The sequence below is a fragment of the Triturus cristatus genome, chromosome 5_1 (assembly GCF_964204655.1).
Source record: "Triturus cristatus chromosome 5_1, aTriCri1.1, whole genome shotgun sequence".
Classification (NCBI taxonomy): domain Eukaryota; kingdom Metazoa; phylum Chordata; class Amphibia; order Caudata; family Salamandridae; genus Triturus; species Triturus cristatus.
In genome coordinates this window covers 950,986,570-951,130,748 of record NC_140587.1, presented here as the reverse complement: position 1 = coordinate 951,130,748, position 144,179 = coordinate 950,986,570, and the positions used below count along the sequence as shown (strand labels likewise).

Sequence of the window (144,179 nt, the reverse complement as noted above, 5' to 3'; positions counted from 1 at the left end):
CTATGCTACGTTAAGGATACCATGGCTATGGTTAACCTTGTAGAAGAACTCCCCTTTGACCCTCGTGTCAGCCTACTATGTACTCTTGATGTGGAGTCACTATACACTAATATCCCTCAAGATGAAGGTATTGATGTAATTGGCATGGCCCTTAACTCCAGACCCCAACCCACGCTGTTCCCACGTCCTTTATCCTCCACCTTCTCAAAATTTGCCTGACAAAGAATTTTTTCCTTTTTGATGGTAGCTTCTATCAACAAGTCAAGGGCACCAGTATGGGTGCAGTTTTTGCTCCAAATTTTGCCATACTCTATATGGATTGGCTTGAGACACACCGAATACTATCCCCCGCGAACCCCTTCAGAAGTCACATTCTGGTATGAAAACGGTACATAGATGATATTTTCCTCATCTGGAATAGTAGTGAGGAGAGCCTTGCAGAATTCAAAGATTGGCTGAACACACACAGTAATGGCCTTAAATTCACCGCTAACGGCAGCAAAGAAGAAATTGCTTTCCTTGATTTATCCATCATAGCTCACAATGGCAGTCTCTACACCACACTCTACCGTAAACCCACAGAAATGAATACCCTACTATCATACAATAGTCATCACCCCAGAGCCCTTCGTGACTCCCTTCCGTACTCACAATTCCTCCGGATACGCCGCAACTATCATCTTAAGAAGGATTACTTTGCGGAAGCTGCCACTTGAGGATAGCCCTTAAAAGAGCCTGGTATTGCCCTAGGGAGACTCTACTTAGCCCCAAAGAGAGGAAAAGTGACGACAAAATAGTAAGTGTCACTACATTCTCACCAATCTCGAACATAGTGAGGAAATGCATCCTGAAACATTGGCCAATACTTAGTGCTGGCAGCCTGAATTTTGAACGCCCTCTTTTTGCTTTCAAAAAGAGCAAAAGCATAAAAGACCATCTCGTAAGGGCAGCCCTCCCTAATACCACTAAGGATCAATCCTTTAGAGGCGCCTGGGGCTTACCACCATTAATAGGCCACTTCAAGGGCGGGAGCTGCAGTGTGTGTAACTTGACAACAGACACGAAAAAGTTTGTGCATGCTAACACAGATATTACTCTCACCCACTTTTCCAATTGCAACACCATCAATGTTATATATGCAATTACTTGCCCCTGTAACTTGATTTATGTTGGACAAACGACCCAAAAGATCAGGATCCGAATCTGCCAACACAGAAGCCGTGTACGCTGTCGAACACCGAATGCGCCACTTGTGGAACATTTCACCAGTTTGAACCATACTGAGGACGATATCAGATGGCAAGTCATCAACGTGATCCAACAACCCCAAAGAAACACAAACATTGCCGCCATTCTTAACAAAGAAGAACTGAAATGGATAATCCGTACTGACAGCCTACATACCGGGTTGAACCGCCTGGAGGATTGGTCCAACCTGCTTTAAGCTATTGCTGCCTAACTTTTTTTGCTCCCTGATCCCCTACCTTTGAAGAATGATCACCGTTGCTTATTTTTAGCTCTCTCAGCCTCATTGTTTACAACTATATACTCTCCATGCCTCCTCTTCTCCCTTTCCCCTCTCCTCCACTCCTTCTACTCCCTTCTGGCTAATTGCCACTCGCGCTGTTTTATTCATTTTTATTCCTCTCACTCTTGATACCTCCCTTCTGTCTCCCCTTTCATTCTTCCCTCCTCCCCCCACTCTCCATCGTGTTCCGTTGCTCTTCATCCTCTCCCCCCCCAGTATTTTTACTACACTATTGCCCCCACTCTATCTTGCATGTTGTTCCTAATTACCTTCACTCCATCCCCACCCCTCTTCCTGCACTCCATTCTCCCTTTACGTCTCCGTGGGTTATCCTTGCCCCCTTTTGTTGAACTCCTCTTAATTTTCCAGTCTCCTAACTTACTCGCAATTTCAGGTAACCTCCGTTCCAGTTCTCCCTTCCAACATGGCCGCGACTATTCACACCTTGCCTCTCACCCTTCTTCTCTTTCCACTCATTCCCTCCGGTGGGTTGCACATATAGTGCCCGCCCCTTCCGGCGTCTCCACTCGAATCCGATCAAGGTTAGAACGAGCACCGCCGTTTCTCCTTAGACCCTGTCGGATCCTCTCTCCCCCCTGGATACCACTTCTCAGGTATGGTTCAACTCTCCTCCATTCCCTCGGCACTTCTGATCCTCCGCGTTATGCACCTTCCCGCCCCTTAGAAGCAGATTCTGCTGTGCTGAGGACGCATCTCTCCACCTCCAATTCAGCTGGGAGATTGTATTTGCACTAAATTACGCGCCACCGACGCCCTACCGAACCCACCAGCGTCCAACCTTCCATTAATTTCCGACAGACCAAGCATCATTATTTGGTTTTTCCCTTAAACGGGTTGAGGAGCGCTCTGTCGCCCCCCTTTTTTCACCTCGCTGTCCATGAACAGTAAGTCCCCATGGTTGCTCCTTGTTCGCATACCGTCCTTGAGCACTTTTATCTCCGTCTCCTTGAGTGCACTCTCCCGCCTCAACGGTTATTACTATTCTCACCTTACACTTGACACTCCTGGCTCGTCCCCTCTGTCTCACCCTGTCTAACTCTACCTTCATACCTACCTTGACCATCACAGCTATGTATCTCTGATTTCTCTTTTCACCGCTCATACCTACCTTGACTATCACAGCTACGTATCTCCGTTCTCTCTTTTCACCGCTCACTCCTCTTCAACCCCACCCCCTTAGTTCTTAATCTACACCTTATAATTGTACTGCACACGTTTTATACTTACCATCACGCCTTACCCCCTTGCCACTTATGGTCTCCCCACTCCTAGCAATTAAACCTTCCTCCTCTCTTCAGCGCTACCCTAACCCATATCTTGCACCTGCAAACTGCATCCTGTCATGCATTTATTTTCCATTCTTTTTACTAATGTCTCCCCTTTCTTCCCCATCCCTCTCTCCCCCCTCTGTACCCATCCTTCCCTTCCCACCTCTCCCTTTCTCCTACACCTACCCAGGCAAACTTTCCCAGGCATCTTAACCATCGGTTAGTCCTGAAGAGATCCCACCACTTCTATGGGGATCGAAACGTCGTCGACTCACGTCTCTAAACTCTTAACTATACGTTGTATTTTATATTCGAGTATGAGATGTTAACTAATTGTGACTTTCTATATTTTCTACTCTGCAAACACTAAAAGTCACATTTTAAAGTCACTAGCCTGCGGTAAGGAAATCGGCTGATTTCCTTTTAACCTACTCACGGGTTGCTCACTTATTCCACCACATACTATTTGTTTTTTAGTCGTATTGTTATTAAATCACATTTATTTCTCGATTTAAGAACGTGTATATTCCAATTTTTGACTGGAAAATTGTGATACTATACCCATCCGTATTGAATGGGACCTTGTTTCTTTTGCAAAACTTATCTACCCTTGGTCCCATCTGACCCATAGGGTTTCCTTGGTTCTACTCATACATATTCTGGAACTATGGCATTTATTCACACCGATATCACAGCATGTATTCACACCAAAATCATATCCTCCGAGTCATTTTAGACACAAGGACTACCAGATGATGTTATCTACTCTGTCTCATATTTTCTGCCTAGGTGTTAGATCCATTGGCCAGTTTAAATGATTGATATTTAATCCACCAACTTTAATTGTCATGGAGAGATGCATGTTTTAACTCATCACACCAACAACATACATTATGTTACACATGACTGAGCTAACCATGGTCTTCACCCAAAACCTCAAATTAACTGAGGATTTTAGCACTTGGTGGTTGGTCTTGGTTTAAATTGGTAGGAATCATTTATTTACCCTCTCTCCTGATGTGACTCGAACATCATGAGCCATTAATATGAAATCCTAGTACATGCTCTGACCCCATAGGCATAATGATCAGTAAACGTTTAAGAGGAGTGTACACAGAAAATGTAGAAAAGGCACTAAGGAAGATGACTAAAAATAGTAAGCATTTCATCAGATTGTGAATCATCAGAGGGTGGGTGGCACTAACTAAAAGGATAAAGTTACTCCTATTGTTCTATAGTAGGCAATTAATGTCAGGGGAAACCCCTAGAACTATATTAAGGATCTGGTAATACTGATCCTCACTTTATACTCGAATGGGGCAGCCGCTAAATAGCTTTTTGAAGATTACAACTTCTCTCTGAAGAAGGTGGGTCTGTGCAGTGAATTGAATCTTACTAATAAGCTATCATACTGCAACATGCAGTGGACTGGTTTGAGACTAACTCAAGGCACCACATTTAGGGGATGTTAACTCAGTCCTTTGTGGTTTTGAGCTCTTAAAATGATCACCTCATGGGTTCAAGAGATGGCAAGGACTGTTATGACCCTTTTTTTTTTTTTATTATTATCCAGGTACAGACATCAATATACAAACTCTGCATTGCAATATCATTCAAATATACAAAAACAGTGGTACAAAATATACATAGGGATAGAGCTTCATCGTAAACAAAATAATATTACCTTGCTCCGAGTTAATGATACACTTACATCATTTTATCAAAACAGAGTATTTATAAACACAAATCCCTCCATCTCTTTATAGGGGCCCACATTTTCTGCCCTAATTCCCTTCTTTTCCTGCCCCAATAAACAAAAAGGGAAGATTCAATATTATGTATCCCCAAAAGTCTAGCCAGCCACATATGAAAAGCCGGTGCCACTGTGTCTTTCCAGCCCGCTGAAATAAGAATCCGAAAAACCGCAACCGAAATAAAAACAAAAGCTTCTTCCTCCTTATTCAACCCCAGATTACTATCAGTTCCGATTATCATAAGGGTAGGGGATAGATTGATCTTAACACCTAACAGCGTCTCCAAAAACTTCTCAATTTCCCCTCGGATTGTATTTAATTTCACACATTGCTGAAAGATATGTAATACATTTGCGGGCCCTTCCAGACACCTGGGGCATCTATCATCCTCCCTTTTACCCCAGTCATACAATTTGGCTGGCGTAAAATAAAGATTAAAAAGGGTTTTATACTGTTGGGCTCTCAGGTTCGTTGAGCGAAACAATGTCATGGCTAACTGAAGTGCTCTGTCTATGTCAACATCCGGATCTCCCAGTTTCAATACCCAAGCGGCTTCGACCTTGTCCAAATCATCTGGGATCCCTAGCAATAAGAACCTATATACCAATTTAATCTCAGTACCGCCTTTTAATAGATATTCCATCAATTTAATTCTGCTCCCTGGGGATATCCGTGGTCTTATGGCCATTATAGTTCTATAAATCTGCACAAATTTAAACCCTTGATTCACTGAAATGCCATATTTTTGCTGAATGTTCTCAAATCTCATCAAGGCCTCCCCTTCATAGATGTCACTTAATCTTTTAATTCCGTGATGTTCCCACAGTTTCCCCATACTATCGCCACTAAATTGTGGAAAAACCTTGGAGTTCCAAAGTGGTGAGTACCCGTTAATTTTCGGTATTGCCAATAGTCTTCGTACTAGCTTCCAGACCTCCCAAACACCATCAAGAACCTTATACCTCATTTTTTTTAAATATCGTCGCTCGGTTTTCCGCAACAAAAATCCCAGTGCTTCTCTGCCCAACAAAAGTTCAAAAATGGAGGGGGGGTTTTGAATACCAAATGGAGTCTCCGAGAGATTGGTGGCAGGATCGAATAAAATTGCCATCTGAGTCAACAGACAAGCCCAATGATAAAGTCTGATATTCGGCATTGCTAGCCCCCCTTTCTCCTGTGGAAGAGACAGGTACTTCATTGATCGCCTTATTTTGCCATATTGCCAAATAAAGTTCACAAAAACTGCCTCTATTGTCTTTATTGGGCTCTCCTCTATAAAAAATGGGATAGAACGGAAAAGATATAAAATCTTGGGGAACATAGTCATTTTCACTACATTAACTCTCCCTATTATAGAGAGATGAAGGGTATCCATTCTTTTTTAAGATCTGCCGTCATTGATTTCAAAAGCGGAGTAAAATGATCTTTTATGAGCTAACCCTAACTCCTAAATAGACTGCTGAGTCAATATATCTTATATCCTCCTTTTTAGGTCTCGCCTGATTCAGCGCTTGCGCTGATCTGGCCGAGACATTTTGTAAACGGGCATTTTAAAAGTGCTGCCGTGGCCTAAAGCTACAGTGCACGTGAACGTGCACGCGCGCCCTCCGTTGCACGCGATCGTAATCGCGATTGCGATCACTTTCACTTTCGCGGCCGCAATGCCAAAGCTTGTTGACAAATAGTATGTAGCCTGGCCCCATAATCAAGAAACATGTTCAGGTATTATGTTTCTTACACGCCCTTTGTTAATTTGTGCTTTACAATGCAATGAAAATCGACCAATTCCCTGTTTCGGTGACACCTTTCTGCCCTAAAGGCATAATATGATCAAGTTACTTTGCGCCTAAGTAGACGCCGGGCAGCACGATACACTATCACGTTTTCATAGCTGGACACCACTGACTCGTGTGGAATGTTCCATTATTTTGCTGTGGGGGTGTTTGTATTGTTTCATGATGTTGTTATGCAGATGGCATTGATCTGCTGCCCTGCGGTATGAGGAGGTGAAGAGGCATCAGGACTGCTGTGCTCAGCTCCTTGTCTATGTCCAGTACGGCACTGGGGTTAGGGGGGCACTGCTGCCCTTTGATGTCCAAGCCCACAGTCCCCCATCAACAATGGAGCCCTCTCGGGGCTGCTGGGAATCCCGCCATTCTTCTGGCAGTCTTTTGATATCTAGAGGCCTCCGTCCTCTGACCTCTGCACTCCAGCACAATGATCCTTTCCAAGCATGGCTGCTCACGTCAGAGTTCCTCAGCCCGGACAGAGGAGCAGGCGGTGCTTTCTCTGCTGTCAGACAGCGGCGCATCTTCTTTCCCTCGTCCCAATACTGGAATAATATTTTTTCGTTTTAGCATCTATATACTATAAGTCTAAGGATATGCTGGAACCGTTATGAACTTTTACTTATCTACAGTCTTTTCTATTTATTTATCGTTTACGATGCCACATGTTAAAATATGTGAATGGGACAGAGGAGCAGGCGGTGCTTTCTCTGCTGTCAGACAGCTGCGCATCTTCTTTCCCTCGTCCCAATACTGGAATAATATTTTTTCGTTTTAGCATCTATATACTGTAAGTCTAAGGATATGCTGGAACCGTTATGAACTTTTACTTATCTACAGTCTTTTCTATTTATTTATCTTTTACGATGCCACATGTTAAAATATGTGAATGGGTGCCAACTATTAAATCGCTTTGTTTTAGCTCCCTCTCATAAACTGTCCTCCACTTGAACGCAATGCGAAGGGAACATTGAAGTACTCCCTCATCGCCCTTTGTTTTCACATTTCGGCTTGTATCTTTAGTAGCCAAAACAGTAAAAAAAAAAAATTCTCAGGATGAGGGAACAGCATGTCTTTTAGAGACAGGTGAACATAAATGTCTCATTTAATTTAACACTCATGCTCAACATATCTCTAGCAAGACTGATTAAATACTCTATGCAAAAGCTGTTGTGAGTCATTCCTACCATCTCTTTTGTTTTGAGCTCCAGAGAAGGGTTGCTGTTGAACAATAAGACTCGACTCACACCGAGGCGTTTTAAATCATGGGCAAAGTTGGCTTGGGCCCCCCAGCCTTTGAGGCCCCCTGATAAAGCTAGCTGTGTTCTGCAGAGAGCCTTGCCCTTATGATCTTGAATAATTCTTAAACAAATTGTTTTAAATACAACTTTCATTTAATTCTATTTTAATGTGGGTGATGTGTTCGATTCTATCACATACATTTTGCAGAGAAATGTTGTGTTTATGTCTCATTCAACATCCATAAAATAGTTTTGATTAGATTAAAACAGGACCTCCTATATGAGAAATGGGAGGGTGTCACAGAGATTATTTGCAGTAATATTAGTGAGCTGCTGCTGTGTTAAAATATTAAAAATATGTCACTATCCCTGAATATTCTATGTAAACGCATTTAGAATTTGGACACGTGTGCCTGTGCACTGTCAGTGACCTGGCCAAAGAGGGCATGAAAAAGCTTGAATTGGATCATAAATTCAAAGCAGGGGTCCCCAAAATACGTTTGGCCCAGGGCCCCCAACATCCTTAAGCTGTCCCTGCACTGAGGGCTATACGTACAAAGTAAAATTATGTTAGGATGCATGTTCATGGTGCTAGCCAGCGAGATAATTTCTTTCCTTTCAGAACAGCAGAAATGCTTTGTTCGCCTCGATAAACCTGTGCCCGACAGACACCTGCTTGTTTCCTCATTAACAGAGGTTAGTTGTTATTGGAAATCCTGAACTCCTCTTTAGCTTCTGAATTGGCCTATATTACATTTAAAAATGCAGAGTCCACCCCGCTGCTGAAAATCCCATGCTGTCCTGTCCTAACAAACTGCACATCCTTTTCCAGTCTTGTGGCTGGCACTCTTGATGACAGCCAGTAAACAATCAACAACAGTCATTTATTTAGATCCTTCCACTTCTACCGTTAGAAGCTAGAAAGGTGGCGGTACAAGGCCTCATTCAGTCTCGTCTGGACTCGAATAATGCCCTGTATGTTGGGGCTCCTGAAATGACCCTCCGGAAATTACAGATCGTGCAAAACTGTGCAGCTCGCACCCTGCTACAGATTCCACGATCCCAGTCAGCCAGACCTGCTCTGAAGAGTCTCCACTGGCTGCCAGTGAGGCAGAGAGTAGCATTCAAGGCGTTATGCATGGCACATCACGCCTTTTGGAAAACAGGCCCACCCATTAACAACGACCTTGTAACCCCCTATCACCCAAACAGGAACCTTAGGTCGATGGAAGCCTTTCTTGCTGTTGTTCCCAGAGTGAAGAGGGTCAGGTCGGGTGGCAGGCTGTTCTCTCTAAACACTGCCAAACTCTGGAACGCCCTTCCCCTCTCACTCCGATCGAATCCAAATCTGCTTTCATTCCGGAAAAACTTGAAGACACTACTGTTCGCTAAATCCTTCGTGTCTTAATTCCTCCGTTCCTGGTCTCTCCGCCTCAGCACAACTTAGCGCTTGGACGCCCCCGGGCAGCAATCGCGCTCAATAAATCTATTTTCATTTTTCATTTTTCATTTAAGGAACCCATATCTTTAATCTACAGACTGAGGCCTGCATTAGACCAGCACATGGGGCATAGTTGATGGTGAAGGCAATACTTGTTGATCTTAGAATAGCGGTAGATGGTGCTGGTGTTGGAGGCCTCAGTTTACTGTGTCTTTGCAACATTCAGCATTGTTGCCCAAACTGCTTTCCTTAAAAGGGTCATTATTTATTTTATTTATTTGTTTTATAAAGTGCAAAAATATTTCCTTTTGGTCTCTTTAGAGCACTATAAGAGAATGTCACATAGAACATCTGTTTGTGCTTAGATGGGAATGTCAGAGCCCAGACAGTTGAAAAAAACATCTTCCCAGCATCGTTGCCCATAGTAATTAATGCTGCAGAGTCTAGGGTAGGCAGATAGAGCTCAAATCTGATGTGCAGCATCAGAAAATTCTAGACAGTGCAAAACTTTGGCTCCTGAAAAATGTCTTGGCCATCATACTCTCCACACATCCTTCCTTGTTGAAAGATGATCCAAGTGAGAGCATCCAGAATTGAAAATAGCTGGATGCTGAATGGAGCTGAGGCTGAAGAGTTTGTTCCATAATCTCAGGACTTGACCCCCCAGGGATCTTACTCCATGCTCTAGGAGAGTTGCTGGATTACATTTGAGGTGACCAATTATAAGTCCCAGGCTGGGAACCACTAAGGTGCCTGATTTTGGGTTATAAGCATTTTACTCAGCTAGACCTTATATACCATGGTTTCAAATATCATTTACTCCACACCTATGAAGCACATCTGTGGACCCATTTGGTTCTGTGTGCATAGAAAGTTGGTGAAATTAATACAGGAAGTTTTGAGCAATATAGATGTTTGTGTTTTCTATGGAAGAGCCTATGTTAAACAAGCATTGTCATAGCAAATAGTTCTCGCCTATGAGAGCTATTGGCTTTGGCAAAGTTTTTGTAGCCACGCTGTACAGCAGTGCAGATGATTTGCAGTGTGGCTAAACTAACTTAATAAAGTGCTAAAATGCAGCTAGGGTTAATGCACTTTTTTTTAAAGTGTGTTAGCGCTGGATACATCATAGTGCTTTAGCGCTGCTCTCACAAGAGCTTTTGTAAAAGGGGGATTTGGAAGTGCAAACCAGTGCTTTCAGGCCGCCAACTACAGTGCATGTGCGTCGGGCGCGCGCACCATTTGGCAGCCTGCTGATCACTTTCGCGGCCGCTTTGATGTTCTCAGTGAGCCGCGCGGCCACTGAGAACATCAAAGCGGCCGCGAAAGTGCACACCATTTGCCACCCCCTCCCTTATCCCACTTCCTGCTTGTTTTATGTTTGGTTCGTGTGATATAATTCCATAACGTTTTTTTCCCGACATGCCCTCGGGAGGCTGCTCGCGTTGTCAATGAATTTCATAATAATAGCTTTGAGATACAATTTGCTCCTCGCCATCAAGTTAGTTGATGTTACACAGCCACATCTAAGGTGGACCGTGTTACTACACTGACCAGCGGACCATTAATCACTCTTGACCCGACTGCTTTCAGCACATCTCACAGCGTGACACCCCTCCGGGGATTGCAGATCCGATCCTGTAAATAGTTCAGACTGCCGTGTGCGCCATTCGCAGCCCCTCTTTGAAAACACTGAAACGCGCGCGCCGGACTCTCTGTTCCGCAGTCACAACACACCAATTAAACGGTGACCGGTTTAACTTGACTGTGCTTTCTATGTGCAACATACCTGGAAATCAATTTTATCAAGGCTTCCCATGCACCAATTGTGCGCAATTAAGGCAGAAATGTTGCCACTGCTTCCTGACTAGATTCAATATGAACGCCCTCGCTGCACCCCGCGCGCCACTTTCTGCCCGTTATTCTGTTTTATTGTCACAAATCGAATTGAGGTCCAACGCATAGGTGAAATATTCGGTGAACAAAACAAGCATTTGCAATGCAATAGGTCTCGCAGTAACACGAGTTAAAGCTATTGGCATTGTAAATGACAATGCCAATAGGCATTGTTATTTGCAATGTCAATAGCTCAAACTCGCGTAAATGCGAGACCTAATGCTTTGCAAATGCTTGTTAATATTGGTAGTACAAATTATCTGAGTCTTACCCTCATTCAAACGATACCCAGAAGAGCGACCCAATTCCCCTGCTATCCCTATAAGAGCTGTCACAGCCCTAGCTGGCTCAGGAGTGATTATAGCCAAATCATCTGCATAAGCCAGCAGTTTGGTCTCCAGCCTGTTACAAACTACTGGCTTAATATCATCACAACCCATAATCCTGCGTACCAGCGGGTCTATATACAGGGCAAAGAGAATAGGTGAGCAGGGACACCCCTGGCGCGTCCCCCTAGAAATATGGATTTGTTCTGAGCTTTCACCCATTAACTCGATTTTAGCCTTAGGATCACGATACATGGCCTTAATTGCTTTTGTTATTTTAGGGCCAAAACCCCTTCGGTCCAATATCCCGCATAGATACTTCCATGCAACGCGATCAAAAGCCTTTTCTGCGTCGAGAAGGATCATGGCCATCCTTCCCCCCCGAGGCAGCCTGCACATCAGAAAGAGTGATGGCCCGCCTAATGTGGTCAGTTGTTCCTCTGCCCGGGATAAACCCATGCTGCCACGGGGAAACCAGACCGCCAATAATCCTTCCCAATCTTTTAGCTAAAATCTTAGCATATATCTTAGTGTCCGCGTTGATGAGGGATATTGGCTGATATGATCCAGGGTTCTCTTTAGGCTTTCCTTTTTTATGGAAGACAACAATATTTGTTTCTTTTCCAAGAATCCGGGATTACGTCGGTACACATTATCCCATTGAATAAATCCAACAATATTAGAGCAATTTCATTCTGAATGCTTTTATAGACTTCTAGTGGGATACTGTCCAGCCGTGCCGCCTTTCCCGCTGCTAGCTCCTGTAATGCTTCCACAACTTCGCCCATTTCCAAATCCTTATCTAACACTTCTTTATCGACAATACTCAACTGAGGGCCACTATCCACAAACTCAGATCTACCAACATCTGAGTCAATCTCTTCTTTATACAAAATCTGAAAAAAAATTCTAAATACTTTCAGTATATCATTTGGTTCCGAATAGTTCTAGTTGCCTTCACATAAACTTGAAATTATATTTTTGGTTCTCCCCTGCCTAATCCGAAGTGCCAATAATCTGCCTGCCTGTTCTCCGGTCTCATAAAGTTTACCCCTATGGGTCTGATATTCGCCGGCAGCTTTCTGAGCTATCCGCTTATGAAGCTCTGCTTGAATAATAGAAATGCTCTGCCGACTCCCCACCCCCTCCTTTCCCTGACCAACTTCCCTCATATACTGCTCTTCTGCAACTGTTAGCTGATTAATAAGTCTCATGTTTTCTAACCGATCTTCATTCGTGAGCCTAGCAGAGAAACTAATTGTTTCACTTCTCAAAGCTGCCTTAAATGAATCCCAAACACTATTTCTGGAGGCGCTAAAGCGATTTGCATCAAAATAATCTTGGGCCCATTTCCTTAAATGCTCGACAAATCTAGTATTTGCTAATAACTTCCTCTCGAAGGTCCATCTTGAAGGTTTTTTTTTTTAAAGTTTCTAGATCATATTGCAAAATCAAAGGGCTGTGGTCAGACATAATTTTCGGTAGCTTATTGATACTAACCTTCTTCAATTCTGTTGCAGATAACAAAAAGTAATCCTATTTAGTATATTTCTGAAAAGGACATGAGAAATATGTTTACCCCTATGGGTCTGATATTCGCCGGCAGCTTTCTGAGCTATCCGCTTATGAAGCTCTGCTTGAATAATAGAAATGCTCTGCCGACTCCCCACCCCCTCCTTTCCCTGACCAACTTCCCTCATATACTGCTCTTCTGCTACTGTTAGCTGATTAATAAGTCTCATGTTTTCTAACCGATCTTCATTCGTGAGCCTAGCAGAGAAACTAATTGTTTCACTTCTCAAAGCTGCCTTAAATGAATCCCAAACACTATTTCTGGAGGCGCTAAAGCGATTTGCATCAAAATAATCTTGGGCCCATTTCCTTAAATGCTCGACAAATCTAGTATTTGCTAATAACTTCCTCTCGAAGGTCCATCTTGAAGGTTTTTTTTTTTTAAGTTTCTAGATCATATTGCAAAATCAAAGGGCTGTGGTCAGACATAATTTTCGGTAGCTTATTGATACTAACCTTCTTCAATTCTGTTGCAGATAACAAAAAGTAATCCTATTTAGTATATTTCTGAAAAGGACATGAGAAATATGTAAACCCCAGGTTATTGGGCTCTTTGTTTCCACATACATCTTCTAGCCCGTGTGATTTAATTAACGAGCTGACAGCTCGAAATACCCTAGGCTTTTGCCCTACGTAGGGGCCCTTATTTGTAAAATCTGCGTGAATATTTAAATCTCCACATACTATAACTGGTCTAGGCCAGTTTGCCAATTCAATTTCCAAAAAATCAAATACTTCAGGATCATCCTGATTAGATCCGTAAATCACACAGCTTGTACACCCAACGTCTAATTCGACCAGTGTCCATCTCCCCGAAGTATCAGCACTTTGACGCTTTGCGCCTCCCAGCGAAGATTTAGCTAAGATTGCCACCCCTCTTATTATAGACGTTTGTGAGGAACAGGCCAACAAGTCGAAACCTCTTATGTTTAACAGATACTTTTTTTCCCACGGTAGATGTGTTTCCTGTAGACATAACACATCTATAAAATTTGAACTAACAAAGTGCCCTAGTCTCTGCCATTTCCTCCAATCGTTTAGACCACCTATATTGACTGAACAAATCTTAAGTTTCCCCATTAATACCTTTTATATTGTCTTTTCCTTTAGCATCAACCAAGACCAAAACCACTGTATAAATACAAAAAGCATTACAACAAAAAATAGCACCTGGTATTATTTTTTTTTCTCTAGATTTTACCTCCCCTTCTCCCACCCAACCCTCCCTCCCACCCCCTGACCCCCCCGTCCTTCCCCCCTCTCGCCACTGCACCCACCCTCCCGTGAAGCGCTCAGACCTAGGTCTGTGCATGTGATGTACACAGCAATAGCGAGCTGAGTCAAACCTAAAACCAATCAGCCAATATACCAATACCCCACCATCCTAATAACTCAAATAGACCTCAACCATAACCTTAAGTCAAATATCATACTGATCCAGCTGAAAAAAGATTATTCCTTCTGATTGCCCACAGTATCCAAAAACTCTTTCGCTTTTATCTCAGACGTAAAATATCGGGTCTGTCCTTCATGAATCACCTTGAGTTGTGCTGGATTAATTAGATAGCTCTGCATATTTTTCTCCCGAAATGGTTTGATTAGTTGCCTCAATCTCCAGCGTCTCTCTACCGTTGTGTGGCAAAAATCGGGGAGGACAAAAAACGAAACCTCCCCACTTGATCTCCTTGATTCAGGTCTAGCTTTGTCAAAAATAGTCTGTTGCAGGAGAAAATTACCCAGGAATACCAAGATCGCCCATGGCTTTCCTTCCCCTCCTGTAGTTTCTCGGGTCTTAAACGGGGTACGGTGTGCCCATTGAATTTCAGCTGTCCATTTCCACTCTAACAGCTCCGGGAAGGCGGATTTAAATAGATCAATTATGTAAGCTCTGGTATCTCCCCCTTTCACCCCCTCGGGGACCCCCAACACCCTAAGATTATTCCTCCTCTGTCTATTTTCAAATTCTTCCAGTTTCCACTGGATATCTTTGATTTGCGCATTTTGAGCCTCTGCTTGAGTGGAGGTGAAAGCTGTTTCTGCTTCAGTAGCTACTATTCTTTCCTCAAGGTTCGTCACCCTGTCCCCTATATTTGTACAGGCTTTGGAGAGCTTCCTTACAACCCCTTGCATCTTTCTCATGGCAGCTTGAGCTTTGCGACTGTCCTGGCGAGTTTCTTCCCTATTTGAGAGGATAGCTTGATGTATTATCTCCAGCATGGAGGTGTTTGCTACTGGTTCCGAGAGTGGAGTACCAGCGAGTGGAGTAGTAGATGAGTAGTCCCATTTCAGATTTTTACTCCCCCGGTCTTGCATGTCTGCTTAAGATTTAGATTTTTAAGTTGTTTTGGGGGGGGGGTCTAAATCGCTTTCCTCAAGATCGGATTCGGGATTACTATCCCCTAATGATGAGCTTTGATCATCTTGGGACCATTCTGCCCCTTCAGAGACAGAGAAAAAGCAGTCACTAGGCTCCTTTTCTTTATCCAGTGTATCCTTATCACCAAAGGAAGGATCCAAAGCCACCATCAAATCACCGATTTCCAACACAGAAACCAGCTGAGAAGGCCCCGCTTCAATTACTCCTTCCCCAGCAATAGACATTTAGTCAAGTATATCATTGTTTTCCAACAAACTAGGGGAGGTCATTGACCCAGTCAATGTATCAGGCAAAACAGTCACCCCCATGTTACTTATTCCATTTTTATGCACAGCAGCAGACAGAGGGGGGGCTATTACGATATCTAATATACCTGAGTATTTGCCTTGAGCGGTGGCCTGGCGCACCTCATCACTTTGATTCCAGCTTTGATCCTTCGCTACAGCGGATGCCTCAGAAGTTACCTCGGCCGCCGCCGCCTCTGTCCGCGGCTCCTTTCCCTGTGTTAGCATTTCCGCTATTGAGGAGCAGGCTGGACGGTTCTTTCCCGTAGCTCCGCCTTTCCCCCGTCTCGGCGGGTCCGATGTGGGCGTCTGCCGCAGGCCACCCGTTTGCTCCGGTGCACTTAGCTCTGATGCAACTAAGCCTGCGACAGCCCCACCTCGCAGCTTTCGCGCTGCCACGGTCATCCTGGAGCCAGCCGCATTAACTACCAGCTTCGGGGACATTCCTCCTCCGATCCGCGCCATCACCAGGTGAGGGAGATAACTCCAGATGGGGCGTTCAGCTATCCGCAGCGCGATCACTGAGAGAGCTGCCCAGAACCTAAACCGCATCCTCTGCGATACCAGCAAAAAGTAAAAAAACGTATATTGCCGATTCACTGTTTTTCGGTAGGTCTGTAGTGGTTCCTCTGTTCACGGTCTGATCTGACCCAGCTCGCCGATGCTGCAGTCGACCTCTAAGCGGTCGCCATCTTCGCTTCTCTAAGCGGTCCAGGACTGTTATGACCCTATTATCAGGTTATAGGATGTAAAGGTGCTTTCAGTTCAGGACAAAAAAGTACTGTACATGTTGGCTTTCTCAAAGTAAATTATGTGTTCCACAACATGAATAGAATGTGAGAGGGGCAATAAAAAAAACCTTAAAACCAATATGGTTGGGCAAAGAACATTTAACGTATCGTGAGAATGTGGGTACTTTGATTCATCTAGAAAAAAATATTGGCGATTTGCGAATATTGCCAAAGAAGTTCAAATTAAATGGGGAGGCTTTCCTAAGATCACAGAACTGCATAAAGTAAATCTAACAATAAAACCATTATAACTAGGATACAGAAGCTACATTTTCTTCAGATTAAAACCAAATGGAAAGACAAACCGAAGGCAGATAAGGAACTCAACTGACCGAAAAGGAGTAGAGGAAACTATGGAACATAACAAATGTAAGTCATAGAACAACCTTATAAATGAACAAACAACAAATGTCTTATTAAGGCTTAGGTTAAGACTGTGGTGATGCACTGCATCTCCCCTACAAGTCCTTCTGAACTCCTCAAATGGACAGACATCAGCTAGCATATTTGGTGGATGTTCAGAGAGGTGTAGGAGATCTGTCTAACTTCTGGGGATCGTTATCGAAAGGATCCATGATGTTATTTATGGTGATTGGTGATGCTGACTCCAAAAACAAATCTTGTCATCAGTCCTTAGCTAGATTCTAGACAAACATAGGATTGTCCTAACTTCGAAGGGCTCATCTAGTCGGTTTTTAGGTCAGCTTTTAGCTGTCTATTGCCAAAAACCTATTATGCGCACTGGTAACACTTACAGTTAGCTTTATGCCTCCCCACTCTCTACGATTTGCTGGTTTTCTCATTAGCCTGCTTTTTATTCAGAGGCTTTCCCAGCCCTTCCTTGTTTGTCCCTGTCCAGCAGCATAGCTTCTTTACCATCCTTTTGATTTGATGATTTGTATCCATCCACTGCTTACATTCAGGGAACTACATTTTTTCTTATTCTATCAGCACTGGAATGAGTGTGTTTTCTTGCTCCCTCCCTCATGCACAGCTCTGCCCTACCAATCTCTGCTACCCGCGCATTCCGTGTTGTTCCATAAACACCCACTCCATAGGTGCTCTCCCACTCCTTCCGTTTGCACTTTTTTTACGTATTCTTTTTGGGAGGGCCCGGCAACAGTAATTTGCTACCATTCAGATCCCTTCACTTTGATGCCCTTTCTCCAATATTTATTTAAATGTACTGTTCAAAGATTGGCGTCTGCTAAGAAAATGTCAATAACAACGAAACAAATGCTGGACACAAGTCCAGAATCAAACACCAATAGTAGAATCCCCATCCATCTGAGCACAAGAAACTGAGTTGTCAGGAATACACACACCATCAATGTAATATACAAAGCAGCTAGATCATTACCTATGCATCTGTGTCCACCAAAGTAATTAACTCATTCACTTACTGGATGTCCTGCAAAAAAGTTCTTATGTCTAGTCTACCTCCAAGGGGTGGGACACTGATGAAGGTTCTGAAGAAAGATACTGAGGTCAAAAGCAAACACCTACACACATTCAGTCTGAGTGGCACAAAGTATTACAACCTCAATCTGTAGAATAGCAAGGACACTTGTGGCACTGTATTATGGACAGAAAGAACAAAAATCCACAGCTGGGGGTAAATGCAAGCCTGTTGTCTCACTGTCAACATACGTGGATAAAGAAGAACACCCAGAGTACAATAAAAGTAAGATGGAGGACCTCTTCAGGCTACATCATTTCTGGTAAACTCTCTAGCCTAATCGTACAAGAAGTGTGAGAGTCAATCTACAATTGTTTGGTAACTTGGTTTATTTTACTGGATTCTCCAAGATTCTCCAGTTCAAATGTGACCTGCCTTTATAGTCCCCCTGATTTTCTTGAGTCCTCGTCCTTTAGTCTTTTGTCTAGGATTCCTTCTTATTTTCTTTAACATGAGACGCACAACCACATACTTGATATGTTTATGTTTCTGAAACAGCCCTTGTCCATGCATCGAGTGCACTGGCGTTTGAGGGGGAGGGGGTGGGGTGGCGGTGATGATTACTGGTCACAACTATTCTCTTGTTTGCCCTTGTTCGCTATATGTAATAATTAGAGCCTAAAATTAGACGGATGTCTTTTCTACATATTAGGGACACAAATACCCTGTCTCTCCTGTACACGATGGGGCATTGACAAACACATTCTGGTGGTAAATGGGTCTGTGGATAGTAGTCTAGGCAGAAAGGCACCAGCTAAAATGGGACTAGACTCTGCAACCTTCACGATCCCATTGGTGATTTTCTGTGTGATTTATATTTTTTATATTTGAAATCAATCAAATACTGTGTATGTGGAATACAAGGCTGACTCTCATCCTCATCTTTTTAGCTGCGGACAAAAGACCCTGTTTTTGCTTTCAACCACCAGCATGAAATCATTCCAAAGACAGAGTGAAATCTTCACCCTCGAATTATCGATGCAGATGCCCCTCATCACCCAGCCCATTCATGGAAATGAATCATTCGGAGCTACAAACCCAAATACGAATCAAATGTTTTACCAGCCAATCCCAAGTAAAAATGTATTAAGCCCCCTCCCAACTCACCCCTAAAACCACTGAAAGCTGCCTTATGAAATCAACACTATAAAATACAATGACAGCGTTTGACCCTATAAATGACCCCGGGGGAATGGATGTTTCCTTATTTTCAGGCAAATAATTTGTTTAGATATGAATGGTATATTCAATCGTCATGTTTCCCATACTGGCTAGCCCTGAACAACCAGGTGAACTGTGTTGCACTCATCTGTAATAAAACAAATTAGTAAGTTTTGTAATAATAAATATATGGGAACATTTATTAACAAATAGATGTGCAAACACACAAATACACAAAGCATATAGAAAGTATTGAGCTTATATACATATTTTATTAAACTAATTTTAAAGATTTTCACCCAATAGAGGGTGAATCCCAAACAGGTTTTCCATAGTGACTGAAAATACCTTATCGTAAAGCAATCGGGTATTGTTTGTGGAATACGAAAATGTAGTTAGTTGGAACATGAAAACAAAGAAAGGGCATACATATTTTCTACTTTGATGTGAATGTAGATCTGTTTTTCCTCAATGTTGGTATATTTCTATCGTGCCCCCAAAAACGGAAGCACAAGTAGGTTGTACACATGCGCGCGCACACACACCTGTACACTAGACTGTATACCGAAAATAGTGAAGCAACCAGAAAGCAAAATTTAAACTGGTGTCCACCTTACTGTGAAAAACTTAAAAACTGCTGTGTTTCTGGGATACACGGTTGACAAATCGTGCAAGTGCTTAGTTCTGATATGGCCAAGTAGTGTGGCTATAGAATGTATAGCCTTATACGTCTCAAGTCACGAAATGAGGGTTTGCAAGATCAGTCACATAAATGCAGACAGTAAACCAATATTAGTTTACGAAAAGAGCTTTAGGGATTAAAAAAGGAAATAAATCAAAAACAGTTTCGTTGTTGAAAATTCAAAACTGCCAATTTTAAAAAGGAAGTAGGTTTCTCGTTGCTTTTCTGTGGCTACGGAACTAGTACATTGAATTATCCAAAGTTAGTTATCTTACCAAAAACGATCTACTCTGAGATAAACTACAGTCTGTGTACATTGATGATTTGCTTTCTTTAAAAAATAGTTACAAAACTAGTGTTCTATGATTAAGAGCACTCACTGCCTACATTTTGACCCTTGATTTTTGCTTTCATGTAAAACAAATTCACTGAATACCTGACGTTTATTTAATTGCAATGAAAGAATAAGACAGTATTATCTTGATGCTCAAGAAAAGTAAATAAGAAACACTCGACTCCTTTTAAGAAAACTTTTTCTTATAAAAATGGAACACGTCAGCAGCAAAGTTCTAAAGTATTTATCAAAAAGTCATCAGTCCAGTAAAAAAGAAAAAAATGCTCAATACCCATCAACTTACTGGCATATTTTTCACTTTTTGAAATGGAATTTAGCTTTGTAAGCTGCAAGGCAATGTTTGAAAGACAAGCTGACATATTAACTGCAAGCTATACTTTCGAGTTGCTGCTCGGCTTCCGCAGCCATTGCTGCGGCTTGCAGCTGCTCTGTTTCAGTCGGAATGACTCCGGACACTTGCTTTCTCTCACTATGCATGTTGTTCTCGTGTCGCTTTAGGTCTGAGGCTTTGGCAAACGCTTTAGTACAGGATGCACAGATGAAAGGCTTCTCTCCTCTATGCCTCCTTTCGTGGTCCTTCAGGTGAGACTTGTGCTTAAAGGCCTTGTCACACATGTGGCATGCAAAGGGTCTTTCATTGCTGTGCACCCTTTCGTGCTTCTTCAAGTCTGGTGCCCGGATAAAAGACTTTCCGCACACCTCACAACTATAAGGTTTGTAACCTGTGTGGATTTTCAAATGCTCTTTCAGATGAGCCTGTGTTGTGAAGGCTTTGGTGCACATTTGACACACAAATGGCCTGTCTGCAGTGTGGAGCTTTTCGTGCTTTCTCAGCCGTGCTTCGTCGGTGAATGTCTTCCCACATGCTTGACAGGCAAATTGTTCCCTATGACCGTAAAGCAAATACTCAAATTTCATGTCAGTGGCAGCTGTTGTCCATCCTGGTGTTTGCTCATCTTTGACTTCGCTCATGCTGTCGTTAAAGGGAACTACATTTTTTCTTATTCTATCAGCACTGGAATGAGTGTGTTTTCTTGCTCCCTCCCTCATGCACAGCTCTGCCCTACCAATCTCTGCTACCCGCGCATTCCGTGTTGTTCCATAAACACCCACTCCATAGGTGCTCTCCCACTCCTTCCGTTTGCACTTTTTTTACGTATTCTTTTTGGGAGGGCCCGGCAACAGTAATTTGCTACCATTCAGATCCCTTCACTTTGATGCCCTTTCTCCAATATTTATTTAAATGTACTGTTCAAAGATTGGCGTCTGCTAAGAAAATGTCAATAACAACGAAACAAATGCTGGACACAAGTCCAGAATCAAACACCAATAGTAGAATCCCCATCCATCTGAGCACAAGAAACTGAGTTGTCAGGAATACACACACCATCAATGTAATATACAAAGCAGCTAGATCATTACCTATGCATCTGTGTCCACCAAAGTAATTAACTCATTCATTTACTGGATGTCCTGCAAAAAAGTTCTTATGTCTAGTCTACCTCCAAGGGGTGGGACACTGATGAAGGTTCTGAAGAAAGATACTGAGGTCAAAAGCAAACACCTACACACATTCAGTCTGAGTGGCACAAAGTATTCCAACCTCAATCTGTAGAATAGCAAGGACACTTGTGGCACTGTATGATGGACAGAAAGAACAAAAATCCACAGCTGGGGGTAAATGCAAGCCTGTTGTCTCACTGTCAACATACGTGGATAAAGAAGAACACCCAGAGTACAATAAAAGTAAGATGGAGGACCTCTTCAGGCTACATCATTTCTGGTAAACTCTCTAGCCTAATCGTACAAGAAGTGTGAGAGTCAATCTACAATTGTTTGGTAACTTGGTTTATTTTACTGGATTCTCCAAGATTCTCCAGTTCAAATGTGACCTGCCTTTATAGTCCCCCTGATTTTCTTGAGTCCTCGTCCTTTAGTCTTTTGTCTAGGATTCCTTCTTATTTTCTTTAACATGAGACGCACAACCACATACTTGATATGTTTATGTTTCTGAAACAGCCCTTGTCCATGCATCGAGTGCACTGGCGTTTGAGGGGGAGGGGGTGGGGTGGCGGTGATGATTACTGGTCACAACTATTCTCTTGTTTGCCCTTGTTCGCTATATGTAATAATTAGAGCCTAAAATTAGATGGATGTCTTTTCTACATATTAGGGACACAAATACCCTGTCTCTCCTGTACACGATGGGGCATTGACAAACACATTCTGGTGGTAAATGGGTCTGTGGATAGTAGTCTAGGCAGAAAGGCACCAGCTAAAATGGGACTAGACTCTGCAACCTTCACGATCCCATTGGTGATTTTCTGTGTGATTTATATTTTTTATATTTGAAATCAATCAAATACTGTGTATGTGGAATACAAGGCTGACTCTCATCCTCATCTTTTTAGCTGCGGACAAAAGACCCTGTTTTTGCTTTCAACCACCAGCATGAAATCATTCCAAAGACAGAGTGAAATCTTCACCCTCGAATTATCGATGCAGATGCCCCTCATCACCCAGCCCATTCATGGAAATGAATCATTCGGAGCTCCAAACCCAAATACGAATCAAATGTTTTACCAGCCAATCCCAAGTAAAAATGTATTAAGCCCCCTCCCAACTCACCCCTAAAACCACTGAAAGCTGCCTTATGAAATCAACACTATAAAATACAATGACCGCGTTTGACCCTATAAATGACCCCGGGGGAATGGATGTTTCCTTATTTTCAGGCAAATAATTTGTTTAGATATGAATGGTATATTCAATCGTCATGTTTCCCATACTGGCTAGCCCTGAACAACCAGGTGAACTGTGTTGCACTCATCTGTAATAAAACAAATTAGTAAGTTTTGTAATAATAAATATATGGGAACATTTATTAACAAATAGATGTGCAAACACACAAATACACAAAGCATATAGAAAGTATTGAGCTTATATACATATTTTATTAAACTAATTTTAAAGATTTTCACCCAATAGAGGGTGAATCCCAAACAGGTTTTCCATAGTGACTGAAAAGACCTTATCGTAAAGCAATCGGGTATTGTTTGTGGAATACGAAAATGTAGTTAGTTGGAACATGAAAACAAAGAAAGGGCATACATATTTTCTACTTTGATGTGAATGTAGATCTGTTTTTCCTCAATGTTGGTATATTTCTATCGTGCCCCCAAAAACGGAAGCACAAGTAGGTTGTACACATGCGCGCGCACACACACCTGTACACTAGACTGTATACCGAAAATAGTGAAGCAACCAGAAAGCAAAATTTAAACTGGTGTCCACCTTACTGTGAAAAACTTAAAAACTGCTGTGTTTCTGGGATACACGGTTGACAAATCGTGCAAGTGCTTAGTTCTGATATGGCCAAGTAGTGTGGCTATAGAATGTATAGCCTTATACGTCTCAAGTCACGAAATGAGGGTTTGCAAGATCAGTCACATAAATGCAGACAGTAAACCAATATTAGTTTACGAAAAGAGCTTTAGGGATTAAAAAAGGAAATAAATCAAAAACAGTTTCGTTGTTGAAAATTCAAAACTGCCAATTTTAAAAAGGAAGTAGGTTTCTCGTTGCTTTTCTGTGGCTACGGAACTAGTACATTGAATTATCCAAAGTTAGTTATCTTACCAAAAACGATCTACTCTGAGATAAACTACAGTCTGTGTACATTGATGATTTGCTTTCTTTAAAAAATAGTTACAAAACTAGTGTTCTATGATTAAGAGCACTCACTGCCTACATTTTGACCCTTGATTTTTGCTTTCATGTAAAACAAATTCACTGAATACCTGACGTTTATTTAATTGCAATGAAAGAATAAGACAGTATTATCTTGATGCTCAAGAAAAGTAAATAAGAAACACTCGACTCCTTTTAAGAAAACTTTTTCTTATAAAAATGGAACACGTCAGCAGCAAAGTTCTAAAGTATTTATCAAAAAGTCATCAGTCCAGTAAAAAAGAAAAAAATGCTCAATACCCATCAACTTACTGGCATATTTTTCACTTTTTGAAATGGAATTTAGCTTTGTAAGCTGCAAGGCAATGTTTGAAAGACAAGCTGACATATTAACTGCAAGCTATACTTTCGAGTTGCTGCTCGGCTTCCGCAGCCATTGCTGCGGCTTGCAGCTGCTCTGTTTCAGTCGGAATGACTCCGGACACTTGCTTTCTCTCACTATGCATGTTGTTCTCGTGTCGCTTTAGGTCTGAGGCTTTGGCAAACGCTTTAGTACAGGATGCACAGATGAAAGGCTTCTCTCCTCTATGCCTCCTTTCGTGGTCCTTCAGGTGAGACTTGTGCTTAAAGGCCTTGTCACACATGTGGCATGCAAAGGGTCTTTCATTGCTGTGCACCCTTTCGTGCTTCTTCAAGTCTGGTGCCCGGATAAAAGACTTTCCGCACACCTCACAACTATAAGGTTTGTAACCTGTGTGGATTTTCAAATGCTCTTTCAGATGAGCCTGTGTTGTGAAGGCTTTGGTGCACATTTGACACACAAATGGCCTGTCTGCAGTGTGGAGCTTTTCGTGCTTTCTCAGCCGTGCTTCGTCGGTGAATGTCTTCCCACATGCTTGACAGGCAAATTGTTCCCTATGACCGTAAAGCAAATACTCAAATTTCATGTCAGTGGCAGCTGTTGTCCATCCTGGTGTTTGCTCATCTTTGACTTCGCTCATGCTGTCGTTAAATGTCAGCGTCTGAGGGGTTGGGGATCCCAAGTCCTTCGGCTCGGTGGTGTCCATTGCTTCCACATCCTGACCATAGCAGTTTACTTTCCGAACCTCTTCACTTCCCAGTTCTTTCAGAATGGCCTCTTGTACTCTCAGTGTGGAAGTTGGTGATTTTTCCTCTTCATGACTAGGGGTGGTTCCGTCAACTGTGTCATCAGATGGACTGTCATCCGGATCTCTAATTTCCTCTACATCATCGTCTTGGGTGTCATTTGGCACTACAACAGAACTATTAATTTTTAAGCTTGTGTCATATGAATACTTATTCTTTGGATCTGTCGTGGTATCTTCAGAACTTGAAAGGTCACGTTTCTGAGAGCAGAGCTTATCCAAAAATCGTATTCCAAGAATCTGGCCAGAAGACATCATCAGATTTACATCTTCTTTTTTGACAGCAATCTTTGAAGTGTACATATAATTAAGAACCTCTTCAAAAATGTCAGAACGGAGGAAATCTATCTCTATCACTGAAGAACTGTCCACCTCCAGTTTCTTGAAAAGCTTCTTGAAGTATGTACTGCAGGCAGCAAGTACACACCGATGTGCTCTAAATTTGACATCTTCCACCACAATAGCAATGTCACAAAACTCGCCTTCAAGGCGTTGCTCATTTAATGTTTTCAAGAAGATAGTTTTGTGGTCATCGTCATTGTATTTCAAAGTTTCAGTCATACTGATGAAGAAATCCTGCAGAAAAAAAAGCAAGAATTACTTCTGTAACACAAGCTATACATAACATCCAATATAAAATATGAATTCCAACACATAAAATCGCTTTGAAAGGGAGAAATGTATAATAAAAGAGAAACAGATTGATTAAAAGATTAAATGAGAGAAATAAGAGAGAATAGGCCAAGAATGAAAATGGAAGGGAGATGATGAAAAGTTATTTCTTAGTAAGACTGTATCCCAGTCATTCCCTTGCCACTCAGTGATAGAAATTACCAAATGGTGTGCAACAGACGGGCACATGCCTGACTGGTTACATTCCCACTAGCAGCTCTGCAGTAAATGCTGTAATGAGAAAAACGAATCTGTACATCAGTCAACCTTGAAAGATAGATTAGTTGAAATAAGGAACCATACTTATGGTCACCGTCACATATGCTAGTCCCAACCTTTGACATGTGTAGAGTCATAGTTTTGTGTAGCATAACATGATGTAAAAGCGTAAAGAGGAACAAAAGCAGTATCCGCATTCTGGTATCCGATTTGCATATCCTTAACACTTTGCTGTATATCCTAACTACCAAATAAGCAGTAGGTTTAATCCATCTGGTTCTGGACTGCTTACATTCTGGCCAAAAGAATAGCAGAGGCTCTTCAGTTTCATCAGGAATATTACAGATAAGGCACAATTCAGATCCAGAGTCAGATGTTAGCAACAGCGAGCAAAAAATGCCAGTTGAAGTGTGCCGTCTGAACTTCACATACAGCTTTCTTCAAAGTTATAATAAGTTTTCATATTTAAAATAGTACTAGTTAATCTCCCCAATGAGGCCGAGTTTGTTTGTATGTCCCGGACACAATGCCGAGTCTCCTCTTGACAATCAGAGGCGCCTGGTGGAATTGACACTGCGTTTGACCAACAACACCCTATCCCCAGGTAGGCCAGTGAAGATTTAACATACCTCAGCCAAGGGATTATGGGCACTTGTGGTCTGCCGATGACATGTTGTGACCCCATTCTAAAATGCTCTAGTTCTTTTGTGGGCCAGATTCTTGTCCAGTACAACATTGGCATTAGCCTCGCATACTCAGCTATTGGTTTAAATCTAGATCTACTCGCAGTGGCAGCCTCAAAAAAGATCTTATGAAGTTGTTCTCAGCTCTCCCGAGGTTTTCTACTCCACAGTGACCCCATAGTTCTACACCACACAGGACAGCACTGAGAGCCTGAGCCCTGTAGATCTCTAGAGCCGGGGACACAGGATAAGTTGAGGCTCGTCTAACAAACTTGGCTATGGCAGCTGCCCTGTGATTTAACAAAAGCTTGCTCTTTGCAATTTGTTCATGCCACAAGTAGGTGCCAAATAATCGGACACCCTGGTAGTCAAATTCCTTTTCTCTTTCAAGAGTGTTACCATGCAGGGTTATCCTGCATCGTGACTTCCTGTGGGGGTAGAATGCCATATCTTTGTTTTTGGGTCATTTATCTCCAGCCTATGATTGTTACAAAACAGATCAAAGTTCTTGATTACTATCTGGAGCTCTCTCTGCGTTTGGGGATTAATAAAGTGCTTTCTGCAAAGAAAAGTACTGGTACCTTCAGCCCTGCTAATACGGGTGAATCATTTTTGTAATTTGTCAGCAAGTCTGCACAGCCGTTAATTAAAAAAAGAAAAAGAATTGGAGATAAAACGCATCCCTCTCGTTTCTTCCTGAAAGTTCCCTATTTAGAACACAACAGACCTGTGCAAAATTATCAGTGTGCAAGGGCCTAATTATAGTTAAAAGATCAGAGGGAATGATCATCTCAGAAGACTCTTGCCACAGCTTATCTCTTGGGACTGTGTTGCATGCTGCCTTGAGGTCAGCAAAAGCTACATATAAGCTACTGACTTATGTTTACAACCTTGTACCTGATCAAAAGAAATAAACAAGCTTTGGCATAGCCAATAGGTCTCGCTTTTGGGACCTTCTAAGTATTTAGTTATGCAGCACAATATCCGTGGTGCAACCACATCAAGTGTTGCGTGGCTAAACACTTATAAGGTCCCAAAGGCGAGACCTATTGGCTATGCCAATGCTTGGTGTGGTTGTGTGTGTGGTTGTGTGTGTGTGTGGTTGTGTGTGTGTATGGTTGTGTGTGTGGTTGTGTGTGTGTGTGTGTGTGTGTGTGGTTGTGTGTGTGTGTGTGGTTGTGTGTGTGGTTGTGTGTGTGTGGTTGTGTGTGTGTGGTTGTGTGTGTGGTTGTGTGTGGGTGTGGTTGTGGGTGTGTGTGGATGTGTGGTTGTGTGTGGTTGTGTGTGTGGTTGTGTGTGGTTGTGGGTGCGGTTGTGGGTATGTGTGGATGTGTGGTTGGGTGTGGGTGTGTGTGTAGTTGTGTGTATGGTTGTGGTTGTGTGTGGGGTTGTGGTTGTGTGTGTGGTTGTGGATGTGGTTGTGGGTGTGTGTCTGTAGATGTGTGGTTGTGTGTGGTTGTGTGTATGTGTGGTTGTGTGTGTGGTTGTGGGTGTGTGTGTGGATGTGTGGTTGTGTGTGGTTGTGTGTGTGGTTGTGTGTGGTTGTGTGTGTTTGTGTGGTTGTGTGTGTGGTTTTGTGTGTATGGTTGTGTGTGTGGTTGTGTGTGTGTGTGGTTGTGTGTGTGTGAGGTTGTGTGTGTGGTTGTGTGTGTGTGGTTGTGTGTGTGTGTGTGTGTGGGGTTGTGTGTGTGGTTGTGGTTGTGTGTGGTTATGTGTGTGGTTGTGTGTGTGGTTGTGTGGTTGTGTGTGGTTTTGTGTGTGTGGTTGTGTGTGGGTGCAGGTGTGGATGTGTGGTTGTGTGTGGTTGTGGTTGTGTGTGGGGTTGCATGTGTGGGTGTGTGGGTGTGGTTGTGCGTTTATGGTTGTGTGTGTGGTTGTGTGTGTGTGGTTGTATGTGTGGTTGTGGGTGTGATTGTGGGTGTGATTGTGGGTGTGGTTGTTTGTGTGGTTGTGTGTGTGGTTGTGTGTGGGGTTGTGTGTGGGGTTGTGGTTGTGTGGGTGTGGTTGTGTTTGTGGTTGTGTGTGTTGTGTGTATGGTTGTGTGTGTGGTTGTGTGTGTGCAGTTGTGTGTGGTTGTGTGTGTGTGTGTGTGTGTGGTTGTGTGTATAGTTGTGTGTGGTTGTGTGTGGTTGTGGGTGTGGTTATGTGGTTGTGTGTGGTTGTGTGTGTGTGGTTGTGGTTGTGTGGGTGTGGGTGGGTGTGTGGTTGGGTGTGTGGTTGTGTGTGTGTGTGGTTGTGTGTGTGTGTGGTTGTGTGTGTGGTTGTGTGTGGTTGGTTGTGTGTGGTTGTATGTGTGGTTGTGTGTGTGTGGTTGTGTGTGTGTGGTTGTGTGTGTGTGGTTGTGTGTGTGGGCGTGGGTGTGTGGGCGTGGGTGTGGTTGTGTGTGTGTGTGGGGGTGTGGTATGTGTGTGTGGTTGTGGGTGTGGTTGGGTGTGGTTGTGTGTGTGTGGTTGTGGGTATGGTTGTTTGTGTGGTTGTGTGTGTGGTTGGGTGTGGTTGGGTGTGGTTGTGTGTGGTTGGGTGTGGTTGTGTGTGGGTGTGTGTGCCGTGTGTGTATGGTTGTGTGTGTGGTTGTGGTTGTGCGTGTGGTTGTATGTGTGGTTGTGTGTGTGTGTGGTTGTGTGTGTGGTTGTGTGTGTGTGGTTGTGGGCGTGGTTGTGTGTGTGTGGTTGTGTGCGTATGTGTGTGGTTGTGTGTGTGTGTGTGGTTGTATGTGTGGTTGTGTGTGGTTGTGGTCGTGTGTGTGACAGTAATACTAAAAGCATCTCAAAATAAAGCAACACAAACATCGAGTTTGTGGAAAGAGAAAGCATTTTGTAAGTCAAACGGGTGCAGCAAAGCATTAACACAACAACAAAACAAACAAAATCACTTAGCGAAGAGTGAGTGCTGATAATGGACACACACAGCCCATCATCTTAAGAGTTCGATTGCAGCCAATGTGCACTCAAACCTGCCCCCTCCTTGTGAGTTGCACCCCATATTTCATGAGTTGTAACTGCTGCACCCACCATAGCGCTTTGATATCTAAAGCGCTACATAGGTCTAATCGATTAACCAGTCGCCAACATGCTGTGCTTTTAAAGAGAATGTGCCAAAAGTTTCCAGCTTCCTCATCATGTCCTCATGAAAGCTTCAACAAAAGGACTCCCTGAATGGTGCAACAGACATGAAGCAGCCGCTGCGATCAGAAATAAACACTGTGAACGTTGTCCAGTTTCACAGTGTGAGACCGGCCTCGTGGCGTGGACCCTCCCGACCAGCAAGTCACACTACAACCACGCTGAACCTCGTGGGCACGGCCTTCCGGCTTCCGTGGACCAACATCCCGAGGGCCGACCAGATCCCCAACACGCATGCCCGGCCGAGGGAGAACGAAACCCCCCCCCAAACCAGACCGAGAGGCGCCGACCCTGTCACACCTCTGGTCTCTTCCCCGAGGGAGGTTCCGATCGACCACCAGGCCCCCGGTGAGCGGGCGCCTCTCCTGCTGGGCGTCTGGAGTCCCTCCCGGACACACCTGAACAGATCAAGGGGCTAAGCGACAGGAAACCCCGACACACCGCCCCCCAGGCACCAGACCCCTCTCCGCGAGGACTCCGGACTTCAAAGAGGAGGGGGAGTATAACAAGGGGTGCTGAAGAGACGAGAGGCAGAGAAGACCTGGACTGACAAGAGCCTGCGGACTTGGTTGCGGCTCGATCGCTCCCCGAACAGAAGAACGCTACCCGAACTCCGAACCAACTGAGCCCTGCGGACGCTGTCGCGGCTCCCCGAACTCTGAACCATCTGAGCCCTGCTGACGCTGATGCGGCTCCCCGAACTCCGAACCATCTGAGCCCTGCTGACGCTGTTGCGGCTCCCCGAACTCTGAACCATCTGAGCCCTGCTGACGCTGTCGCAGCTCCCCGAATTCTGAACCATCTGAGCCCTGCTGACGCCGTCGCGGCTCCCTGAACTAAGATCCTCCGGTGCCTGCTGAGTGACTCGCGGCCCGTTCCTCCAAGAGAGTCGGCAGAGATTGCCGAGAGAAGCAACATCCCCTCAGCTCGAGGATTGAGAGCTGGGCGCCGGATACCTCGCAGAGACACTGATTGAAAGACTGTCCCGCTACCCCTTTTCCCTCCATCACAAGATCGCTGCCGCTTGTGGCATTAATTCTGCACCTACCTGCCGGATCATAAAGATCCCTGATAACCACCGATAAAAGCTTATTATCTTACAACGATTTACTGTGTGGTGTCCCTCTATCCGAAGAAGAGAGTAAGCGTAGCGTGTGCGATCCTAGGTGCGAGACCCTTCCAGGAAGGGCCTCCCTGCTCTTGCTCGGCCTAACTCTGGGAAAGGTGGGCCTCAGGGTGGTCAGGAACACATTCCGCAGCCTCCCCGGGGAACGCCTTCCAACATTTGGTGGCAGGCGACGGGATCCGAGCCAACACCTAGAGATCGTGCAGTAGATGGCGTACGCGCTACCAAGAAGAATGGAAGGAGAAACTTCGCCAGGTGCCGCAGGCACCAACCCGAGCACGGCATTCCAAAAAGACCAGTTAGAATCTTATACACACCGAGAACTGAAACAATTTTGCAAAGACTTTGGAATCGCTACCACCGGACTAAGCACAAAAGAGGACTTCCAGGGGGCATTAAAAACCTGGGTCGAGGCAGAAACTCCCCGGACACAAACAGAAGGAGAACCTCCCAACGAACCACGAAGCAACCCGGGGAGGAACGGCGCCCCCGAGAGGGGCCTATCCCCAGAGGAACTAGCGGACCGAGAAAGAGATCGCAACCACGAACTAGAACTAGCAAAATTTAAAATCGAAGGAGAGCTAAAGCTGGCTGAGAAAAAACTGGTGGTGGAACAGTTACGCCTACAAGGAGAACTAGAGGAAAAGAAACGACAGAGAGAACACGACGAGAAAAAACTCCAACTAGAGCACGAACGTAGCCTAAAAGAAATCGAGCTCAAGGCTAAGAAGGCGGAGGCCCGACCCTCGGAAACCCAACCCATCTCCTCCACCGTGGAACCAAAGGTCCACATCCCCAAAGATGTGGTGAAAGAATACTATAAGAACGACGATATTCAGCAATGGTTCAAGGCCTACGAAGTCGCCATGACCTCCCACCGAGTCCCGCAGAAGGACTGGGGGGCTGGGCTGTGGGGCCGGTTCCTGAGCGAGGGGAGAGATACCCTGCTGGACCTGCCCTCCACCGTGATGAACTCCTACAGTCACATGAAAGAGGCTCTAGTAGCCAGATATGGGCTCACCCCTGAAATGTACCGGCAACGGTTTAGAGACTGCAAAAAGATACCCGGTACCACCTGGGTGGAGTACGTGAACTTCTACAGCCGGGCCTTGGACGGATGGATCAAGGGCAGCAAGGTCTCCACCTTCGAGGAGCTGTTCGACCTAATCGCATGGGAACACTTGTCCGTGAATTGCTTCGTAGAGCTGCGCCAGCACCTCCTGGACAGCAAACTCACAGACCCTCGAAAACTGGCCGTCGAGGCTGACCGATGGGTGAACACCCGGGCCTCCCGGGGCCCCGTGGGGGACTACGGTCGCCACAGTCAGGGACCCCCCCGCCAGAGGGGCGGAGGGAATCAAGGCCCGGCAAAGGGAGCTTCCGGGGGGATCCCCGCTCAGCCCTCCCAGAGGACAATCTCCGCCCTTTCCAGCTCCACCTCCGGCCAGCACCGGGCCACCAGGGAGGCCGGGGCCCCGAGTGAGGATCACCTGCTTCCGCTGCCAACAGACCGGACACTATGCCAGCGACCCCCAGTGTCCCCTGTACCAGCGGTCCACCACAACAACCCCGCCGACTTGACAGATGGCCTCTGTAGCCCTGGGGGAAGAGATAGAAGACTCCGAAGAATGGGAACCAGCCGCCATAGCCTTGGTCTCCCTAGGGGATCGAGAGATGGTCCCCGGAACGTCCCTGCCCGCCAACACGAAGAAGTACCGACAGCAGGTGACGGTCAACGGTCACCGCATCGAGGGCCTCCGGGACACGGGGGCGAGTGTCACGGCGGTTCATTGTCACCTGATCTCCGAGGATCAGATCCTGCCTGGCGCCTTTTGCCCCGTCATCTCCTCAGACAATTCCGAGAGCCTCTGTCGGATGGCCCTAGTCCCCTTCGAATGGGGGGGGAGTCACCGGCAAGTTAAAGGTGACGGTCCGAACCTCCCAGCCCGTGGACTGCCTCCTGGGCAACGACCTTGAGAACTCCCCGTGGGGACAAGTGGAACGAAGAGCCCACCTCGAGATGATGGGCCTCCCCGAGTGGGTATGCGCCACCACGCGCTCAATGACTCTCCGGGCGCCTCCCTCCGAGGGGGAAGAGCCCATGCCGCTAGACACCGCCACCACCCCCGAGATCCAGAATACACCACCAGAGGCCAACGACCCCCTTCTGGACGAGCCGACCGCTCCCGACGAAGGGTCAGTGCCTTCCGACCCCGAAACCCTGACCCACCTCGAGGACCTGCCAGAACTGGCCCAGTGGCCTTGCGAAGGGGGCCCCTCCCGTGAAGAATTCTGCCAAGAACAATCCACCTGCCCGTCCCTCATCGGACCCCGACAACAGGCCGAGGCCCAAGTAGCAGGCGACCAGACTGGCACCCACTGGGTATACTGGGAGGACGGCCTCCTGTACAGCGAACAGAAGTCGGCCGAGTTGGGATCGGCCCGGGTACTAGTGGTACCCCTACGCTTCCGAAGTCTCCTCCTGGGCCTGGCCCATGATGTACCCCTGGCCGGACACTTAGGCCAAGATAAGACCTACCAACGGCTCGTCACCCACTTCTATTGGCCCAAGATGCGAGCAAATGTGGAGGCCCACTGCAAGTCCTGCTCCACGTGCCAGGCCAGCGGAAAGGAAAGAGTGGGGGCAAGCGCAAGGCTCCGCTACAGCCCTTCCCCGTCGTCAGTACCCCTTTTGAGCGGGTAGGAATCGACATTGTGGGACCGCTGGACCCCAAGACCGCCCAGGGCCACCGGTTCATCCTCGTTCTAGTGGATCATGCCACCCGTTACCCCGAGGCCATCCCTCTCCGCACCGTGACGGCCCCCGTGGTGGGCCGGGCCTTGATGGGGATCTTCTCCCGCATGGGGTTCCCCCACAAAGTCGTGAGTGACCGGGGTACGAACTTTATCTCCCGTTATATGAAGTCCCTCTGGCAGCAGTGCGGAGTATCGTACAAATTCACCACCCCGTACCACCCCCAAGGAAACGGACTAGTCGAGCGCTTTAACAAAACGCTGAAAGGAATGATCCTGGGCCTCGAGGAACCCCTACGCCGGAGGTGGGACGTCCTCCTCCCATGTCTCCTGTTCGCCTACCGGGAGGTTCCCCAAAAATCCCTGGGATTCAGCCCATTCGAACTATTATATGGACACCCCGTCCGAGGACCCCTGAGCCTGGTCAAGGAGGGGTGGGAAACAACCCCCCGGGGGACCCCTCCGGACGTGTTCCGATACATCTTGGCGCTCCGCAACCAGACCCGAAAATTCAGGGAACTCGCAGAAGCAAACCTCGAGGCCAGTCAAGAAGAAATGAAGCGCTGGTATGACCAGAATGCGACGCTGGTCGAGTTTCAGCCGGGCCAACAAGTCTGGGTCATGGCCCCGGTGAGACCCTGCGCTCTCCAAGATAAATGGACTGGGCCCTTCAAGGTGATCGAGCGGAAGAGCCAAGTCACATATCTCATCGATGTGCAGTCCCCGCGGAACCCCCTCCGGGTTCTCCACGTGAACCGCCTCAAGCCCCACTTTGTACGGACCGAATTAAGTCTACTCCTGGCCACCGACGATGGGGCCGAAGAAGACACCGATCCCCTTCCAGACCCCCTGGGGGCGAAGGAAACCGATGGATCCGTGGAAGGAGTGAGACTGTCGACCGCCGTCACAGCCCAACAGACCGACGACTGCCGCCAGCTACTAGGGCAGTTCGCGGATCTCTTCTCCCTGACCCCCGGGGTCACCAGCTGGTGTGTCCACGACGTGGACACCGGAGACAGCCCGCCAGTGAGACATCGTGCCTACCGAGTCCCTGATCGGGTCCGGACCTGCATCCAGACCGAGGTGGCAAAGATGTTAGACCTCGGGGTGATTGAACCCTCCGACAGCCCCTGGGCCAGCCCGGTAGTCCTGGTTCCGAAAGCGACTACCCCGGGTGTTGCCCCCGAGCTGAGATTTTGCGTGGACTACCGAGGCCTCAATGCGGTCACCCGAGCAGACGCTCACCCTATCCCCCGTGCCGACGAACTCATTGACCGCCTTGGGGCCGCCTGCTACCTCAGCACCTTCGACCTGACCCGTGGGTACTGGCAGATTGCCCTCACCGAGGGAGCCAAGGAGCGCTCCGCCTTCTCCACCCCGGATGGGCACTACCGCTTTAGGGTGATGCCGTTCGGAATGAAAAATGCCCAGGCCACCTTCCAGCGGCTGGTGAACAGGGTCCTGTCCGGACTAGAGGGGTTCAGCGCAGCATACCTCGGCGACATAGCGGTCTTCAGCTCCCAATGGACCGAGCACCTCCAGCACCTCCGTCAAGTCCTGCTGGCTCTGCGCCGAGCCGGACTCACCGTCAAAGCTAGCAAATGTCAAATTGGGCACGGCTCCGTAACCTATCTGGGGCACCAGGTGGGGAGTGGGGAGTGGGCAGGTCGCCCCCCTCCAGCCGAAGATCGACGCCATCTTGTCCTGGGAACCCCCTGCAACCCAAACGGAAGTCCGAGCCTTCCTGGGCCTCACCGGCTACTACCGAAGGTTTATTTAAAACTATGGCAGCATCGCAGGCCCTCTCACAGAACTAACCTCCAAAAAACACCCCAAGAAAATACACTGGACTCCCTCCTGCCAGGAGGCGTTCGACACCCTAAAGGCCGCAATGTGCGCGGCTCCAGTGCTCAAAGCACCCGACTACGCCCAGGAGTTTGTGGTCCAGACGGACGCCTCGGAACACGGCATCGGGGCAGTCCTCTCACAGTACGACGACAAAGGCATAGATCAGCCCATAGCCTTCATCAGCCGAAGGTTACTGCCCCGGGAACAGCGGTGGAGCACAATTGAACGAGAGACGTTCGCAGTAGTCTGGGCCCTCAAAAAGCTACGGCCCTACCTGTTCGGAACACACTTCCGAGTGCAAACAGATCATCGACCCCTGCGGTGGTTGATGCAGATGCGAGGGGAAAACCCCAAGCTGCTACGCTGGTCCATCTCTCTCCAGGGGATGGATTTCACTGTGGAACATCGCCCCGGGACTGACCACGCCAACGCGGACGGCCTGTCCCGATTCTTCCGCTTCAGCGAGGAGAACTCCCAAGTGGATGGGTAGTTCTCCCCGCCTTTCAGCTGGGGGGGGCACGTGTAAGACCGGCCTCGTGGCGTGGGCCCTCCCGACCAGCAAGTCACACTACAACCACGCCGAACCTCGTGGGCACGGCCTTCTGGCTTCCGTGGACCAACATCCCGAGGGCCAACCAGATCCCCAACACGCATGCCCGGCCGAGGGAGAACGAAACCCCCCCCCAAACCAGACCGAGAGGCGCCGACCCTGTCACACCTCTAGTCTCTTCCCCGAGGGAGGTTCCGATTGACCACCAGGCCCCCGGTGAGCGGGCGCCTCTCCTGCTGGGCGTCTGGAGTCCCTCCCGGACACACCTGAACAGATCAAGGGGCTGAGCGACAGGAAACCCCGACACACCGCCCCCCAGGCACCAGACCCCTCTCCGCGAGGACTCCGGACTTCAAAGAGGAGGGGGAGTATAACAAGGGGTGCTGAAGGGACGAGAGGCAGAGAAGACCTGGACTGGACTTGGTCGCGGCTCGATCGCTCCCCGAACAGAAGAATGCTACCCGAACTCCGAACCAACTGAGCCCTGCGGACGCTGTCGCGGCTCCCCGAACTCTGAACCATCTGAGCCCTGCTGACGCTGTCGCGGCTCCCCGAACTCCGAACCATCTGAGCCCTGCTGACGCTGTCGCGGCTCCCCGAACTCTGAACCATCTGAGCCCTGCTGACGCTGTCGCAGCTCCCCGAATTCTGAACCATCTGAGCCCTGCTGACGCCGTCGCGGCTCCCTGAACTAAGATCCTCCGGTGCCTGCTGAGTGACTTGCAGCCCGTTCCTCCAAGAGAGTCGGCAGAGATTGCCGAGAGAAGCAACATCCCCTCAGCTCGAGGATTGAGAGCTGGGCGCCGCATACCTCGCAGAGACACTGATTGAAAGACTGTCCCGCTACCCCTTTTCCCTCCATCACAAGATCGCTGCCGCTTGTGGCATTAATTCTGCACCTACCTGCCGGATCATAAAGATCCCTGATAACCACCGATAAGAGCTTATTATCTTACAACGATTTACTGTGTGGTGTCCCTCTATCCGAAGAAGAGAGTAAGCGTAGCGTGTGCGATCCTAGGTGCGAGACCCTTCCAGGAAGGGCCTCCCTGCTCTTGCTCGGCCTAACTCTGAGAAAGGTGGGCCTCAGGGTGGTCAGGAACACATTCCGCAGCCTCCCCGGGGAACGCCTTCCAACACACAGCAACATTTCCTTAATGTTCTTTAAGTCACAAAACAGTAATACTAAAAGCATCTCAAAATAAAGGAACAAAACATCGAGTTTGTGGAAAGAGAAAGCACATTGTAAGTCAAATGTGCGCAGCAAAGCATTAGCACAACAACATGTTCTTTGATGTTTGATTTTCTTTGAACAAGAACATCAAAGGGGCGCCACGAAAGTGATCGTGGGCGAAAGTGAAAGTGATCGCGGGTGCTTAATGAGCATGACGAGGTTTGCCAGCCTCTGCTCCTAAGCGCGCGCCCGCGCACATGCATTGTAGCTCTAGGCTGGCCATGGTAGCATTTTTTTACCTCACAAAAAGTCTCGCCAGACCAGCGCATGCGCTGGGTCAGGCGAGACCTAAAAAGGCTGGTCGATTGTGCTTTGGTCTTAATCCTGCCTTCTTTAGGAGGCCCTCATCGCCTTTATTATATATCTGTCACCGAACTTACTAGCATTTATTCGGTTGGGCTTTCCAGGCCGGCAATTAGAGTTGGACCACTCTGAGGTCTAGCCCCCACTGTATTCTACACAAAAATTCCCCTAAGGTCAAAGCACAGCATGTGATGGATTTCTAGCAGTCTGGTTGGACAATTCGTATTACCTTTAAAGAGGTCTATTTCTCTTTTTTATTTTTATTTATTAACAGGCTGGCAAGTAAAACATACATTAATACATGTACTAGCAGACATATATATAAAATAAACAAAACAGAGATGAAAGGGAAAGACAAAAGAAAGTAAAAAAATATATAGATTCTCTAATAAATTATAACATTCTTTCAACACAAGGCCAAAATAAATAGCTCCGGAGACAAGTTATAAAGAAGAAAGAAAAAGAAGCTCGTTATTAGACGCATTAAAGCTCAGTATTTGGCTATGCTTAACAGGAGGAGAGAGCACCATCATTCCACAAAGGTTCCCCAATTTATTTCATATTTACTCAATGAGCGTGTTCCCCTAAGATTCGCTAATGCTAGCTCCATCGAGTGAATCTCGGTTACAAGTGCCCACCAATCCCAGACCGTAGGTGGTTCGGAGCAGGTCCAAGCTCTGGCCATAGTTAATTTGGCACATGACATAAGTATAGTAACCAAGGCAGCCTGTGGGAAAGAGATAGGATAAATATCTAACAAAACCGAAGAAGCAGTAAATATGGGCAGCTGAATCAGCTTAATTTTCACAACCTTCTGAATGTCCCCCCAAAAGGCCTTAAGATTGGGACAAGAGAACAGCATATGTGCTAGGTCGGCTGCCTCGGCGGAACATTTGGGGCATTTCGTACGATCGCTGTAGGAGTTGTTAGAGGACCATTTGGAGATTCTTTCGGGCGTGTAATATAACATGCAGGTCGTTCTAAATTGTTGGAGCCTTAAACTAGATGATCGTACTCGCTTATTAATATTTGACAGGGAACACTCTATCTCTTTTGATGTTATATTTAGACCTAGTAGTCTGCCTGTTGGACCCGGCCTCGTAACATGGCTCTACTGGTCCCCACACCACGTAACCTGGTACCGGCAGCCCCAATCCCCCGGCCTAACCGATCCTTTCCACCAGAACACACGCACCCGACCCGGACATCCTCGTCCATGGCCTCTCTCCCTTCGGCCACCCCGGGCCCGCGTGCCCACTTCATGCACCAAGATGGCCGCCCGGCCCCAGCGCGACCCGGGCCTAGAGGCGCCACTCCGGCTGGAGGACATCACGCTTCCAGGGGATGAGAAAGGGAGGAGCAGTTTCTATCGCACCTCTGAACTCCCCTGGGGCGATGGGTTTCGATCGGCCCTCCGGCCTCCCTGAGGGCTGGCTCCACGCCTGCTGGGTGTCTGGGACTCCTCCCGACCCGGCCCTGAAAAGATCACAAGACAATGGCAGGAAACCCCGACAAGCGACCCCCAGGTGACAAGACCCCTGCCTGCACAGACTCCGGACATCAAAGAGGGGTCGACCTATAACAAGGGGTGCTCTGGGACTGTCCGGCAGATTCGACGCTGGAACAACGAGAGCCTGCTGACGCGGTCGCGGCTCCCTGAAGATCGTAAGACCTCCGAACTGTACCTGAGCCCTGCTGAGTGACTCGCGGCTCCCTGAAGATCGTAAGACCTCCGAACTTGTACCTGAGCCCTGCTGAGTGACTCGCGGCTCCCTGAAGATCGTAAGACCTCCGAACTGTACCTGAGCCCTGCTGAGTGACTCGCGGCTCCCTGAAGATCGTAAGACCTCCGAACTTGTACCTGAGCCCTGCTGAGTGACTCGCGGCTCCCCGAAGATCGTAAGACCTCCGAACTTGTACCTGAGCCCGCTGAGTGACTCGCGGCTTCCACAGACTCCACCGGTCCCGCCGGACCCCACGACAACCAGCCTACCCCCCAGCTCGAGGATTGTGAGCTGTGCGCCGGGTACGCCCTTGCCTTGAACCTTTTACCAGAGACTGTCCCGCTACCCCCTATCCCTCTCGAGACTCATTGAGCCCGTGCTCTCCTTGTACATATTTGCAGTGCTAACCTGTTTGATAAAGATTGGTTCCTAAGAACGCACGGTGTGGTGTTTCTGTGTCGTGTGGTGCCAGAAGTACGATCCTCGATACGAGATTTCTCCTCCTGAGGAGTCTCCCGCCAGTGCCCGGCTACGATACTTTGAGGGTGGGTCTCAGGGTAGTCAGGACCCCCTTTCCGGGCTCCTCTGAGGTCGCCGTCTAACATTGGTGGCAAGCGATGGGATTCGGGCCTATCACCGAGAGATCGTACCGTGAACAACGGACGCACTACCGACAAAGATGGCAGAAGGAAACGCCATGATCCCCGCAGAAATCAACGCCAACAGGGTGTTCCAGGTGGAACAACTAGAAGAATACACACACAAAGAACTAAAGCAATTCTGCAAAGAACTTAGAATCGCTACCACCGGTCTGAACACCAAGGAAGATTTGCAGAAAGCACTGAAAGCCTGGGTGGATGCCGGGGCCTCCCGCCCGGAAGACACGGGAGAGCGCCCCGACGAGGCCGCACCCCCCCAAGGCGAAAGCAGCAGCAATCAGGTGCGAGGCATCGTTCCAGACGGGGGTCTATCCCCGGAAGAACTCGCGGACAGAGAGAGAAGCCGCAATCACGAACTCGAGTTAGCTAAACTCAAAATCGAAGGCGAATTAAAGTTAGCGGAGAAAAAGCTAGCAGTAGAGCAAATGCGCGTGCAAGGCGAGCTAGAAGAGAAGAAGCTCCAACGGGAACACGAAGGAAGAAAGCTCCAACTAGAGCACGAACGCAGCTTGAAAGAAATCGAGCTCAAGGCCAGAAGTGAGGAAGGGAGGCCCCCGGGAAACCGAGAGGCGACCTCCCCAGCGGAGCAGAAGGTCCACATCCCCAAGGACGTGGTCAAGGAATATTATAAAAACGATGACATTCAACAATGGTTCAGGGCCTACGAGGTCGCCATGACCTCCCATCGGGTCCCGCAGAAGGACTGGGGGGCAGGGTTGTGGGGACGGTTTCTGAGCGAAGGAAGAGACACCCTGCTCGACCTACCCCTCTCTCTGCAGACCTCCTACAGCCACATGAAAGAGGCTCTACTCACAAGGTACGGTCTCACCCCCGAGATGTACCGTCAGCGATTCCGGGACTGCAGGAAAATCCCGGGCACCACCTGGGTGGAATATGTAAACTTTTTTAGTCGGGCCTTCGATGGGTGGGTCAAGGGCAGCAAAGTCACCACCCTTGAGGAACTCACCGACCTCCTGTTGTGGGAACACCTGGCTGCGAACTGCTTTGTGGAACTACGCCAGCATCTGCTTGACAGGAAACTCACCGATCCCAGGAAGCTGGCGGTGGAAGCAGACCGCTGGACCAACACCCGGGTCACCCGGGGCATGGTAGGAGAATACCCCCGAGCCAGTCAGGGACCACCCCGCCAGAGAGGAGGGGGGAACCAGGGAGGCCAGAGAGAGTCCCAGCCGAGTCCCCCAAAAACCCAACCTCCACCTTTCCCAGCGCCCCCCCCACCAGTAACCGGACCCCCCGGGAGACTGGGACACAGGGTAACCGTCACTTGTTTCCGTTGCCAGAAGCCCGGGCACTACGCCAATGACCCAGAATGCCCCATGGCCACCCAAAACACCCCTGCAAGACAGATAGCCAACATAGCTCTGGGGGAGGAGGTTGAGGAAACCGGGGAGTGGGAACCCGCAGCCATGGCCCTAGTATCCCTGGGAGATAGGGAGATGGTCCCTGGTAGCCTCCTGCCCTCCAACACGAAAAAATACGGGCAGCTCGTCAAGATCAATGGCCACCAAATAGAGGCCCTGCGGGACACCGGGGCCAGCATCACCGGTGTCCTCAGGCACTTAGTCCCCGAGGAGCAGATCCTCCCCAACGTCTTTTGCCCAGTAATTTCCGCCGATAATAGAGAGAGTATGTGTCAGGTAGCTCTGGTGCCGTTTGAGTGGGGTGGGGTGATAGGTAAGCTGAGGGTTGCCGTAAGAACCTCCCAGCCGGTCGACTGCCTCTTAGGAAACGACCTGAAGAGTTCTCCCTGGAAGCACGTCGAGCGCAAGGCCCACCTAGAGATGATGGGGCTCCCCGAGTGGGTGTGCGCCACCACCCGATCCATGTCAGCTCGACTTCCCCCCCTGGGAGAAGTCGAAGACGCCCCGACCGAAGAAGTCAGAGCAGTAACCCCCGAGGGTCCTCCCGTCCCCCCACCGGAAGGGCCCGTCGCCAGCGACGAGCCCTCACTGTCCGACACCGCCCCGGTCCCCGAGTTAGGCGATCTACCCGAGTTGGCCCAATGGCGTCACGAGGGCGGGCCCACCCGGGAGGAGTTTTGCCGGGAGCAAGCCACTTGTCCTTCCCTGGTCGGACTACGGTGCCAGGCCGAGGGCCAAGCCGCAGGCGACCAAACTGGAACGCACCGAATTTATTGGGAGAATAGCATTTTGTACAGTGAGCAGAAGTCGGTGGAGCTGGGATCCGGACGGGTGCTGGTGGTACCCCTCCGCTTCCGAGACTTCCTCCTGGGCTTAGCCCACGACGTCCCCCTCGCCGGCCACCTGGGTCAAGACAAGACCTACAGCCGTCTCGTGACCCATTTTTACTGGCCTAGAATGAGAGCAGCTGTAGAAGCCCACTGCAAGTCCTGTCCCACGTGCCAAGCTAGTAGGAAGAGTGGGGGGAAGCGCAAGGCTCCCCTCCAACCCTTCCCGGTCGTCAGTACCCCCTTTGAACGAGTCGGGATCGACATCGTGGGGCCCCTGGACCCCCCCACCTCCCAAGGTCACCGTTTCATCCTGGTCCTGGTGGATCACGCCACCCGATACCCTGAGGCGATCCCCCTACGCACCGTCACGGCCCCCGTAGTGGGCCGGGCCCTGATGGGGATCTTTTCCCGGGTAGGTTTCCCCCGCGAGGTCGTGAGCGATCGCGGCACTAATTGTATCTCGAAGTACATGACGTCCCTGTGGCAACAATGTGGAGTGTCCTACAAATTCACCACCCCGTACCATCCCCAAGGGAACGGCCTAGTAGAGAGGTTTAACAGGACTCTGAAAGGGATGATCACCGGCCTAGAAGAGCCCCTCCGGCGTAAGTGGGACGTCCTGCTCCCCTGCCTCTTATTCGCTTACCGAGAGGTCCTCCAGAAGTCCCTAGGGTTCAGCCCGTTTGAGTTGCTCTATGGGCACCCCGTCCGAGGTCCCCTCAGCTTGGTTAAGGAAGGGTGGGAGGCGGCACCCCAGACCACCCCACAAGATGTGTTCCACTATGTTCTGACCCTCCGGAACCAGACCAGGAAGTTCCGAACACTGGCCGAGGCCAACCTAGAGACAAGCCAAGAAGAGATGAAGCGCTGGTACGACCAGAAAGCCACTCTGGTCGAGTTCCAGCCGGGCCAACAAGTATGGGTCATGGCCCCCGTGAAGCCAGGCGCCCTCCAGGACAGGTGGACCGGGCCCTACAAAGTGAATGAGCGGAAGAGTCAAGTCACATACTTGGTGGACGTCCAGTCGCCTCGGGATCCCCTCCGGGTCCTTCACGTGAACCGCCTCAAGCCTCACTTCGTGCGGACAGAACTGAGCCTCCTGCTGGCCACCGATGACGGGGCCGAAGATGAGTCCGATCCCCTCCCGGACCTCCTGTGTGTCAAGGAGCAGGATGGCTCCGTGGAGGGAGTAAACCTCTCCCCAGCTCTCACTGCCCAGCAACAAGAGGACTGCCGCCAGCTACTAGGACAATTTGCCGACCTCTTCTCCCTGATCCCCCGAGTCACCGACTGGTGTGTCCATGACGTGGACACCGGGGACAGCCCGCCGGTGAGACACTGAGCATACCGGGTCCCAGACCGGGTCCGGTCCTGCATTCAAGCTGAAGTCTCAAAGATGTTGACCATGGGGGTGATCGAGCCATCTGACAGCCCCTGGGCCAGCCCAGTGGTCCTGGTCCCGAAGGCAGCGGCCCCCGGTGTCGCCCCCGAGCTCCGGTTCTGTGTGGACTACCGGGGGCTCAATGACGTCACCCGAGCCGATGCCCACCCCATTCCACGAGCCGACGAACTCATTGACCGACTCGGGGCAGCCCGGTTCCTCAGCACCTTCGACCTCACCTGCGGATACTGGCAGATTGCGCTCACCGAGGGGGCCAAGGAGCGGTCCGCCTTCTCCATCCCAGATGGGCATTACCGCTTCCGCGTAATGCCCTTCGGAATGAAAAATGCCCCGGCCACCTTCCAGCGACTGGTGAATAGAGTCCTGGCCGGGCTGGAACAGTTCAGCGCGGCCTATCTAGACGACATCGCCGTTTTCAGTTCCGAATGGAGTGAGCACCTCCAGCACCTCCGGAGGGTGCTAACCGCCCTGCGCCAGGCAGGCCTCACAGTAAAAGCCAGCAAGTGCCAAATTGGGCAAGGATCAGTAGTCTACCTGAGGCACCAGGTCGGGAGTGGCCAGGTCGCCCCTCTACAGCCAAAGATCGACGCCATCGTGGCCTGGGAACCCCCCACCACCCAAACGGAGGTCCGAGCCTTTCTGGGCCTCACTGGCTACTACCGAAGATTCATCAAGGGGTATGGCAGCCTTGTCGGCCCCCTCACAGAACTCACATCCAAAAAACAGCCAAAGAAGGTGCACTGGACGACTGCCTGCCAGGAGGCGTTCGATGCCCTAAAGAAGGCCATGTGTACTGCCCCCGTCCTCCAGGCTCCCGACTACTCCAAGGAGTTTGTAGTCCAAACCGATGCCTCCGAGCATGGCATTGGGGCCGTCTTGTCCCAGGTGAATGACCAAGGCCTAGACCAGCCCATCGCCTTTCTCAGCCGGCGGCTGTTGCCCAGAGAACAGAGATGGAGCACCATTGAGCGCGAAGCCTTTGCCGTGGTCTGGGCGCTCAAGAAACTACGCCCTTACCTGTTCGGCACCCATTTCAAAGTCCAAACCGACCATCGGCCCTTGCGATGGCTCATGCAGATGCGAGGAGAAAACCCCAAGCTACTGCGGTGGTCAATCTCCCTCCAGGGGATGGATTTCACCGTAGAACATCGCCCTGGTACGGACCACGCCAACGCTGACGGCATCTCCCGGTTCTTCCGCCTCAGCGAAGAGAACCCCCCAAGATGATGGGCAGTTCTCTCCGGCTTTCAGCTGGGGGGGACGCGTGTTGGACCCGGCCTCGTAACATGGCTCTACTGGTCCCCACACCACGTAACCTGGTACCGGCAGCCCCAATCCCCCGGCCTAACCGATCCTTTCCACCAGAACACACGCACCCGACCTGGACATCCTCGTCCATGGCCTCTCTCCCTTCGGCCACCCCGGGCCCACGTGCCCACTTCATGCACCAAGATGGCCGCCCGGCCCCAGCGCGACCCGGGCCTAGAGGCGCCACTCTGGCTGGAGGACATCACGCTTCCAGGGGATGAGAGAGGGAGGAGCAGTTTCTATCGCACCTCTGAACTCCCCTGGGGCGATGGGTTTCGATCGGCCCTCCGGCCTCCCTGAGGGCTGGCTCCATGCCTGCTGGGTGTCTGGGACTCCTCCCGACCCGGCCCTGAAAAGATCACAAGACAATGGCAGGAAACCCCGACAAGCAACCCCCAGGTGACAAGACCCCTGCCTGCACAGACTTCGGACATCAAAGAGGGGTCGACCTATAACAAGGGGTGCTCTGGGACTGTCCGGCAGATTCGACGCTGGAACAACGAGAGCCTGCTGACGCGGTCGCGGCTCCCTGAAGATCGTAAGACCTCCGAACTGTACCTGAGCCCTGCTGAGTGACTCGCGGCTCCCTGAAGATCGTAAGACCTCCGAACTTGTACCTGAGCCCTGCTGAGTGACTCGCGGCTCCCTGAAGATCGTAAGACCTCCGAACTGTACCTGAGCCCTGCTGAGTGACTCGCGGCTCCCTGAAGATCGTAAGACCTCCGAACTTGTACCTGAGCCCTGCTGAGTGACTCGCGGCTCCCCGAAGATCGTAAGACCTCCGAACTTGTACTTGAGCCTGCTGAGTGACTCGCGGCTCCCTGAAGATCGTAAGACCTCCGAACTTGTACCTGAGCCCGCTGAGTGACTCGCGGCTTCCACAGACTCCACCGGTCCCGCCGGACCCCACGACAACCAGCCTACCCCCCAGCTCGAGGATTGTGAGCTGTGCGCCGGGTACGCCCTTGCCTTGAACCTTTTACCAGAGACTGTCCCGCTACCCCCTATCCCTTCCGAGACTCATTGAGCCCGTGCTCTCCTTGTACATATTTGCAGTGCTAACCTGTTTGATAAAGATTGGTTCCTAAGAACGCACGGTGTGGTGTTTCTGTGTCGTGTGGTGCCAGAAGTACGATCCTCGATACGAGATTTCTCCTCCTGAGGAGTCTCCCGCCAGTGCCCGGCTACGATACTTTGAGGGTGGGTCTCAGGGTAGTCAGGACCCCCTTTCCGGGCTCCTCTGAGGTCGCCGTCTAACACTGCCCCACTTATCAGCTAGTTTAAGGCAGTCGTTTGATTTAAGACCGATTAAGAGAGAGTATAGACAGGTCCATATGTCGCTATCCGAAACCTCCTGAACCTGTTTTTTGTTGATCAGATAGTCGTACATCTGTAGGTGTTTGTACCTCATAGTTTCAGGTAGATCATATAACAATTTGAGAGTGTTAAAATCTAAAAACCCTTGTGTACCATATAGATCCCCTAAAACACTAATGCCTAACCTAGACCAGCTATAAGCGTTGTTATCATTGAAGATTCCCTGGAGACCCGGATTGCCCCACAGCTGTAACTTTGAATGGAAGAAAGTGGTTTTGCAGTAAGTTAATGTATTGCCCCAAATCTTTATTAAGTCTCTTGCGGTCTTGAATTTGACCCTTTTGAAGTAGTTAGGGTCATTTGCTCGTAGCAAAAACCTATTTGAATCATGTTTTAACATAAAGGAGTGGAAAAAACAGTGCCCTTCCTCTGTTAAGTAGAGAGCGGAAGCGTATAACAAAAGCAGACCAAAAGTACATCTTAAAATCCGGAAAATTAAGCCCTCCCTCATTCGTATTGTTTTTCAGAAGATTCAGCGACCTTCTCGCTTTTTTGTAGCCCCAGATAAATCTGCTGAGTGCTCCATCTAGTTGCTTAAAAAACAAATTGTTTAGTGCCAGTGGGATAGATCGGAATAAGTACACAAATTTAGGCAGTACCTTCATCTTAATTAGATTGATTCTGCCAATTAGATTCAAGGGTAGTCTGTGCCACTTTTTTAATAGTAGAATAGTAGATTTGGTTAATTTGTTGTAATTTATATTATTAATTTCCTGTAGTTTGGCCGTTATTTTGACCCCTAGATATGTAGCAACTTTACAAATCTCGGGAACCGCCACGGCTGGGGTGTAGTTAGCTATAACTTGCGTCTTTTGTAGATTAAGTTTATAACCAGACACTTTCCCGAATTTACCAGCCTCTAGGACGATACCTTGTAGTGCCTCCACAATATCCTGTGAATAGACCGCAATATCGTCAGCATATGCTGTTATTTTTAGCACCTGTGAACCGGATCTAAAAGGTACAATCTGGGTTTGGGACTGAAGAGCAGACAAAAAAGGTTCCAATGAAAGGGCAAATAAGAGAGGTGAAAGGGGGCATCCCTGACGAGTGCCGCGTAAGATTAAGAAATCTGGAGAGGTCAGGCCCCCATAACTAGTGCAGGCCGTTGGGTTATCATACAGCGCCTGTATACCCCGCATAAATTGCCCCCCAAACCCTATTTTAGACAGGACACACCAGAGATAGTCCCACCCCACTCGGTCGAAAGCCTTCTCGGCATCTAATAAGATCATGCCGAGTGGGGTGGACTCTATCTCTGCTACATCAAATGCCGTAATGGCCATGTTTACGTGCGTTGTAGTATCTCTCCCGGTTATGAACCCATGTTGCTGTGGGTTAATAATTTGAGGCAAAATAGGGGACAGTCTTAATGCTAAAATTTTTGCAAATATTTTTGCTTCAGTATTTATCAGAGATATGGGTCGGTATGACCCTCTCTCCTCCTTCGGCTTGTCTTTCTTCAAAAAAAAGATTATTTTCGCCCTGTTCCATGATTTAGGAGCTTTTCCGTTTAGCCCAACAGATTGCATTACCTTCAGTAGCAAAGATTCCAATTCCACTAAACACGCTTTATATATCTCCAGAGGTATTGTATCCTCCCCCGCCGCTTTCCCTGCAGGTAGTAAAGCTATGGCCTGATGTAATTCTGCCATGGTTATATTGTCAGACAATGAGTCCATTCCTGAAATGTTCTGTATGTTTGTTAAGTGCTCGTCAACATATTCCCGTATTATGTCTAGATTAGGTGCGGTTTCTGGGGTATATAATGTTCTATAGAAATCAGCAAATTGTTCTAGTATGTCTAGTGGCTGGTTATAAATTTTGTTGCCGTCCCCCCGAATATTTATAATCAGATTGCCTGCTCTATCCTCAGCAACTTTATAGGCCAAGATTTTGCCAATTTTATCCCCCCCCCTCGTATTGTGCTATTTTAAATTTATGAATACTAGTGCTACTCTTCTGGATGAACTTAGTCTTTGCTTCATTTTTTAGTAGGCCAAGTTTAAGGCCAATTTCTGTAGTCGTTAACAAATTTAGTCGAAGTGCTGAGGCCAGTATTTCTTCTTGAGTAGTTATTTTTTAAATCAACAAGGCGTTGCGCTTTCTGAATTCCAGATTTTGTCTAATCACATAAGCCTGAGTGAAGCCCCTAATACTTGCTTTGCAAGCGTCCCATACCGTACAGCATGCAGCTGAGTCCGTATTGATATCTATAAATTCTATAAGATGCGATTTAAGCTGCATCATATAAAGTGGATCTGAAACTAAGTGTCTGGGGAAGGAGAATGGTCTGGGAGAAGTCCTAGTGTGTGTTATAGTGAATATCAACATTATTGCGTCATGATCCAAAGAAATTCGGGGGCATAAAACCATGGAGCGGACCTTTAGTAAGTTATCGCTTATTAATGCCATATCCAGTCTTGAACAGAGTTTATGAGGCGCTGAATAATATGTATATCCCAGTGTTTTTGGATATAAATACCGCCAAGCGTCTTTAATATTGTGGATACGGCATAGGTCAAAAATGAACGACCTGGTTTTATGCATCCTTTGGCAACTGCCAGACCTAGTTGTATCTATTTTATAGTCCATAATACAATTAAAATCCCCCATGATAATAAGTTCTCCCTCCCAGTCCAAAAGTTTAATATTCAGCTGATCAAAGAGCATCAGTTCATCTGTATTAGAACCGTACACCACACATAGAACATATTTATAGTTCTCAAAGCTAATCTGAGCAACAGCCCATCTGCCACCCTTGTCACAAGCAGTCTGTAATATTTCAGCCCTAAATCGTTTATCCTTGAGGATAGCCACCCCTCTTATGGAGTACCCGAAGGTAGAGCAAACCACAGTGTCGTATCCCAGTTGATTGAGTAGCTTCTTATCCTTCCCAGCAATATGTGTCTCAGAAAGAAGAGCGAAATGAGGGTTGTGTAATTTTAGTTCTTCTGTAACCAGGGATCTCTTGTTTTTGCTATTTAGCCCCGCTACGTTCCAAGCTAGGCATTTTATTTCATATATTTACAATTAATAAAATCCTTGAACCCATCTCCAGGTGTCCTAGTGTGTTTCCTGTTCCTCATACAAATAAGCCAGACAGTTAAAACTGATATGTCCTCACAACATTCTTCCCCATCAGCCTGAAAACAGTTTTTACTAAATTTTTCTCCCCCCCGACCCCCCATCCTGCAGAGAAAGAAACCCCCCTCCCCCCTAGCTCTCACCCCAACCGGGGAAGAGCCACCCTTCAGCAACGGCTGCCGCTAGTAAGGCAGTGCGCATAGCAAGTCACTTTAAGAGGCCCCCGCCCTCCCTCCTCTTTAAGAAATATAAAAAATAGGACAAAAACATAATAGGCACTTTTCATATTCTCAGTAATAAGCAAAAAAAAAAAAAAAACACAATCAACCAGAGTTTCTAGGTAGAGGGCCCGGCAAGCACATTTCATATTCTCAATGATACCCCCGTACAACCAGTGTTTCTAAGTACCAAACCTTCCAATTATAAGTTATACTTTACGCATTTTAATTAGAGCTAATTCTTCAGGTTAATTTTAAGTCTAGCTCTTGCCCACACTGATACTAGAGATATATGCTTCAGCTTCTTTTGCATCATTAAAGAAGTGAGTACGTCCGTTTTTGATAACCTTGAGACGGGCGGGTTCCTGAAGAAACGCCTGACCTCCGCTGGACTTAATAGGATCGATCTGTTTACGGAGCGTCCAGCGTCTGTCCATTGTTTCCTTGCTTAAATCAGAGCGAGCAAAAATTGAGAACTCACCTATAGCTATAGGGGCATTAGGACGAGCTCTCTGCGAGACAGCTTGGCGCAATAAAAAGTTACCCAAAAAAATTAGAAAAGGGCGTGGAAACTGATTCTCCCTGTTTCTCTGAACCAAAGGCAGGCGATGAGCACGCTGGATTTGTGAATCCCAGTCCCAGTCTGTAAGGTCTGGGAAAGCTTTCTGAAGCAGCCCCACTAAATAGGCCCTCGGATCAGAGCCCTCTGACCCCTCTGGTATCCCAAAAAGTCTCAGATTGGATCGTCTCTGTCGGTTTTCCAAATCTTCAACTTTTAGTTGGAGCACTGACAACTGGGCATCATGTTTATCGACTACAGCCATCGTTTTTGTACTTGTTTCCTCAATCTCGACCACCCGTTGTTGAAGTCCGACGATATCCTGCGAGATCCCCCCCAGTTTAGTAGTAAGCTCTTGCAGGGAGGATTGCACTTTGCTATTGTCCCCCCTCAGTTGAAGATAATGTTCCTGCGCTTCAACCCGTTGATTACTCAATATCTGGAGTATTATGTCTAATGAAGAGAAGTCAGTCGCTTCTTGCCCATGTCCATCTTTAACAGCGCATAGATGTTTGCCCATCGCTGGATTGGCTAGAGGAAAAGTCGTTACAGAAGAAGAACTCCCGGTGGAGGGGAGGGTGGCATCACTCATCGATGAGGCAGCTGCGATTGCATTAAGTTGTAGAGTTTCACCTACCCGTACTAGAGAATCAGCCACATATTCTTGAGTCAAGAGCTGTTCTTGATCAATTGGCCCGTCCGGTGACAAGTTGAGTGGGGTGGTTAGGGCACTATTTTCCAATGTAGTAGGGCTGCCGGCAAAGCGGAGCACCTCTATAGTAGGCATAAATTCTGTAGGTTCTGTAGATTCTATAGGGCTTGCCCCTGATAGTCTCAGCGTCATGTTTTTAACCAAACCTTTTGCTTCAATCCATTTTCTTAAAGGGTTTTTAGCCAGATAAATCTTCTTTGAGGCTTGGTTATTGTTTGTGATAGGCCGATTTGATATAGCACCAACCTTGCCACCTCTCTTTGCCCTGGACTTGCTTTTGAGTTTGCGTCCTCTTCCCGCACGAGATTTTACCTTGCCATCTGTGTGATAGTCCTTCTCCCCCCTCTCCCCCGACTCATCCTCTGTCTCAGTCTCTGCGTGATAGTCCTCGAAGGAGCCTTGCTCGGTTGGTTCAATAAGCTCAGTATGCTCCGTATGTTCGGTGGGCTCAATGAGTGCCGCGTTTTCCACTGCCAGCTCTCCTTTCCCGGAAATATGCGCTGCTGCGTTACATGTCCCAATATCATGCAGTGTATGTTGAGAGCCTCTAGCAGGTTCAACAATAGATATTGAATCCGAGATGACGGTGCTCACCTCTCCAGCCGAGATCTGTACACCCGTGTTTGAGCCGGGACACGGGTTTTCAGCAGTTTCAGCTATTATAGCAGTTATTGACTCTTCAGCCCGTGTCTGTTCCGTTGAGGGGCTAGTAGGTACCCATTCAGACTCCGCAAGAATGTTACAGGTAAGTGAGTTTGATTGTTTGTGCCCCTGTATGTCGCATATTTTTGCATTACCCAAGAGTGCCTCCTTAGAAGCGGGGATAGTTTTTAGGGGAGTAGCCTCTGAGGCATAAGACACACGGTCTGCTTCGCCCCCAGTCGGCCCCCCCTTCCTGCCGGTGGTTTAACTGCCGTCTTGGTTGCATTTTAACCGGCGTTCTTAATGTGCGAGCCCGCTAGTAAAATGGATGGTCTCAGTACCTGTTTATCGGTATTTCCTCTCTCCTGATGCAACGACCCAGCTGACAATGACGATAGTGCTTCGATTCCTGGCCTCTCCCCATCCATAGCAAGGCGTCCATCGCTCTCTAGCGCGGAAGTTCCTGCAGCTCCAGTAGCCAAAGTGATTGGGGGAAGCACTGCTGCTGCCGCTGCTCGTGCGATTACAGCCGGAGGGGGAGGAGGAGGCACCGCTGCTCCTGTTGTCTGTTTGCTATTGCGCGTTGTTCGTGGCGGATTCTTTGGAGACATTCTCCTTAGCCACCAGGTGTAAGAAGCAGCACGAAGATTAAGGCTAAGCCAACCGAGCCCCGAGCTCCCAAGCAGACCTCGGATCGTCCGCCGGAAAAGCCAAGCCCTGTCCGGGAGCCTTAGCATCGGTAAGAGCCGCCACCGCCACTGCCACTCCAAAAGTTCCAAAGAGCTCCAAAAGCCGTTTCTATTTCTTTTTTCCCTCTCGAAAAGTCCCCACTGTCTTCCTGGGTTTAAGCGTTACGTCCTATTACAGCCTCTCCATCACAAACGTTTCACCAGAAGAGGGAAAGAGAAGAGCCTCCAGGTGAGCTGCTCGGCACAGATCCTCACTCCGCCATCTTGGGTCCGATCCTCCCGCCTACCTTTAAAGAGGTCCAACGCGGGAGCGGTGCTAACAGACTAAATTTAGTGCCGCTTCGCTGGTCCAGATGGTGCCCCATTTAACATTTTCCCAATTGTTTGCAATAATCAAGCAACTGCCTCCCTTGATTGGTCCAGGCAATAAACCATTCATCAGTGGGACGGACATGTAGAGGACCAAGAGATCGTTAGCGCTCTCATGTCTCAGCACCACCATCTATATCTATATTGCTCCTGTACATTCCTGTTTGAAAGTTGGCGCTGGGTTGCTATCTAGAACAGAGCGCCGGTTGCATGCACGCAGGCCATGCGACAAGGTAATGTCAAAAACTTGTAATCCGGCCTTTGTGAGATGTTTTACAGCATTTGGTTCTGGAATACCCCAATAGGCGTCCTCATGACTTGCTTGAATCTGAGCCCAGCATTATAAGGACCCTAGTTAGGGTGGTGCCTTTTAGAATAATTTTAATACAATCTTTTTCGCCGTTTGAGTGTACATAGCACTTCACGTCCACTGTATCGTTTTAAATGATGGAATAACAGTGGTGCACACTCCTAATCCAGTGGATGACCTTGTTTTTAGTGAGGAGAGAACTTCATAAGTGCCTCGTTTCTGTTTAAATAGTTTAGCCATAAGGAGGTCGTTCTCATCAGAGGGATTAAACCAGTCTGCAACTTTGTGTGAGGTAAAATCCTAGATATTGGTATAGATATTGTGTTCAAGAGGGGGTAACCTAGAGGTTGAAGGGGTTGCTAACTTATGTGATGTATTAGGTCTCTTGCCAGTCTACCAGCATGTAAGCACATTGACCACCACCCCAGTGAGTTTCTGTAGGTAGCACTCATGGCATTTGTCTCTCTTTCCTGTCTGATTAAACAAATTGATATCAGGTAGAAGGGATAAGTGGACCTTTGAGTGGGCCCTCTCAATCAATCTCTCTCTGTTGTCAGTCTATCTATAAATATTCAGGTAGATTCAGGGCTATTGCCAGTGCTAGTATGAGTTTTGGTTGGGGCCTCTAGGTGATGTGATGGCATAAAAGATCTGTTAGCTTCAATACCATCTGCTTTAACTCTCATATTTCAGATCTCATAGATTAAATCAGTTCACCAACTTCTGCAGAATTGATCGCGGGGCACTGCTGTGCCACAGTATTTGTTTGTCTCTCTAGGTAGTTTACTGGATTTGGGCCTTTTGGGCTCTTCTGTACTCCTAACAGCTAGCTGAAGAGGTTTGAACTTGTTCTTGCAAGTGACTAATGGTAGTAAGTTGGTAGAATCACTGGTTTCCATACTGGCAGTCCTCTGCAATATGTTGCAGTCACTCAGCTTTCGGGAAATAAAAGTTGATAGTAAATCTGGAAGCATCTTCACTTGCTCTCAAACATTTTGCCCAGCTTTTTTTGGTCTATAATTTCTCCCTTCAACCAGGCACCTATCACCCACCATGATTTCTACTTCCTCTAGTAGGTTGCCAATGCCTACTATAATGCAGTTCTCTGCTGTGTGGTTAGCAGACATGTCGTTGCTTTTAACACCCTAGGGGCTTGAGGCAACTTTCCTCTTCCACATGTTGTAATGGGTGAAGTGCTTATGCAGGATCACCACACACCCACCTGAGGGACACGAAAGGTGCTCAGGGACACATGTTTTAAGAACACCAATTTAGCCAAGCCAATTTAGTCTTGGAAGGAGCAGCCAAGCGAGGATTAGATGGCTAGATGTAGAGTCAAGGGGGTGGCCTAGCCTCCTCCGGGCCATGACAGGCCAGCCCTTGGCCTGGAAACCGACTGCACGCCTCCCACGCAGCAGGGGATCCTCTCACAATATATAGCACTCAGTGACGTGCCAAATGTGGGGCCTGCCTCCTCTGTCCCCTCCGTGTCCTGGTAATGAAATGTGGGGATTGGAGTCCCCAGGCAACAGATCTCACCTCCCACGCAGAGGGAGACCCTCTCCCGTTTCATAGTGCTTAGAAGAGCGTCACATGTGCAGCCTGTCTCCTCTGCCTGCTCCTTGCCGTGGTGATAGATTATGAGTATTGGAGACCCCAGGTAACAGTTCTCGCGTCCCGTCAATAATTCCATCTAGAAAGTAGCTACTGTAATTTGTTGTACTGCCCCTACTGCAATGAAGGAAATTATTTTAAGGCAAAAGCCAAGATCTTGATGAAGAGTACAAAGGACAGTGATTGAGGTGTCTATACACCAGATTTTAGTGATGCCCATGATTTTGCAACTACAATGGACAATCAGCTCAGGGACATCGAGTGAATGTTTGTAGTCCAAAGAGATACAATCCTACAGGAACAGACAGACTTATCTAATTCTCACAGGGGTTTTGCTCCTGGCAGAGTTTAAAGAGGAGATATTTCTTTCATCCCTACCACGGGTTTCAGGTACAAGGGGTTAGCAGCTGGTTCTTATCAGAGTCTGTGACCTTCTCTGAGATAGCAATTCCAAGGTAACCAACTGAGGAGAGTGTGACGTATACCTCTGTTGTGGCTCCCTATAAGCAACCTCCCTTTAAATAGCTACTGGGCTTTTCTATCGTGTTTTTATTATGGTGTTGAGGGCAAGGCCCTGAAAAAAGTTGGAACAGGAAAGAATACGACTTTTGAAAGGGAGAGCGTCTATTGGCTCCTGTTCATTCCTCCTGATATTTTGCTTTCACTGTGCCTCAGGTGCTCAGGGTCACTAGAGGACATGCTAGGGCTTTAACTGAACATGTAGTAGTCGGCACTGCATATTTTTGATCTCTATGTTTTATGCCCTGTGTAACAATCCTTTTTTTACTTAAATGTTCTCTAGTTGTGGGGAACTTAGCTTCCTTAGAGTGCTCAATCGCACACAAGGAAAAGACGTGACCTTAATTTGCTGTTCTTGGAGGCCTACTTGCTTACTACAATTCCCTTTTGTGCGGAGCAGACCTGTGCCCATGTTCACTGGTAACTTCTATCAAGTGTCATTAATCTGGTGTTGATCTCATTTCTTGGGATGTATATCTGGGGCATTTTATAGAGGTTGGGTGAAATACTGACTATGTGCTCCATTACATGGATGTAGTATTTCTCATGATTGTTTTGGGCTAAATCAAGAATTAAAAGAGATGCAAGAATTCTGCACTCTCAAATTATTATTTCTCCTCCCCTTTCTGGACAGTTCACCTGGTGAAATTTCCAGGTTGGGAAAACAGTGACGTTTACTTGCTGTGGGAATTAAGAGCCTGATGTAAAAAGTATTTTTCTGGTCGCAAGCGGCCCGATTCGCAGAACAAACCAGAAAAATGCCTTTTGAAATTTACAAAATGCGAAACGTTAACTTGTTACTGAATCGTATTTTCCATTTGCAATTCGGTATTTGGAAGGGGTGTGTTTAGGGCCTCCCTTTCAAATACCGAAGCTGTATGGTATGTATTTCTGTTTTGCGACCGAATTCAAGTCGCAAAAAAGTAATACTTTACTACCAGTTTAAAACTGGTGGTAACCCATCCACAGACCACTGTCACAGTTAAAAATGAAACTGCAATGTTTAATATTTAAGGAAAACAGGCTGCATTTAAAAAAAATAGAATGATTGCCCTATCAAAAAGCAATCGCAGATATGGTGGTCTGCTGACCTCCCGGTTATGGCTGCATTTCCTGATGGGTCACAAATTGCGACCTACCTTATTAATATGCATGAGGCAGGTCTATTTGCGACTCATTAAGAATCACTAATGAAACTCAAAAGAGTTTCATACATTAGGAATACCCATTTCCTAATTGTAATTAGGTGAACATCGGTATGTTCATCTAGCCCCAAGTGTGGCAATTTCAATTCATGCACTAAATTTTCTTTTTTAGGGCACTCTGGGAATCCATGAATAAAGAGGTATTTTTGCATCCTAATATTAGTGATACCACTATTATTTGTAATGTCTGGATCGGGTATATTAATGCAGCACTCCAAATTACATGTTACGGAGCCCTGTGTGTGGAGTCTCAGAATATGGCACCAGCCTGTCTTTTCTAATTCCCTACCTTCGTTGGTAGCAACGCTTGGGAAGAAGGATTCCACTGTTCCTGTTCTAATACTCTTTAGTATTATTTATATCTCTTCATCTCTATAGGGGAGAGGATGTAGCCTAACGGCTAGAGCCGTCGACCTCGAAGCTGGGGAACTGGGTCCGAGTCTCGGCAACGACGCTCAACATCCGGTGATTCTGGGCAAATCACTTAATCTCCCGGTGCCTAACAAAAAAATGAATGTGTCCATTTGTAACGAAGCTTGTGCTCATGTAATGCGCTCTGATACCCGATGTCTCGGGTCTAGTTTGCGCTATATAAAACTCTGTGGGGAAAAAAAAAGTTCCTCTGAATTCACAACTGTTTATTACTGTAGGCGTTGCTTGTATATTCATTAGAGTTAAATGGCGTTCCTAGCACTATGGAATACATTTATTTCTGTCTGTATTTACACTATGACCTGAATACGCTGGCTATCAGACCGTTACAAAATATTGGGTGACTTAGAGAAGTGTTCATCGCTGAATCCATATCATAGGAACTTCTAATTAAAGAAGAACCGTATACATGACACATATGAGAATATTGGGTGACTTAGAGAAGTGTTCATCGCTGAATCCATATCATAGGAACTTCTAATTAAAGAAGAACCATATACATGACACATATGAGCCCTGAAGAAGTCTCACAAGAGACGAAACGCGTTGGCTATGGCTATGTGAACATGAAATGTGAAATACAAGGAATCTTCATCCAAAAGCAATAAAGAAGAAAATCTTTATACTTTGTGTCACATGCTTTGTTATCAAGCGATTGTTGTTATATTGTGCACATACGCAAGTGTATAGTGCTGAACCTCTTGTGTTTTTGTATTTACACTTGGGCCTCATTTACACAGTTTGGTAGATGATTTACTCAGTCAAGCTAAGTCAAAGTAAACTTTATTCGGCCAAAGTTCATAAAAGTATACATAAAATAAAAAGACATAGATTAAAAATTTCGTCTGGTACAGAATCATAGACCATACCCAATTTTCAAATGACAATTCTGAGATACAATATTTTATAGAGCCAAGCCAGAGTAAATCATGTCTTAAACATCAAAAAATAGCCTTTACAATTCATATCTCTTCCTGCTGTAAAACACTGATTTTATAAAATTTTAAACTGCAAATCAGATTTCAGGTGAGACTAAAAACTGCATGAATATTAAACCATCCTTATGCCGCTTCACATTGGCCTTGCACAGCAACGGCACCAAAAAACTGTGTCTTAGATCTTGATACAATGGGCAAAACAAAAATAAATGAACGATGCTTTGGATGGAAAAGTTGTCACTAACGTATATATCCAGCCGCCGTGCCCCTGGGAATGGAAAAGCAAATAAATTCAAAGTGTATAGTCTAAACAGAGTCAGTCAGTGATGATATGTAGGGAAAACGCACCACCTCAAGTGAGGGTCTAAACCACAAGTTCTTGAAACTGTGGCATAGTTTACTGTGACATAGTTTACAATTGATTGTTTGGTCTGAGCAACGGCCACACGTTTATTCATACAATGCTCTATAAACAGTTCTTTAATGCGTAGTTTGTGATTGGGGCCGATTGTTTGGGGGAATTTATAAAGATCGAGGAGGCCCAATTTATCAAACGTGACCTTCAAATACCTTAGCGATTGTATTGATCTACCTCATCTAAAGACATTCAGTCTGAGATGCAAGATCTAAATCAGACCAACCTCTGGGGATGACCATATTTGAACCCACAATAATATAAGAGCTAATCGAATATGATCTTCTAGGTAAGGCTTCCCGAGCTCCTCATGGCATATTAAGGTAGCTATACCCATTGGGACTGAAAGTAGCCTATGAAAAATAATATTTTCTCTGCATTGTAGAATAACCACGTTATTGTACCCGGGCCAGCGCTATATACCACTGCTGAGACGCACTTGCTCCTGTATATATTCAGCATTTCTGGAACTGGTTTAATTTGGAGCTCACGGGCAAATCTAAAAATGGCTTCAATGTTCTGGTTAAAGGTTTGGCATCTCAGTGTTAAAAGCGAGGCCAGCTCAGTGACTGCTTAAATAAGATCCATAGATAATAATTTTCTTTTACCTATGATAAGACAGAGTCTCCCATTTTTAAAGACGTTCAGTTAGAGCTGGGGTGGGCACAAGTTATTTCATACGACTATGAGAAATTTAATTTGAGATCCAGATCCTCCATAAATGCTAGAACCAATTCCAAAAGGGACTGAAGGCTATTTGCGGTACACGCGATCAGAACAGCGTCGTCCGTGTATTATGAAATGAGAATGGATATTAGGCCCATACGTGGTACATCATTGCTATGTTCTATTAAATGGTTACTAATACCGTTGATATTTAGCAGAAAAAGAAAAGGGACCAAGAGGGCAATACTCAATCATAAATGGAGTAGTTTCTTACCTGTAACTCCAGGTCTGTAGTAGGGGTATCTCCGTTATAGTCATAATCATGTGAATAGTCCCGCCCATGTGCGTGGACCCCGGAGCAATCGAAATAGTCTCTTAAGTTGTCCTCTTCTGCAATCCTGCATAGACACTTAAGAGAAAATAAAGACAAATAATGCAGCCTGAAATAAACAAGGCTACTCTGGCCAGTACTTCATCCTGAAGTGAAAAGGGATAGCCAGATAATACTGAATTTTTAACATTTTGCTAAGTTTCACACCTAGAGAAACTCCCCTTCACAAACAACCTTTGTCATGATAGAGAGGAAGGGTTGGACAGACAAGCCCCCAAAGGCTGCCATTATGTGTCTGTAAAAGGATACCGTGCCTTTAAGGACCCTCCAGAGACCCTCGGTATCCCATGATGCACAGCCAAAGGCTAGTTACTTTCAGTTCTTTTTGAAGGTGTATAAAGCCAGGCCTGTAGCATTCAGGATATTATCGTTTCATCCACCAGGGAGGAAGGCGGGTTGCTTATGACAGAGGTACCCCTACTACAGAACTGGAGCTGCAGGTAAGAAACGACTCCTTCTGTAGTAGGGGATCTCTGTGTATAGTCATAATCATGTGAATAGAATGGCAAGCCCATCCCCACAAACCAAACCCAGCGGTGGAAGAAATAGACAGAATCACTACTGTGCAAACAAATTTCTAAGCGAAGCCTGCCCAACCTGAGCATCTGCCCTGGCATCAGAGTCCAGGCAGTAGTGTTTAGCAAAGGTATGGACTGACTTCCAAGTGGCAGCCCTACAGATGTCTGCAATGGGGACATTGCGCAGCAAAGCCACTGTAGCAGCTTTACCTCTGGTAGAGTGAGCCTTAGGCTTACCCCCTAGAGTCTTGTTAGCTTTCTGGTAACAAAGTTGAATACAGGACACATTCCACCTAGAGATGGTCTGTTTAGAGGTAGCAAGACCAGTCCTGACCGATCCATAATTAACAAATAATTGATCCGATCTACGAATCTCCTTAGTCTTATCTAAGTAGAATTTCAACACCCTTCTCACATCGAGAGAATGAAGGGACCTCTCCGCCGGAGAGGGACCTCTCCGCCGGAGAGGAAGGATGCTGAAAAAACGTGGGCAACGTGATTGTTTGATTCACATGGAAATCGGACACAACCTTAGGAAGAAACGTTGGGTGAGTTCTCATGACAACTTTAGATGCATGAAACACAGTATAGGGCTCTTGGCAACAAAGAGCCTGGATCTCACTCACCCTGCGAGCCGATTTTATAGCTACAAGGAAAGCTGCCTTCCAGGATAGATGCTGTAGAGAAGCCTTATGAATAGGCTCAAAAGGCTCTTTCATTAGTCTAGACAGCACCACATTAAGCTCCCAAGGAGGCGAAGGACGCCTAATGGGAGGAAACACCTTCTTCAAACCTTCTAGAAAATAAATATTTGATGACTGGGATTTGGAAAAAAGAAGTTTGTGAAAGGGCATTTCCTATACGCAGTTAAAGCTGCTAGGTGACCTTAATGGAATGAAAGTTAAGGCCAGATTGAGCCAAATGCAGTAAATATGGGAGGGTGACATCCTCCTTGCAGGATGTAGGGTCTGCACTCTTAGACGTGCACCAAATGCAGAATCTCTTCCATTTGTATGCATAGGAAGTCCTTGTAGACGGTCTTTTTGCCTCTTTTAATATCTCCATGCAGTTCTGAGGCAGATTTAAATGTCCATACTGCACTAGCTCAGGAGCCATGCTGCCAAACTCAACGACGAGAGGATGGGATGCACCATCTGCCCTCCGAACTTCGTAAGAAGGTCCGGCTGACACGGAAGTCGAAGATGCGGCAGGAGAGACTGGTGTAGGAGGTCGGTGAACTACCACTGCCGAGGCCATTCCGGAGCAATGAGATTCATTCTGGCCCTGGACTGGGAGAGTTTGATCAACACTGCCGGGATCAGGGGAATGGGTGGAAAAGCGTAGAGAAAGCTGTTCGACCAGTTAATCCACAGTGCATTCACCAGTGTCCCCGGTTGGCAAAACCTGGAGGCGAAGTCTCGGCATTTGCTGTTTTCTGCGGTGGCAAACAGATCGATGTCTGCAGTGGACCACATTGCGAAGATGCCCCTTAACACCTCGTTGTTTAAGACCCATTCGTGATTTTCTTGACCGAGCCTGCTGAGTGCATCTGCCTGCGCATACTGCACACCTGGCAGATGAGTCGCCCTGATCGTCAATCCCCTGGCCAGCAGCCAATTCCAGATCGTCTGCGCCTCCCGAGACAGTGTGCGCGATCTTGAGCCCCCCTGCTTGTTGAGGTAATACATTGTTATTGTGTTGTCCGTCTGTACAAGCAGGGAACTGGTGTGGAATGAGGGCTGGAAGGCTTTCCGCGCCAAGTGAACTGCTCGGAGTTCCAGAAAGTTGATGTGATACGTGGACAACGTCTGGGACCACGTCCCTTGTATTTGAAGGTGTTCCGAATGTGCTCCCCAGCCGTGGAGAGACACATCTGTCACAATGGTTTGAGTCGGTATCTCTTTGTGGAACGGAATCCCTCTGAGGAGATTGTGGGGTGAACACCACCACTTCAGGGACTGGGCAACGTGTTGCGACAGTAGGATCCTGTCCTCCCAGTTCCCTCGTTTTTGGTCCCACTGATCCTGTAGACATTCCTGCAGCGGCCGCATGTGGAGGAGTGCATGTGGAGTGAGAAAGATGCAAGAGGCCATCGAACCTAGGAGAGAGGACACCGTCCTCACCGTCGCAGAAGGAACGGACATGAGAGTCTGAGCCTTCCGAAGGATCGATAAGCGTCGCTCCTCCGAAGGACACATGCTTGCCTGGAGTGTATCGATGGAGGCTCCCAGGTACTGCAGACACTGAACAGGAGTCGAGACAGACTTTGACATGTTGATGTGAAGGCCCAATTGGTTCAAGAGAACAGCCATCCTGTTGAAATGTAGCTGTGCTTCCTGAAACGTGGAGGCTTTGATCAGCCAGTCGTCCAGTTACGGATAGACGAAGATCTTGTTCTTCCTCAGGTGCGCTGCAACCACCGCCATGCACTTTGAAAAAGTCCTGGGCGTAGACTTTAGGCCGAATGGAAGCACTGTATATTGGTAGTGATTGGTGCTGACTAGGAACCGCAGGAACTTCCGATGCTTCCTTGCAATGGGTACATGGAAGTACGCATCTTGCATATCTATGGCGCAGAGCCAGTCCCCTTGATGCAGCTGAGGGTAAATCTGGTGCAGGGACAGCATCTGGAACTTCTCTCTGCGAATCCATTTGTTTGCTTGCCACAAATCGAGAATGGGCCTGAATTCGTTTTTGTCCTTTTTGCGCACCAGAAAGAACCTGGAGTATAGACCTTTTCCCCTTTGAGGAGGAGGAACCAGTTCTATTGCCCTTTTTCTTAACAGGGTATCGACCTCCACTTGAAGTTCGCGCAACAGGTATTGTGAACGAACTGGTGGAATAGATGGAGGGGGACTGATGAAACGGAGACAGTATCCACTGCGAACAATATTCAGCACCCAATTGTCTGGAGTTATTTTTCTCCACTCTGCCAGGTAATTTTGAATGCTTCCCCCCACCGGAGTGGGTAACAGAAGAGGGGGAAGTAATCCCTCAGGGCTTAGAACCAGCGGGGCCCTTGTTCCCCGATGTGGACTGCTTGTTGCCCCTGCCTCTCTGACGTCTCTGAAAGGGCTGCTGCTGAAACTGCTGCTGCTGTTGTCCAGCCTGACGTCCCTGTCCACGTTGGAACTGTTGGGAAGAGTCTCGCCGTTGGTAGGGGCGGAAACTCTTAAGCTGTTCCTTCGGGTTCTCCAAGCCAACAGCCTTGAGGGTCTCAACCTCTGCCTTCATACGAGCCATTTCCTCGTCCGCATGGGAACCAAAGAGGGTGGAACCCGATAATGGCAGGTTAGCGATACGTTGCTGAGCCTTCGGTTTCAGGGAGGTGAGACGCAACCATGAATGGCGCCGCAGAGTCACACCATGACAATATCCATGAGCAGCCAGGAGAGAGGTGTTCGCAGCCGCACTGATGATCTGATTGGAGACCATCAGATCCTCATTGAGAACCTCCTGAAAGTCCTTGCGTTTGTCTCTAGGCAGGAGTTCCACGAACTGTTGGAGAGACTCCCACAAGGAGCGGTCATACCGGCCCAAGAGAGCCGTCGAGCTCGCTGCCTTCATTAAAGTGGCTGCAGTGCTGCAGACTTTCCTCCCCGCAGAATCAAGTCTACGGCTTTCCTTGTCCGGTGGAACTGTGGTCGAAGGGGCCGTAGCGTGCTGCTTCTTCGCCGCCACTACTGTAACTGAATCTGGAGGGGGATCCACCCGCAGGAATGCAGGGTCCGAGACCGGGGGCCTGTATTTCTTTTGAAGTCTCGAGGGAGCCAACTTCACTGAGGCAGCCGTCAGGAACAACTCCATCGCTGGTTCCTCCAAACCGGGTACCAGCGGAAGCAGAGGACAAGAGATTTGCTTCCTTTGTAGCGTCTCAAAGATCACAGATGTGGACGGGGTAGGCACGGACAGTGCAATGCCCAGCTTCGTCGCTCCACTTACCAGAACCTCCTGAAACGTGGTAATGTCATCAACCGGTGACACCCTCTGAGGTGGGGAATCCGACAGAGTCCGCGAATATCCTCCTGCACTAGAGGACTCCGTGTCCCTAGTATACCTGGAACGTGACCGCTCGTGACGATGATGACGGCGTGATCTGGTTGAAGACCGGTGCCGGCTACAAGAGCGATGTCTAGGCCGGGATCGAGATCTTGGCCTTCTTGGTACCACCGAGACCACTGGCACAGGTGAAGCAGCCAGCGGCCGAGGAAGCAGCTGAGGCAGGGGCGGTGGTGGTGGAAGAGGTGGAGGCGGAGGCAGACGTGGAGGAGGAGGACGAGGAGGTGGAGGAGGAGGAGGAGGAGTAGGCGTCCTAGGTCGCAGCGGCAACTGACAAGGAGCCACAAGCCGAGCTGATTCCGGTGACCTGGCTGGTGAATAGGTCCTGGAGTACTCCGAGTCCGAAGTATGAATCACCCTCCTCTGCTTGCGGGCAGGCCTCGAAGAGAAAGCTCTGGAAGCAGTGCCTCTGGAAGGTGAACGTCGATGCAGTCTTGACCTTGAACTCCCAGACGTGGAGATGCTGACCACAGAGGGTGACAGGCTTCTCGACGACGAGCTCCTTCTCGACGTCAACTTCTCCTAGCCGTTGTTCATCTTCTCGTCGACGAACGGCGGGGTCGCCTTGGCGGCGAGCGCCAATGTCTCCTGGACTCAGATCGACGGCGATGATGTCTCGATGTCATCTGTGAAGTCCTCAGCGTCGACCTCGTCCGAGGTCTCCACATCCTTCCCCTCGACGTTGATCTTTGACGTTGTTTGGACCCAGAACCCTGGGTCGACGGGGAGGATATGGTAGTCATACCTGGCCTCGAAGTCGCCGTTGTCGCCTTCAAAGTCGACCGGGACCTGCGCCGTTTGTGCCTTCTTTCGTCTGGGGAGCCCCCCAGAGGCCGACGCATGGGTTGTGGAAGAGGAAAGGCTCTCTCCATGCCCAGATGTCCCACCTGCAGCCTGTTGTCTTCTCTGCTCCAGGCCTTGAAGACGAATCTTCTCCCTGTCACGCAGGGTCCTCCTGGAAAATGACTTGCAGATGACACAGGAGTCAGGAACATGAGATGAAGGAAGACAGAGTATACAAACCCTGTGAGAGTCCGATTTGGCCTTCTTCCTGACACATTCTGGGCACTTGTCAAATAAAGATGGCATTTTGACAAGAAAAAAGTGGCTAAACTGCCCCAAAAAGACAGCATAAGGAAGGTAAATTCCTCAGACGTCGAGTGAAACTCTCAAATTATCAAAAAAGCTCAAATATATGAAGATATACCACTAAAGGTAGAGCTCAATGCTCCAGGGTCCTGCTAGCAGGAGCCAGAAAAAAGAACTGAAAGTAACTAGCCTTTGGCTGTGCATCATGGGATACCGAGGGTCTCTGGAGGGTTCCTTAAAGGCACGGTATCCTTTTACAGACACATAATGGCAGCCTATGGGGGCTTGTCTGTCCAACCCTTCCCCTCTATCATGACAAAGCATTTTTGTGAAGCGGAGTTTCTCTATGTGTGAAACTTAGCAAAATGTTTAAAATTCAGTATTATCTGGCTATCCTTTTTCACTTGAGGATGAAGTACTGGCCAGAGTAGCCTTGTTTATTTCAGGCTGCATTATTTGTCTTTATTTTCTCTTAAGTGTCTATGCAGGATTGCAGAAGAGGACAACTTAAGAGACTATTTTTTTTTTTTTTTTTAAACCTTTATTTACGTCAACATGGTACACAGCTATTCAGCCGACATCCCGGAGGTCCGGCAGCACGATGAGAACAATACATAGGAAGGTCCATAGCTATACATCAGGAGTAACAAAGGTTTAGTTTTAATGTAAACCAAAAAATAAAAACACAAGCAAGGCAGAGCATATAATAAGCATGCGCTAGTTCTCAGCCGGGGCGAGGTCCCACTCCCATCAGCGGAGCAGTACACCACGCCAAAGAAGTGAGGGGAAAGCAGAGGTACGGACTCCAGGTTATGAACAGTTTTACATCCAAAGTTGGGAGTAGAGCTAGGGGGAAAGTTGCACATCGAGCATCTCAGTAACCGGGGGCACACAAATATCTCCCCTATAATGGTTTCATTTCCCCCATATCTTATGCCATTTCTTAGGGCGACCTCGGGCACTATACACCGTTTTCTCCCGGAACATGCCCCAGTCCATATTTTCCATCCATGTTACCAAGGTGGGAGGTCTCTGGGATCCCCACAGCTGCGCAATATCTCGCTTCGCCACCATATTCCCCAGGGTCACCCATTGGGTCGGAGTGGCATCATAGTCGGTGGGACCCCAGACATTCAATAGGCATCGTCTTGCCTCCGGGAAGAGTGCGATACCCGTGACCTCTTCTATCACGTCATGAATTTGTTTCCAGAACTCTACGATCTCCCCACACTCCCCAAAAATGTGTAGAAAGGTGTCCAACATCCCACAGCCTCTCTTGCATAAGTCATCATCAGAAAAACCCATATGAATCAGGCGGGGCCCCATGACATAAACCCTGTGGAGTATCTTAAGCTGCACCAGCCGCAGTCTAGCAGGGATCGCAACCTCCTTCGGAGAGGAGATGGCATATTGCCAGTCCTCATCGTCCAGCTCGAGACCATCCCTAGTCCATTGTTCTCGCACATCAAGGAGGAGGTCGGTCCAAACATTTACAAGCTTCTTGTAAATCAAGGAGATTGTACTCTCCGGCATATGACCGTCCAGAATCCGATCCTCCAAAGGAGAAGACTCAGGCACGACCTCCCCCTCGGCACAGACAGATAGCAGAGCGTGACGCACCTGGGCATATCGAAAGTATTCAGTACCCCCTAATTCGTACTCCGTCTGCAGCATCTCAAACGATTTCACCTTACCCTTAGTCAGCAAATCCCCAACTCTAGAAATCCCAATTAGGTCCCACTTCTCAAACCCTTTCGTGTGCCATAATTTCCCCAATATATCGGATTCGAAAAGCGGAGTAGCCTGGGTAAGTCTGTCCTTCCAGCCCAACGAGTTTGTAACCGCCTTCCACACATGCACTGCCGTCTTGGTTGGTCCCGTGAGGGACCCATCCAGTGATTTGGAATACAGCGCCCTAAGATAATTACCCCCGCGCAACAACCACCGATCCATAGCAAACCCAGGGTTCAACGCCGGACCATAAACACCGTGGTTAATCGCCCCCAATTGGGTAGCCCAATAATATCTTCTGATGTCAGGGAGTGCAATCCCCCCGTCATACCATGGAAGGGTCAACTTTGCAATAGCTATACGCGGTCGACCGTCCCATAACAGCGAGCGCTGGAGGCTCTCCACCTCACGAAAATAACAGGCCGGAACTAACTCTAGGGTGTTCTGTAGGGCATAGAGAAATCGGGGAAGGGACATCATTTTAAACAATGCGGCGCGGCCTAGGAGGGAGAGCGGCTGCCGCCTCCAACCCGCAACGTCCCGTCTCAAACGTGACAACGGAGGGAGTAGGTTCTTCTCGTATCGGATAGAGGGATCGGTGGAAATATATATCCCCAAGTACAGAAAGCCCTGCTGGGCGATCTGGATGGAGCAATTCCGCGGGACGATAGGGGTGTCTCCACTGAGAACATATAGATCCGACTTTCCCCAATTAATGGCGAGACCCGAGTTTCTTCCAAAAGAATTCAAAACGTCACAGACCACTATGAGGTATTTCCTAGGTGAGGTCAAGTATAACAAAATGTCGTCTGCATACAAAGAAATGCGGTCCTCGTGGTCTGGCGACCATCGGATCCCTTTTATGTCTGGCTGCCATCTAATCCATGCCGCCAGCGGCTCAAGGGCGAGGGCGAACAATAGTGGCGACAGTGGACAACCCTGCCGGGTGCCCCTCCCAAGCTCGAACGGAGATGACGCCCTACCGTTCACCGCGATTTTAGCCAAAGGTTCCTCATAAAGTAGCCCAGTGGTTCCCAAACTTTTTGACCCATGGCTCCCTTGACCCACTTGGCAGTTGGCCGTGGCTCCCCACCATTTTTTTACCGGCGCACCGGGGTGCCGCGGCGCACAGTTTGGGAACCACTGGTCTACATGAAGAATCAAGCCTAGACGTGATGAAGGATTCAGAGAGTAGCCATCACCATCATAAAACTTTATTTGCAATCAAAAAGATCTTATAAAGTACATCTCAATTGCTAGAGAAAGGCTCAAGGAGCTCTGTGGCGTTACAAGAAGTTTACATGGGGTGGGCTCTGATGAACCCAAGATGGCTCACCAGATCCCCTCTACCCAGTGTTTTAAGTGTGCTGGGTCCTGCTGGTGCAGTTCTAAAAGGCAGGTGTCAGGACAATAGGTAAGTTTTACAGACACATCAGAGGAGGTCGCGCAGTAGTATATAAGTAAGCCCAGCCATATCCAAACATATTCAACCATTTGCAAACCTATCCATCATGTATCCTTCCAGCTATCATTTCACTCATCCATCCCTTCATCCATCCTTTCACTCATCCATCCATCCTCCCTTTCTCTCTCCATCGACCCTTTCACTTAGCCATCCTTCCATCCATCCACCCACCCACCCATCTACTCATCCACTCATTAATCCATCCATTGACCCGATCACTCATCCATCCTTTCTCTCATCCATTTATCCTTTCACTCCTTCACTCATCTATTCATCCTTTTGTCCGCCTACTCTCCCTTTCACTCACCCATCCATCCATCCACCCTTTCACTCATCCATCCATCCATTCACCCTTGCACTTATAAATTCATCAATCCATCCATAATTTCACACCTCCATCCTCCCACTTACTCACTCATCATCCACCTTTTCACACATCCATCCTTTCACTCATCCATCCTTTCACTCATCCATCCACCCTTTTACCCATCCAGCAACCCTTCGACCCATACATCCAGCTATTTACCTTTTCTTTCATCCATCCTTCCACCCACTCATCCATCCATCCATCCTCTCATTCTCCATCTATTCAATCTTTCATTCATCCATTCACCCTTTCACTAATTCATCCAGCCATCCACCCATCCCTTCACTTACTCACTCGCTCACCTTTTCATATTAATTTTGAGCTGAGCCTTTTTAAGAAGAGGCCCATCAAGAACTTCACCCTCGCTGCAGGAGCCATTCCAGGACTGGGACAGAAACCACCCAGGGCGGAGACATGATCCACCATAGGGGGGGCGGGGGGGACAGGAGCCATCACAGGTTTTGGGGGGGGGGGGGGGACAGGAGCCACCACATGGGGGGGGACAGGAGCCATCACGGGGGGGGCAGGAGCCATCACATGAGGGGGAACAGGATCCACCAGGGTGGGCACAGGGGTGGGCATGGAGTATTCTAGTATCATCTTTGTCTCTTTCAGGGTGGGGTAGGGCTCCTCACCCCCTCCTGGACAAGACAACGAGACGACAGGGTCTCTGTCAAAAATGTTAGTTTTGCCATCCCCCACTGTGATGTACAGTACTTAAAGGAGAACTGATTTAACGGATTGTCCTCCATACTTTGTTAATCAGTGTGGGTGCGATTGTGCCATGTCTATTTTATTACATTTTAAACTGCATGTTTGAAGAACCGAGGTTTTCTTACAATTTAGTAACATTAATTAAACTCTGTGGAGAGAACCACGTGCTGCCTCGGTGTAATCAGGGCCTGTTCTACGATTTTTATGGCCCTGGGGAGGAAGGGAATGTGTGAGGCCCCTCTAAATTGCAGTGACATGACACGACGCATTCAGGGTTGTTTGCATCTGAAAAGATGCCCCTGCGACCGAAGCTGCAGCCCCTCCCTCTCAGTCACCTTCAAACAGGACTTAACAGCTCATGATGGGGCTGAAGGTGTGAGTGTTGCCATCCCGCTGTGCCTCTCCAATGCTGCTGGGTATCTGAGCTGGGGCTGCAATCTCCCACATCCTGCGAGGCGGCGCGGCGCCCCTGGCTTCTAATCGCGGCGCACTGGGGTGCCGCGGCGCACACTTTGGGAACCACTGAAGTAGCCTAATCCAGCCTATAAAACCCGGTCCGAAGCCAAATTTTGTGAGCGCTGCCCACAGATACGGCCATTCCACAGTGTCGAAAGCCATCGTGGCATCAAGTGACGCCAAGATGGCCGACTCCCGCAGCGTCCCAACCCTCGTGAGCACGCCATGGAGTCGCCTGAGGTTCAACGCAGTGTTGCGGTGTGGGATAAACCCGGATTGGTCCGGGTGGATCAAGTCCCCAATGACCCTGATCAAACGGTTAGCCAACAGTTTGGCGAGGATTTTTGGCTCAGCGTTGAGTAGGGAGATCGGCCTATACGAGCCACATCTGTTCCGGGGCTTGCCAACTTTGTGTATGACCACTATTGTCGCCAGACGTTGGTCAAATGGGAGACACCCATGCTCCCGCGCCTCTACAAACATATCTCGCAAATGCGGAGCAATCTTATCCGGCCTGAGTTTATACAACTCGATCGGCAAGCCATTCGGGCCCGAGGCCTTGCCCGGGTGTAGCGAGCGGATAGCAACTGCAACCTCATCCGCGGTGATGTTACCATCAAGGTCTTCCCTGTCTACATCGGAGAGACAATGCAGGGCAATATCTCGCAGCAGTTCGTGCGAGTCTTCCTCCGGCTTGTCCGACACGGACGTATAGACCATGCGGAAGTGGTCCGCAAAACACTGGACTATCCCGTCGGGTTCTGTGACAATATCCCCGCCGACCGTCACTATTTCTGGCACAACTCTATTCACTCGTTCTTTTCTGTCTAACCACGCTATTAATTTCCCAGCCTGGTCACCTACATCATACAAATCGCCCTTGTTGTTCCCTGCTAAGAACCTTAGCCGCGTTTGTCACCAGTGCTTTATATTCAGACTGTTTTAATCTCAACTTATGCAGTGTTTCCGCCGTAACCTCGTCTTCCAGGACTGACTCTAATACCACTATCTCAGCCTCGATCTGGGCCACCTCCGCATCTCTCCGACGTTTGACATCCGCTATCAAGGAGAGGGCCTCCCCTCTCAGTACTGTTTTAAACGCTTCCCACAAAGACACCGCGGAGGTAACCGAGCCAAGATTCTCCGAAAAGTAGAGATCGACCGCTTTCAGCAACGCGCTACGAGTCCTAGGGTCACGGAAATACCAGGGGTTAATCGGAGCCACCCTACCTGCCGCTCCACGGCCAAAATCCATACAAATCCACACCGGCGAATGATCGGAGATGCCCCTAGCCATGTGCCTAGCCTCGGACACCAAGGAAGCTTGGGCAGCTAAGGTGAGAACATAATCTATTCTAGAGAGACTGCCGTGCGCCCCAGAGTGAAAAGTGTACTGCCGCTGAGCGGGGTGCAGCAGCCTCCAGCAGTCAACCAGACCTAGTGTTTCAATAAAATCTGGGAGCCATCTCTGCGCCCCCCCGGGGTCCCTTGGCGGATGTCTGTCTAGTAATCCGGAACCAACTGCATTAAAGTCACCACCCACCAACAACACGCCCTCGGGGAGATCCAGCATAGCCCTCCCCAAGTCAGCAAATGTGGCGGTCTGCAGGCCAGGAGGAACATAAACAGAAACCAAAACCAGTGTCCTGCCCTCCCACCTCCCCGCAACAGCCACAAAGCGCCCCCTCTCATCGACAGTAGTAGAATCAATCTCAAACGGCAGCGAGGTCCTAACGAGTATTCCAGCCCCCCGAGATCCCGAGGAAAACCCAGAGTGCGCAACAAATTTATAACCCTTTCTATTGAGAGCATGACACGTGTTGCCTATCAGGTGCGTCTCCTGCAGCAAAACTATGTCAGGAGAGCACCTCTTCAGAAATTGCAAAACAATCCCCCGCTTAATACGATCCCCCAAGCCATTAACATTCCAACTAAGTATATTCAAACCCCTACCCCCCATCACAGAATGGCAAGAGACCCCCGCCCCCCCCAAGAAAACAGCACACGAGACTTGCATTGCGATACCTTGCAAAATGAAAAACAACAACAAACACTCCAACAAACCCATACCACCCCCCACCCTGCACGCCTGCATAAGCCTAAAAAGCCCCCCCAACTTGCAGTGTGCCTGTCGCCCTAGCAGAAGCTAATCTACAAGAAGAAACCCCGTAGGAGGGAAGAGATCCCATTGTACCCTCGCCACCCCCGGACAATAGCTAGCAATGAAAACAAATCAGCGAACCACTGTCCTGAGCTTAGCCAGAATGTTCAATCACCGGAGTCCTCACTCTTTTGCGACATGACCACCTTCCGCTCCGCCAGCATGATCCCCGCTAGTCCGCCGCTGAGGCAATGTGTCGAGCCATTCCCCAACCTCGTCTGGCAAGTCAAAGAAAAAGGTTCGCTCTTCGTACTCGACGCGCAACTTGGCTGGGAAGAGCATGGCATACTTCAGGCCCATCTCACGTAGCCTCCTCTTAACCCCCAGGAAACTCTGCCGTTGCTTCTGCACCGCCTGGGTGAAGTCAGGATAAAAACTCACTGCAGTGTTCTGGAAAGTGACTGGTCCGGACACTTGTGACGCCTGCAGAATTGCATCGCGGTCCCTGAAATTGAAGATCCTGGCGATGATCGGTCTCGGGGGGGCTCCCACCTTGGGCCTCCCACCCGGGACTCGCTGGGCCCGCTCGACCGCAAAGAACTTGCTGAGGCCCTTAGGCGCCAAATGATTAACCACCAAGTCCTCGACAAACAAGTCCGCTGATTGCTCCTCCGATTTCTCCGGAACGCCAACAATGCGCACGTTATTGCGCCTCGCCCGGCCTTCAAAATCCTCCATCTTGCGGGCAAAGAGGTCATTGGTAGTCCTCAGCGTGCGGACCTCTATTTGCAGATCAGAGACGTCCCCCGTGAGGCTAGAGGTTTTTTGGTCCAATGATTTAACTCTCTCATTAGTTTTCCCCAGGTCAGCGCGAAGCAAATTAACGTCAACTGAGATAGTGTCCACTTTGTGTGCCAGGGTCTCGAACTGTTGCCCAATAGAGGACTTCATCTCCTCAATGGCGCCCATGATGTCTTGCAGTGTCAGTTCCGGTGCGGGGACCGAGCCGTCTCTCGGTAATTCCTGTGGCTTCCCCGGTCCACTTGGCGATCCCTTTTGCTGGTCATAGCGATCCATATTGTTAGTTTGAGTGTAGCCCCCCCGCCTGGTATTCTTGGGCTTGTGTTTGCCGGCTTCCGATTTAGCCGACATCCTCAACACCGGAACAGTCAGCATCAAAGACAGGCCGCTCAGCCACACAATTGGCACGAGGTCCGCTGGATCCGGGACCCCGATTCAAGCCCAAGCATGTGCAGGCCGAGCTACAGGCGACTGTTGTCCAAGACACTCGCGGGCCGAGGCACGCAGTTGTAGAAGAAATCGAAAGTGAAAGTGAAAACAGCCCCCATCCGATGGTCTGCACCACACACGGCCGCTGTTGTTCAATTAGTGTCCGGGCCCATGCCAACGCGAGACCCGGGCACCTCCCGGGGATAGGCCGCGAACTTCCACTTGTCACAACTTCGGTCTCCGGTGCACAATTTCAGTCCGGACAACGACGCTCGCCTCAGCAATGGTTCATCTCCAATATTCCGGATATTTGACACAGGATTTTTGCAGGATAGTTGCCGGAGGGAACGAGGGTCGCGGGAGCTCTGTGCTCACGCAGCCATCTTGGTCCCGCGCTAGGCTCCTCCTCTTAAGAGCCTATTTTGATTGCTCCGGGGTCCACGCAAATGGGCGGGACTATTCACATGATTATGACTATACACAGAGATCCCCTACTACAGAAGTATGTATATATATGTCATATGGCACTTGTACTAACACAGACAGGATATCTATCAGATTTCTGAAGGAGTAACCTGTCTCCCATACTTCAAATGAGGCACTTGGTTTTGTTAATGAGAGGGATTCCTAAAATGTTTCCTGCTAGGTCTGATAGGGTTCATGGTACCAACAGTATTCAGGTAAAAGGTGTCTGCATGGAGCATTAAGTTTTAGTGCTGTATTTTTTTTTAAATGTAATTGTTGTGTTAGAGTGGTAAATGGCTCTTTGATTCTGAGGATCTTTATACAAGCTAAGTGCGCTATTCCTCACTGCAGCGTTAACCTTTTAATAGAGTAAACAACCTATCATGAGAATGGTGACCCTTTGATCATATCATCTAAGTCTATTTCTCCATCCCTGATGTCAGCAACCGAAAAAGGGATTAGCACTTACTTGACTGTCGGCCTTGCTGTTTCCCCTGGTTTTCATTGGTTCTTTGATGGATAGAGCCCTCAACTCCATGACTCCTGTACTGCTCTGTTCCTATCCTGTCCTAGGCTGCACAACTCTGTCTTCCTTGCAGCCCATTACAACATGTGGTTAGCGCCATCTTTTTCACTTCCTCAGTCTGGCTTTCATTCGGCCTGGATCGGTTCTGATATTACCTGTCTGTCTTTGTGACAGATCCCAGCGAGCAACACAACAACAGCAGAAATTGATGATCTTTTCCAGTTGTATACCGTGGTGTACGTGGAGTGTGGCTGAGATTGGAATGAGATGTATAAATGAGAGAATGTGGTTTCTGTGAATAAATGAGAGAGTGGGTTGAGGGTAGGGGGCTAAAACAATGTGTACTGCAATTGTTTTTTATGAAAAATGCATGAAAGCGGAGTAAAAAATATTTTGTGATGTAGAAAAGTATCAAAAAAATGTATTTTTTATAGTAAAGAAATAAAGATGTAATGGCTAAGAGAATTGACAAAATGTAAAAACCGACCTGCAATCAAGAAACAGAAACGGTTTACAAAGTAAACAGTGACAAATTTGTTTGGGACGACATGTGTGGCACTGCAAAACATGCTGTTAAACTGTGCTCATTATACAAAATACTGCACATGTATTAAAAACAAGATGTGACAAATACCACATACAGATGCCAACCACTATACCACCAAGGATTGTCAATTCACCCTATTGCGGTGCGGTTGGGCTTCTTCGAGTAGGAGCAAGGCGACACGCTAATTATATGTGCTAAAAGACAAATCCCCAAAATTTAGGATGGCAGTACTGTACACCCTCCGTCTCATACAAAGCGCCCCAGCCAGGGACTTCTTAGGAACTACAAAGTACTCACAGAGTCCGCAGCGAAGGTGCTCGGGACAACCTACCCGATCTCAGCTCCCTCTGAAGTGAGGGAGCCGGTTGGGGGACCGCCATTAAGTGCCAAGCTCACTGTATCAATCGGTTTCTGGTGCAGTCGGCCCGTCCGCTCGAACGCTGACTGACCCCGGTCGCAGATCTATTGTGGGCGCCATTTTTCTTAGTGAGGTGCAGGCAATTAAAACGCTCACTGATCCCGGTCAGAGACTTATTGCGGGTGCCATTTTATCTTATCTACAGTCTGATTAGTCAATCCGTTCACCATGGATGCGAATGCTAAAATATCCCTTATTGCAAAATTATGTTAAAAGATAGCTTAGTTGGTAGGTCTCAAGCTGCGATGCCGGGTAATTTGCCCAAAGTAAATTTTCGGAAAATCCGTCACAAGGACAGGTAACCACATAGACACTGTTTTTTTAACTGTTATTTGTGTGTGTGTCATTTGTGTCCAGATAAAAGTGGTATCCAGCTGGATTTATTTTATGATTGCGGTGAATTTGCAAACAGAACCCCTTCCACACGGGTAATGTCCCCTAAAAGGGGGTAGGTCCCATAAAGGTCGCCCAACCAGCTCCCTCACTTCCGAGAGAGCTGAGCCCGGGTAGGTCATCCTGCGCAACTTCGCTGCAGACCTCGTAAGTACTTTGTAGTTCCTAAGATGTCTCCGGCTGGGGTGCTTTGTAATAGATGGAGAGTGAATCGTACCGCCATCCTAAATTTTGGGGATTTGTTTTTCAGCATGCATGATTAGTGCGTAGCCATGCTCCTAGTCGAGGAAGCCCAACCGCACGGCAAGAGGGTGAGTTGACAACCCGTGGGGCACAGTGGTTGGAATCTGTATGTGGTGTTTGTCACATCTTGTTTTTATTTAATATGTGTAGAATCTTTTATAACACGCACAGTTTAACTGCATGTTTTGCAGTGCCACGCATGCCGCACCAAACAAATTTGTCACTGTTTACTTTGTAAACCTTTTCTCTTTCTTTTTACAGGTCAGTTTTTACACTTTGTAAGGAATTTTTATAGATGTAGGAAATTGCATGGTGATTGGAAATCGGGTCATTGAGTTGTTACCAATCACAAGCGCTTGTGTAGATTTGGGTTTACCGGTCCTGAAGAATTGCCATGTTGACCCAACGGATAACATAGATCATCATTTCTGATAATAGTGCACAGAAGTTTTTTAAATAGGCTAGGGGACTCATCCATTAAAACTATTTTAGAGGACCATCTGACCTATTTATAACCTGCACTTATCAAGTACTTCATAGATTACATAATTATTCACACCAATCTAAACTGATCAGCCCCACACCGAGGCTTCATACATTTCAAAACGGCATACCGAAAAAGGTCTCCGGTAAAGAGCCCCCTTGTGGGTGCCCGAAGGGCATTGCAGGGCCGGCCCAACGTGGAGCTCATCCTATGATAAAGCATTACACCCTTCTGGGTGTGTGAGGGCTCTTGCTCCTTAAGAGTTGTGCTCCCCACTGACCCACAGACTTGACTAACCTGGTCATCACACTATAACTTTTCAGGTATAGGAACTGCATACCCTACTTATTACATTATATCAATAAAAATGGACTGATGATATGATAAGCACAACCTAAATATCTGTTTGTGTTATTGCAAGGCCTTGGAAAATATTACAGGAGCGTGCTTCTTACTCTGTATCATAATTAGTCCTTCTTCCTTTTCAGAATATTCTTGTGTGTGCAAGCAACTTAGGCCTATGCTCATTACTGATATTTATTTTCCTGTTGATAGCCTTCAGTTCCAAGTATATACGATAGATTTTTGGAAACTTAACAGCTTAAACGTTAGTTTACAGATGCCGAAAGAGTTACCTAAGAAAGAGTTAGAAAAAGACAAGGAAGCCTCTAGTTTAAAGAAACCCTTCTGTGAGACACCCAAAAGCTAATCCCAGGGTCAGAAAAAGTTCTGGTCATAGTATTTTTTGGACTCTAAAGAATTTATCTTTCAACCATCGAAATAGCATGTATTTCATGAGGAAGGGGACCCCATGAATGTGAGCATGTCACTTTCTTGCAAGTACCAAAGAAGATGCCAACATGAGAACGGCATCAGTGCCAACTCCAACTCACCTCTGCAATGGTAGGAGAATTCCATGGATTCATGAGGGATTGGGTTGTGTAAATGTTTTCTCACACAATTGATCCGATTCCGAAGAGAACATCCGGCAATCTAAGAATACAAAGTACATCTGAAAATTAGTCCTCCTCTGTTCTTATTCATCATTGCCTAATACACCCACTCCCCAAACAAACAGATCTCAATTAATGTTTAAACCAACCCACATGCATAGTATATTGTAAGCTCCCCTCACATCATTTATGTAATGCAAGGTTCCAATTCCTAATGTAAATCAGTTCACTTGTGGGCCGATAACAATATCTCCTGGTCTTTGGCAAGGTAGGGCAGTTTTAAGGGATGTATAACGGAACCATGAAAGCCATTACCATGCATGGCTTTATAAACTGGTCATTACAATGACCGCGACACTACCACACATGTCTTTACCATGGAAGTTTTTACCGCGCATATCCCTTTACCACACATGCCTTTAAAACGAAATTTGCGTTGTTAAGGCATGTATGGAGAAGGCATATGTGTGGTAAAAACTTAACAGGTAAATATAACCCCAGATTAAATTATATATACCCAGCTGAAGGCTCCGGCCGAAACGCGTAGGTCTCCCTGTTGCACTGTCGGTGGTTTAATGAAATAAAAAGGACTACTTAGAACCTGCTGTTGCCTGCTTGTCATATCTCTCTCGCTCTCTCACAGACACACATACCTCACCACCCCCACCTGCTATTGCTGGGTTGTCCTTCGTGGAGTGTCTCTTAGCCGCAGCACCGCTCCAGCATGACCGGGACCGGAGGAACAACGGGAGAAGACCCCAGAATTACCAGTGGCACTACTATGCCCAGAGTCCTTAGCGCACAGTCAACGCGCTAAGAGCAAGACGCCGACCCGCGGCGCCTTGCAGCCAGAACGCACCACTGCTGTTGTTGGGTTGTCCTTCGTGGATTGTCTCTTAGCCGCAGCACCGCTCTAGCCTGACCGGGACCGGAGGACCAACGGGAGAAGAACCCGGATATACTGGTGGCATTACAATCCCCAGAGTCCTTAGCGCACTGTCAACATGCTAAAAGCAAGACGCCGACCCGATGCGCTGGGATGCGCCTGGCGAAACCCGGGCCAAGGGCTGGGCCACCCCCTTAACATCTGAACTAAGGTACTATTTTTCATCTATATTTTGCAGCGTCTCTTACTAGTTATGGTAAGAAAGAAGCCGGCCGTGGATAAAGTAGGGGGAGGGAGAGTGGCAACCCTTGATGCGTTCCAGACTAGAGCTGGAAGTGTTCTCTCTCATGCAATAAAACTCACAGAGACACGTTTGTCCATGGAACCACTTCTCCTTGCTAACAGATTATCCCCTGGAAGTACCGCTGAGACTGCCCCCTCATCCCCAGGTCACAATCGTTGTCTCTTGATGACCTCTCACCTGGTCAACGGGAATCATCACTAATTATACAATCGCCATCTACTTCCACCCCGAGGGGCAATGAATCGCCATCTCCGATCTGTGTAGCTAATGACCCCTTTAAAACAACGGAAATGTCATGGAATTGCTAAACCAAAACAACCTAAGCCCACAAGAGTGACTAAACCCAGGGCAGTCCATGCCAAGATAGTTAAACCGGACACTGTGATAGCGCCAACGCCACCACTTACAAACGCCTTCTCACGAGAGCTAACACTGGATGATGTTTTTTGAGCAGAAGTCACCAAACGTATGACCGCTCTTCTTGACCCCATTTTTCTTAAATTGACGAAGACTGAAGAGAGATTAGCCGCCTTTTAGCCCCAAACCATACTTGTACCATCATCAATTCAGAATGCGGACTCTATATATCCACTTATGGTCAATCCACAACAAAATTCCTGTGCTAGAGGGGATGTGATCATTTTACCACCCTTGAGTATACCCCCAAGCACACCTGCAACAGAGGGTTTGCCACCCCTAGCTCATGAGCAAAACCCCCCTCATCCAACGGTCCAACCCCTATTACTTAGGGACAAAGGAGAAGTGATACAGCAGGCACTCCAGGAGCTAAGAATGGCACCTCATCCACTAGGAACAGACCTTCTTCCTGCAGTAATGGCCATTAGTAATCAACAATGCCTTTACCTTCCACCCGCAGCTTCCCACTTAGTGTTGGTTCTGGCTAATGTTCCTTGCTTGCAGGTCAATCAGCAGGAATCTACCACGCAGCTTATGGACAAATGCCTGCATTAGCTATCTAGCCAACCTATGGATAGGGGAATGGGTAGCCATCAGCTAGCCAGTAAAATCATTATGGCCAGGAGGGTGGGGTGGGTGGGGAACTCAACGAAAACCTTTTCTGAAGATTGTATAGTGATAAACTTTAACAACCCTTATACTGGCACTTTCCTCCTCAGAATCCTTAAAAGACTTTGCTTTAGGAACACGCAGATCATCCCCTTAGCATTGGAGTATTTCTATAAACAGATCCCAATTTTAGGCCACAAACAGAGGTATAGGTTAAGATCAGGATATCAAACGTCACGTTATTTAGAGCGCCCAAACACTTCACCGGGGGTTGGGCTCTTTAATAGATTTGCTGCCCTTTCTTATATGGAAGTATGTGACTGACAACCAATACCTACGTCTTCACTACCCCCAACACCAGCCAATACTGGGCCTATTATGCAGGTTTTATCCCTGCCCATTTTATCCCAGGAATCAGGGGATAGGAACATTATAGGCCTAGGTACATAGAATGTGGCAGGACTTGCCTCAAAAGTAGGAAATGTCGAGTGGCTTAACCATTTGCAAAGGAGGGACATCATATGTGTTCAAGAAACCTGGGCTGTGGACCCAGTTTTCTTTGCAGGGTTCCAGACCATTCATACCCCAGCTGTCCCTTCGGCATCAGGCAGAGCTAAGGGTGGTTTATTAACCCTAGTTTCTAATACACTATCGGTCCAAGTAAAACAGACGGGTCCTCAGAATAATTATTTTCAAATTCTCCAATTGGAGGTGTTAAATGAGGGCCATTGGATATTAATACATTTTTATAATAATTACTTTTGGGTTAACATGAAACGAGTGGTTGATGATCTAAATAATGAAATCCGATCAATTAACATACGAACACAGAAGGGCCCTCCCAGTTTAATGTGGCTGGGGGATTTAAATACCCATTTATGTGAACACAATGAGGCTAGCGTGTGTGGGTTGGATGACCCGCAAGGTATCCCACTTACACATTTCACTCATACTGAATATGGTGACTCGCTTAACAGGCTACTATAAACACGGCACTTGACCATAGTTAATAGTGGCAAGACAGGTCAAATAGAGCAAACATTTACGAGAAATAATTCGGAGTCCACAATTTAATATATTTTAGCTTCTTCTGTAATGCAGGACAAAATTGATCATTATAGTAATACATTTACCTATCACAGCGATCATTCAATATTACTTATCCATTTAAGTTTCCCCCAAAAAGTGAAGAGACATTAACCGTTAGTGAATAACATTTCATTATCTAGAAACAACGGTTAACAACTGAAGTGGGCACAGGTGGAGAAAAAGGATTTGGCTTCTGCCATAATAACTCAAGAGAGGGGGGACATTCTACTCTGCTTGGCTGAGGATGTTTCTCCCTCCCATTTAGTCTCCCAGTTCAAAACCCTTTTATTAAAATTAAAAGCCACACTTACTCGAAAGAAACCAGCAAATGGTACACCACACAGCCGGTGGTTTGACTCACTATGCTCATCAGCCAAGAGAGCACTTGATAGCGCTCTAAAAATGCAACCCAGAGTGCCGGCTTTGATAAGCTCACTTCGCAAAGACCATAAACAGGCAAGAAGTATACAGACGAAGGAACTAAGGGAGAAGGCCTGGGATGTTTTGGAACAAGCTGCAAGTTCACGTAATAGCAGGAAGTTTTGGAAGGTCATAAATGGCCCATACTTTAAAGATTTAAAGGACTCGTCCTTGGATACCCATGTAGAGGAAGCTGCATTGATAGGGCATTTTGAAAGTATCTTGGTATTACAACCCCCCCAGGAGCTTCTTCAACTAGACCAACTCCCCCCTACCCAACGAACCCTGATTTTTTTCACCGTATGAAGTGAGAAAAGGATTGGAAGCCTGCGTTAAAGGGAAAGCCCCGGGTCCAGATGGGGTTCCAATTGACCTTTTCCAGGCCAATTTCGACCTGTGGGTCCCGCTATTAACAAACATTTTTAATAGTATAACGGTGGAGGGTCCCCCATCATCCTGGAAGCATAGTGTAATAGTTCCAATATTCAAAAAGGGAGACATAAGCTGTCCCAAGAATTATAGGCCCATATCCCTCCTGGACACAATCGCCAAACTTATGGGTCGGCTGTTGCTAGCCAGGTTGGAGGAGTGGGCTCAAGATCGTAATATCTTAATGCAGGCGCAATATGGCTTCGAGAAAGGTAAGGGGACAGTAGATCAATGCCTCAACTTCTCGCTATGCATGAATAAGTACACAAAGGCCAAAGGTGGGAGGTTATATATGGCCTTCATGGACTTATCAGCGGCCTTCGATTGTGTGTCCCACTTCAAATTGTGGCTGATGATGGAGGGCATTGAGATTGATCCCCTGATTATACATTTTATCCGTCAGCTATACGCCAACGCCACTGCCTCCGTGCGCTATGGCAGAAATGGGGAATGAGAAGGGAGTCAGACAGGACTGTATCCTCGCCCTGTTTCTTTTTTCCATCTACACCAACGGGGTGGAGACAGCCCTGTCTGGTCTCTTCCTAGACGTGCCAAAATTTAAAACATCTCACTCCCATTATTGGCATACGCTGACGATGCGGTTTTAATTGCCAGGACTGGGGTAGCTCTCCAAAGCCTTATATCTTCGTATGCCTCATTTATGGCTTCATTAGACCTTAGATGGAACAAATCTAAATCGTTCATCATTATAGCGGGAGCCCCTAGAGGCGCAAAAGTGGTGTATTTCCATCCAGCCTATAAATAAAATCGAGGAAGTTGACTCCTTTCCAGACCTGGGGATCTTGTTTGATAACAGCACTCTTGGAACAAACTGGTGGCAGCGAGAGCCCAGGGTATGGAAAGAGGCCTTCAAGCCATAAAGGGTTTTGCAAAAACAACTACGCGCCAGCCCTTTGGACACCATCAAAAATATCTAACCAAGCCAAAACTAAGGCGGGGGCAAGCTATGGGGCCGGAGTTTGGGGAATGGCCCAAATCGACCAATTGCAGATAGTGGAAGACACCTTTTTTAAGTCAAGGGTTTCATTACCACCTTAAACACCTAACCATATCTTACATCTCAAATTGGGCCTCCCATACTTATTTGACTGCATTCGAATGGCACCCATCTTGCTGTGGCTCTCGATCTGGTGAAGGGCGACTGTCAACTTTACCCAACGCATAATTAGTGATTGCCTGGGGCTCGAGGACCATAGCAGGATCGGCTGGCTCAGATATGTGGAAACGGAAATAAATGCAATAGGGCAGGGACAACTCTTAAGGGACCCCACATCTCGCAGTAAGGTCTCCAAACGGAAAATAATTGACCTTTATTTACAGAGGCCAATCGTGATCGTAGGGAAAAGAACAGGCATTCTCAGGCGCTCGCAGTTTACGATCAAATTCCACCAAGAACGAAGGAAGGCTATTGTTACCTTTCTTACGTTACAGTAGCCCAACACAGATTTATTCGGTTGCGCTTCCGCCTGAATCTAATCCCTTTGATGTTTGGGTTCCCTAAAAAGAAATTCAAGCACGCAGATCTAGTCCCTGCCCCTGTTATAACTGTTCACCCCAGTCCGATCTACATCTGGTTCTGTTTTGTAAGTTTTATCTTAGCGAAAGAAAAAGGTTCCTTCTTCCAATTCTAAAATATCATGCAATGCAGACTGGCACTGCACTTTTTAAAAACTCTTTCGAACCTGTACGTCTGTTATTCGGTAGCATCCTTTTTGTGGGCCTGTTGGAGGAATAGAGGGGCCAGGGGTTTGTTATTAGGAATTTTAAATACTCAGGGACCAAAATGTACAGACGATCTTGGTTTTAACAAGGTATTCAAAAAAGTTTAATAAGATTTTTTTTAAACATCTTCAGGTTCTTTTATCTAATTTGTTTTACTGTGATTCAACTGAAAAACGTGTGCTTTTATGATCTGTACATAGATCGAATAAAGATTTGAGCGAACTATATATATATATATATATATATATATATATATATATATATATATATATATATATATATATATATATATATATATATATATATATATATATCCACCCTCCAAACGGCTCACTTTCTCGGCAGTCGGCCCTCTGAGATGGTGCGCTGTGGAGACGGCAGAGCCCAGCCGTAATTAAATTTGCAGCGGTATTCCTTTTGGAAAAAGTCCACACGTACTCACGGGTAGATGTCTATATTGCTCTCGTTTTATTTGGCAGCAATATTCCCGGCAAGAAACAACCCTACGCGTTTCAGTCTGTACTCAGACCTTTCTCACGGGTAACCAGTGCTAGTGTTGACGCCAGTATTTCAAAGCAAGTTAACATTGCATCACTTCCTGGTTTCCTAGCGCTTGGCATTCTGGTTGTTGTAGTACATTTTTTAGTGCAATTGTTATGACATTAAATGTGAAAAGTATAAATTAAACAAATTAAATGTGACTGTGAAATATTCCCCGCAATGAATTTTGCCACAGCTGCCGCTCTCCTCACAGCGGGTGCCTCAGCACGCAACAGCGACCTTGCGTAAGCATTCAATGATACAAGAGAAAAGCGCTGAGCACTCCAGGCATTTAAAATTACTGGTTATTTATTTTATAAGCAACCCATTCTGAAACAGAATGGCAGACGCGTTTCGGCCTCCTGGCCTTCGTCTATGTCAGTTAATCAAAGTGAAGGACCCCCTTGTAAACCTACATTTCATTGGTTCGGCAGTACATTTCATGTAACATAAGAAGAGGACTAAGCCGGACCCCGCCATTAGATAGTACAGTAAACACAGTGGCCATCTCAAAGCAAAAACTACAGGATTTTCTGTCATTCATTTTCATTGATTATTCCTTCTAATTCATTGTTTAGGCACACACCATGAAGAGGAAAATTAATAATGAAATTAAGAATTGGAATATATTATCATTAAGTTATGGGGATCCTGTTGAATAAGAGACAGATGTACATTATCCTGGATGTCTGAAATGAGTCTTGTATATGTATATATATAAATGGCTGTAGGAATGGCAAAAGACTTTGTCCCTTTCTATCTCTGCGTGAATGGCTCTGTACTAATACTATGCTTAAAAACTTTGATAGAAAAGCAGTAATTTGAGGTGAGCAGATCAAGAGTGTTGCTGCTGTTAGGGGTGCGCTATACAAGAGCTGCTTTCCACCTAAAATTGAGAACTACCAAGAGCTCTCTGCTTCTTTTTTGCATAATGTATGCTTCACTCTATACCTGAAAGGGTATAGTTTTTACTTATATTTATATACATAAATGGGATTTATGAATGAGATTTATCGATGATATTTTTATTGTGTGGAAAGGTATCAAAGAGAGTGCAGAGGCTTTTATATATAAGTTTGACAATAACCAACTCAATTTAGAGTTCACCTCACACATCGATAAACAGTCCATAGATTTTTTGGATGTAAAAATGTATGTGTGAGGAAACAAGCTTGAGACAACGTTGCACCACAAAAACACCGCAGGTAATTGTGTTGGGCCTTTTTCTTCAGCAGGCAACTTTGTTTGATGGTATTTAGCGGCTTGCCTGAGCCGCGGAAAGGTGCCCAGCTGCTGTTGTGGCAGTCCTGTGGAGACGTCATACGACGTAACTGCTTGGAACATCAGGAGCCAGCTTTTGAAGGAGCGAGTGAGTGATGCGGTATTTTCCTGCCCCGCGCCACAATCCACTGTGATTTTAATATGTGCTTTCAACTTGGACAATACGCCAGCTCACTTGAGAAGATTTAGGCACTTCAACTACCACAGGCCACTGGGGTGGCCACGCCCACCTGGGCGGGGACTATTATACTTATGGCTGTGCCGAATTCATGGCGTTTCTGTTCACTGCAAAGCCGAGAGCCCCAGAAGAAGTGAAGCACTCACGAAACGCGTCGGGCTAAATGTTGGTGGACTGGGCTGAATTGCTGCATCTCTTCCTTCATTAAAGATCGAGGCTGATTCTCACCTGGTGTTGGGCCTTTTTCTTCAGCAGGCAACTTTGTTTGATGGTATTTAGCGGCTTGCCTGAGCCGCGGAAAGGTGCCCAGCTGCTGTTGTGGCAGTCCTGTGGAGACGTCATACGACGTAACTGCTTGGAACATCAGGAGCCAGCTTTTGAAGGAGCGAGTGAGTGATGCGGTATTTTCCTGCCCCGCGCCACAATCCACTGTGATTTTAATATGTGCTTTCAACTTGGACAATACGCCAGCTCACTTGAGAAGATTTAGGCACTTCAACTACCACAGGCCACTGGGGTGGCCACGCCCACCTGGGCGGGGACTATTATACTTATGGCTGTGCCGAATTCATGGCGTTTCTGTTCACTGCAAAGCCGAGAGCCCCAGAAGAAGTGAAGCACTCACGAAACGCGTCGGGCTAAATGTTGGTGGACTGGGCTGAATTGCTGCATCTCTTCCTTCATTAAAGATCGAGGCTGATACTCACCTGGTGTTGGGCCTTTTTCTTCAGCAGGCAACTTTGTTTGATGGTATTTAGCGGCTTGCCTGAGCCGCGGAAAGGTGCCCAGCTGCTGTTGTGGCAGTCCTGTGGAGACGTCATACGACGTAACTGCTTGGAACATCAGGAGCCAGCTTTTGAAGGAGCGAGTGAGTGATGCGGTATTTTCCTGCCCCGCGCCACAATCCACTGTGATTTTAATATGTGCTTTCAACTTGGACAATACGCCAGCTCACTTGAGAAGATTTAGGCACTTCAACTACCACAGGCCACTGGGGTGGCCACGCCCACCTGGGCGGGGACTATTATACTTATGGCTGTGCCGAATTCATGGCGTTTCTGTTCACTGCAAAGCCGAGAGCCCCAGAAGAAGTGAAGCACTCACGAAACGCGTCGGGCTAAATGTTGGTGGACTGGGCTGAATTGCTGCATCTCTTCCTTCATTAAAGATCGAGGCTGATACTCACCTGGTGTTGGGCCTTTTTCTTCAGCAGGCAACTTTGTTTGATGATATATATATATATATATATCCACCCTCCAAACGGCTCACTTTCTCGGCAGTCGGCCCTCTGAGATGGTGCGCTGTGGAGACGGCAGAGCCCAGCCGTAATTAAATTTGCAGCGGTATTCCTTTTGGAAAAAGTCCACACGTACTCACGGGTAGATGTCTATATTGCTCTCGTTTTATTTGGCAGCAATATTCCCGGCAAGAAACAACCCTACGCGTTTCAGTCTGTACTCAGACCTTTCTCACGGGTAACCAGTGCTAGTGTTGACGCCAGTATTTCAAAGCAAGTTAACATTGCATCACTTCCTGGTTTCCTAGCGCTTGGCAATCTGGTTGTTGTAGTACATTTTTAGTGCAATTGTTATGACATTAAATGTGAAAAGTATAAATTAAACAAATTAAATGTGACTGTGAAATATTCCCCGCAATGAATTTTGCCACAGCTGCCGCTCTCCTCACAGCGGGTGCCTCAGCACGCAACAGCGACCTTGCGTAAGCATTCAATGATACAAGAGAAAAGCGCTGAGCACTCCAGGCATTTAAAATTACTGGTTATTTATTTTATAAGCAACCCATTCTGAAACAGAATGGCAGACGCGTTTCGGCCTCCTGGCCTTCGTCTATGTCAGTTAATCAAAGTGAAGGACCCCCTTGTAAACCTACATTTCATTGGTTCGGCAGTACATTTCATGTAACATAAGAAGAGGACTAAGCCGGACCCCGCCATTAGATAGTACAGTAAACACAGTGGCCATCTCAAAGCAAAAACTACAGGATTTTCTGTCATTCATTTTCATTGATTATTCCTTCTAATTCATTGTTTAGGCACACACCATGAAGAGGAAAATTAATAATGAAATTAAGAATTGGAATATATTATCATTAAGTTATGGGGATCCTGTTGAATAAGAGACAGATGTACATTATCCTGGATGTCTGAAATGAGTCTTGTATATGTATATATATAAATGGCTGTAGGAATGGCAAAAGACTTTGTCCCTTTCTATCTCTGCGTGAATGGCTCTGTACTAATACTATGCTTAAAAACTTTGATAGAAAAGCAGTAATTTGAGGTGAGCAGATCAAGAGTGTTGCTGCTGTTAGGGGTGCGCTATACAAGAGCTGCTTTCCACCTAAAATTGAGAACTACCAAGAGCTCTCTGCTTCTTTTTTGCATAATGTATGCTTCACTCTATACCTGAAAGGGTATAGTTTTTACTTATATTTATATACATAAATGGGATTTATGAATGAGATTTATCGATGATATTTTTATTGTGTGGAAAGGTATCAAAGAGAGTGCAGAGGCTTTTATATATAAGTTTGACAATAACCAACTCAATTTAGAGTTCACCTCACACATCGATAAACAGTCCATAGATTTTTTGGATGTAAAAATGTATGTGTGAGGAAACAAGCTTGAGACAACGTTGCACCACAAAAACACCGCAGGTAATTCAACACTACATGCGACCAGTTTTCACCTGAGTCACCTTATTAATAGTATTCCCTATGGTGAATTTTTAAGACAAAGAAAGATATGCAGCTCTACGAAGGACCTGCAGAAATGTCAACAAGAAGCTAGTGTTAGGTTTTGGAGAGAGGTTATAGCGACAAAATAATCAAACCGGCAATCTCTAAAGCAAATTCAGTACCAAGGGAAACTATGCCGGGGCCAGACAAAGGGAGTCTTGTACCTGGGAATTGCAATATAAAAACAAGGAACAATAATGACTCAAAGATTAGGCTTATAACCACCTATAGCCGACAGGAGAGCAAGCTAAGGGCAATAGTGAACAAAAACTGGCCGAATGTACCAACAGATGCAGTTCTGGGCCAAAAATTAACAGATAAACCGAATCTTACCTTCAGGCGAGCTCCTTGCATGAAAAACACACTAGTTAAGAGCATCCCTGAGATACGTTTAACCACTACTTGGCTTACACCGAAGGAAGGGTTTTTTAAATGTAGTTCTTGTAGGGCGTGCAAATTTGGTATTAACACCACCCATTATACCAAACCATTTAGTTTAGAACCTATAAAGGGAAACTATCACTGTCAAACAGAATTTGCAGTGTATGTTCTTGAGTGCAACTTTGGGCTACATTATGTTGGTAGCACGAAGCTACAGGTACACATGCGAATTCTCCAACATTTAAGGGCAATAGTCAACTCAGACCCTACGTACCTGGTGGCTAGACACTTCAAATCGGAACATGACAATAACCTTAGGTACCTCACTTACTATGCTATCGGAGCAATACCACCATTGAGACGAGGTGGAAATAGGGAAAAACTGCTTTGCTAATTGGAGACACAAATAAATCTTGAATTAGATTCTAAATCACCATCAGGACTTAACAATACCGAAGATTTGCACAATTTTCTATGATTTTTACTTAGCATTATTTTGTATTTAACTCTATATGTTGACTAATGTATTTTAGAAACTGCAATCATGAATTGCTACTCTGTATTATATAATGAATGTCAATCAGTGCAATATCCTGTACGAACGGGTTTGTTTTAATATATTGGGTGGGAATAGAATAACTGTCAACTTCCAAATTTTACATATATACCCAAGATACTCTAAAAATGTCTGTTATAACATCAGTTCTCTATTTTATATTAGTTCCCCCAGGCTGATACAACATTCTGCCTCCTTTTTAGGTCTTGCTGAGTCAGCGCGCATGCGCTGCTCGGAGAGACTTTAGTAGGTAAGTTTTCAAAGTGCTGCTGCCTGGCAACAAGCTTGCGTCCACACGAGCGTGCACGCGCGAACCGTCAGTCATGCCTTTGTTGTCATGGGTAATAAAGTGCCGCGCGCAGGCGCAACACTCACGCGCACCACTCGCGTGCTTTTTTAAAATTTCCTATTACCGCCACCAACTCCGCAATCACTTTCAGTTTCGCCGTCATGCGGCCAATGGTTGTTTAATTTACAATCAATATTTCGTTGATTAACTTTAAGGTCATATTTTACAACATGTACACAAATGCTTCATTGAATTATATCACTGTTGATACCCTTAGGCGGCTGTAGAAATATAGCTCGCAGTCCGTCGCCCTATACCCAAACTAATATACCCCTGACGTTCACTTTACGGATAGCAGTTCCGCCAAGCACAAACTCTGTGCCATTCTAGTTTATTTGCTATGTTGTATGAACAATGGGTACGTCACTTCCGCCTGCGAGCTACCGTGGAACTTCGCGCATGGCTGCTGGGGCATTGTTGGGGCAGCCAGCATCTACGGTGGCAAAGATGGCATAATGGTGGGACAAGCGAGTCTGAAGGCAGCGTGGACCTGTTATTGCTGCACCCCGAGCTGCTGTCCGAAGACTTCCTGCGGCTTACATTGGAGCAGGTGAGAATAAGATGCTACAGCTTTCATCATTCACCGCTGACACATCTTCGACAGCACCTGTCAGGCACTAAAGGATCCTGTTCACTCGGACCACACCCCTCCGAACTGTGCACCCAAGCACAAGAACTCCTGGCTCTAAAGTCTACTTTCAGTTTTCATTTTTTTTTTTACCGTGCGGTTTGCAAAAGAGCATAGATCAAATACGATGTTGAATCTTGTCTTCGAAAATGCTTCACTTACATAGCTGCCGTGATAAGAAGGACTGAGTACCCTGACGAACTTAACCTATTAAGATCGAGCACAGCGGTAGAAAAGGGAGATTAATTTATCGTCCCACGCTCACTGTAATTTAATTTATTTTTTTGCGGTTGTGAATGCAAGTTATTGCTAATTTGTGGCTTTCAATGGCAAAATCTTCTACTTGTGTGTTTAAAAGTATGCCCTTCTTTTGCAAGGATTTAACATTCAGACTAGTGCGTAAGTATATACCTTATGTTTTTTCATTTAACACCTCTTTCATCATCCTGCTATATTTAGATATCCTAGGAGTTATACTATTTTCCATGTCAATACAAGTAGGGGTAGAGTATGGAATCAGAACAGATTCCCTTGGATGACGACAGCTGCGTTTCAGTTCGCCCATACTTAAGTTCTTTCTGCAATGGCCCAGTAATACATCTGTTGTATGTTTTACAATTTTGATGCGTCTTCCACCTCTATCCGTAGCACACTGTTGTAAATTTAGCTACCTCAAGCTTAGACTGTAATGTGTTTTGTATAATATTCCAATTTCTAGAATCAACAAATGTGCCAGAGTTTTCTTATGTGTTATGTTTGGACTGAGATGTTTTTAGTGTTGAAGAGATATAAAAATTTGTCGAGTTTTTGATATCCAGACTGCTAAACCGCTGCGTGGGTTCCCCTCGCTCTGCCTGGATACCAACTCATGCAATGTTAGCTCTCCATATTTACTTTGCTGAAAAACATTTTCTTATGCTTTTACAACCGTACTTTATTTGTGTTTAACTCAAGAGCACCTGCACCGTGGATCACAACTATCGCATTCATAATTGTACTAGTTTTAAATAACGCTGCAAAGTTTACACGGCTAAATAGTTGATGTGTATTGACTGTTTCATTATAAAGCCCCTTACTGCTTGAATTTTCTGAAAAAAGAATGTTCTAATGCGCCTCCCTCATGATGCCTTTAGACTTCTTCAGTTGCTTGAAAACAGATTGGACACTGATGGTCATTTTTCTCTAAAGTTAACCAAGCACATCAGTTTGCTAACAAGGGCAGGTCTCTAGATCCAAAAGTTTAAGTATAATTTGCTTAATTGTAAGCCCACCACAGCTTTTAATTACAACTGCATGTCATTCTTTGCCACAGACCTGGATATTGGTAAATCTTGTCATTTGTGCACACTTCATCTGACCGCATAGATAGATGGCTAGGTAGTGCTTATCAGTTCTTCATTTTCCACTTGCACTGAGAGAGTGTGACCTCCAGAGGAGCTTTTAACTGATCTGTTACTTCAACTTGTGTGGCATCTGTGCTAGTAAATAGTTGAAGTACAGGTTTTAGCTTACATTGCTCCCAGTTTTGCACGCAGATCATACAAAGAATAATTTGGACTATATGCCAACTGTGACTTAGTCATAATGATATGAACCTGTCCTTTCAGAGTAGTGTAAGATAGACCTTTATCCTTCCCGATGGATTCCACTCAAAGAATAGCCCCCACTGCTGGGTTTGTTTTCTAAATCTTGTACTCCACACTGTCATTTCTTATCAGAGCAGCATTTGGTAGATACTTGCAGTCACACAAACTGTAGAAGTTTTTGATTGCCAAAATGTTTTATTTACCAACTTTAGCAAAAAATGTAAATTGATCCATCCCTTGGAGAACGTCATTACGTAACTTTCCCCGGGATTGATCTTTAGTTTGCCATGTCTACAAAATCTTGTAATTTCATTTATAGACCAGCTGGACAAAGGTCCAGTAAAACAGGGTCTCCGTACGTAAGGGACTTGTTTTCTTTCCTCACTATGAAAAAGGGACAAAATTCATAAGAACTCTATTTGGATGTGAATGGATGAATGAAAAATGTTTTATACAGCACTCTGTTGACCTCAGAAGGTATCCTAGTGCTGAACATACACAAGCCTCTAGTCAGCTAGCAAAGTACATGCGGTTGAGTGTAAAAGAGACAAGTTGTACTATATTTATAAAATGATACTTGATTAGGTTCGCTTTGGAGGGAGAAAGGGGTGGGTGTATGACAAAAATGTGCCTCTTTACCTGGAGCTAGACCTTTAAAGAAATGGTCAATGCAATGCTAGTGGTTCTAGGTTTTGAAAGCTGAAGCTAAAACAAGCATTCAAAAACCCATACCTACCCTAAACCCTAAAATAACCTTGCCATCCAAAAACCCATACACGCCCTGAAGCCTAAAAATACCCCTGCACCCAAAAACCCATACCCACCCTAAACCCTGAAACTATACTTGTCACAACGAAATCCATACCCACCCTAAACCCTAAAAATATAATTGTCACCCAAAAACTGATACTCGCCCGAAACCCTAAAATTATCCTTGCATCCAAAAACCCTTTAGTACCCAAAAACCCATACCCGCCTTAAACCCTAAAAATACCATTGTCACCCAAAAACTCATACACACCATAAACCCTAAAATTACCCTTGCATCCAAAAACCATACCCACCTCATCCGCATCAACTCCTTAGCACCCAAAAACCCACACCCCCTAAACCCTAGCAATCCCTTAGCACCTACAAACCCATACCTACCCTAAACCCTAAAAATACTCTTGCGCCCCAAAAACCCATACTCACCCTAAAATTACCCTTGGCACCCAAAACCCCAACCAAAACTCTAAAAATGTCCTTACCATCAAAAACCCCATACTCGCCCTAAACCCTAAAAATACCCTGGCCACCCAAAAACCCATACCCACCTTAAACCCTAAAAATTCACTAACTATCCAAACCCCAACTAAACCTTAATAATTCCCTCAACCTAAAAACTCATATACTCTTACCCACCACAAACCCCCCCAAAAACCTTTCCTTAAAATATATATATATAAATATATTTGTAAAAAAAACTTAAACCCATTATTACTTACATATACTGCTCTTTAAAACCTCTACAACAAATATGCCTTTACCATTCATGACTTTACAATGAGATTTGGCATGTGTGGTGAAGGCAAATTAGTTGTAAAATGCTACATAGTAAAGACTTGTGTGGTAGTGTTGCATGCGTGGTCAAGCATGTGGGGTAAAGGCATGCAAGGTCGGCTTAGTTGTAAAGGTCTAGAACCAAACACAAGGCTAGCGGTGGCCCTCTAGAACAGCACCGGTTTTGAAAATTACCCAATATCAGTTATGGTGATATAATGAAATCACCGCAAGTGTGCAAACTTGGTAGACACCCGCCAGCACAATGTCGTTCCAAAAACTGGAAGATACATGTACAATCACCAAACCAAATGCACCACTTAAACACTGTAAATTAAATCATATTCAGATTCTTGAGTAGTTTTATGTTTTTACAAAAGATCCACTTTTATTTTGCGATAATTTTTACACTTTAAAAGTCAAAGTTTTCCAGAACAGCCGGAACAGCCGACGCGTTTCGTCCATCAAAGGACTTCTTCAGGGCTGTAACAGATATATACAAAGACGTGTTGAAAACTTTGTTTTAACAAACAGACAAAAAACACAAATTGGCACTACAAAAATGCTTAGGATAGCATCTAAGTGTTACCAGGCACATATAAAAACATTTTCTTAAAAAGGCTATTTAAACCCACACGAAACAAACATGACATGCTTGGAATGAGCCATTACAAGTGAAATTTTATAAGTTTACAATATGCAACAACAATTTAAATTAAAGAGAAATGCATAGAGTCAGTATACATATAATCATCTGTGTAAAGTTTATGGTCAAGAAACATTTTTTATGTGTAAGAGCACTCCTCCTAAAATGTCTTTCTCCTGCTTTACCTCTCTGCTACCTCCCTATTCTCTCTCCTCTTCCATTTTCAGATTTTTTCCATACTCACTTCTGTTATGATTTTTCATTCTCTTCCCATTGGTCGTCTCTTCTTTCGTATTGGCAGACAATTTAACCATACTGGGATCAAGACATTTTAGGAGGAGTGCTCTTACACATAAAAAATGTTTCTTGACCATAAACTTTACACAGATGATTATATGTATACTGACTCTATGCATTTCTCTTTAATTTAAATTGTTGTTGCATATTGTAAACTTATAAAATTTCACTTGTAATGGCTCATTCCAAGCATGTCATGTTTGTTTCGTGTGGGTTTAAATAGCCTTTTTAAGAAAATGTTTTTATATGTGCCTGGTAACACTTAGATGCTATCCTAAGCATTTTTGTAGTGCCAATTTGTGTTTTTTGTCTGTTTGTTAAAACAAAGTTTTCAACACGTCTTTGTATATATCTGTTACAGCCCTGAAGAAGTCCTTTGATGGACGAAACGCGTCGGCTGTTCTGGAAAACTTTGACTTTTAAAGTGTAAAAATTATCGCAAAATAAAAGTGGATCTTTTGTAAAAACATAAAACTACTCAAGAATCTGAATATGATTTAATTTACAGTGTTTAAGTGGTGCATTTGTTAGTTGTAAAGGTCGTTTCCTGTTTTAAGATCCTGACAAAAGCCTAGTGCAAATACAGTTTTAAAGCGGAAGTATTTTGACAAGGTTTAATGGGTCAAAGAGAGACTATACCTCATTACCAAAGATCCCATTAGCCCCTTCCAACCTCCCTCATCTTTTATCACACCGTGTGAGACAACTACGAAGCCAATATTATTTTCCTAAACCAGGGCCCACCATGAGTGTACAAACTCACAAACACAAGCAGTATGATCCTCAACCTACAAAATCTAAACCAACAGTGTCACTGTTTCCCAGTAGAATTCCAAATGTTCCACCTCTAGTCTTAAGAGGGCCACTTATCATCTGTCATTATCACCCTACCTGCATAAACCAGCCTCTCAAAAGTACCAGATGGCTCATGTTGCAGTGTTGAAGATTATGAATGGGACTAGAACAGCGAGTAGCAGACAAAATAAGCCAGAGAAAGCCCTGCAAACTACAGGTAAGTGGTATGCCTTACCATTGTTTTAAAATCATATTGTTGGTTTCAAAAGTAATAAAAAAGTATGTAGCAATAAACATCAGTATTTATGCCTATATACATGTCTAATGCATCGACACAAAGGTAGACATCATGCTTTTCATTAATCCAAATAAAGCTGTTCTGCTGCGTCTATTAGCTTCCCAGTCTCTCTTAGCTTAGTGGGACAGATCCCCAGTCCGTGCCCATCCAACCTTCTCGCTTAGTTCCTGTTTATGTCATATGTGTAAGACCATAACTTTCTGTTTGTTTCAATGTCTCCCTGTCAATCAATTATTCATGTTAGGGATCAAGGAGTGCATCTGACAGTGCTCCTCAATCTTGCACCAGTCTGGTAAGTAATTCTGCGGCTGTCCATTTAACTAGGTCACAAAGCCAATATCTCATCCAGGTCTGTCCTGTTCACCAGCTAAAATAACTCTCAATACATATTGCCAGAACATGGGCCTCATAGCTCACTGTACCATGAACTTTTAGGTGCCCTTGACAAGGCCTTAAAAGACTGAATCATGGGCACTTGAAAAATGTGAAGTAGCAAACCGCAACCTCATCCTCCCCTGGGCTCCCAAGTGAAAAGCTAATAAGGTGTTCACATAGTACTTAAATGGCCTGAGAACAACTAGTTGCCAATGAAGACGTTTTCAGGGAAATTAACAATGTTACTCTGTCTCATTTCTTGCAGGCATGTGTTAGCTGTCCCTTAACGCTTCATACGAAACTTTTCTGGCCAAGTTAAAAACGTCTTTGGTCGAGTACATCAAGGAACACAAATGCAGGAGTAAGGGTCTCATTTAGAGCATGGTAGGATGAGAACCCTGTAATAAACTAACCACAGTCCCTCTGCCTGATTTAGAGGTGGGGAAACTGCTCTGTTTTCAACAATAGAGGCTCAGTTGGCTCTGCCGTCACATACCTTCGACTGGTGGCCCATCTGCCACCAGGGGACTAGTCTGTGAATGTTTTTAGACCTGTTCTATTTATGGGGTGCCTTCCAACCCCCTTTTTTCCTGCCCAAACCAAAAGGCGAACTTTTCCAGAAAAAATCAGAGCATGAAAATTGAAGGCCATTCACGGATAAACAGAAAACTTACACATTAGGGTCATGTTTTTGTTCTGCAAAAGAACCCTTCTCCCTTTTTTATTTTGACAGCTTGTCTTTTTATAGTGTGTATATGTAGTTGCTGCTAAATATAATTTCAGCAAATTGTCTCTAATATCAAATATATACTGATGATACCCAGGTTTTTGGTAAAGATACAAGGGGAGCAGGCTGGTTTAACACACTTTTGACATGCACACAGGAGATGGAATCCTGGATGGCTAAGAGCTGGCTACGTCTAAATGGAACCTAAATGAAACCCATTGATTTTGGGTAGCCTTTTAAGCTTTACAGGATCTTACTATTTTTCAATATCACTGCAATCTTTGTAAAAACTTGAAATCTGGAGACTAACAAAGGAAAATCATAGTCTTTCTTGATAAGAAATATAATCAATCGTATCCCATTAATGAGGTGAGTTATTCTTATTGGTGCCTTTGTTAACGCCTAAATGGACTACTGTCACATACTGCACCTGGGTATGACTAAATCTATTATCGCTCAACTGCATATAGCCCAACATTTCCTCTACTACAGAGACTAAGAAGAAGAAACTATGGGCCTCATTTAGATTTTGGCGGATGGGTTATTTCATCACAACGGTGACGGATATTCCGTAAGCTGAAACATAAATCCTATAGGATATAATAGGATTTACATATTGGCGGACAGAATATCTGTCCCCATTGTGACGGAGTAATTAGTCCAATCAGGGCCCATGTCTTCTTCACCAGAAATGGAGCTACAATGGTATCTGGGTAAGATGAAGGTTCACTTGAAGAGAATATGCATAACTCATGAATGTTCGCACAAAACAGTGCCTAGTTACTTTTGAGATAAAATTACTGCTTCTGACCATGCACATTGTATAAATAAGAAATTGGCGGCTTCCACTTCTTACAAACTATTCTCTACTGGAGGTAACTTAGTGAGATATTATGGGGCTCCGCTTTGAAATACTTTCATACCTCTCTACAATCTAAGGTACATTTTCTAATATTAAAAGACGAACATAGATTATACCTTTTCAAATCGTAAGATTAATGATCAGTGTAGCCCATGCTTTGAAACATACTGTACTGCATCAATGCATAGCATAATATCAACCCAAGTGTCTTCTATAAATGTTGAATGCATAGAGAGTGAACATACCAAAGGCGGTGAGCTATCTGATGTAGGACAAGGGTTAGGTTACTGTTGTAATTTACCTATATTTCACCTTCCTTCCATTGGTACCTTCCTTTCCCCCCTCCCTTTGTCCCCACTTAGAACGTTCCACTGAGAGCTCACCTTAGAATGTTCACAACATAGCAATGACAGTTGAGGAGAGTGGATGATTGGAATAAAGAAGCACTTCCTTACCTGCAGTGGTGTCTTTTATCATTTTGAATTTTAACAGTTACTTACCCTGTAAGCATCTGTTTGTGGCATGTAGTGCTGTAGATTCACATGGTCTGTATACTCCTGCCATCTAGTGTTGTGTTTGGAGTTGTGCAACTTGTTTTTCTTCTAATAAGTCTTTCAAGTCACAAGGTAGAGTGACTCCTCCTCTCGGTGATAATGTGCATGGGCCTCGACTCCTTTGTTAGATTGATTTCCCGCAGGCAGGTGAGAAAAAAGTGTAAGGAAAGTGTGAGAATAAAGATGTCCATGCCAAGAGAAGTATGTAAAATGTAACTGCAACAGCCACAAGGGTCTGGGGAGGAGGGAGGGTGCATGTGAATCCACACAAACAGATGCTTACAGGGTAAGTAACATAATATGTTAGATGGCATGTGCGACTGTAGATACACATGCTCTACATAGACTTTAAAGCAGTCTTTTTTAAGAAGCGATGGCTAACGTGTGGAAGTTGCATAAGTTTGAAAAAGGGTATGTAGCACTGCCTGACCTACATTGGCTTGTTGGCGTACTAAAACATCTGCACAGTAGTGTTTAGTGAATGTATGTGGTGTTGACCATGTAGCTGCTTTCAAATTTCAGCTATGGGGATGTATAAAAAAAGCCATAGTTGTTCCCCTTTTACTAGTAGAGTGTGCTCTGGGAGTTACAGGTAAAGGTCTTTTGGCTTGAATGTAACAAGTTTTAGTGCATTTTACTATCCATCTTGCTATGCATGATTTGGATACTGGGTTACCTTTATGCGGTGAGAAAAGGCTACAAAGAGTTGCTTCGTTTTCCTGAAAGTTTTAGTTCTATCTATATAAAACATGAGTGCTCTTTTTACATCTAAGGTATGAAGAGCTCTTTCTGCCACATAATCAGGGTTAGGGAAAACAACAGGTAGCTCAATGGATTGATTGAGATTAAATTGAGACACTACCTTTGGGATGAATTTTGGATAGTCAGAAGTACCAATTTTTGTGTATTTGAAAAATTGGTTCTTCTAAGGTTAATGCCTTCAGCTCACTAATACACCTGAGGGAAGTAATGGCAACTAGAAATGACACTTTCCATGATATAAATTGAAGTGGGCATGAGTGTAACTGCTCAAAAGGAGGACCCATGAGCCTAGTAAGCACAATATTTAGGTTCCAGGAGGGTGCTGGAATTACTCTTTTGAGTGCTTCCATGAACACATTAATGACCGGAATTTTGAAGAGTGATAGATGCTATTTTGGAGATAGGAAGCTACTGCAGCAAAATACAATTGAATGGGAGTGTGTGCAAAATTGGACTTTTGCAAATGAAGTAAGTAGCAAATAATGTCCTGCACAGTGGCCTTGATAGGGTTAATGGGTTTAGGCTGGCAATAGCAAATGAAACACTTCCAATTTGCAGTATAACAGGCTCTAGTTGTGGGTTTGCGTGCCTGTTGAAGAATATCCACACATCCTGATGGTAAGTTTAAATAACCAAACTCTAAGACCTCAGGAGCCAAATCACTAAGTTAAGCATCTTGAGATCTGGGTGCGGATTTGTCCTTGATTTTGAGTGAGAAGGTCCGCCTATTGGGGAGCTTCTTGTGTGGGACTACTGAGAGATCCAGGAGCGTTGTGAACCATGACTGACGTGCCCAGGTGGGAGCTAGAAGGATCACGGTGAGAGATATGTGCCTGAGTCTCTGAACCAGAAACGGAATGAGAGGGAGAGGTGGAAAAGCATAGGCAAACATCTCAAACCAACTCGTCCATACTGTGTTGCCCTTGGATAGTGGGTGTGGGATCCTGCATGAGAAGTCTAGACATTTAGCTTTTTCGTTTGTGGCAAACAGGTCTATGTGAGGAGCCCACTTCTTTTGAAAGTAGGGACGGAGGACTTGTGGACTGAATTCCTATTCGTGAGTCTGTGGTGTTTCCTTCTGAGCAGGTCCGCAAGATCATTGTCTGTCCCCTGCAGATATTCCGCCAACAAATGAATGTGATGGTGAAGAGCCCAATTCCATATGGTCTGAGAGAGGTGTGACAACTGAGAAGACAGTGTTCCCCTTCTATTTTTATAGATAGTACATGTCTGTCATATCGTCAATCCGGAATAGGACAACTTTGTGAGATAGGTAGGGAATGAACACTTTCAGTGCAAGGGATACTGCCTGAAGTTACAAGTAGTTGATGTGTAGAGATTGCTGTTTGGCATCCCACAGACCTTGTATTGTGTGGTTTTTTAGATGTGCGCCCCAGCCCGTCTCTGAAGCGTCTGTAGTTAGAGGGATTTAAGGTACAGGGTCCAGAAAAGGCCACCCCTTCAACAGATTGTTGGGCTTCCACCATTCAACACTAGATCCTCGAGGGGGCCCTGTGACTGAGACCACTGACAAGACAGACATTGTTGTAGTGGGCGCATGCTTAGTCTTGCATTGGAAACTATGGCAATGCAAGAGGCCATCAAAACTAGCAGAAGCATGACAGTCTAAACTGTGAGTGTTCTGTTTGGCTGAAATTGAGGTAGAAGTGTGTGAAAGTTTTGTATCAGAGTAGGATTATTTTAAGCTAGCCCTAACTGTGTGTTGAGGATTGCTCCTAGGTATGGTTGAAGCTGAAGTGGTTGAAAGTGAGACTTGTGGACATTGATGTTACCCCCATCTACTGGCAGCTGTATGTGTTGCTGACACTGCAGATTGATGTTTGCTTTGAGTAGCCAATCACCCAAGTATGGGAATACATGAATGTTTTGTCAACATAGATGTGCAGCTACTACTGCTAGGCACTTTGTAAAGACCCTTGGTGAGTAGTGACACATAAGGGGAGAACCTTGAATTGGTATTGTTTTCCTGCTATCACAAATCGGAGGTATTTGCGATGAGCAGGATGAATGGGTATATTGAAATAGGCATCTTTTTGGTCCAAAGTGGCCATAAAGTCACCCATCTGTAGAAGTGGAATGACATCTTGTAGAGTGAGCATATGAAAGTGTAGTAGTTGAGAAGTCTGAGATCTAGGTCTGGTCTCAGTGGATCGTCTTTCTTTGGAATTAGAAACGACAGGGAATACACTACTGTGTCTTGCTGATGAAGGGGAACTGGTTCTATAGCCCTATTGAGAAAATGGGCTTGGACCTCTTGTTTCAGAAGCGTTAGGTGGTGTAATGACAATCTGTGACTGCGACGTGGGATGTTGGGTGGTGTGGTAATGCGCTCCAGACAGTAGTCATGTTGGATAATGGCTAGTACCCATTGGTCTGTTGTGATGGTTTCCCAGAACGGGTGAAAGGACTGTAGTCTTCCCCCGACAGGTGTTATGTGATCGGGGGAATGATGGCCAGTCACTGGTTGGGAGCAGAGGCTGTACCACATATTGAAGTACCTCTACCTTTACCTCTGTCATTATTGCCTCTAATGGAGCCTCTGTAAAATCCTTTAGTGTAGGTGGACTGTCCCTGCTTTTCCTGAGAAGTGGAGGCATCTGTGGCAAAGGATTTGTATCCACCCTTGTAGCCTGAGCAGCGAAAGGAACCATGAAGTGTAGGAGTCTGTAGGGCTCCCACTGCTTTTGCGGTGTAAGTATCCTTTTTGATCTAATCTAAAGTGGAGTACACTTGAGGGCCAAATAAATGTTCCTTATCAAAAGTCAGTTGAACCTCAGATTTAAAACTTGATCACATGAGCCCGGCATGTCTCTTGAGCAGGATACTGGTATTAATGCCCCTAGTGGCTGTGTCTGCTGCATCTAAGGCATATATGATAGAATTATTGGCGATGGCCTACCCTTCGTTAACAACTTGTTGACCTCTTTTTTTGTGTTCTTCTGGGAGATACTGCAGAAGTTCTTCCAGTTCATCCCAGTGGGCCCTACTTTAACATGGAAGTAGGGCTTGGGAGTTGGCAATACGCCAATGATTGGCTTCTTGAGCTGCAACATGTTTCCCAGCAGCATCAATGTGTTTGCTCTCCTTCTCAAGAGGTGGGGTATCTCCAGTTGCTTGACCATTTCCTCATTTACGAGCTGTGGGAGCAACAATGGAATCTGCTGGAACCTGGCTACATATAAAAAGTGGGTCTGTCTTGGAAATCTGGACTCTGAACTGGCTTTTGTACTTTTGTTCCTCCCCTACGCCTCTCCTAGGCTCAGGACCTTCGACCCTGATGTTTGTGACTTGGGAGGGTCTCATGCTTTACATCGCATTTGATTATCATAATTTGTGGGGGGGGAGGGTTGCCCTGGTGGGTCGTTTCTACACTGGTGTCTTACTGTATCAGCCTAGCCTATAATGCCTATTCACCATTGTTCTTACTGTCCTCATAGGTGGATGTCAGTTTGTCAAAGAGGAAGTCTTGTTCCAGAAACTCCCTATGAAGTTGCACAAGTATCTTCAGGTGGTGAACAGCAAACTGGGTAAAGATCTGTGTCATTGGGAGTTACGGAGTCTATGTCATAAATGTCCCATGGATCTGGGTCCCATAATGGTTCTCCTAAACACCTTGTTAGTGAATCTGGAGGTATACTATCTAGAGGTTCCTGATGTGGAGAAGATGGTGGAGGTGGCGATGCTGATGAAGGTGATGTAGTGTAGGTGATAGAGGATGATGTGCAAGCTGGTAGCCTGGTCTTTTGTCCTCTTTTCTGGAGGTACAGGAATGTTCAAGTCCTCCTCAAATGTTAACCGCCTCTTAGGAGGAGGAGAGGCTGTAATTCGCCCTGTGCCTTCTTGAATGGTGGATTTCTCTCTGTTTAATTTCCATCTTCTCAAGAAAACACAAGGAGATGATGGACGGAGCGCTGAAACTTTTCAGACACTCACCCCCAGTCACAGATCTGGGTTCAATCCGTCATCGTTCTTTAGCTCATTTCGCCACCCCAGTTCAGACCCAGCTATATGCAAATCAATCTTGGCCCTGTTCCTTATGGGAACAGTCCAGCTCGAACTGCCAAGCCAGGTCTTCCCTAAACCGGAAACAAGCCTCCTGGGACCTGTTTTGGGGTAACACCCTTCATCTGGTCCAGGGAAGACCTGGCTTGGCAGTTCGGGCTAGACTGTTCCCATGAGGCACAGGGTCAAGGCTGATTTGCATATGGCTGGGACTGAACTGGGGTGGCAAAGTAAGCTAAAGAACCCAGATCTGTGACTAGGGGCAAGTGCGCTCCGTCCATCATCTCCTTGTGTTTACCATCTTCTCAAGAATACTTCTTCCGTACTGACGGTGGACATGGAAAGGTAGGCCTGAGGTGGGCGGCATCCCAAAGGGCAATCAGTCGATGTCCGACCCAGTGAAGATTATTAAGCGACAGCGGATAGGAAAAGTGCAATTGAGATACACTATACTGCCGAAGACAGGATAGGACCAAAGACTCGTACCGAACGGAGTTGAACACAGAGGAGAAGCACACACGTCCAAACCCGACGGCGGAGAGAAAACAATGTAACAAAGGAGTTGATGCCCATGCTCAATGTCACCGAGAGAAGGAGTCACCCTACAGCGTGACTTTACAGACTTCTTCAAAGAAAAAACAAGTTGCACAACTCAGAACCCAACACTAGATGGCAGCAGTATGCAGAGCATGTGTATCTACAGCCACACATGCCATCGAAACAATCAATTTCCATCTGTGCAAATAAGGGTCATGCAAGGGTGTGTTCCAAAATCTCAAATATACAGTTTCCACCTACATAAACGCGGCAAAGAAGTGTGTGATAAAATTACGTCAGAAAGGAAAAATTTGTATTGATTACTGATAGTGTAGTCCTGGATAACACCAGAGATACTTGCCACATACAGAAATAGTCATCATTGTGGTCCGGAGTGCACAGACATTTGCTCACCGCACAAAAGGCATGATCTATGCCAAAATCAATATCTCCAGGAATCGCTGAGAGGATGCAGTCATCAGAGACGCTGAAATGGTACGGTGTATAAAATGTGAAAAAAAGGGATGTAAAAATTATGAGTGTGTTCTGTTTGCGACACGAGTTCTACAGATACCAGCTCAAGGTCTCCGTGCCTTGGTGAGAAAGGGTGAAGGAGAGGAACAGGCAAGATATGGAATTTCGTCCCATACTTGATGACCAATCTGCCTTCAATGTTTGAAAGAGAATGAGAATACTGGAAGGTAGTTGCTAATTTTGCTTGTCAAGCTCCACATGGAGATGAGATGCAAAACATGTTCTGAATATTTTCAACTTCTCAGCAACAAAGTCCCAAACCTCTAGAGAAGGAAATGACCAATGGTAAAGCGTCTGATGACGGTGTAGACAATTCTTCACTACTTCAGCCAGCAGTCACACATAAAATATAAACACATGGGACATAAAAGCTCTAGATTGTGAAGGACAAACCAGCATGGTCAATTTTCCAATGATTTTAATGTGCAGAACTTGCCTTCCTTGAAGCTAGTCACTTGCTGCATGTGTGGAACCCAGGAAAAATGCTAATACGTTAATGGTAAAGGGAACATTTCTGTCTACTCTCCTTGAGCACAGAAAAAGGATTGCTTGAGAAGGAAGCTGGCAACCTTCTATAGGGATCCATACATGCTTGAATACATAACAAAGGAGCCACAACATCCACATTTTACTTTATGCTTCACAAAGGTCCCTTGCTGTTTATTTTTACCGAGAAGAGCCTCGCTTCAGACATATAAAAGGTGCACATGATCATCAATATTTTTACAAGGGCTGAACCTGACAGAGGGCCTTTTAGAATTTTGCAGATGAAGTACTTTCACCAAAAAGTTACGGACAACCTGTCCTCCCTATTTGAAGTGTATTGGGGCTTCTGCACATTCTAAATAGAGGGACATCTGCCACTTGTCACACATCCTCAAAACTCCAAAATATTGATGGTGAAGACTGCTCTTTTTCCAGAAGATAAACACTCGAGGGACACTGGGATGTTTAACTGTGTTCAGTATAAGGAGTTTTACAAACCTATGATGGGTGGCAGATTTGGGGGCTTACAGTGCACATTTTTAATTCAGATTCTGGAGGCTTAGGGTTAGTGCTGAGTTGCAGGGTGCAGCATGACTATACGGAAGATGCAGTCAAAGGCTTTCTTACACATATTTGGTCATCACAAAAACATCCTCTTTCATCACTCAAACTACTTGGATAGATATGTCAATGGCCATATCTAATGCATGACATAGTCAGCCTGGAGTACATAATGTTTCCCTGGACATCCAGTTAGACAGGCTTCATACCTTAAATGTTTGTTTAATGCTTACGACAGGCAGGGGAAATGTATTTATAGCAATTATGATATATGCTGAGATAAAGAGGATGACACATCAAAACACAAGTTTGACAATGTGTCAGGAGGGAGAGAAGCTGGGCAACATTGCATCTGCAACTGTTTTAAGGTATGAAACAGTCTCAAAACTGGAATCTATAGCATTTTCACAAGTTTTTTACTCTAGTATATACAATAAACAAATTAACGTTATGGAGGATACATTGACAAATCTGTTACGGCAGATGGGATTCCAAAGATGTTCGATACAAAATAGGGAATGCTTAAAGATTTTAAAAGAGCTGGAGATAAGATGGGCAATTTAAAATTTGGTATGAAGGACTATGAGCCATCTATGATGAGTTTTATCCATATAAAAAAGACAACTTGAATTACTTCTAAAAACCTTGGAAGGAAGGGAGACAATGAGGGACAAATTGATGCCTCTTGTTGTTGAATGGCAACACCAACTGTTGAGCACATCATTAGTTGGTAGACTAGTGAGGCAATAGCAAGTTTAATCCATGAAGAACAAGTGCAGTTTATCTCTGTGTATTACCACAGCAAACCTCTGCAAGGTTTTTCTCTCTATTGAGCTTTGCCCAGAAAATTAAATAGCTGTCCTTTTGCACTGCTATATTACCAAGTGCCTAATTTCTCGTTGAATTTGATCATAACACATCATCTCTCTTTATCTAGATGTTGGGCTACTTTCTATGAAGGAAACCGCAGCTAGAGAGAGGTTTCTGCTATGCAACAGGCCTAATGGTTTAAATGGGGCCCGATTAGGATGTTGGGCAGACCGCCACCGTCAGGCCGTCGGTGTTGGTTCATCCGACATCCAGAGTATCGGTTAGATCGCCGGATTACAATGCCAGCGGCCAGAGCAATTTGGGTTGGCGGCAAGACTACTGCCTAAGACTGGCTCAAGTTGCCAGTCGAGGCGGCGGTCGGAGCCTTATCCCTACAATGGTGGCGGTGTCTGCAGAGGCACTGCCATAGGGATTAGAATGTTCCTTTCCCTCTGCCTTTCCATGGCGGTCCGACCGCTATGTAAAGGCAGATTGACAGGGACTTTGGGGGCCCCTAGCAGGGCCCATGTCCCCCCATAGGCATCCACTATGGGACCAGCCCCCCAACATCCATGTACCGTGTGCCAGGCACCACATGGTGCCTGGCACACGGTGCATGGATGTTTACAAACATGCCTTTCTCATTTGCGGCTAGTGCTGCAGCAATTTTCTGGGCTGCAGCACAAGCTGCAATTGAAAAAGGCATGTTTCCAACCGCCTTCACGGTGGTTGGATCATAATATGGCAGGTGGAGCCATTGACTACATGTCAGGCGGTCTCCATCCTGATACGGTGGCAGTCGGATGCTCGTCCGACGGCCATCACAATGAGGGTCCTGGTGTTGATACTTTACTTAAATGCTGCACAGGAGCCTATCCCATTGACACATTTTCCACTTAAAATGTATAATGACAGGTTCAGATAGTTTGAGAAGAATAAAGAGGTGATTTTCACATAATGTAGACAGTGCTGAGTAGGCTGGGGATGTGCACAGAATTCTATATAATGCATTCCTTCTTTGATGGGCAGGCAGGCTTACTGTCCCAAATGACTCAGGTCTCAGTCCTCTTCCATTATTTCCTGGTTCCACCAATGTAAATGGAAACTTTTTTTCTAAGAGACTAAACCACCTTAATGATACAACTACCAGAAGAGCATGTTGCCTCTAAGGTAAATAGACGTCTGGGGCAAAGGAGAAAGATCATTTTGGAACTATAAGGCCTGATTTAAAACATTAATTCCTACAGTGGAGAGGTGTGGCTCACTGGTTAGAGGCGGCAGATCCGCAAGCAGAGAATCGGCCAGGGACCAGGGTTCAATTCCCGACGCGGCAGGGTCGTGGACCAGGGTCAAAACTGACTCGATAATTCTCGCCTCGGTACCTACTCTAACCAGGAACACACTCGGCAACTCTGGGCATTAGCTTGCCTCATCTCCACAACGGCCCCCCACATTCGCCGGGGATGCCTGGTTTCACCTTGGAGATACCCAGGAGGGACCATCTCACAGGGATAGCCAGGACGGGTTCCCCAGCGGTCTACAGCGCCACGAGGCCTCAGGGTAGCAGTGCGCTTTACAAGACACATTTACATTTACATTTACAGTAACTAATAGGGAGAGATATAGAGTTCCTCTTGAACGACATACTGGAGGAGCTTCTACTCACACACCAGAGTTTTTCTGAAGTAGCCGTTTTATGTTGCTACTGTACGTCTCACACTTGCTTAATCACCTTGCTGTGAAGTACATAATAAATTAGAATAAGGACCATACCCTTCCAAGATGCATGGACGGACACAATTTTTTTGCCTACATTGGGGTTTGTGCAAAGTCATTCCTTCCTGACGGAGTGCACTACAAGTTAGGTGTTTAGGTAGAAAAAATAGTTATCCCTAAGTGCCTGGTCCTGGCAAAGAAGAACAAGCTGATTTTTGTGTTCTTGGCATTGGGTTTGGGATTGGTGTATCGCAGGGAAGCGCAGTAATGGAGAAGACCAGATTCCCAAAGTCTCACTGATGGGTTATGTGAACTAAAAAAAATAGGTAGTTGTGGAAATGGATTTTCTGTAAATGAGGCAGGGACAGCAAGGTGATGAGATACACAATATGGGATGAATTCAGACTGAAGGTCAAAAATAGGAACTTTTCAGTCGTACAGTAACCTGGCATGTGTGGTATAACGTTATACTCTGGGAGCACTGAAAATATGAGAGGTGGTTACTTGTATAAGTCAAACTATCACTGTGTAGGAAGAGGATGTATTGTGCCCGTACACGGTTATAATATGAGGAGAAATGGGGAATTATGATTCTACTATCCTGATATGACTGTCACTATTGATGCAGACATTTACATGGTAATAATTACCCGTCTGCGGTGAGCATTTTACTAGCAACCATAAACTGTTCAGTCTATTGGTCTGTAGGTTCTCGTTGACAACACGATGCTATGATATATTTCATAAGCTGCAAAAATTTTGAGGCTGACTTCACTAACCAGTGTCATTTTTAGCATGCAACGGTTCTTTATTACTACAACTAGATACACTGAAAAAAAATGGAATAAATGCTGTTTAGGTGTATTAAATTCCATACCGTCATTAAATAAAATGTTATTTAGAAAATGCCATACTATACCATGAACAATGGAGTTTGTTCTTCTCAATTATCAGCAGATTGTCGAACTCCTACCCTTGGAATCAGATAAATATATTTTGATGAGTCCAATATTTTGAGGTTCGGCAACGACAAATCTAGACATTGACAAAGAAAATAGAAATATGAATGCAAGTCAGAAGTGACAATACATAACAATTCATATGAGTAACATCCTGAGGTACAGACAGACTGCAGGATTTTTATGTGGCAGAGGTTGGGGATACCTATAAATGAGCATTTGTGTTGTGTGTGTATACTGTATGGAGGTGCAATTTTGGATGCAGACTAGTGAAGATGCATTCATATGTTTACTACAGTATACCTAGCTTAAAAAGCATATATCATAACATGAAAGGTGGACATTTGATGGTTGTTACTGAAGTTGTGTTTGTGTGATTATCTTAAGTAGCTAGTCGAACTGCTAGTCTCATGGACAGGTTGCACTTACGCTCTTGCTCTTCAATCACTGAGGGTGACTATATCGAGAGACTGCAGTATGTCATACATTACTCCACCTCTGCTTCTTAATTTCTCTCTCCTCTACTGAAAACTTCTTTATTGCTAACATTTTTAATCAACAAGGGAAAAAGCAATTTTGATGACATAGGCAGAACAACCAGTGATTGTTTGTCAGTAACATAACAAGAGAAATCGAGCCTATGACTGTTCACAAAGGATGAGCATTCATACATTTTCAGGACATGGAGCACTGTAGGAATTGTACTGACATATCGATACAATCCATATATCATTATAAAAATTGCATACAATGATAATTAAATCAGCTGAATCAATCAAAACACTTGAATTTCGGATAGGAGTACTCAGGGCTTTAAGAGGGCCAGGTCTCACCGGTGCTGAGCACCGGAAGTTTTTTTAAAGGGGCCTCATAACGGGTCTCTATCGAGCTCTGATTTTTGCCCTGGCACAGGTGGTCCGTGTGTTTTTTCCGGACTGCAGTGAGAGCAGGCACATCATGTGCGCATGCTCACACTGCTCACTTGTGCGCGTGCTCACACTGACTAGTGTGGGAGTGCTCACACTGCTCACTAGTGGAGAAGTTACAGCATGACGTCATGCCAGGTGAGCGTTGTAGGGGAAGGGAAATCCTTTAAAGAGAGTCATTTTCTCACTGAATTTCCCTTAACTTTTTGAATCTCGTGATGTCACTAGGGCTTTAAGTGGAAGCTTTTTTAATATTATATACAAGCCATAGTTGCTGCTTATTTATCTATGCAACTAACAACCATTGACAAAGCCAATAGTCCTGACTTCTTGTATTTATGATGTTACTTGTATGCAACGACAAACAGCAAAATACAAGTCGGGCAGCACACTATGCTAAGCACAGATTTTTAGCTTACGTGTTTTAAGCCACGCCCTTAATTACATTGACCATGCCCCTTTGAGAGACCCCCCCCCCCCCCCCAGCTTTTACATCCCACTTAAAGCCCTGTGAGTACCACTGACAGAGGTAGTCATCAAATGTAGGAGGCAGTGTTGGTCACGGGACCACTGCACCTTGTTAAACAAACAGAAACAAAATGAAGAAACATTTTTTTTAAACGCTGTCCCGTTTCCTTTAAGGGTTGCATTTAAAAAATTGCTTTATTAAAAATAAATCACAGACATGGTGATCTTCTGACCCAAGCAGGCCACCATCCCTGTGAAGGCAGCAATTCCTAGTGGGTGTCAAATTGCGACGTATCTCAATAATATTCATAAAGTAGGTTGATTTAGGAATTGCTAATTTAAAAAGAAAACTTTCATACATTTAGAATAGTGATGCCAAATAGCGATTCAGAAAAAATCACTATTAGGAAATCGCTATTCTAAAGGTATGTTCCTCTGCCCCTTAGTGTCCTTAAGCACAGCTTGCCATACAAGGAACTCTAACGAAGGGAGTTGTAACCAGCTCATTCAAACTCAGGGGCAGCCACAATCCAGATGCCTTGAGGCGCTATCAGCTTGAACGGCAAAGATATCTCAGATGACAACCAGCTTCGTAACCTTCAGTAAAGGGGCAAGAAAAAGCAAGCACTGCACCCCCCTGCAAGCCAAAGCATTTATCCTACTGCTGAAGAGATTCAGTACTATGCAAGCTAGGTGTAGGGTATCAAGTTATCTATCAGACACATCAATTTCGACAGATGAGGGAGAGTGTGAAGTAATATTGTAGTTAGGAGCAGTAGGCCTCTTTCTATAACTGTCGAACTGTTAAACTAAGAACATTGTTAACTCTACACTTGTTTCCCATTTAGTTTAGGGAGCAAGGTAATTTGTGTCTCTCTTCGAGGGTGAAGAACCCGTACACGAGGGCGATATTGACAAGGTAATTATGCGGCTAATCCTGTTTTTTGCTTAACGAAAGATTTTGTACCTGCCACATATTCCACATACACTTACATATGCTACATAAGAAAGATGGCACTTGCGGTGCAATGCAGCAGTGGAGACGCTGCAAAAGATAGCTGATCAACTATCAGTCTTTGATTGCTAGATTGACGGGTTAAACAGTACTATCGAGGTAAGACTATCACCGCACATTGTTACTATCCCTAAATGATGTGCTGAGGCAGGACTTTCGTCTCTATCATAAAAACAAGCATTAATGTTTAGCTGTAAGTCATTAAGTGTGAAAGTACGGAACCATTCTTTGTCATTAAAATGCGTCGTTTCATAAGAGCAAATTCTTGTTAATGCAAAGAAACTGCTCTCAGAGCAGGAGTCATTTCAAAAGGCCACTCAGAGTACAACAATATACCACTATACTTCTTTTTTTAAGTTCTGATATCCTTAATAAAACAATGCCTCCTACTGGGACACCTACATTATAGATATGAAATAGACAACATTGTTTTGCTGGGCGTTTTCTTTATGTAAACTGTGCTTTTAAATGTCCAAGTGTGAAGATAGGCTAAACCCAAATTAGAAGATCAGTTCTAAAACATAACCGGCATATGCAGACTAAAAAAGGTACACATGTATAACATTAAGTGTGCACACATATGCTTGTTTTCACTCAGCAGAAAAGTAGCCGACATGCACATTTCTTGTAACTCACACTATTCAGTGGCGGCTCGCAGAGGGAGTGTTGCGGGCCGGTGAGGCGGGCCGGGCAGGGTGGGGGGTGGGGGGGGGGGGGGTAGTTTTGTTGGACATACGAAGGGCAGGAGTAAAGTAAGTAAATAAATAAATAAAACTATTTACCTTGCGCTGGCTGCATCGCCAACTCGGCGATGCAGCGAGCGCAAGGTAAATAGTTGTATTTCTTTATTTACTTACTTTACTCCTGGCCATCAAGCCCTCCACCCTGCCTATCCCCCGCACCGCAGCACTCTCTCTGCCGAGCAGCCACTGACAATATTTAAGTCCTCAAATTAAATTGGATAGTATTACTAGCAAGCATTGGCAGTCTCAATAGGAATGGAGTTGGCTACGAGCTTTTTGGCTTTGCCAATGCGCATTGTTGTCTCGTCACTGCTTTTGCAAAAGTTAATTGCTGCGGGAGCTCCTGTGCCCTTGCAAACATAAAAACATGCCTCAAATTAAAAAAAACATTCTTCAAAAGCACACATTTCCATTGTAGCCTCTAGAATTAAGGGAACTACTTTGTGTGCTTGAGAAAGAGTAGAAAGCTGTTATTCATGATTAATTTACCAAAAGGCTGAAGCGGGCTAACCAATCACCCCATGCTGCATTTAATTGGGTCTATATACATGTACTTCAGTATCTTTGTGGTAAATTAGATTAACAAGAGTTATATGTGCTTATTAGTCGGGGCTATGTGATTCATTGGAAATGATTGGTGGGATTAATAGATAAAATAGAGGATAGAAGTATTCTTAGGTTGAATAGACATGGTTTCAAAGAAAAGGAGGTTATGGTTTATGAAATGAGATGTAGGCAAGTTGCAGGAGTACAATAAAGGATAATTGAAGGAAACAAGCATGCAACACAGTAGATTATCCTCAAAGAGGAGGCATAAGGTGGATGGAGGTAAGGGAAGGGGGTCATTTAAAAGAAAGAAAAGGGAACTATTGAAAGTCAAGGTCAGATTTTTATGAAGGTTTTAGAACACAATGGGGGGGCTTTTTAAAATGGCATACAATCTGAGGATTTAGAATTATAGTAAGAAATAGGCTTGGTTGAAATGTAAATTGTGCTATTTAAGAAACTTCGTGTTACACTTGCTATGCCAAATTTCCAAAATGATGCCATTACAAAACTATGTGTAACTACATGTCATTTGTGATAAAAATGTACCACAAAAGCATTAGACAGAAAAAAAGGGACCCAGCTGTTGTTTGTGCTGCCTTTTTGCAATAGTTTTTAAGGGCAATATGTGTTTTTGCATCAAACATTTGAGGGAATGACGCATTTCACTCTAAAATATAGCAAGAAATGATGGATTCACATTATGCATAATCATGTGTAGTTTTGCGGAAATTTAGTGTAAATACACAAAAGCAAATTTCATGAATTTCACTCACCCCTAGTAAGAAACTGTAGGAAGAAAACAAAATAATTTGCATGTGAGATAATGTTATACAGTATTTTGATAGGCACCAGAATCAGGTGAACGATGTGATCTGTCTGGCGCCATGACTGATTTCTGTTTAAATAGGAATGCCGGTGCGTAGCCAAGATGGCGCTGAGGTAGGACGTGCCTCAACGACTCTCCTGCCTACCGTCGCCTTAATAAACGCTTTCCGGGCCCTGTTCGGGGTTCAAGCACCACTGGAGTGAGCAACAGTGCCTTCCGGTATAACAGGAGGCTGTGGAATCCCGGAATTTGTGTCCCAGGGGGGCCTCGAGGGAAACGCCTTCGGCAGCAGGAGAAGGACGACCCGCAGGCTGCGGTACGTATACCACGACTGGGCACGCAAGCACCGCGGCCTCGTACTCCGAAGGGCGGAGGAGGAAGGCAACACCCGAGGCAGCCTTAGCAACACACGCCACCGAGCTTCCACAGAGGTGAGCTGAAACACTCGGCAAGGCGCGAGGCCCCGAAATTTAAAGACAAGACCCGGGGAGGAAAGCAGCCCGCGGAGTAGGAGTGGAACCGCAATAAGGCCCTTCCAGGACCCGTCCTCCGTCAATCCCCACTCGCCAGGTGGCGCGGTCTGGACTGAGTTCCTACTGCCTAGCAGCCATTGAAGGAGGAAAGCGACAGCCGTGAAATAGCATGAGGTTCGCGGCCTAAATCTCAGCCGGAACTTAAACTCCTCAATATCGCACGCAGGGGAGCCCGAGCAAGAAGGGGTGACAGGGGACGGAGGTACCCGTGAGCAAAGTGCCCCCCTCTAGCACTGGGAGCCAGCACACAACGCCTGTCCCCAGGGCCCCCGCTTCAAGAGCATGCGTAGGGAGAGCCTGACCTGCTGAGGCGAGGAGTGGGTTCCCCCACGAAGTTGACAAGCCTAGCAGCTCAGTGAGCTCCAACTGCCATAGCGAGGCAGCGTCCGCAAAAGGTGAAGCTCTACCTCCATCATAGCAGTCACAGAATCCACCTGCTTTCGGGGTGAGAGGAGGCATTGAGACCCAGGTGAACATTTATAGCAAGTGGATATGGAAGCCTCATCATAGCATCCGGGCGCCCTAAAAAAACGCTTAATAAAAGAACTACTCTCACGCCCAGGGGTGACCACGCCTGAGGACACAAATCTGCAGTTGGGCATTCTAGGGTCACTAGCTGACCAATCCTCAGAAGAGATAGTGACACGCACATTTATGGAGGCCCTGTTCACGTCCTTACGAGAAGAGCTACATTCTCTAAAACGTGAATTCTCCCATTAAATTAAGGAGACCCGGAGGGACGTGGACGCTCTGGGGGAGCAAGTGTCGGAGCTGGAGGACAGAAAAGGGGGCCGAGAAGAGGAGACAGAGTCACTACAACAGGAAGTTCTTCGTCTCCGGTAACAGCACATGGAATTGCAATCACATCTCGAAGACGTAGAGAATAGTTCCCGGAAGAACAATGTGTGTATAAGGGGGGTGTCGTCCAAAGCAGAGGGTGAGGACATCTTTAGTTTTGTCCGTGACCTTTTCCATCATATCTTGTGCTGCTCCCCAGAGCCCCCAATTCAACTGGACAGAGTTCACCATGTGGGTTCCCCCAGACAGAACACTTCTAACCAACCGGATATCCTTGTCTGCATGCATGACTTTCAAGTTAAGGAAGAGATTCTGAGAAAAGCACGCAGCAATCACCCCATTGCTTTTCAGGGCCACTCTCCAACCCTTTTCCAAGACCTTGCAGCCCTCACACTGCAAAAATGCTGTTCGTTCCACCCAGCGAAAACACATCTTTGCAGCCATGAAATTTCCTACTCCTGGGGCCACCCCTTTCGTCTGATTTTTCACGGGGGAGGAAAACTCCATCAATTACGATCATTAACCGAGACATGCGGTGTACTTGGAATTGAGCTCCCAGAGGAGCAGCAGGCAGGCGGATCTCCACCCCCCTCCCAAAGAGAGCGGAGAAGTGGCTGGCAGAAAGTGGGTCATCGCCGAACCTCAACTAAGCCGGACCCAGAGGCGATCGCTAAGGGCCAACAGGACGCCCTGGAAGCAGTTCCATCAACTCTGGCAAAAATAGATGAATCCTAATTACTGGGCCCAATGTTTGCATAACGTATAGACATGGGAGGGGGCGGCGGGCGAGGGGAGTCAAACCATTGGCCACCTTTATACCTACATTGGACTTACCAAGTGGCTTCGTCTGGCCACAGGACTATAAGTAAGACAGAATTCTCATTTTTCATTATTCTTGTTGTTCATTTGTTTTGGGAGGGCATTGTTTGGGTCCCACAATTACTCTAATAGGGGATGCTCCATTTTTTTTTTTACATATGACCAGTACAATGTGTTACACTGTTCAATACAGCTGGCGGGGGGAGGAGAGGCGGGTTCTTGATGGACATAGCAGGTGACCGTGTTCTGCCCTCATGACAGGCAGTTTGCTTAAAATACTCACACTCAATGCAGATATCTGCCTATTACAAGAAAATCACCTCCTAGTTGGGGACTGCCAGAGATTGGAGTCAAGGGCCTTTCCACAGCAGTTCTTCTCATCTGCCCCTTCCAAATCAGACGGAGTGGCCAAATCCTTTCGGGGAGTGGTCGAGCAGAAGGTCGAAGAAATAAAGGGCAGACTTCTCTTGCACCGGTTCTCCCTAGCCGGGAGGTCATTAGTGGTCGGCTCAATTTACGCTCCTAATGAGAAACAAGAGGGGCTTCTACATAATGCCTTGGGGAGGGCGCTGGGAATGGGGGATCACTTGGTGCTTCTAGGGGGGAACCTCAACTTAGTATTTGATAACTCACTGGATAGATCAGCACAGAGACTTGGCCAGACAGGGGCTCTGTCAAAGGAAGGGCAGGAGTGATTACATGAGTGAGGAGTGGTGGATCTATGGAGGGCCAAACACCAACAGTCCAAGGAATTTTAATTCTACTCTAATGCACATAAAACATTTGCCAGGCTAGATAACTTCTTGGGAACACGAGAAATCCTCTCACTCACGAAAGACGTAGATATACACACAGCTATGCTGTCTGACCACGGGGTGGTCGAGATCTCGCTGTCTCTCCCCCCGGCTATCCCTCCCTCCAGGTTCTGGTGCTTAAGGGACTCCAAGTTGCATCGCAAAGAGGTCATAAAGCAAATCCAACACTTGCTTAAAGATTACCTCACACACAATGACACCCCTGAGACATCACCCGCGGTACTGTGGGAGACACTTAAAGCTGCTATACGTGGAGAACTTATTGCAATAGCTTCAGCAGACAATAAGATTCACAGGGAAAATAGAGAGGATCTTACCAAAAGGACCGTAGAACTTGAACACATACACCAGCGCACAGGTGCCCCTAGGGTCTGGCGCCAACTAACCAACACCCGTGCTCAACTGGCAGCGTTAGATACAGACAGGGCGGAATATGCCACCCTTCGCCTGTGCCACTCTTACTACGTGGGAGGAGATAAAATGCGGCCACCGCTTGGCTAACACTCTGCGGGCCAAAAGACAAAATCAGGGTATTTCAGCGATTTATTCTACACAGGGGGATCTAGTTTCAGACGGTCCTGACATAGCAAAGGCTTTCAAGGATTTTTATGTGCACTTGTATAACTACCAATCTCTAGACGCAGAGGGCGGATCTCAATATCTCAGGGAGGCTAAAACCTCCACGCTCACCCCAGAACAGGCGGAGTCCCTTGCTGAGGACATTCGCATTGACGATGTCATCTTGTCCAACGCGCGCCTTAAACTCGTAAAGTTTCCGGGTCCTGACGGGTTCTCCGCGGATTTCTACAAGTTCTTTTGTTCAATAATAATACCCATTCTAACAAGACTTTACAACTCCTTCTCCGAACCGGGGGCAAACCCAGCTCAGATGCTTATGGCCTCTATATTAGTCTTTCCGAAACCGGGTAAAGACAAACTATGCTGCAGCTCTTATGGGTCCATCTCTCTTTTGAATATAGTCTCAAAATTAACACTAGTTTTCTAGCTCATAGGATCAATACATACCTCCCCTTTCTAGTGGACCTGGATCAAGCAGGCTTTATCCCCTGCAGAGAGACTAGCGACAATACTAAATGAGCCTTACATATCATAGAAAATGCGGGCAGGGTTGCAAGGGCAATATATGATCTTAGCGGTCGACGCAGAGAAAGCCTTTGACCGGGTTCACTGGCCATTTCTGGAGCAAGTTCTAAAACACTTTGGGTTCGAGGACAAATGTAGGATCCGCATTCTAAACTGCTATCAAGCCCCAACAGCGACAGTTCGTCTCAATGGCTACACTTCCACTCCCTTCCCAATTCATAGAGGCACCCGGCAGGGTTGTCCTCTAGCCCCGCTGCTTTTTGCGCTCTATATGGAGCCAATGACCCAGACGACCCGAGACCATCCAGACATTACCGGTGTACCATTCGGAGTCGACAGGCACTCCATTAGCCTATACGCGGATGATGTTCTGGTATCCCTGGTGAATCCAGCTACTACCCTACCAGCATTTATGGGGGAACTGGGGGCCTTTGGGACGGCATCAGGGTTCCAAATATACATAGATAAATTTCAAGTCCTTAATCTTTCTGTGCCCCAATGCACAGTAGATCACCTGGTGACCGCTATCCTATCCAATGGACCTCCGAGACAATTCCATACTTGGGGATCAATCTAGCACCTACGGTCCAAGCAACAGTAGATAGTAACTATAAGGCGCTTTTTCAACAAATTCGACATGATTTAGGAAGGTGGAAACACCTCCAAATCTCCTGGCTGAGACGGATAGCGGCCTGCAAGATGACGATCCTTCCTAAGATATTATACCTCTTTCAAACCCTGCCCCTCTCCCCACCACAGGGCATGATCGCCAAACTCCAGGCAGAATTAGCGCATTTCACCTGGCAGGGACGGAAGCCACGCATGAAAAGATCCTTGAGTTACCTCCCACTCGAAGCCGGAGGCTTGGATATCCCAGACCTACATCTCTATTTCAAAGCGGCGCAACTAAGATATCTAGTGGAGTGGAGCCGCCCAGAGTCGGAGAAGCATTGGCTCTTTCAGGATAGAGCAATCGCAAGAAGGTCCCTCTGGAAGTTCCCATTTCTTCCTAAAGCACACAGGCCCCGAAATCTAGCCCCGATAACCGCACCAAGATGGGTCTGAACACTTACCCATTGTCCCCGTTGACACCCATTTTCGAGAACCCAGACTTCCCCCTGGGAACCACGGCAACAGGTTTCGCAACCTGGAAACTCTCAGCTTGCGGCTCCATGGGCCATTTCTTCGACCCGGAGGGCATACACTCCTTCCCTCAAATGCGCAAAGAATTTGGGCTCACGGAATTTGAACGATTTCACTACTTACAACTTAGAGACTGGATCACACACCCTTCAAACCACCCCAATGCACAACACCACTTAACCCAATACGAGAAATGGCTCCTGTCCTGGCAAAAATCGACAGACAATGGCTTGATCTCTGAGCTATATGCTATCTTACTTCTAACACAGACACACACATTTCAAGCAGGACAGGCAAGATGGGAGGAGGAACTAGGGCGAACCCTGAGCGCTAAAGACGTTGACCAAAATCACGACACATTGGTACTACACACCGGTCAGGTTACATAAACCGATTTAGATTTTCAAAGGAAAAAAAATGACGTTTTTTCAGAAAAGGTTTCTTTCTGGAAAATGTAGTTTGATTGCTCATAGTAGAAAGTGGTATTTGATAGAAAGATACGTGTATTTCCCAAAACTAATAAGCTAATGAAGACAAAATATTGCAATTCTAAAACACATTTAAAGTTGTTAGCCGAATGATAATTGAATTTGAGTTGGGGAGCCTCACTGCTGTGGTTATGCCCTTTGCGGCACATGGCATGTGGTGATTTGAATGTTAATTGATTACTCAGGTGGAGGAGGCATTTAATATTTGTAAATGTTATCCTAGCATTCTGCTGAAAACTTCACATGGAATGTTTGGGTGGTTTCCATTGATAATCGTACTTAGAATGGTCATAGTTTAATATTAATACATATCATCAGCATTTTACAGTGATAGAATAGGCTAGTAGCTCGGAAGAACTTTGCTTTAGAACAAGTAGCTCTCACTACAGAAAATGTTGGAGACCCCTGGTATACAGGTAAGTACCACTGCCCGAAGTGCCTGACTTCATGAGCATCTGATATCCCAACTTTTGTTTTGGCAACAGCGTTATGCTAATCTAGTGTGTGGCAGAGGCCTAGACCTGTCCACGACCATGCATAAGCCAGCATCTGTCCTGTGACCTACAGGGGTGCACCAAAAGTGGACAGAGGACTACTGTTCGTGTATTGGGTATAGCACAAAAGGCAGTGCTGGCATCATATTTTGTTTTATGATCTAATAAGCTGTATAAAGTGAAAACAACATGAATGACAACAACAGACCAATGGATAAAGAGGGCTGGCTGAAAGCCCCTATAAATAATCTGTATACATAATTTTAGTACGATCAAAACTTCTTCAATTTAGGACGAAACCATTTTTTATTGGAGCATAACCTTTTCAAAACTCATAAAAGTTGTTTATTGTATTTACTTTATTTTAGAATGAACTCTTGGGCATTTCTGATGGTATTTTCCGTTTTTAGGTCTCGCCTGACCCAGCGCATGCGCTGGTCTGGCGAGACTTTTTGAGAGGGCTCCAAAAAGTGCTACCAGGCCAGCCTAGAGCTACAGTGCATGTGCGCGGGCGCTGCGCTGGACCCAATTACTTTCACTTTGCGGCCGCTTTGATGTTTGATCGCGATAATTTTCGCGGCCGCACGGCCGCTTGGCATAGCCAATAGGTCTCGCTTTTGGGACCTTATAAGTATTTAGTTATGCAACTATTGCATGGCTAAACACTTATAAGGTCCCAAAGGCGAGACCTATTGTTTATGCCAATGCTTGTTTCAATTGGACTGCACTTGAAGGTAATGAGAAGATACCAAAAGAGCTGATATACCAGAGTTTTGCCCATCAGGGCTTCACATATTATTCATTGTATGTATACTTGCTGAAATATCCTTGACATTTTTATATTCACTTGAACATCATTATTATTGATGATCTATATAGTATGCAGGCCTAACAAAAGTACATGTTATATAAGTAATTTGATTATGCTAAGCATAGTTTTGCCCACTTGGGCTGGATTGTGGATATAAATTTTGTATGTTCGATTTGTACCGTTGCTTACTTTTGGATTGTCAAATTGAGAAACAGAATTTTAAAGAACAAACATATACAGTTGCCAATAGCATATTGTTTTCAATGGGTTTCCAATACCGGGAAATCCAAGATGATTTCCTCGACGACTATGTTTTCTTTGTTTCTTTTTTGTTCCTCAAATTATATTTAAATTCACTGAAAATGGCATCGAGACCAAGGATAAAGTAGCAGCCGAACCACATTGATGTACTCATTCAGACTTGCCTTTGCATCCGCCAGTGATATAAAAAATAAACACACACACAAATTATAGGGGCTTTCAGACAGGTTCTCTTCATCTACTGGTCTTCTATTGTGTCATGCACATTTTAATTCTGTATACTACAGCGCACAGTATGAGGCAGTGGATAAGCCTACTTCAACTACTGCTTAACCTCATCAGGCTCTTTATCAAGAAGCATATTCACACATAAAGTAGTTGGCTCAAGTGCCAGGGACTAACTACTATGGTAATGTGTTTTTTGTGGAAAAAAGATTGTAGCTTTTATCCAAGTATATTTTATTTTTTAGATTAACTGACGAGGGCCTGAAGTTTATTCAATAATTTTTTGTAAAAACCATGACACAACAAACTAAGCTGTGGCAAAGCGTCAACAACACACTAAACAAGCGATTCTTAACATGTTGACTTCTTCATCATTACTAGAATACCGGGAGCCCTACTAAGTCATTATTGGAAGCCGCGGATCCATGACCTAAACAATTTCTATGATTTGAACCTCATAACAATACGGAAAAATACAAAAGCAAGTATACACCATACAAATGCTCAAATATTTTGTTTAATTCACAAACAAATATTGAAAAAGTATTCAAATTAATGATTAGCTTCTTTATTTGTATATTCTTAATTAATTTTTATTTGTTAATTTTATTATGATTCAACTTTGTAAAACAGCCGTGGACCCCCTGAGTACGGCTTGTGGACCCTCGGGGGTTTCTAGAGCCACAGGTTAAGAACTATTTGTCACTTAGTAAAGTTACATTGGGGGAGGGCCAGGTGAAATGTCTCCTTTTTTTTTGTTGCATATACCCTGTGCAGACATATGTTGTATCTCAAAAACTAACACCATCATGTGCCCCTCTTGCTTGAGTTCATGTATACTGACCAACATAATTAGAATCTGGGATATTGATTGTTAAACAAACTTTATTGCAGTCACTAACATTTGTCATATTCCCTGCTGAAGAACTCAGGCCATCTAACCACCTCACTGTCTTCCACCATTGAGAACAAGCAATGGCAAAGCCAATAGGTCTCGCCTACATGAGAACTAATGGCTTTGGCAACGTGTTTTAGCCATGTTGCACACCAGTGTGGCTGCTGTTCTGCATGGCAAAAGGTCAGTGGCGTGGAGTGGGGTAGATTGTACTGGGGTAGGGCAGATTGAATTTCAGTACAGCATGGTAGATTTTAGTGGGGGAGTGGGGTAGATTGGTGTGGTAGGTTGGAGTAGGGATAGATTGAATTAGGATGGCTAGGGTGAAGTGGGGTGGGGAAGATTGGAGTTGGGTGGGGTAGATTTGGGTGGAGTGGGGTAGACTGAGGAAGAATGGTGTGGACTAGGGTAGACTGGAGTGGAGTTAGGAAGACTGGAGTGGAGTTGGGAAGACTGGAGTGGAGTTGGGAAGACTGGAGTGGAGTTGGGAAGACTGGAGTGGGGTAGATTGGGTGGATTCAAACATGGTAGATTGCAATGGAGTGTGGTAGACTGAGGTATATTGTAGTGGGGTAGATTGGAGGGAAGTGAGCTAGATTGGGATAGGTTGGAGTTGGGTAGTTTGGAGTGCGGTAGATCGGGCTAGAGTGGAGTCGGGACTCGAGTGGGGTAGATTGAAGTGGGGAAGGGTGGGGTGGGGTAGATTGGAGTTGGGTGGGGTGGACTGCAGTTGGAGTGTGTTAGTGTGTTAAATTGGACTGGAGTGGGGTAGATTTTCAGTGGAGTGTGGTATATTGGGAGTGTAGAGGAGTCTATTGGGGTACAGTGGAGTGGATTGGGGTAGACTGGAGTGGGTTAGATAGGGGTGGTGTAGATTGTGGAGGATTTTAGTGAGGTAGATTGGGGAAGAGTGGAGTGGAGTTCGATAGATTGGAGTGTGGTGGGGTCAATTAGGGTGGAGTTAAGTGGGAAATATTGGGTGGGTAAGCGTAGTGTAGATTGGAATGAGGTAGGGAAGACTGGGGTAGAGTTGAGTGGGGTATATTGGAGTGGATTGAAGTAGGCTAGATTAGGCTGTAGTTTAGAGCGGGGTAGAGTGGAGTGGAATAGACTAGGGTAAATTGGGGTAGGTAAGATTGGGCTGGAATGGAGTAGACTGGGGTAGATTGAAGTAGGGTAGATTGGAGTGGAATGGGGCAGATTGTAGTGGGGAAGATCCGAGTGAAATGGAGTGAGGTAGAGTGCTGTAGAGTGGGGTAGACTGGGTGGATAGGAGTGGGGTATGCTACGGTAGATTGGAGTGGGGTTGGGTAAATTAGGGTAGAGTGGAGTCGGGTAGACTGGAGTGGAATAGGTTGAAGTGGAGTGGGGTAGATAGGAGTGGGGTATCTGAGGTAGATTGCAGTGGGGTAGAATGGAGTAGACTGGAATGGACTGCAGTAGATTGGAGAATAACGTGGAGTGGGATAAACTGGAATGGAGCGGAGTAGATTGGAGTGGGATAGATTGGGGTGGAATCTGGTAGATTGGAGTGGAGTGGAGAGGGGTAGTTTGGGTGGAGTGGGATAGATTGGAGAGTTTGGAGTGCTTTGGTGTGGAGTGGGGTAGATTTGAGTGGTGTGGTAGATTAGGGCAGAGTGAAGTGGGGTTGATTCGAGTGCAGCAGGATACACTAGAGTTGAGTGTGGTCAGGTGGATTGAGGTACAGTAGAGAGGGGTAGAGTGGAGTACACTGGGTGTTTCGGAGAAGGGTATATTGCAATGGAGTGGGGTAGATTTGAGCAGTCTGGGGTAGGTTGGGGAAGAGTGGGGTAGACTGGACTGGAATAAATTGGAGCGGGTCATTTGGAGTGGGGTAGATTTGGTTAGAATGGAGTGGGGTGGAGTAGACTAGAGTGGGGTAGATTAGATTGGGGGAGGTAGGAGTGGTGTGGTGTGGAGTAGATTGGAGCAAAGTAGATTGGGGTAGAGGGGAAAGGGTTACATTGGAGTGGGGTGGGGTTGATTGTGTTGGACTGAGTGGTGTGGGGCAGATTGGAGAGGAGCGGAGTAAATTGCAGTATAGTGGACTGGAGTGGGGTAGACTAGGGTGGATTGAAGTGGGGTAAATTAGATCGTAGAGGAGTGGGATAGATTGAAGTGGGTAGATTGGGGTGGGGTGGATTGTATTGTAATTGCAGTTATATAGCGCTTACTGAAGGAAAGTAGGATCTGCTTCTTATGGTTACTCCCACTTTTTGCTGATGTATCTCTGGTTTTGACTAGTCTGACTGGGAACCTCCTATCCAGGACCCCAGTCTATCTGCTTACTCCCTTAACATTGTTGTTTATGTACTTTAGGTACACTCCAGATTGGATACTGGGGTACCCTTATCAGTCCCTAGTATATGGTACACCATGTACCCAGGGCACAGATACCCCAGAGGCCTCCCATGGGCTGAAGCATGTATTATGCCACCCATGAGAGGCCATTCAAAATGACACGACAGGCCTGCTACAGCAGACTGTGTAAGAGGGTGCTTCCACCACTTACTAAGATATAGGTTCACTATATCTATCTAAATCACTACAATTAACAAGCATTGGCATAGCCAATAGGTCTCGCCTTTGGGACCTTATAAGTGTTTAGTTATCCAGCACAATATATTTGGTGCAACAACATCAACTGTTGCATGGCTAAACACTTATAAGGTCCCAAAGGCGAGACCTATTGGCTATGCCAATGCAATGGCTCTCGCAACTGCGAGTTTTGGAGCTACTGGCATTGTAAATGGCAATGCCTTTAAAAAAATTAAAAGGCATTGTCATTTACAATAGCAAAAGCAACATCTATTGCATTGCAGAGCGCAGTGTCCGTGAAGACGGCGCCGCGCTCATTAAAGTTAAAAAAAAAAAGAAAGAAAAAAAAAAGTGTGGTGTCCCTGAAGCGAGCGCCGCACTTTGGCTCTTGGCTGGATGAGAGATCAACTCCCACTGGGCAGCTCCTATAAGGTGCTAGGTACTCCCGGTAGGCTGCTCGTTTAAAGGTATCTAGGTACTCCTGCTGGGCTGCTTCTGTGCTGTGGTGAGAGGTACCTGCCCGAGTTAGGGGTTGGGTGGCTGTATGAATAGATGGATGAATGCATAGATGATAGATGTGTGAACGGATGGGTGGATGGAATAGCCAGTGGATGGAAGGAATGATGAAAGACTGACTGATGGATGAAAGAATGCATGGATGATAGAATGTTCCACTACCCTTTCAATCATTTTTTACGATCTTGAAAACATGAATAGTCAAAAATGGTGAGGGGAAGTGAGGAAAGGCTGACTGGGGACTTCTGGGACTTATGGAATAATCTACATGATGTACCCAAACCCATTGACTGATAGGGTAGTAGTAAAATAACAAAAAGGTATCTGATAATGCATATGGGAGCATTATTTTCTATCTTGTTGGGGACAAGCAAATAAAAACTTTAGAGGTTACTAACAGAAGACCAATTGTTTAGAATGGTCTCTGTCAATCACTGGGATTTCAGGTGTGAGGAAGGTAGTGTCTGAAGGCGACCAGTCTGATGCCTCTTATCTTGTGGTGTTGTCTATCAAGGGGAACACAACTGTTATCCTGATTGATCCTTTATCACAAACATGCTTCAGCCAAGAGTTGTATGCATCAGCTCAATGGGAGTGTGGCTAGGAATGAGGCGAACGTCACTAACTCAGATACTAAGAAGTCAAAACACCAAGGCAGTTAAAATGTTTTCAAGCAACCCATATTTAAACACAACTGGCCACCCTGATAAAAAAAAAGGTTAGCAAGAAATGCAACTACTCTGGCATTGAAAAACAAACAAAAAAAGCCCACGTTTACATCAACAGTTCACAGTTAGCATGATGCATAGGTACAGGAAACGTGCATGCAAGTCAGCAGTGACAGAAAAAGTTTCTATCTTCAATGTGAAAAAATAGACCCAGGCTAAAGGCGTGCTGCTGAACATATACATTAAACATTGTGTTAAGCAGAAACATGCATTTCCTCACTGCATCCTGTGAGTGGAAAATTACAGTAACGGGTAGGGCTGCAAAAGCTACTAAACAAATTAGAAATCTACACCACCATGAATGGGTTAGAGGTTAATCTAAAGAAAACCCAAGTGGTCACTTTTAGTAGAAAACTTTACTGTGGAGGAGGTTGGCTGTTTAACAACTCTAGTCTCACAATAGGAAACACTTACAAATATCTTGGGGTCAATTTTGACTCCAGGGGCAACTTCAACAAACAGCGTAAGGTCATTTCAGTAAAAGCCATGAACCTACAGGTGAATTTTTGCAAGCTCTCAAGAAATTTGTCTGGCCCAAGCTTGTCCACATTACTGGAAGTTATGAGAGCAAAAATAGGGCCTACACTGACTTATGGTGTTGAGATTTTTAGGGGGAAATTAAACTCCTCTTTTAACCAACATGTGACGAAACTCTACAAAAAAATCCTCCACTTGCCCAAATCAGCCTCTGCTGCACAGATCAGACTCGAATTGGGTCTATTAAACTATGAAATTTCAGCCGCGGGAATGTATTTAAACCTGTGCCACAAATTGAGACAAGCAAACACAGGCTCGAAAAATCCACGCGGCTCTTACAGTCGTCTTTTTAAGGATTCGATCCAAGAAATGTCTGCAGGTGCACTATGGGACCTCAACCCCAGTAAATCAGTATTTAAAACTAGCATTAAGAAATGCACTCGAATGAGGTCCCTGATCGTTGATAAAGCCCAATTTGCCAAACGCAGACATGCTTGGGCAACAATGACATCGTATGGTCGGTTAACCCCGCATCCTACCTATCTTGCACTTACTCCTTGCATCTAAAAACCAGCTTTATGGCTGCCAGACTGGGCGATTGGCAATTTCTAAAAGATCTGCCCGTCTGGCACCGTTTGTCAGAGGATGTAATGTGCAGAGGGTGCGGTATGTCTCCTGAAACCCTGGAGCATATAGTATGTCTTTGTCCATCTTTTATGTCAGAACGTAGACGCAAATTGAAAATTGAGTGGAATAGGCTGGGAATCCGAATGTGTAGATAAGCAATTATTGCAGCTTTAACGCCAGAAAACACAGGTCTAAATATTGCTTTTACAACTTTTTTACGATATGCTTACCGCACTCTTAAGCAGTAATGGTTTGGTATGTTTTTATGCTTTCTTTAAGGGCTATTTCATTTCATCGTGTAATTTTTCAAATGCTGCTAACACTACTTTTATCTGACTGACGCTTGCACAATCGGTTGTCATTTTATGAAATATTGGATTGCATTTACGGTTATTGTCAAACACTTGAAACCAAATGTATTTTAAACGTTATGTTTGTCATTGCATTTTGCACACTAATTCCTTTTACCATTGATATATCAGTGAAGCTTTTATTGCAATTTGAAGTTTTTAAAAATGTTTATTGCTGTCGTAATTTTGAGGTGTTCTTTTAAGGATATTTATATATCTAAATAAAGTATACTACTACGGGAGTTGCAATGAAATGGGCGGCACGAGGCAATGACTTGCGCTTGTAGCATGGAACACACCATGAGCAAGCACCGACTCAGTTATGTGGGCGTTGAACTGGAACACCTCAGATATCTCAAAGTACAGCCCGGCCCCAGTCGGTTGTAAGCGTCTTGCGGAGGCCAACCAAGGCAGTGGACATAAAAAAAACAGAGAAGAAACGAACGGAAGCGGAAAGAAACTGCGTGGATGTAAGATAGAGCGACAGCCAGGAACTCGAGAGAGGGAAAGGGTACAGAAAGAAGCAAGAGCAGCAGCGTGTGGAAGAAAACGTTGTGAGAACATCGGGGAAAACAAGACAGCAAAACGGAATACAAAGCGGAGTTAGTGGGGTAGCAAGAAGCAAGTATTGGGGCTGGGGAAGGAAACGAGGACATGAAAGACTGAGAGAAAGAAGGAACGTGGAGAGTAGACAGAGTGTAAGACATTCGGGAGGTAGACAAGCCAGAGTCTGGAGGGAGGGGAGGCAATGATGGAAGTCTGAGCCAGACGGGGTAGGCAACCCAGAGTAACCCGAGACGGCGAGCTGGCGAGAGGGGAGCAACAGGACAGCAAGAGAGACAGCAAAGGGAGAGGAAGCGTAGAGAACGAAACTGACTGAGAAGCAGGGAACAACAGAGAAAGGAGAGCAGCGAGAGAGTCTAGGGATAAAGGATTGTCAAAGTGGAAGGTACGGAGATGAGAGTGTGAGAGAGAAGGAAGCAAGAACGGCAAGGGAAACAGCGAGATAGCATGCATTCGCCTGCCAAAAAACTTTTTTCGAATGTAAACAAAAACTTTTGACTTAACTCTTTGAAAATGCCTTCTTCCCGCACCTTCATGCCCTCCCGAGGACGTTTAAACTGATGAACCAGTTAGTATGTGCCAAAAGCCATGCACGCATGGAGCAAGCTCATTTGGTAAGCGGCACAATGCAATGCAACAAAAGGATAGGTGGGGGTCGTATCCACACAGACAGCATGAAGGAAAGTTTTTGTAACCCAGAGATCGTCTGCAGGGGATTCTACTTCAACCAGATATGAAAGGGGCAAGTTGTTTTTCCCCAGGAAGAGTGCAGTTGTTACAAGTTGGGTGAGTCGCGTGCAATGAGACGCGCGCTGCCATTATTTAGCATGTAAATAAAAACAAGCATTGGTCGCGCGGTAAAAGTAATGCTGCGCGGCCGTAAAAGCGAAAGTCATCGCGATCGCCCTGAAAGCGAAAGTCATCGCGATGACGCGCTAAAGTACGAGTTTTCAAAGTGCTGCTGAAGGCTGGCGCGTGCATGCTCGCGTGAACGCAAGTGCTAGGCCAGCCAGCAGCACTTTGAAAACTCACCTCCAAAATGTCTCTCCGAGCTAGGCTCAGCGAGACCTAAAAACCTAATCAGTCACCCCTATGGCAGGCCTTGTCAATCCTGAAGGCAGGGTGCTGGGTTTTACGTGAGAGGGAGCCCCTGCATGAGCAGAGCCCCTCTGCAGCCTTCGGAGACCATTCTCCGGGGTTGTCTGTGATGCAGCCAGACATATATGTTTAAGTGCATTATAACCTTGCAGTAAATGCTAACTTTAAAACAGCTGCTTAGAAACATGTCCTGTCTGGTGTCAAATACCTTGGAATCATACCTCCACACCAGTAACTGGCGTGGGAGGTATGATTCCACCCTTCTAGAACCACTACTGTGGGTCACCGGTCTACCTGGTACCAGCTTTCACGAACTGGGCGTCACAAAATGGATGCTGCCAGCCACAGACACGATTCTGCTATCCTGCTGCTGAGCCAAGCTCGAGCAGAGGAAGGCAGGACAATAGGCATCCTGTCACAGGGAGTTGTGACCACCTCCCAGACAGGATTTAGTGTATTGGGCCTGAGTGGGTGCACTCTGAAAGTGCCACAAAGTCTGCACTGGGGGCACATTTGGTGTCCCTGTGCATAGTCCAGCTCAAACCAGTTCTGGGAGCCATTGGCTCCTGCTGTGGCACGAAACTGGACAAAGGACATGAGTGTAGCCACCCCTCTGTCCTGCCCCTCCCCTAGGAGGGTCCACAGAACCCGTCCAACCCCTTCCCATGGGTATAAAGTGGGTTACCTGACTACAGGACTTTATATTTTACTTGGACAAGATTCTGCTGAGAAGAAACCAAGTACTTTGACTGCCTGCACTACGATTGCACGACTGAAGAATCTCACTTGGAGTAAAGGAGCTACTCCCCTGCAGCAGGAGGCACCTAAAAACATCTGACCGGTTTGCTTCTACAGAGCTCCTGCGGACTCGCAAGATTTCAGCCACACAGGAGGTGGGTTCCCGAAGGTCCCTGAGGTAGATCTGACCGCTCAGCGATTCTGTGACCAGTATCCCTTATGGGGGCCGTGCAACCTGAGCCCCTGTGCACTGCGTACATTTGCAAGTGCATATGTTTTTTGGCGATCCCGGAGCCTGTGCATTGGACTCCGTGTAGTCCTGACCCCGAGCAGTATTTACATTGCACCAAGTGCTCTGTGGGCTGGTGCTTTGCAAACTTACTTGAGGTCTCCTCGCGATCCCTGGTCCGTTGGACTGTTGGTCCTGGCAAGGGTCACCTTGTTTGTTCTTGGGCTTTCCTGGTTGCTCCAGACATGCCTCGACTCTCCATTGCTTGGAGAGTCCCCTGGACCTCGCTGGTCCACACCGTAACCTGTTTCCTCTGACTGCGTGGGTTGCATTTGCCAAGGCTTGTTGCTGCTCCAGCCTGATACCGACTCCTCACCTCTGGATCCTGGTCGATTGTTCTAATCTCGTGTAGAGGTTAGTAGAGATAGTTATATTAATTAGGATAGCTTTCTAAAGGTTATCCTTGACCTCATACATCATATGGGTCATGTGGCCTGGTACAAGGTGCCCACTTTAACTAGTGGACAGCATATACCAACCCACCTTATAACACTTACAACCCCTGACGAGGCGTCGAAGCACTTCGGCGAGCAGCATGCTACTCCGGAACCCATTAAAGGATTAGTGTTGATTTAGTATAGTGAAAAATTAAAGTAATTTGAATAGTGGATATTATTCAGTTATTTGGATTGAGAAGGATAGCAGAGGGATAGAAGAGGGAAAAAAGGTTTGCATTTATATAGTGCTTGTTACCTCTAATGAGGTGTTTACGTGCTTTTTTTGGGGAGTAGCACGCTACTCTAGAACCCATAAAGGATTAGTGGTGAATTAGTATAGTGAAATATGAAATTTGAGAAGTGGAGATGTTAGTCTGGTATTTTGATTGAAAAGGATAATGGAGGGATAGAAGATTGAAGGATTTGGACTTTTTCTTTGGAGGTCATAGCAGTAGTGGGAGGCTTGGGATGAGTAAAAAGGGATGTGGAGGGGAAGAGTCAGAGGGAAGAGGTTAGAAAGGCTTGTTTTGGGGGGGTCTCGATAAAAGAGGTGTCAGATGGTGCAAGGAGCGGTAGAGTAGGGGAGAGTCTAGAAAGGATCATTTTGGGGATCATAGTAGTGGTATGGGGTTTGAGATGAACGAGAGAGTGGATGTAGAGGATATATTGATAGAGGTAAAGGGTGAGAAATAGGGTAATGCATTGGAAAGAGTAGTAGAAAGAGGTTTGAGAAGAGTCAGAGAGTTGAGGTAAAAGATATATTGGGAGAGGTATATGGTGAGATATAGGGTAGTGCATTGGATAAGTTGAATTAGAAGAAAGTAGTACATACATAGATACATAAGTAAATGGAAAATGTATAGATGCATAAAGGAAGTAAGGATATGTAGATTAAAGATATCAAAAGAGGTATAGGGTAAGAAATAGGGAAGTGCATTGAATAAGCGTTTTTTGTTGTTTTTGGGAGGAAAGTAATAAATATATAGATCCAAGTACATGGAAGGTATATAGATGCATTAAGGAAGTAAGTATAAGTAGATTAAAGATGTATTCGATAAACTCTGGTTTTCAAGTGTTGTACTTAAAAATGTATTTATTTATAATTTTTTTAAACATAATTATTTTACATGTTTATACAAAGCAACACACATATATAGGTACATATCTATAGTACAAATAAATCCTTATATACAGTGGGATATGCTGTATATTTCTGTTTTCGAACGGTTCTTATGTGGGGAAGAGCCAATTCTTGAGTTGTTTTCTGAAGATAAGGTGGATCTTATGTTGGGGCTATAGAGTTCCATATTTTGGCTGCTTAAACAGAGAAGGGTGTGCCACACATGTTTTTTTCTTGTATTATGGGATTTTGAGGCGAAGTGCCACTCTAGAGTGGAGGTTTCTATGATGAATGTGTTTGGTGATTTTATTCCTGATGAAGAGCGGTCCCATTCCATGTATCGCTTTGTGGGAGAAGCGGGATGGGGTAGACTGGGGGGTGGAGTGGATTGGTGTAGAAGGGTTAGACAGGATTGGAGTGGAGTGGGGTAGACTGTGTGGAGTGATGTAGTTTGGGGGGCTGAGTAGGGTAGATTGGAGTGGAGTGGGGTAGATTGGAGTGGAGAAGATTAGGGTTCATTACAGTGAAGTGGGGTAGATGGGAGTAGAGAGGATTGGGGTAGACTGACCTCTGTCTTTGAATGCACACCAAATGTAACAAGAGAAGGACAAGATTTAAAGGCATATTTACAGAAATCGCGTGCGCGGAAGGATAAAGTAAACAATAAATGCTCACGGGAGGGACGAACTCAAGCTAGACAGTCTAAAGCAAATAAAGTCAGCAACAAAAACCAGAAAACCGACAGTAAGCAATGGGCAAAATACATTCCCTGTGAAGCTATCAGAATGCCCACAAGAAGTCGGAAGCAAACTAGACAGCTGCAATGTCTGCTAGTTTTTGTCCTAACACAAGGAGGTAAATCCTCCTACACTGGTCGTTTAGTGGAAGCACCCATCCACTACTACACGAAGTTGTTGCATGCTGCAATACAATGGCTTCTCCACTCTTATAAGTGATGTCAGGCACTCTAAGAGTTAGACATCAAATAGATCCTTCTGCAGTACTGTGTGCAGGTCTGTGTAGCTATTTTCCTCACAGCTAAAGAATATCAGGGTCACTACTGGAAACGAAGGACATAAGCCACCATTGATCACTTGCTCTACTCCATCTTCCCAACAACACAAACACTTGCCTATGAGTGAATCTGACCGTATGTGCACAATTCCCTCCATTAAGTCTGGCCCTCAGCTGGATCAATGTCCAGTGAGTCTGCTTAACCAATCAGGCTCTGTTATATTGTCTCCTCCCTTTGAGAGCTATTTATCTGAGCAGGTGGTCGTTCTTAAAACCTTTAGGAAAGCAGATATATCTCTTCTGATAAAAAAAACAATCTACACTCAGCTGATCCAGTGAGTGACGATCCAATCTTTTTTTCCTATCATCTGCTGTGAAAATAACCGTGCAAAACTACTATGCAGGTTTATAGGGAAAGATGACATCCAAACACCTGAAAAATTCTATAGAGGTTTGCGACTGGCTCCAACACATAGGCCAGTGGATCTTTACGTATGGGCTACAATTACAACAGATCTATTTGCAAAATCTGACACTCTTAATCGTGGCCTCTAACTGACACACTCCACGAGGTTGAGCTTAAGAGACCCAGCTCTCCGTCAATTAGGGTATTTTCTGTCAGGTTGCTTGAAAAGAGTTTGCTTACTACAATTTAACTACAAGGCTTTTCCCCCTCTCCTATGGATTCCCATTGGGACCAACTCCACTCCCTAGCTATTTAACAATTATGTTGGGCCATCAGCAACCCTTAACCAATCACTTGTCCTCTAATTTACAGCATTTTTTACTGCAAGAGCAACAACTCTATTGAGCTACATTAGTGCTTAATATGTGTCAAAGAGTGGAGGGGAAGGGGTTGGCTCAATTTCATTCCAACACAACATTGAGCCTTGTTCTTAGAAGGAACAAGGACCTCTATAACCCCTCACACTGATCTTAATCGGTCCCTGTTCCAAACCTGGCAGTATGGACAATAACTTGGGTATCAAAATGGACTTTTCTACACAGCTTCCATAACACTCCTCTACAATAGTCTCTGCCTGTACTATTCAAGTCGTAACTAACCTCTCAAGTACACAGTTCTGAGGTTTCAAAACTAATTAGATGAATGATAGATTACATCATCCTTCAGGTAAGTAGGGAAAAATTATGTGTAAATCTTCACCAAATTATCAGCAAGACAGGTGGCGAGTGCTGCTAGATTTAGGCAAGCCACGCGAATTTAGCTGTATTGACTCCTAATCTTCCTGATATCTTCTCTACGGTCGTGCGCACAGTGTACAGGACTCTTGTTGGAAATCCCTCAGATTTGCACATGCAGATCACCTAGTACTATCAACATTTTTCTCTTCATGAAGGCAAACCTCGGGGATGTTCTTCTTCAGTCCTTACTCAAACTTCGAGGCATTCCTTCATTTGAACTGAAAAGAACCTGCAAAGTGCTTTCTTTCAGTAAACAAGTAAAAACACAGATTTTTCATTTAATTTCGGACCTTATGAATCATTTTTTAAAACCGCAAGGGTGGTTTGAGCACTATGAATATGTTTAAGATAGCATAACTAACCATCTGCTACATCAAACTGCCACAAATCACACTTAAAGTGACCTCTCCATAGCTACTGTTTTCTTTTCAATTCAATACTTTTTGACCTACATTTTTGTGCGGCTTACCAACACGAAAAAGCCATTCTAAGAAAAAAAAACAAGAACGGAACTGCTGCAACTGGACACCTGCTTTCATCAGAGTTGGAAGATGTGATACGTTTGCTTACTGAAAATTTGGGCAGATCTGTACAGAATGCATAATTATAGCCCCATGTGAAAGAGCATCAGATTTCAAAGGGTGGATGGATATGGCCTATGAGAAGAAAATCAGGATACTCTTGATTGGAGAGAAAATAAAAATGGCCAGCAGAAGACGACATAGAAAGTTAAGTGAGCAGAGAAGAAAATGGTAGAGGACAATATGGGTAGGGAAAGTTGGACAGCATAGATAGGGAGTAAGGTAAGAGAGAGAGCAAGAGAAGGAAAGGACGACTTGAGACAGGAAATGTGGGATGGCCTACAGTAGGAACAGAAAAGAGTGAAGAGAGAAGAATGACAGCAAGCAGATAAAAATGTTAAACTATGCAATGGACATACACAGCTACTAATAATTTTATGGCTTTCATGTATTTCATAAGTGTCAAGCTACTACCAAAATCATATACCTAACAGGGAACACAGCTGCCATATAGTCGCGTAATCTAGGGAAGCAGCATACCTTCTTGTGCAAAAAGGACTGAGCATGTCAAGCAACTAATCTTGATTATGGAGTAGGGTCCTTAACAACACATTTGAACTGAAAGTATCAACAAATGCATTTTCCATTGCTGAATATTTGCCAAACAAAATCCTGAAATACAGACTTTGTGAGCAGGCCTACAATTTTCTTTACCCTCTGCTTGCCATAAAACTCAAAAGGCAGACTTTTCTTTAATTCAGTCAGCCCTTCTTGGTACCCAGCAACTCCATACAAGAAAAGTTAGCTTTACTAAATACCATGACTCTGTTTTCCCTGTGAATATTGCGCCTATTATTTATTTGTTTAATTATTTACTGTTGTATATAGATAGTGTCAACATTGCCTCGGAGAGTTAAATCAGCTCCTAATTGAAAAACAGTTATACGAGTAACAGTGACAACGAAGAAACAGGATTGCAAACCCAGGAAAAGTAGAAGAGCAAGTATGTAGCATTTTTGTGTGCGTTACGCCGGAGGTGTGAGCTTTGACACTTCCAGAAAAAGACGAAGCGAGAAGGCACTCTGTAAGGACTATGGCTCCAACAGAAGAGTTTGAGATCAGCGATTCGCCTGTGGTCTTGCACACATTTTCAGTTTGTTGGACAGAAAAAGAAGGCATCACCATGTAAAACTTTACGCGATAGTATATGCTGCTTTATAAAGACATCTGGTCTCCATAGGAACCCACTTGATATATGCAGGATGGGGCGGGGGATATAATCAAATTTTAGATTTCAGTGGCTAAATGAGCAGCAACATGCAACACTGCCGTCTGTGCTCTGAGGTCAGCTTAAGAGGGTGCCAGTTATTTGAGAGCTGGCACAATAAAGTCTGGATATAAAGAGAAAGGTGCTATGTACTATAGTCTTGAGGGCTTCTTCTGGGATAAACTCTCAGGTCCACACAACGTTCACAAGTGGAAACAAACGCTCTTGGTCATACATTAATGTAAGATTCTGCCTTTAATCCACAGTAACAGCCAGCAATTTAAAGATATTGGTGCTCACTGGATAACATTCAAGAATGTTACTGCAAGCGATCCAAAAATGAACAAATACTTTGGAATATGACAAACAACTTAAGAGAATTTTTATTTTCTTACTAGATTGAGCTTCAAGTGCTGGAATGTTATCCAATCAGTATGGGCAGAGTGTAAAGTTTGGTAAAGAGATCTTGAGATAAAACTGTGTATTATTATATCAGTATATTGGTGACACAAGAACTGTAATTTCGTAAAACTGACTCCAAGCGATTAGAAATTAAGACTAGGGAGCAGAGAAGCCTATGTTTAGCCTTTCAGTACTTACTTTAGCAAGTTAGAACTGGAAAAGCAGTTGCCAATTCTGATCTGCTAAGATCAATTGATCTAATATGATATGAACAAGTTACGAACAACTCCATTAAAGACAATGCCATTAATATGGGTGAAATGACAGGTAAAACAAAGCAAGCATACCCGAATTTCCACTATCAAGAATGCAGATCACTTCTACAACAACTTGTAGAAAACAGCAATATGTTTTTAAAGCCAACTGAAATGACACTACACGCTTTTGTCATAGATATGTAATTTAAATGAGAAGCTACACAATTGTCAATAACATCTGTGAGCAAAGGAAGACCATGGATTCATAAGATCACCAACATGAGCAAAGGGTTTCTTCAGCATGGGCAAGACTTGTTAAAGCATGCTGGGAAAAAACTTTCCTCCAGTGATACTTTTACACGGTTTAACCAATAGGTTAAAAAGTGATACAAGAAATTGGGTTATTGGTTGCTGGAAGCCCCAGTCAGGCAACAACCACAATCCTTGTTAAGGTGAACTACAAAATGTCTCTAAATTAAATTGTGCTTAACCCTCTGGTAGCTTGGCACAGAGCAGCATTTATGCAGCACAAAAACAGTAATAAAGTGATAACACACCATATTAATAATTCCAGGCCAATTTAGAAAAATAGAACACATTTTGATAAATAAAATAATATCAGAACAAAAATCCGATCAGCAAAACCGAAGATATTCAATTTTAAAGTTTCTAGTGAAAATAGCACCTAAAAGCACAAATTGCCAACTGAGGCTATCTGGTCTGCGCCCGACCGGGACAAAACCACAAGTTCAGGCTGACCACGATGGAATGCAGGCTGGATACAAGGACCAGCATAGTCTCAGTGAGAACTGTACCTTATGTTCATGACGTAAGGCTTTGCCTCACTTGGGTCTGTTCTGATATGTGGCAGCGCGGTGCTGCAATGCAAAGCCTTGCGTCGAGCTGCGTAGGTTCAGATCAGGGACTGCGATGAAATGCCCTGAGTGGAGCTGCGCGGGTTCCGATCAGGGGCTGTGATGCTATATTCTGTGGCGAGTTCCATCGGTTTCACTAAGGAGCTAAGGGCTGCAATGAAAGGTCCAGCTTAGAATTGCATTGATTCTAATGAAGACGTAGAGCAGGAGCTGCGAGGTCCTGCATTGGTTCCGATAAGTCCGCCGACCAGGAGTTGTATCAAATTAGATGTAGCGCACAGTTAGGCAGGAGGGAGTACACTCTGATGGCAGCCAAGCGTCTAGGACCTGAGGGGGGCACCTACTGGGGGATCAAGACTCAATCCAAGTAGAGGCAGCAGCATAGCTCAGGCAAGTCCAGTTGCAGGTCCAGTGCAGCAAGGTCAGCTGTGCAGTTGCAGGGGGGCATCTGAAACTTGTTGTGTCCCACATAAGAAGTCAGCCAACTGACCCTTGGAGTAACACTAGTTAGCATGGGATCAAGGAAAACAGGTCCAGTCTCCCTTCTCAAACAAGGCAGTCCTTCAAGCAGCACAGTAGTCTTTTGGCAGCTGGGCAATCCTCCTGCTGTAACTTTCATAGGTCCAGGAGTGTTCTGAAGAGTGGCTCTGGAGGTCCAATGTCTATACCTGGTACCTACCTTTGTGTGTGGGGATACCCTGTCCTACCCCCACACCTGGTAAGTGTTTCTCCTTACGCTGGTGGCAAACTGTTAGGAGTGGCAAAAGAGAGGGCAGGCCTGAAATAAGATTCCTTTTTGAGTGCAGGAGGAATAGGCCTATGAAATGTAAGGGGGGCTGGGTACACGCCTCCCTATCATCCTGCTAGGACGGCCCTTCCAGTCCACACCTAAGCCCCCACTGTGGTAATGTCTTGAAGCAACACACAAACCCCAACCAACAGCGAAGCCACTCACAGCCATGTGACCCATGACACTGGCAGAAGGTACAAATAGTAAGAACAAGAAAATGTCAACTTTCTATAAGTGACATTTTCAGATTTGTGACTTCAAATCTGACATTACCATTAAAGAAGATTTTAAATTACAATTTGTTTGAGTGTAAACAGCATGTCTCTATCTGCTCCCAATCCAAAGTTATCACTTATTAAATGTAATTAGGTAACCCAGTGTCAGTTAATGGGAGAGATCGGCCTGACAACAGTGAAAAATGACTGAAATACACAGGTCCTACTTTTTATACACAATCCACCCTGCTATGTGAGCACTTAATGCCAACTGCAGGGTGACATAGGTAACAAGCATTGGCATAGCCAATAGGTCTCGCTTTTGAGACCTTATAAGTGTTTCGCCATGCAACAATACTTAAGGTCCCAAAAGCGAAACCTATTGGCTATGCCAATGCTTGTTTCTGTTTATTACTGCTCTGTAGTAACGGTGGCACCCGTGCTTTAGCTTAAACATCTTAAGCTAAAGTTGGGTGCCGAGATTGCTTCAAAAGTAAAGAATTGTCTATTTCTTTACTTTTGAAGCAATCTCAGCACCCGACTTTAGCCTAAGATGTTTAAGCTAAAGCACGGGTGCCACCATTACTACATAGAAGTAATAAACAGAAAGAAAAAAAAAGAAATGGCTCATACAGAACATCAACGCGGCCGCGAAAGTGATCACGATCAAGCACGGCGCACGCGTCCGCGCACATGCTCTGTAGCTCTAGGCTGGCCATGGTAGCACTTTTTTGAGCCCTCACAAAAAGTCTTGCCTGACCAGTGCATGCGCTGGGTCAGGCGAGACCTAATAAAAAGGAAGGTTTAGGACTGGCGAAAGGGTAATTTTATCAGGTCAAAATGGCAGTTTATAACTGCACCACAAGCTGCAGTGGCAAACGTGAAACATGTTTTAAAGGACTACTTTAGTGGATGACACAAGTGTTGCAGGCCCTCTAATAGCATTTAATTCACAGGCCCGAGTACATGAAGTACCATTTACTAGGGACTTATAATTAAATTAAATGTGCCAATTAGGTGCTGTCAAATTTTACCATAAGTAAAGGAGTGAGCACAAGCACTATGGCAATGGTAAAGTGCACAGGGTCCTAATGCTAACAAAAACAAATTCAGCAAAACAGGAGTGTAGGCAAAAAGTCTGGTTGAATATCATGCCACTGATGTCAGGTCTAACTGGCGAAAAGTCATATGTTAGCAATATTCAATGGAATCTGGTTACTGAAGTGACTACATTTCAACTTGGCATTGGTTTTCAGTCAATCGCTATTTGAAATATCTTTAAAATGCAAACAAGCCACACTGATTTTAATGTAGAGATTTTTACTTGCACTAGGTCGTTGAGACAATTAAGAGTTCAGTAGATTGGACTGTCTCATAAAAAAAATATATGTAAATTCTGTGCTTTTCGCATCAGGATCTTTGACAGTAAAACAATGTATTTCATTGTATGCTCTACATATAGGATTTCCTAGATGCCATAAGCTTTAGTAGGTTGAAGAGTGAAGGCAGTTGTAGGAATGCTTTCTCCATCGAGCTTAGGGATAGTGTTTTTTCCAAATTAATCTCCAGAGAACATAACAGCAAAACGTTTGGACCTTTTTGCTTTGTATGAGGTATTCACCCATCAAGAATTGCATTTATTTTACTTAGTAATGATGGTGTCTGCATTTGTTTAGACCCTATAGAGGAGGAGCAACAGCGCCCTTCAATGAAAGGGTGTTGATAGTGATATGTTTACTGTCACAAAACCAAGTTATCTTCTGTAGAAGTCAACAATAAACAAATGTGCCTCGTAGTGGTCAAATCAATATACCTGCAGATGGTCTCCAATAGTGAGCATGTGCCTTTAGAGATGACTTAAGCAACTGTAGAACCTTTGGTGTGGGCATATCTGAAGCAATGTTGCATAACCAAATTGCCTAATAAGAAAGAGTTGAACAAACTGAAAGCAGTGTAGTTGAGAGTCATCTTGGTGAGGCTTGAAATTCCTACGAATATGTATGAATTAGAAACTATTTGCTGATTTGTGCAACGCTCCAATCATTTATTTTATTTATTTATTTAAGCACTCTCACTATTAAAGTGGTAGATCACATTTAATCTGCTGAAGAGCACATTTAATGATTTGATCTCTAGGAGCAAACATCGGAGGCATCATTTAAAAGAAGAACAGAAGTCATTGGATGTGTGTTTGCACTGAATATACTTCTTATAGATTACTGCAACTCCTACATCACAGCTTCCCTCCGGTTTGTAGCTAATAGATAAATCAGGGGAGAAGTAAGTTCATAATGTAATGTGAAGAGTTGAAGATTTGTCTCAGTCTGGACCAGGAGATCAAGACTGAGATTTGTAATGATAACAGTAAACACTAATCCAAGCATCAGAGCTGATGTAAATGTATAGAGTCACACATGTGAAGACTTGGCAGTTTTACAGAAAGTGTAGGGTCCAGGAGGATCTGGATTTTTTGTGCTCTTACTCCTTTGAAATTCTTCTGCTGGGAAAGAGGCTATATTAAGAGGCAATATGAATGAGTGAGGATGCATTGGGATGTCAGAGCAGAATTACAGGAAGGTGATTTAGAGTGGAGACACTCAATGGCATCACACATACTAAAGAAAGGTAAGATCCTGTACTTCATGTGTATGGGTCAAAGTAGTTCATGTGAAATGTGCGTATTAAGATGCTAGTTGCAGCCAGGAGATAAGTGATCATTCAAATGCGGAAAGGCATTAAGTTTAGACACTGCAAAGAAAAATATAATATTTATCTACAGAGAAAAGTGATCAGCGGGAGGGGAAGCATCTGTGTCTTGCTGCTCTCTCAATACCACTAGGTTGATAACAGAAATCCCCTTCAATATCCTTGGGCCATGGTACTCCCTAGCCCTGCAACTACTTCTGATCAAGACCTTCCAACCATTTACAAACTTCTGGATACAATAGTAAGTGTTCTATAGAAACTAAAATTCACTTGACTAAGCAAAGAAGCATACTGCCATGTGGAGAGGTGTGGCTCACTAGTTAGAGGCGGCAGACCCGTAAGCAGAGAATCGGCCAGGGACCAGGGTTCAATTCCCGACGCGGCAGGGTCGTGGACCAGGGTCAAAACGGACTCGATAATTCTCGCCTCGGTACCTACTCTAACCAGGAACACACTCGGCAACTCTGGGCATTAAGCTTGCCTCATCTCTACAACGGCCCCCCACAGACGCCGGGGATGCCTGGTTTCACCTTGGAGATACCCAGAAAGGGACCATCTCACAGGGATAGCCAGGACGGGTTCCCCAGCGGTCTACAGCGCTGGGACACCCCGTTGCTGGGGTAGCTGTGCGCTTTACAAGTCTACAACATTTACATTAACTGTGGATTTTCTTGTACTGTACAGAAAGACTTGTAGACACTGATGGTCCATAAAGGAACACCTGTTTTGCTTCAACATGGGCTCCCCTGCTACCTCCTAGATGTTATCCCAATAGCCAACATACAAAATGCAAATCCAGCAGTGAAGGGTTCTAATAATGTGTTCCTAACAGTACCTAGTGGCCACACTCAGGAGGGCTTCTCACACATCTAACATGGCTGTGTGGATAACGATTGCCTCTTTATCACTCCACTTTCGACCCATAAATGATATGCAGTAAATGATGTATAGTGCACATTCCTATGAGTATCTTCTTATCATACCTGTGTTAATTCTATGGCACCTTCTATGGTGGATGGCATAATGAATGCTCCCCTAAATCCACAGAGGTTCATCAGAGCATATTATAAGCCTGACGCCCTGTTGATTGCTTAATACCAATCCCTGGTGATTTTACTGCCTCTATTGGGAGGATTATCCACAGTATATAGCCAGGCAAATTGCGTAATGTCCATATTTATGGATTGCTCGATTGACCCAAATATGTCATCCCTACGACATTAACGAAAGTTGATGCAAGACTGCATGACTAAGGGTGTAATCTTTCATCACTTACCCGTGTGGTTTAAGCTGTATGATACAAAACAATCTTCAACTGCTAGGTATCCACATGCTAGCAAGACCATGACTTTCCTCCTTCTATCATATAAAGACCCCACTTTCTTAAACAAACTTACTGAACTCATCACCTCCAACATCCTGCCCCCATTTGACACTATTCTTCTAGAGAATTTCAATAACAGCTGGAACAAATCCTCGACTCCAACCACATCTGAACGGGCATCTTTCCCCTCAGCCAATGATTTTGTGCAACACTGTGGTAAACCTACTGATGGAAAAGGCCCCATCCTCCACCATATTGTTTCTAAACAGGACGGCTTCCAAACATTTCCTATTATCGTGAGCTGTTATAGTCAAGTACTTATACCTTTTTGATAATCTTACTCTACCATCGCTACTCAAATTCAAATCAAACGAGGGTACACTAAGGCAATGATTCTGAGTTCGACAGAAGCCAGATGCTATTTATCCTACCTCCTAAATGACTATACCCCAGGATACGTTATTTATCTGGGTCAATAAATAACCTCTTGTCTGAGATTTTGGGGAACATCAAGCGGATTTTCATGCTTAAAAGACCAAAATATGCATTATACTCTACATACTGTATACTTTTTTCCTGTTAAATTTGACAGGCTTTCCCTGTTGAAATGTAATGAAGGGTGAGGTACTTAATGCACCCAGTGATTACTGGGTGTGTTATATAACACCAAACCCAGAATTCAGTCCCCTGTTCAAACAGGAGTTTGTGTAGGGGTCGGAAAACACTGAACCACACAAGGCAAATGTATTAAGACGGGGTCGCTGTTATTATGTGATTGTGCTGTTGCGGCTATGTTCGCATTATTGTAGATTTGTGCATCTGCCACATAATACATCATCTGCCGCATAACCGGCATATTTTGACAAAAAAATTGTTTCTAGCTCAGAGTTCAATAATTATTAAAAATGCAGCAACATGTTGCTACGCAGTGGGAGATCCTTGCAGAGGTTGACTGGTCACCTTTCAGTTGCTTATCGATATATTTGTGTATTAAACTGGTACTACTTTGATGCAAACAATGCCCACACAGTTGACAGTTTTAAGATGACAAAATGATGAAGTCATACTATCACAAACTGGGCTTCATTAGACCGCATATTTGTGGGGGGGTCCGCATATTTACTCAACCCTGCTGCATACTTCTAGAGGCCCTTTACGACAACCTGTCACAACAGAGAAAACTGGGCAGCTTCCATCTCTACCATCGTTCATCCACCTGGCTCCAGTAGCGTAAGCCGTTGTAGCCATGTATTAGAATGCTACCCATCAGAAATGGTGCTTAACCTCTTCGATGCCGATGACGGAGCGGTTCCGTCATGCACGCCGGTTGGGCTGTGCTTATGACGGAACCGTTCCGTCATGGCCCCGCCCACGCTCAGATCTTTCAGCACTGCGCGGGAATCCGCGCAGCGCTGAAGAGGTTAAGCACCGCTTCAGGGGGGATGAAGCACAACATAAACGCAATTACAATGCAATACCTAGTGATAATTAAAATGGCAACAGAGACATTTAACAACTGCTGCCTACTTGTTATCAAAGTCCCAAAAATAGTCTACACTGCCACAGGGCATACTAGGCACTAAACTTTGATAGCTTGTCAATACCAGACACAATAAGCTGCATGTACGAGTATGCACAGCAATACAAACTTCTAGAGGAAAAGGGAGGCCACTAAGAGTTCCCCTTCAGGGAAACATTCCAGCTACCAAGCTCCATATCTGCTTTTCTCTGTACGAATAAAACAATGTGTGTATTACTCACACGTCCCTACTTCACTTTTACATTTGCCACTTACCAATATGTAAGACTTTTATGTTTCGTTCAATCTGTTCAATGTACGCGTTTTATATGTCTGAAAATAAATAATTAAAAAGTCCCCTAAAGCCTGCACCTTATTTCAGCATTCAGACGGCTACGCATTTGTTTGTGCAATTTCCCCTTCTACAAAAAATCAAGTTTATTAACGTACATATGTAATCGAGAAAAGTGATACAATGAACTGCTAGGATAGCCTCTTACGGGTGAATCATAAAAAAATAATCGTCATTGGACTAACAGTGACACGCGTAGAACACACACATTCAAACTCGCAAAAATATTTTGATTAAAAAAAAAAAAAACATTAGGACATTCCTAGTGTACACACGCGTACAACACACGCAATCAAATTCGCAAAATTATTTCGATTTAAAAAAAAGCATTAGGACAGCCCTTGTGTATCGTAATCCAAAATGGGGGAACTGCGCGGACCCCCCACCCTCGAGAGAGAGAACGCTGGAAGGAGAGCAGGCTGTGTGCTCGCGCTATGGTTCCCGATCAAACGGCCTCGCGCTTGGGGCACAGGCACGAGAAGCCGCGGCGGCTGCAGATGCCCGAGTCATGCACAGTCCGCTCCCCATTCTCGCGCTGCGCGGCGGCGGTGGAACGGCCCTGAACAGGAAGAGGCGGCAGCCACCATGCACTCTCTTCCCGAAGCGTCCGCGAGAGCGCGCCGGCCCTCAGCAGAGACGGGCGCGTGCCGGTTCCATCGCCAGGCCGTCTGCTTAATATAGGGCGGCACCTTACCTCCAGTGAAGCGCTAGGAAGTTAGAAGTGGCGCAGACGGGTGGTGCACGGGACGTAATTCTTATTTTGGGGCGCTCATATGTTTTCGGGGGTTCGGGTCGTGCACGTCTCTCGGATCTATCTTGCACGAGCTTTCCTCACTGTGCATGCGCGATGTAGGACGCGCAAGCACGGGACGCAGCACAAAGGGGGGGAGGGAGGAGGGCACAAGTAACACATCACAGGGGTGCTGACACGTTTTATTGGAGTGTGGGTTCTTTTTTTTCAGATATAGAATGCTAAAGATGCACTTTTTACAGCCGATGTACTCCCCGAGTTAAAGTAAATGGATTGTGTTTTGTTATTCCTTACTGAAAGGCGAAATCGCGCACCCCGGACAGTAAAGCAACCAGGCCCCGCCGTGCATGACGCAGCGGGCACGCCCACCGTGCACTCCGCCTCGCGACAGCGCCAAAAGCAAGTCTAGTCTCGCGCGCCTGCGCGTGCAGTATAGTAAAGCGTCCTAGGGTCTAATGCTCGCGCGCCTGCGCTTGCCGAAGCTCGAGCCCGGCCTCCAGCTCTCGCGCGCTTGCTCAAGTTGTCCTTGGCTGATGCTGGTGACTCGACTTTCTGACGTCGGATAAGCGGACAGTGCTATGCTCCTCCTAACTAAATTTGAGCGTGGTACGGCTGCCTGCGAAGAATGCTGTTCATTATCGTTGGTGCATACAGCCATCCTAAAAGATGGCGATGCTTAATGACGTTGCGAAAACAACAGCTTTCAATGTGAGACAAGCTGGTCACGGCTTTAAAGTGGTGATTAATAAATCACTGTTTTTGCTGGAACACTACCTTCTTTCTGTTGATTGTAATTACCACAAGACCCCACAGTAGTCCCAATTCCAAAGACAGTGATCCGGCAGGATAAAAAAAAAATCATAATACACAGCACATGTATACACAGAAGACACGACAGGCTGAAAGTATACGTTGCACACTATAGACATGGTGACACATGAAACAGACAAGTGTGAAAGAGGCACCATAAAAGTGCTTTAAAATGTGAGATGCGGAAAACACATTCATCAGATAATGTTATTACACATACATGAGTTGTGATAAATCCTAACGCATATGTCCCTTATAGATGTACATTGATGAGAATTTTAATGCTGTGTGAAATGGTCTAGAGATTTTTATGCTTTTTTTGAGAATGCACCAGTTAAAAAAGCTGGTGGTAAAAATGTGTAGTAATGAAGTAGAGGCTTGAGATTTTGCACATTGATACTAGAGACTATGTAGTTTATGAAATATGAAAAACGATTAGTTGAATGAAATTTAAAAATATGCATTTATATAAATATTGTAAAATTATGTGTTAGGGTATTTCTAACGTTAGTTATTTTATGTAATATTGTGTGAAATTTATACATTCTTCATTTGAATAGATTCAATTTCATTATTTTTGAAGTAAAGTCAGAGCTCATT

General features: G+C 45.7%; 2 protein-coding genes across 3 annotated transcripts; both read right to left on the bottom strand.

The window, feature by feature from the left end:
• Positions 1–20,303: 20,303 nt before the first annotated feature.
• On the bottom strand, positions 20,304–20,915 carry LOC146832712 (zinc finger and BTB domain-containing protein 14). Its single transcript, XM_085603964.1, has one exon. It carries the CDS (start codon positions 20,913–20,915, stop codon positions 20,304–20,306), a length of 612 nt encoding a protein of 203 aa, XP_085460090.1.
• A 1,965-nt stretch (positions 20,916–22,880) lies between these two features.
• Positions 22,881–143,184, bottom strand: ZBTB14 (zinc finger and BTB domain containing 14). Of its 2 annotated transcripts, none has more exons than XM_085606009.1 (4): positions 143,064–143,184; positions 107,118–107,233; positions 76,458–76,557; positions 22,881–25,375 (listed from the first exon to the last, which is right to left on the bottom strand). In XM_085606009.1, the coding sequence occupies exons 3-4, from the start codon at positions 76,488–76,490 to the stop codon at positions 24,023–24,025; spliced, it is 1,386 nt and encodes a 461-aa protein (XP_085462135.1). In that variant the 5' UTR covers positions 76,491–76,557; positions 107,118–107,233; positions 143,064–143,184; the 3' UTR covers positions 22,881–24,022. The 2 variants fall into 2 exon arrangements, with proteins under 2 accessions (XP_085462135.1, XP_085462134.1); XM_085606008.1 differs by lacking the exon at positions 143,064–143,184 and adding an exon at positions 142,713–142,884.
• Positions 143,185–144,179: the final 995 nt, after the last annotated feature.

Excerpts from the sequence above, each read along its gene's own strand:
- LOC146832712 (XM_085603964.1), bottom strand. The coding sequence starts at position 20,915 with ATGAGCGAAGTCAAAGATGAGCAAACACCAGGATGGACAACAGCTGCC.
- ZBTB14 (XM_085606009.1), bottom strand. The coding sequence starts at position 76,490 with ATGAATCCATGGAATTCTCCTACCATTGCAGAG. Across the intron at positions 25,376-76,457 it reads ATTCTCCTACCATTGCAGAG|GATTTCTTCATCAGTATGAC; the intron begins GTGAGTTGGAGT and ends TTTTTTCTGCAG.